General features: G+C 37.2%; 2 protein-coding genes across 5 annotated transcripts; one reads left to right on the top strand and one right to left on the bottom strand.

Moving 5' to 3' along the window:
- Window positions 1-17045: 17045 nt before the first annotated feature.
- Window positions 17046-91443, top strand: LOC129750959 (TBC1 domain family member 4). 4 transcript variants are annotated; one of them, XM_055746178.1, is made up of 10 exons: window positions 17046-17874; window positions 31048-31145; window positions 31265-31469; window positions 60058-60606; window positions 72333-72583; window positions 72763-72900; window positions 82736-83656; window positions 83713-84314; window positions 84376-84527; window positions 88578-91443. In XM_055746178.1, the coding sequence occupies exons 1-10, from the start codon at window positions 17755-17757 to the stop codon at window positions 89895-89897; spliced, it is 4356 nt and encodes a 1451-aa protein (XP_055602153.1). In that variant the 5' UTR covers window positions 17046-17754; the 3' UTR covers window positions 89898-91443. The 4 variants fall into 4 exon arrangements, with proteins under 4 accessions (XP_055602153.1, XP_055602154.1, XP_055602155.1 ...); XM_055746179.1 differs by lacking the exon at window positions 72763-72900; XM_055746180.1 differs by lacking the exons at window positions 17046-17874; window positions 31048-31145; window positions 31265-31469 and adding exons at window positions 40080-40197; window positions 40953-41546.
- Window positions 91444-108567: 17124 nt separating this feature from the next.
- On the bottom strand, window positions 108568-112002 carry LOC129756065 (histone-arginine methyltransferase CARMER). The gene is made up of 2 exons (XM_055752819.1): window positions 111202-112002; window positions 108568-110173 (listed from the first exon to the last, which is right to left on the bottom strand). The coding sequence occupies exons 1-2, from the start codon at window positions 111704-111706 to the stop codon at window positions 108912-108914; spliced, it is 1767 nt and encodes a 588-aa protein (XP_055608794.1). The 5' UTR covers window positions 111707-112002; the 3' UTR covers window positions 108568-108911.
- Window positions 112003-112609: the final 607 nt, after the last annotated feature.

The following is a 112609-nucleotide window of genomic DNA, read 5'->3' on the forward strand; positions in this document are numbered from 1 at the left end:
CGTCCAAAAGAAATTCACAGATGGAATACCTCTTTACATTTTGAAAAAGAAGATATAATTTTGCGAGTTTCAAACAACGTTGATAACAGTTTCAAGAGTGCTATTGACTGGCCCAGAAAATAAAAATCATTCTATTCAACGCGGCACCCTCATATTGGCTCCTATAGGGGAAAGTCAGGTGCGAGAAAAATCCAATTCCAGCCATCCCAACCTACATCATCTGATCTTTCACGAACATCCTCATCCTCCTTTTTCGGGACGCAACGGGCATCAGTCGTCCCGGCCCTGATTTCGATTGCGATGAGTTTCTCCAGCCTGCACTGACAGGCAAGTATTCAGCTTTCGTCGACCTTCCATTTCGTGGAGGATTTTCCGTTCCAGTGAACGACGATCCGGCTTGTCTGCTGGGTCACGAAATCAACTAAATCTCTATTACTAAAATATCCGCGGTATCAACGAGTATCTGCTAGCCACCTCATGATCCAGCTACGATATTGTGGCTTTCGCCGAAACCTGGCTGAACGACAGAACTCTTGCTAGTCAGGTTTTTACGTCCGACTACACGCTGTTCCGGTGTGACCAAGGTTCTCACAACAGTACTAAATCCACCGGCAACGAAGTTCTGATTGCCATCCGATCTGGTCTTTCAGCCACTCCAGTCGACGACGAATCATGGAACGATTAGTGTGGGTCCAAATCGATCGGGGTACTCGGAAGCTCTTCGTCGGGGTTTTATACCTACCCTCTGATCGTGCCAAAAACGCGACCTTCGCAGAGTCCTTTTCCCGCGGCCTTTCCCGATTGTGTTCCCTTACTGTTCCTGAGGACGACTTCAACCTGCCTGGACTTAAATGGTGTTCCTTTCAGAGCGGTTTTTCGTTTGCTGATCCAGCGAGATCTTCATTTACGACCCGCCCTTCAGTTTGATACTCGACTCACTCAGCACAACAACTCTTCGCCAAATTAACAGCGTCGAGAGCGGGATGGTCGCTTGTTCGATCACTGTTTCGTTAACGAAGGATCCTAATTGGCTACGATTGAACTAGCTATCCAGACACTGCTGCTTTCTCTTGAAATGCCTGAAGTTGTGACTCCTATCGAGAAGCCGGCATCCTTCTTCTCGATTCCAAGAACGCCGATTTTGTCGCTATCTCACAAACGCTTGACGCCATCTACTGGGATTCTGAACTCGAATTCTCCTATCCAAACACCGCTGCTATGAAGTTCTCTCATATCATCAACTACATCATCGATCGTCAGGTACCAAAACGCTCAGCAGCTACTAATCTTCGTGCTCCCTGGGTCACGAAAGAGTTGAGACAAATGAAGGCACTCAAAAACAAAGCCCTCCGCTACTACATGAAACACAAGCACAAGTCTCTTCACGCCAAAACCAATATCGCACCTAAATCAGCTTATAAAAAAAGTATGCACGCGTTGTAACCAGGCTACCTTCGGCTACAAGTCGGCAACTTCAGACCGGTATATTTGTAATCTTTTCGCTCACAAATTCCGTAGTACTTTTGATTCTGGCTCAATATCCTTGGAACAGTTGACTATTACGGCTAGTAACGTCCCACGTCAGAATACTTCCTTTCTTCACATCTTTGGCGATGACGATACCATCTTGAAGGCGACTGCTAAGTTGCAACACAGTTTTTCTTCAGGTCCGGATGGTATTCGGCGCCGAATGCCGCCCAAAAACCTTTCAGCAGAATATTCGGTTCAGTAGGGTTTTTTACGCCGTTTGTTTTGCGCGGTATTTTTACATGCGTTTTTAAGGCGGTTTTTGGGAATTAACGCGGTATTTGAGAGAAAGTCCTTTTCAAAGGAAAACACTTAGAATCTTTTTGAGACCTGAAACCTAATACCTGAGACCTGAGACCTGGGAGTTGAGACCTGAGACCTGATACATGAGACTTGAGACCTGAGGACTGAGACATGAGATATTGTAACGGACCATTATTTACTAGTAAACCAACAACAGAAATTACTTTAAAACAGTTAAATCAATTATAAGTAATTGGCTAAATTGAATAAAATAAAACGTTAATAATAAAATTAATTGATAAAATAACACAAATTGAAACAGTTAATTAAACGCAAATCAGAAGATTTAAATCATCTTGAAGAGAGAATTAATCACCCTTCCCCGTACCACCCTAAAAACAATCATTAACTTGATCATCATTAACCCTTCGTTTCATAAAGTTACAAATATGCAACAATTAATTAAAACTGTTCTAAACTTCACATTTAGCTAAAAAGTAAATTTTTTTTTCGATGGGAATAATATTTATAATTTCAAGATCACGTTCAATTAAAAAAAAATATTTTTAGTTTTTATAGGAACCAAAAAAACCCACTTGAATCTGAAAAATATGGAATGTGGAAAAAGCCTAATTTTTCAAATTTTTGGCCTAGTGTAATTCATATTGAGAATTTTTTTTCGACTCAAAAAAAATATTTTCGTATTCCCACTAAAGTAATTTACATAATAAACAAAATTTGAGATTTTTTTTTTGTTTTTTCTCAGTTATAATGGGTTTTCAATAACTGTTGCAAATATGCAACACCATGCAACGGTAGTACCCTAGGTAGTTATATGGGCTCCATAGTGTGTTTTCGAAACTTGCATCGTTAAACAGTGTATTTGTTTCCCGATGACAATGTTTTCGTTATAAATGATTTATTATCATGTTCAGGCCGTATTAAGAGGGAGGGGGGATGAGAAAAATTGCCCCCCCCCCCCTCACCCCCTGAATAAAGAGGGCCACCGAGGTGAAAAAAATAAAAGTTTTGCTCTAAACCGTTATCAAAACTAGAAAAATATTATAAAAAGTTCAAAATTTATCAAACTTTAAACTAGGACGGGTCCGAATAATTAACTTATTTGGGATTTGTAATTCAGCGTATGTAAAACACATTATTTTGATTTTTTTTTCGCGGCCCATTGGTATAACAAATACATATTTTGAATAAAAAAAATGTCGGATGCCTTCACAACTTGCAAAATAAGCATACACCAATTTTCAAAAGTTCTATATTATTCAACGTGATTCAAACTCAAGTACGGGGCTTTATCCAGAGAGTTTAAAAATCTAAAAACAAACAACGAATACGCATTTTTATTTTTCCACTTGAAAATTCAGTACTATCTGCCAACATTCGATAACCGAGGTTTGAAGTATTGTTTTGCTTTTTTTTTCTTAGAGATGAAGGAATGATTTGATTGAAAATTACAATGCTCATTATTTTTTACTAAAGTATGAGCCGTTTCTTATTATCAATCGACGAAAAATGCTCTTTATTTATACTATTTAACCTCCTGGAAGCTCTGGAAGTTGATTTTAAATTGAAACTTTTTGTTCTCGAATTTAGTTTTATTTTTATTTCTTTTTTATTCTTAAACTGATTTCAAGTTTGAATTCTAATTTTAGAATCATGTTCCAAATTCTAATGCTCATTCCGAAGAAATCTTTATTGTTCTTTTAATTTTGCCAACAAATGATATTTAATAGTTTAATGTAATTTGTAATTGGATCATTCCTTCAAAACTAAATTGAGACTTTGCTCTTCAATATCAAGTTTGTTTATTAAAACTGGCATATAGTTATGGTATGATTTAAGATTAAGAATCTTTATCAGAACCAATTTAAATACGTTTTCGGAATTGATATGTGTTGATTTGTTCAAGGTTATGTTCAGAAAAGTTGTATAGGTAAGAAGCTTTCCATTTTGCCGCCGGTCGTGGCCTAGAGGATAGCGTTCCAGCCATCTAAGCCAGAGTCCATGAGATCGAATCCCGATCACGACACATATAGTGCTCTTTCCGTGGTCTGGTGGTAAGATGCTAGCCATAAAATCCTTGAAAGATGTACGTCTTAGAGTTAAGTAAATTAGATCTCTTCAAAGAAACATGAAGTTTCACTGAGATCCTATATGTGTGTGTTCGTTTTTTTAGCACCTTCAAGCAAACGTAAGGAATAATTTCATCAGTAGGTGGTATATTATCGCATAACTACTCCTAGCTAATTTCTCGAGAGTCTTTGTAGTCTAGTGGATAAGCTGGTGCGAGTCTGGTTCCGATGTGCCAGGCTGGGTTCGATTCCCGGTATCGGCGAGACAACTTTTGGGTTCGAATCCCATAAGAAGCCGACAGGTAAGATGTGTTTCCTCTTATAACTGATTATATGAATGTTTAACCAGCTGCCAGCTGGCCAGGTATATGCACGGATGCCGGAATACCTCTAAGTAACCTGATTGACTCGTTCTTCCAAAATATACCTACATACGAAGCCATGGGGTCGGTTCCAGAATGCATGAGAGCACATACTTAGGCAGAAACTGCGGTGAATCCGTGCACCCATGGTGGAAAACCAACATACATAACTACTCCCAGATAAATTCTTAACTTTCCGGTGTCCAGAAATCTAGATTTGCGAAGTTCCTGTGCGAAAACTATGATTAGTGCAAAAGAAATTAGGAATAAGCATTTATTTCCAGTTGTCAAGTGTGAAGAAAAAAAGGTGTAACCGTTTCATGTTGTTGCAAATATGCAACAATTAATATTTTTGCTAAATAACCGAATTATGTGAAAATAATATTTTTTCCTTATTTTTCCCTTCATGTATTCATCATTGCGCACTATTGAGAATTTTTTCGAGAAAAAATAAAAAATCATGAAATGAAGGGTTAACATCAGAAGCGCGCCTGTAGATGTATTCGATCACCCGACACATTTTTGGAGTAGAAAGTATGGTTTTGAGAGTCATCTTCCAGATGATCACCGACTGCAAACTTGTTGTGCATCAGGTGAACGACCTCTTTCGGGATGCTTTTGTGGATCTAAGTTTGGAAGAGAAAAGGTTTTGTCTTTGAACTCGGGTTTGGAAGGGGAAGACAAGGCTGCATTGTAAATTCGCGGATAAGAGAGTTATTAGTTTAACTTCTCGATGAGGTCTTCGTACCGGGTAGTTCCGGTTCGAAGTTGAACTAGATTCAGGAAGGCTGATTGCCAATGCTACTTCCTGAATCACTTAATCTTGTAGTTCAGTTGGGTGAAGACCGTTCCATTCGCATGGTAATTTTAGAGTCCAATCTGTGATCCGTGGACCAGTGTTCCGGTTATTAATCAGCCTCTTTTTTTGTTTTACGCTTAGCTTACACTAAGGCTAAAAAGTGCAAGGAATTGTAGTGTTGATAAGCTTTTTAAAGCCGAGAAAAGGTGCATATTCTGATAGGTAAGGTGAGAAAACGCTTGTGCAAGGTCACACGATAAGAACCACCCACTATTATTGCGACAGATTTGAAGCACCCACTACAACCTCCTCAAAGAGCCTGTCGCAGACGTCAAGCTGAAAACCCTGCCAAGACGACAAGGAACCCCGCCGGGGTCGACACATCATTCCCAGAGTGCGCACGACGTCGCGTAGGCTCTTCTACACGTAACCGTAATCATCGGATTTTGTAAGTTCTTCGACCAGCAGTGGAAGCCGTGAGAACTTGGCAAAAAGCTTCGCTGAACGCATGGGATCACATCAGAACCAACCACGCGTTCAGCCATAGTTACCTGCTTGAGAATTTCATCAGCCGTTCGCCCTGCACCAGCACACCACTAGGAGGTTGCGACAGCATCTGACCGCCGAGGAGTCAAAAATGAGGGAATAGATTTCTTCAAAACCCCCATCTGAATAAGCAGTAAATATGAGAACTCACCCATGGCTAACTTTATCCATTATTAATTGTTATGTACATGACATTATTCTGAACGGCATGCAACTATAGCCGCTTGAGTTGCAATTTGCAAATTTCGTCCTATGACATTTTTTGGACGTGCAATCGAATTAGTTTGGACTGGCGAGCCGGAAAAGTAGCCCATTTCTACCCCCGCACGGAAAATTTAAATCTTTTACATGGGGAAAATCACGATCGATCACACCGTCTGAGGAACGAAATACCATGCGTCTCCACCAGCACTAACAGTTAAAAATCGAAACACACATAAGTTGTAACACGAACACACGACAGTAGAGGCCAGAATAAAGAGGATCCAATGTACAATGAGGATGATGACATAATTGGGGCATTGGGAAGAGGGTCACAGGTTATTCGTCGTTGCGTTTGTTTTTTTTACTGCGGTGATTGGCTGCGAATCCAATCGCGGTCTTTTCCCATTCCTGAGCAAGTAAAGAGGTTGGGAATTCGTCCGTTAGTTTTCAGACTTCTCTAGTTTAACTATTTACTGAACAACGAACAACTCCCCTTTCCGTGATTTTGCAGGTTGTTATCTTCTTGGGGGCGGATTCGAATTCGAAGCCGAAGTACGGATCCCTTTTCAGAGACCCTACTACTTCTTTCCCAAAATAGGGAACTCACGTTCGAGTCTCATTCAGCTGGGCAAACCAAGGCTGGGTGGGTGGTCTTCCGTAAGGAAGTGTGTCGAGGCTCTCGTTATAATATAAGACCTGATAGTGCATGATCCAAAACGTGAGCTTAAATATTTGGGTGTGATGATTGACGACCGACTCAGCTTTTAAAACCACGTTGAGTATGTATGCAAGAAGACGGCAACAGCAACGGCCGCACGAGGATCATGGCGAACAACTCGGGGATCCGAAGTAGTCAGCGAAGGATAATTTAGAGTGTAGTTTCGTCAATTCTTCGGTATGGAGGGGCAACCTGGAAATCTGGTCTTAACATCCAGTGTAAGCAGCAGAAGTTGAACAGTGTACAGAGGCGAATGAAGTTGCGGGTCATCAGTGCATACCGCGCCGTTTCTTCGGAGGCTGCATGTGTTGTAGCGGGAGTCATGCCCATCTCGGTTTTGTTGGTGGAGGACTCCTATTGCTACGAAAATAGAGGAACGCAAACCGTGAGAACACGAGCCAGAGATAGCTCCATGGCCAACTGGCAGCAGTTCAGAAAGAGGAAGGTGGACCCATCGTTTGATCCCAAACATTAAGGAGTGGATGGAGAGAAAACATGGCGAAGTGGATTTCTACATGACGCAATTCCTGACTGGTCATGGATGCTTCATAAAGTATCACCATAGGTTCGGACATGCGGCCTCGCCAGTTTGCCTAACATGCCGTGGAGTGGACGAGACACCCGAACACGTGGTATTCTATTGTCCAAGATTTGAAGAGGAACGTGCCAACATATTCGACGCCTGCGGACCAGAAACGACAGCGGACAACATGTTGCAGAAGATGTGTAATGACATCAACACATGGCAGGTAGACATCAGTGCCATGTGTTGATGTCATCAGCCTTAGGGCAGGTACCAGAAATTTCTTATGTGAATTATGAATTTTTTGATTTTCTTAATGAATTCTTTCTTTAATACCTGGGACCTGATACCTGAGACCTGAGACTTCAGACCTGAGACTTGAGACCTGAGACATGAGACCTGAAACCTGACACCTGAGACCTGAGACCTGATACCTGAGACTTGAGACCTGAGACTTGAGACCTTGTCATGGCAGAATCCTTAACCAGATTTTTTTTATTATAATTATCAATTTTGGATTCGTAAATCAACTCGTGCATCTCAATGAAAATTCCAAATGATTTAGTAGAACTGCTACCATAGAATATCGGATGAAAAATTATTATTTTTCACCAATTAAAACCAAGAGCAGCAAACACTGGACTCCAAAACCTTGGACAAAAACTAAATTGACAAGAACAACGGACCGATAATTCCCTTGAGGAAGACCACCAAAAATTGTCGAAACGTCGGGCATTTCAAAAGCTAAGATGTTTGATTAAATCCTGTAGTATCGTACTAAGAAAGTGACACTGCATATTATACTCCATTGCCCCAAGTCTAATTCGGGTTGAATTATAGCACGGCAGCACGGAAGGAAAGTCGTTACTGGGCAACCAGGAGCATATGTCGATCCATACGTTAGCTGCGTGGGTGATATTTCAAATCCCAATACCGAAAAATAGCCAAAATAACAACAAAACATCAATTTTACGGTCGAAAACATAAATTTAATTCCAAATGATATAACAATGCAATGATATTTCAATTATGGATCACCATTATGGACCTTTTTCTAGTTTCAATTCGGCATAAGAATTAAGAGCAAAAATTTTCAAATCTTAAAAACGGTTTGTAGTTATAAATATTTTCTTCCAATATTTCGATAAGATGATAATCGTAAATGGAAAATGAATTTATTTTTAGTTTCAAAAGCAAAACCAAGATATGAATCAGGATTTTGTGTCAATGATGTACCGAACTGAAAATCAAGAATAATAAACTGGGTCCAAATTCCAGAATCCGATCACAGGTAATAAGTTTTGATTTTCTTAAAAAAAATTTGCAATCAGAACATCGGAAACGATTCAAACCAAAGCAGATATGTCTTCGCACTTATCCGGGCAGGGTCAACCCGTCTATTTGATAACCTTGTAAAATCTGGGCATTTGATTTCAAAGTTTATAAACCAAAATCTAAGCAATATCCAGGTAAATTTGGGAATTCTTCAATTAAAATCAAGAGGAAAGAAACTCGAAACATTGTTTTTCTTCATCGAAACACATCAGCAAGTTTATTTGGATTCAATTTGCTTAAAAATTGTTTTGGAGGCAAAATCCATAATTTGTGATCAAGCAATTTAAAGTTTTCTTTGATTTGCAAATAAAGTGGAAACATTCGGGTGAAATCCGGGCATTCGGCGATCCTAATGAGTGTAATCTTATTATTAGAATTCTTGATATTCGAATAGAATTCGATATTCGGGAATAAGCAGTAAGGACTGTTGTACCCAAAATTCATGCACCAACTCCTTTTGTAAATGACTTTGGATAGCGTTTTTCTAGTCCAGTCCTTAAATATCTATCAACAAGTGAGAACATTTTTGAAAAACTGAAGTAGAATTGTGGAGCTGGGATGAGATTTCGAGGTTTTGGCCTTTGCTCTGTGTCGAGATTGTTACTCTTGATTCACTTTTCGTTCATCAAAATTTAATAAAGATTTAAATGTTGAGTTTAGAGAAGAAAATTTTGCTTCACATTGTTGGACCCTCATCGGGGAAGGCGGGGGGAGGGGGGGGGGGGTTTAACCCCTAAAACCTCCCCGTTCCTACGGTCAAGTCTGGCTATATCTGATTTTGAAACTTTTCAAGCGAGGGAGGTTGAGTATTGTGAGTCATACAACACAATAGATCATCAAATCATGTCCACACCTGCTTGTGCACCAAATTTAATGAAAATATTCTTCAAAAAGCTCAAATTGTGTCAAATTTTTTAAAACAAATCCATCAAGCCAAGTTACAGAAATCCGATTTTCAATTGTCGAGTCACAAGCAAGAAAAGAGATCATCCACTGTAACAGTTCACTTTTTTTGCGATACTGATGTTAATTCTAGAGTTTGTTTTTCGAGGTGATTGTTGGAGAAGAGTTACTTTTCAGTGTTCACCAATTTTTTGATATTGTAACGGAAGCGCATTGTATGATGTGAAAAACTGCACACGGGTATTTCATGAGCCTAATCAATTATTGATGATTTAGTACTGATTTATTTTTGCAATATCTGAATTATGCAAAGGTCGTGACGAATATATATATGAGCATCAGTTCAGCTAAAATTTCTTACCAAAATATTTATTAGACAAAATATAACGCACTTTTTCTCCACTTAAAAGGTTTACAAAAATAACTTAAATGTCTGGACAGTAAAAATGATTCGTTTTGAAATGAAAATTGAGACTAATTTTGATTTCAAAATATAGAAGCTCTTAAATACGAAATTACAAAGTTATCTAAAGGTTATATTATTTATTTCCACAGAACCGGCAGAAACCTTACTTATAACTAAAACGAACACGATAGCGGCTCTTAAGTTGATTATGATTTATCTTGTGATCATACTGCCTCAACACTTTCTTTACGGAAGTGGGAAACATGTGCGCTCCGTGTGATGCGAAATAACTTTACTCGGTCAATGTCAGCATCAAAATTCCAGGCATCATGAATGCAGAACATAAAACATAGTTTGTATATAGACTGTTGTTTTTTCCACGCTCCAAACAAGAGCAGCTTGCGAATCGAACGAGCCCGTCAGCAATTTTCAAATTTGAATCTGACACAGACAAACGAGCAAAACGTTTCACTCGAATAGGTGGCGCCATCTGAACATTCAACATAACACGCGAGCTTCCATGCGCGCTCTTCGTTCGGCGGGAGCATAACAGCCCTACACAGGTGTAACGAACGGAGTCTTTAACAGTTGGTGGATCATGAATTATTTGAATGGAACTGACATTTCGCACAAACATCAACTGCCCCGCAAAACGAGATACGAAAGAAGGGCGAGAGAAGCATCGTCAGCCAGCATACACACATACACTCAAGCAAAGTAAAAACAGTGAGCAGTCAGGTCAGGGGGAGTTTATGTTTTGGTGACGCGTGTCGATGAATATTGAATATTATTAAATTTAAAATTCTGATACCCTCATTTCATTTTCGTAATTTTTTTTTTTCATTTTTGCCATTTTCGTCATTTTTGTAATTTTTTGTCATATTTATCATTTTTGTAATTTTTGTCATTCTTGTCATTTTAGGCAAACTTTTAATTTTTGTCATTTGCGTCTTTTTCAATTTTTTTTTTCATTTTTGTCATTATTGTTATTTCTGTGATTTTTTAAGTTTTTGTGTATTCTGTAATTTTTGTAATTTTACTATGAATCACACGTTTTCCAAATCAAAGTTATTTTTTAATAACATTTTCCGTTTCCTGAAGCTTGACCTTCAAAATTTCACAAAATTCAGAATTTGGTAGAAGTTATGACAAATTTTGCCGTTTGTCCTCCTTCGACACAAAAACAACATATTTGACTCACCATGCCACATCTATCCAAAACATAGTATGGGACCATTCAAATATCACGTAACGCTATTAGTGGGAGGGGTATAGCAGTTTGTTACGCTTTGTGGATTTTGCTTAGAAATTTCGAGATGAATGTCTAGATAAAGTTTTGGTTTTATAAGGGGCCTAAGGAGTCTAATAAAACTATCGGTGTTACTTGGGTGTGGTCCGTAGGGGGGAGAGGGGTTGAAAATGCTCGAAAATTGCGTTACGTAATATTTGAACGGACCCTATAAAGTTTGTGGGACCTATTTCAGTGCTATGCAGGGAAAACGGTAGTATTTGGAGGCAGGTGGTATTCTTTGTATGTTTAGCCATTCATCGTGTTAATCGTTATGAAACACCGATTGAATTGCAGCTTTAACAGATAATCAGCCGCCTAAAATACTAAACACCAAATTTTTCATTTTTTTACTCCTTATTAATTTCCGGAAAATACAGACGAGACTTGTGAACGAAAAGTTTTTGGCTGGAAACCTGCCAGATGCCCGCTAACAGTTTGTTTTGCTGTCCAAAACGAAATTTTGAAAATTTCTCCCCGCTAGCGGTCAAAATGTTTAGCACACGATTTGCCCACCGTATTTTGTATATTTTACTAGTGGGCTGTTTTTTACCTTGTAGAAGTTAAGTCAGGCCTATTTGGTGGGGACTCGACCAGACCGAACTGACCCAAACCGAACCTATACAATGAAAATAAGAACATTTTTCCTATTTTCAATGATTTTATTAAAAAATTTCAATGTTGCAGGCAGTGGAAATGGCTAAAATGCGTTGTGCCAAAGTGAACTGAGAGCCACCTTAAAGGGAAAGATGAAAAGCACGTTTTGGTCATGAAAACTGTTTTTGTGCGAAAGAATCTTATGTGTGTTTGTTTTTTCGATTCTAAACAGATCTTAGGCTCGTCAAGTACTAATATCGAAAAATAAAATGGTAAAAACGGTTCCCGTGTCTAAAAACTTCATATTGCGAGTTTTTAGCATTTGCTAAAATCTCGTTCAGCCCCCTGAATCCCTTGAATTTTATTTTTCAATTTACTTAAGGGAATGTTAGTACATAGAAGTTTTTTTTAAATATTTGCCTTTTTGTCATTCTAACCATTTTTGTAATTTTTTTTTTGTCTTTTTGTGACATTTTTCGTAAATTTTGTCTAGACGAAAATTTTTTAATTTTTTTATTTATGTCAATTTTCGTAAATTTCGTTATTTTTATCATTTTTTAAATTTGCATTGTCAATTGTTTCTTACTTATATATGATAACAAGAAGCAACCAAAATTACATTTTTCCTAGGTGGAAAGAACTTAAGAGCTAATTTTAACTAGCTTCGGGCGCCGATTCCAAACATGCAATTTTCTTCTATCAGCTCTAGTTTTCGAATTAACTTTTAAAAATTAATATAAATTCATTTCAAGAATTTGTGCAATTTTTAGCAAAACTATAGAACATTAGAAGGACTTTGAAAATAATGGTTTTAGTTCTAAGATTAGCTTTCTCGAAGACCACGAGTAATTTTGAATTCTGAGAAAAACATATTCATATTTCTCTATTGGGCGAAGCACCGGCGCGTTGGGCAGGTTCATTTCCTGTTGGCTTCGTACCACTCCAACACGTCCTTTGAATAGTGGCACGAAGTGAGATCCGGCCAGAAGATGGTCGAGCCCTCGTGCTGCTTCAATAGTGATAGTAAGCGCTTCTGTAGGCAATCCTTAAGGTAAACCTGCCCGTTTACCATGCCGGTCGTCACGAAGGGTGCGCTCCGCTTTCCGCAAGAGCAGATCGCTTGCCACACCATGTAGTTCTTAGCAAACTTGGATAGTTTCTGTTTGCGAATCTCCTCCGGAACGCTAAATTTGTCCTTTGCGGTGAAGAACAACAGGCCCGGCAGCTGACGAAAGTCCGCTTTGACGTAGGTTTCGTCGTCCATTACCAGGCAATGCGGCTTCGTCAGCATTTCGGTGTACTGTTTCCGGGCTCGCGTCTTCCCCACCGTTTTTGCCTTTCGTCGCGGTTAAGAGCCTCCTGAACATTGACTAATTCAGCTTTCTGGCGACATCCCGGACCGAACTTCTCGGATCACGTCTAAACTGCTTAACTACGCGCTTGTGATCTTTTTCACTGACGAAGCATCGTTCTTCACCTTCCGGTCGATGGTTAGGTTCTCGAAGTACCGTTTTAGTACTCTGCTGACCGTGGATTGGACGATTCCAAGCATCTTACCGATTTCCGATGTGACAACTCCGGATTCTCGAAATAAGTGCGAAGGATTAATTCACGACGCTCTTTTTCGTTCGACGACATTTTTCCAAATTTACGAAAAATTGACAGTGAAGCATGGCCAACGTGATCTATACACTCTTATCTGATTATAAGCGAAAGCTGAAGATATAATTCCTAAAAATTAAATTTCTACAGTGTTTTTTCCGTGATTATTTAACTTAAACTTCATTTACCTCAAAGACTTATTAAAAATATTTGTGAGAAAAAACTCTCAAGATACTCTGTGGAAAATCAATTTTTTACCGACGCACAGTGCACTGCAGTGGTTTAAAACTTTTTGATGCCTTAGATGTCAAAATAGCTTAATGACATGTTCTACAATGTTTCATTATTTTTAATTGCGCATATTTTGTCATTATTTTTTTTCTGATCGATTCACCTAAAAGTGAGACATTTTTTTTTATTTTTTGAATTTGTCATCCAATCAAAATGATGTGTTCAAAAAACTTGTAGACAATACAATTTTAAAAAACTTTGTAAAAGACTTTGAAGCTCTATCTCTCAAAACAACAGATTTATAAACATTTTTCTAAAAACTAACCTCAAAAAACGAAATTTTCGTTTAACTTTTTTCAAAGCGATTTTCGAGTCTTACTTTATATGAGAGAGTTGTAACAATTGTAAAAGTGCACAACTTCATTCAACGTGTCAAATTTCTATCTTGACGTTAAATGGTACTTTTTGTGTGATTACGTTTTAAAATTGCATATTTTCATTGATCCATATCTCTAAAAGTTGCAAACTTATGAAAACAAAATTATATGCATTTGAAAGACACATTCTTGAGCTTTAATGAACATATAATTTCATTTGTATGTATCAGGTTTTACTACCAAAATCATTTATCTGAAAGATGATAGTTTTGAAGTTTTTGTTAAGCCAGCCTGGCAAACTCTTGCTTTTTAGCAAAAGGAAGGATGAAATCTTCTTTTTTTTCTATACTATTCCTACCGTTAACAAGTGAAGACGATAGTTCTTAATTTGTTAAGATTGAAGAGTTGGCCCTGTCTAGAAGCGTTAGTTCCATTAAAGTTAGTTAATCATTTATCATTTATTTATTAAGACCTGTTGGCAATACAGCAAGGCGTTTTTTTCAAGAATCTGAAAAATCTGCAGAAATCAATGGTACTTATACAGTACGATTTGTTTTTTCTGTACTAACTTTTAATATTTAAGGTAAAGATTTGGAAGTCATCCAACGATGCGGTGCTATAGAGTTGTTTTTGACAATTCTCACGCACATTAACTGGCATCCCACTGGCGTGTACGGACGTGAACAGGACAATTAACCTCCAAAAATTTCAGTGCAAATATCGAGCAGTCGGCCGACGAACACGTTCGTTTTATAGGTTAATGTTCCCAAAATAAAAAAGTGATGAAAATATGCAATTTTAAAACGTAATTACACAAAAAGTACCATTTAACGTCAAGATAGAAATTTGACACGTTCAATGAAGTTGTGCACTTTTACAATTGTTACAACTCTCTCATATTAAGTAAGACTCGAAAGTCGCTTTGAAAAAAGTTAAACGAAAATTTCATTTTTTGAGGTTAGTTTTTAGAAAAATGTTTATAAATCTGTTGTTTTGAGAGATAGAGCTTCAAAGTCTTTTACAAAGTTTTTTAAAATTGTATTGTCTACAAGGTTTTTGAACACATCATTTTGATTGGATGACAAATTCAAAAAATAAAAAAAAATATCTCACTTTTAGGTGAAGCGATCAGAAAAATAATAATGACAAAATATGCGCAATTAAAAATAATGAAACATTGTAGAACATGTCATTAAGCTATTTGACATCTAAGGCATCAAAAAGCCCATGATCACGTTTTTCGAGTTTTAAACCACTGTGCGACGGTTCGATAGTCTCAGGTTTCGAGATTTATAATTCAAACCATTCTGCTTACTTCAAGATGAGAAGTCCTAATTCCATTGATATCGCAGAGTTAACAGCAATTTGGTATGTTTGTGAACTTATAGAATCTCTACCTACAAATAAATACCTCATTATCACAGATAGTCTAGGATCTTTGAATGCTATTAACAAATTGATACTTTGTAGAAGGACTAACCAATTGATTTTAAAAATCAAAGAAATAACATCGCATGTCTATTCTATTCCATTTTTATTTATTTAAAGAGGATTTTAACCTTCGTGGTCATTCACCCTCTAAACATCGCATGTCTCTAAGAAGAGCTCTGAAGTTTCCTTTCTGTGGGTTCCTTTTCATTTCGGGATTGCAGTAAACGAGAATGCTGATACCCTAGCTAAACGAGGAACCACTGAGGGAGATAAATTTTATCGGCATTTAGATCCGATCGGCTATTATTCAATTGTGAACTCAATGGCAATAAATTCTTGGCAACAGCAATGGGAAGAAAGCCCATTAGGAAGATTTTGTTACAGTATTATTCCATTTGTAAAGCACAAATAGTGGTTTTCGCAGATCAATTGTAGCAGAATATTTGTTAAGAACATGTTACGTATTATTACTAATCACACTGCTTTGAGGTCACATCTATTCAGATTGAATATTGTAAACTACAACCTTTGCGAGTGTGGTGAGGACTATGAACACATTGATCACGTCGTTTGGAGATGCCCAAAATTTGAAGAAAACCGTGCTATGCTAACCTTGGAACTAAATCAGTGATTATTAATGCCAAAAGAGCCTTCAAATGTATATGTTAAAATAAAAAAATAAAAACTCTTAAACTTCGTTTATTTCCGTTTATTGTAGCTGATGTTAAGCTCTCAGCGTCGGAAAATCGTTTTAGGATCAAGTTCGTGAAGCCAAATGCTGATGGTCGCCGTATAAGATAATTCACGGTATAAAAGTGATTAAGCTGCTCGATATTTCTTCCAAAATTTCCATTTGTAATTGGTATAAGAAAAAGAGAACATATACACAGCAAATTTTTGCCTTTTTTACAAGTCCAGCAATCCAAATTTTTGCTGGAAACCAGCAAACACTCTCCTTCTTGCTGATTTTCCAACACTTTATCTTCATTGCTGAAAAATCAGCAATCGATCTGTCAAACTCGATTTTGTTTTTGATTTTGCTAGTTATTTTTCGTTGCGCGCGAAAAGTGTTTGTTTGTTTCTCGTGTATGCAACGGTGGAGACATCGAATTTCATATCCTTGTATATTCCAGCGATGAAGTTTTTAAACCAAAGGTAAATTTTTTGAAGAGATAAAGTATTCCGCAAAGAAACTAATAATTTTATTTTTATTTCAGATGGAACATGATGTCCAAAACTGGCAGATATCATTTTAATTTGGTTTTAAAAATTTAAATAAATGAAGTTCAAGAAAAATGAACAAAACAATTCCAAATTATAAATATGACTGTCATGAGGGTTTTAAATTGATATTTAAATTAAGAATCTAATTTAAAATCCAAAAGTTTCCGGCTGTTTTTTGAAAAAAAAGCTGATTTCCAGCAATTAAGGTTGCTGGATTTCCAGCAATTGAGTTTGCTGATCGTTTCAGAAATTCAAAATGCTGGAAATTTTGCTGGAAAGTCAGCGGGACAAAAACCAGCAAAATTTTGCTGGTTTCCAGCAAAAACCAAAATTCTGTGTAGGTTTAGCAAAATGATCACTTTTTACCACGCCCTACAGCTGGCAGGCAGCATAGAGAGCATGAGCGAACCCAATCAATGCTCGCTCATCTCTCCTCGCATAGCATAGCATAGATACAAAACAAACCTGATGGGAGTATGGTATGTTTTCCCTTTTTTCGAATTGATTGCTAGAGATGTATCGCATACAACATGTACAAAGAGGTACCGACTCTTCCATTCACACATTGACACAGAGACTTCTTTGAACAGCTTTCGTGAGCGCTGGATTGGATTCACACGGAGCAGTTGGACATTTTTGTTTTGTGCATCTACCTTCATTCTGCGCCCGATAGTTTACAACGCGAGAACGAAACACTCGACGTCCTCCAGTAGAAAACTCGGAAAAATAATAGTGAAGGGGAAAATATTTTCCTCAAATCGAAAAATCGTTCAATCCATTACTGCCCTAAATCGAATCGAGTGGGATTCGCGTTTTCCAGCTTTAGTTTTCGAACGTATCAAAAGCATTTCCGCGATTGTAAATTTGGTTTTTCAAGCGGTTTTCGCGATTGGATTCACGGAGTGTATAGCGCAATTTCGTCGTCGTTGTATGAACGGACATAATTGCGCTGGTGGTGTAATTTTACTGCAGGCAGATAAATTTTCAATGAAAAAATCGATTGAGTTCTAAAAGTGAAAAATCGCTTTTGCCCATCAAAGAAAGTCCTTTCCAGTGTCAAATCGAATGAAGATGTAACCAGAAAAGGTTTCCATCACTCTAGGAAAGTGATTGAGTGATTAAAAATTTGGGAATATTGATAAATCTCCAGTTTCCGATTTTCGGGTATCAGTGTTCATACGTGTGTTTAGTGAAAAAGATATGATCAGTTATCAGATTTAATTTAGTGATTTTGGGGAAAAATTGGGAAACTGCTAGGAGTTGAAGTCGGCGGCAGTACATTGAATCGTTTCATTGGGCATTCATTGGTCGGGAGTTAAAAAAATCAGTCAAAGTGGAACATCATACTATGAAAACTCGTCTGACAACGTTGACATGGCGAGGTTCAGCATCTGTCGATCCCCGATTTTCGGCCTCGATGCTGCCTTGGTCCATAGCGGATATCCGGAATCACGAAAATTATGTAACTGTAAGTTTCCTCTTCCGATCGCCAACAATACCTGTCCTAGGCTATTAGAAGGAGAATGGGGGAGGCCATAACAAACCTCATCGAAATCGAATTATTATGTCGGCAGTTGCGGTATTCCGCGGACTGAGTGAGGGTTTGACTTTGATATGCCTTCTCGAGTTCATTTTTTTCCTTCTTCCTTTTCTCGCTTAGTGTCCTCGGCATATGAAGCTCGCTCTCGCATATAATAAAAATATCGATTTGCCCGATCCACAACACAGAAAAAAAACAAAAACGAAACCCTTATGAGGCTCCAGGCTAAGTGTGGTGGCTCGGTTGTTTGGCTCCTTTTGATCCTTTAGTCGGGCATAAGGCACAACATAACATACATGAAAAAACTCTAGCTACCTACATTGAGAAGCAGAAAAATGCAAGTGAAAATTATAATTCGACCCTTGATGCAAGTCACACACGGAAACGTTCCGGTTTCATGCAATAAACCAGGTAGCGGAGATTTATGGTTTGCACCCGAAATGGGTTGATGGATGCATTCAAGCTATACATTGCCTTTGCATTTCTGCTGGACGTTTGAAGATCTGATTGTTTAGTTTAAAGAAACTCATAATTACACTTCTTTTAAAGTTTACGGAACTTTTGAATGATGAGAGACTTGTGGATGAAGGGAAGAGTTAGTTTTGTTTCTAACTTTATTTTGGAGAGCCTTTGTTTTGAAAACATTTCTGGAAAATTTTGGAGTCTCCAAAATTTTACTTTAAAAAGCATTTGTCGAAATTTCTTCTTCACCTTTGGATACCACAAGATTAATCAAAAATAAATCTATACAAAAAATAATCATTCTAGGAGCCTTATAACTGAATTTCGCTTTGATTTCCTCAATTAATTCAATTAATTCCTGAAATTTTAGGGGAAGTAAGAAAAAATGATCCATTCGACTCAATGAAAAATAATTTGCTCTACAAAAATCGTTTCAGCAGACAATTCTACATAAATCGATCAATTTTGTTTGATTTTTTCAGCGATGTGGATTGCTACAATGGGAATTATACGTAAAATTGGGTAAAATGAGGCTTTTAAAGAGGTTTAATCGAAAAGGTATGTGGTTCATTACTCGGATTTTTCGCATAAGAAAGGATTACCTACTTATTTGAACAAGGATGAATGGATTAAAAATTGGGTAACTTTTATGGCTCGGAAATCCCCACTGTTCGACGTTTTAAAAAATAAAGTTTTGCAATGATGAGGTTGAGAAAATGCATAAAAAAAAGTTATCACTTTTTCTGTTTAAGGCTCCTCACGCATCGTGTTTTCACCTTCAATTCCGCTATAATTTTTCAATTTATTGAGGAAAAAGCATATTCTGACTTGAAAATTTTGAACCAAATGCCAAACTTATGACATTTTTTGAGTAATCGAATGAAGGCTGTTTGAGCCTTCATTCGATTCCTCGGAAAAAGTCACACCAAATAGTACCCATTTGTTCAAAAATTGTCCTGTGCGAACAATCTTTATTTTGAATTAATTGAAAAATGTTGGAAAATTGATGGTAAAAACAGCTTTAACTCCAGTTTGTGATGCGTGCGGGGGCTCAAATAGCTTTCATTCGATACCTCAAAGAAAATTACACAAGATGAGTCTCATTTGAGTCAAAAAATTTCTGTCCGCACTAGCATTTTCTTAGCTTGATTAAAAATGTTGGGAAATTGAAGGTAAAACGGCCATAACTCCATCATTTTATGCGTGCGGTGGTTCAAACAACCTTCACTTGATTCCTCGGAGAAAATCACACAAAATAGGTCTTATTTGATTCCAAATTTTGAAGTTCAAACATCCTTTTTGCGCAATTAATTGAAAAATGTAGGAGAAATGAGGGTTAAAATAGCCATAACTCTATTTGACAATGTGTCGGTCATAACTATATTTTCTGATGCGTGCGGTGACTCAAACAACCTTCATTTGATTTCTTGTAAAATATCACACAAGATAGGTCTATTTTTGTTCAAAATTTTCTAGTCCAAATCTTTGGTTTTCTGGATGGTTTACAAACTATAGGGAAATTCAGGGTTAAAAAGGCACTATATCTCCGTTCGTAAGTTCGTGTGGCAACTGAAACTATGTCCAATCGACTTTCCGGGCATTTTCACTAAAGGAAAGTATATATTCATAGATTTGTTGTTGCGGTGAGTGTTGGTGGTTCAGCAGGTGGTGGCGGCGGGTGATGTCGGTGGGCGGTTGTGGTGGGCGGTGGTGGGCGGTGGGCGGTTGCGGTGGGTGGTGGTGGGCGGTGTGGCGGTGGGTGGCGGAAACGAATGAAATTAAACAAGATTGTAATTTTTTGTTAACAGCAATTTGTTGGAATGTTGCTAGCTCCACTCAGGCGAATGATGGGAAGTGTATGTTACACATTGCTTCCAGTGAGATACAGATCTCTTTTAAGGAAGCGTTTATCGTTTAGGGCTCATAGGTTTGAATATGGTATCATCGGGAACTTTCAAAATCTAGCAGCAGCTAGTTAAAGTACAATTCTAATTTATTTCTGACGTGTTTCTTCAGCATCGTTTTGAATTTGTTCGAGTTGGTTTCATTTCTAATGGTACGGGGAAGTTCATTGTAGATTACCCTACTGTAATAAGGAAATGCTTTCCGTGACATTTCTGTATTTGGTCGACTTACGGAGAGAACGGCTTGGTTGCGAAGGCTGTATTCATGGCTTGGATGTTCATACACAACATTGTGGTGGGCATGTTGATTATTGAGATGCGAGTGGACAATCGAAACAGCTTGAATTTCCCTGAGGGCTTTTATAGGAAACGTCGAGTTTAATGCTTCAGAGTACAAAAGACGGGTTGAAAACATTCTAGGCTTGTTGTAGACGGCTTTAAGGCAGCGATTTTGGGCAGCTTGAAGTTTTTTCAAATTCCTGTCTGCTGATGCACCCCAAATAAATACCTGATATTGTAGTTTCGATTGTACAACTGCTTGGTACATTAGAGACAACTTCAAGGAACAAACTTCTTCATTTTCCATAATAGACCACATGTGGCACTGACTTCCTTATGAAGTTTCTGTATGTGATTGGTCCATTTGAGCTCGTTGTCAATGTTCAATCCAAGGTACGTGTAGTTTTTTTACTTTCTCAATTGGTATCGAATCTATACTCAGTTCTCTATGCAACTGCTGTGTTCTCCGAGATGTAGATACTATCATGTATTTTGATTTAGTTACATTCAATGACAATAGATTCTCATTAAAATATTCGCGTAGTACTATCAAGTCTTGGCGCATGCTTGCAACGATCGAATCAGCATTTTTTCCCGTGTAAATCAAAGATGTGTCATCAGCGAACAATCGTGGCTTTCCAATAAGGTTGAGATTAGGCAAATCATTCACATAAACCAGGAATAGAAGCGGTCCAAGGTTACTGCCCTGTGGTATTCCTACTCTCAATGATTGGTTTATACTCTTAACTCCATTTATTGAAACATATTGGCTCCTATTTGTCAAAAAACTTTTCAGAATTTGAAGTGGTGTTCCTCTTATACCATAGAAAGCGAGTTTTTCCAGCAATATTTCGTGGTCTATGGTATCAAATGCTTTCTTCAGATCGAGAAAAAGTAGTCCCACAAGATTTTTTTGATCCAAAGCTTTGTAGACTTCAAGAAATAATTCACAGGTGGCTGTTGATGTGCTTGATCCTTCGCGAAATCCATACTGGCAGTTATATAAAATACTTTGATTTTGGAAGAATCTTGTAATTCGAGTAGCAAGTAATTGTTCTAGGACTTTACTCAAGGCAGGAAGTACGGAAATCGGCGTTGAATGTTCGGGCATATTCTCAAAATCGAACGGGGTCTGTATTAACAAATCCAACGAAACATTGGACTATGATAACATCCATGATAATGTTTTCATAAAGCTTGGCACATTTTTTATTATGTACAAATTTGTCTGTATCTAAACATTGCAATACCTTGCTACCGTTTCAAGAAGGGGCGTTTTTTTTTATTTGAAGGGATTATTTATAGTATCCCTCCTATTTTTTTCTAATGGGTTGCTCCTTCAACCGTCCAACCTTTAAGTTACGTCGAACTCAATGCAATCTAGAAGCTCAGATTATGAAAATTGCAACGAATTAAATGTTTTCCATGGAAGGGGTAGCAAAGCACACCGGGCCAGCTAGTTTATTAAATAAATTATGTTTAAAAAAAATTAATCTTTGATTCTTATAAACTGGCTCCCCCAAAATAGTCTAAATCAGCTTTAAATTTTTTACACCAAGGAGGAAAGTAAATTTTGTTACCATTTGTTATCAGGTTTAAATTTTTTGAATACTAAAAATCTATAATAGATACCCATAAACTGAATTGAATTGTTTCATGAAGTCAGAGAACATTGATTTAGTTCCACAGTTCTAATTGTTAAATTGATTGTTTATTGTTTATTGTTTATAAAAATTAATTCATCTGACATAGTTGTCTTAATGATTATCTTAATACTACTTTATAAATCACTATCAGTTATGGCGTAGTGGATAGAATTCAAGTCTTTTGTGTCGATTCTCTTGAGATCGATTCTCAGTCATTTTACACAAAGTTATATGCTTCTAGTGTGCAAGAATATGTTTTAACTTTTTTTTAATTTTCTAATAATTTATTTATATTTATTCCATGAATCATTGTATTTCTGTAGTTAAAATATACAAGATAAATTTTTCAATCATTTAAATTGTTCTTCAAATTTCAACAAGTGCTGAATAGTTTTTTTTATAAGGAGTGATACAGTGATTCATGGTTGGATTAGACCAACACATTGGTTAACTTCTTCATAATTTGGAGAGCCAGCGCTTCCAGTTGGCCTAACTCAGATCAGCAATGCAGTTCCAGATCCCTTTGACATCAGAAACCGACGTTTAAGAATGCTTTGGTAAGCCCGTTCATTTTTTTTTTTAATTTTCGAGGGTTTTGTTATTTATGTAAAACTAGCTGACCCGGTAAACTTCGTTTTACCTTTAAATAAATAAATCGTTATAAATGTTTCATTTCATCTTCACGTTCTTAACTGCATCGTATTCGCGAATCGATTTTTATGAAAATCATAACAATTGTACGGCTTGTGTCCCATTTAAAGTTGATTTGGTTAGGTCTAAATAAAAAGTGAGATTCTTGAAATTAATATACAAACCATCTCTGACCCGAAAAACCCTCGGATACAAAATTTCACTTCATTCCGACCGACTGTTTATACGTGATGGTGTTACAAAGGAAACGCCTCCATTTTTATATGTAAGATCATTTTTTGTCTATTATATCAAAAGTTATTTACGGATCAAAAAAATAGACCCATAAATTTAAGGTGGAGATCAAATGATGTTCTTTTTATGTGAAATAGCATGGTTTTTCTTGAATTTATATTTTAAAAAGCTTAGCAAGACGTTGAATTTTTGGTAGTATGACAGTATTTTTTTTTTTAACTAACCATACTTTATTCACCTAGATTACCATAGTTCACAAAATAAAAATCCATGTTACATGACTCTATACAGACTATTTCCAAACTCCTTTACTATTTGATTCCTATTTTTCCATCTCCACTCTATAAAATTTCTTTTGAACTCGAACATACTACTATTAGGGTACTTTGCAATTAGAAAACTTATTGTTCGGATGACCAAGCAAATACCTGCTTTCAGAGGATGTTCATTATTTCTTACAGTTATACTTAACAGATCTTCAGGCTTATGAACATTAAGCTTCAAATTGTTTCTTAGACAATTTATTAACCAATCCCATATTTCTTCCGAGGTGGTACAGTGCTTTATTCTATGTTCATTAGTGTCTTCTACACTACATTCTCCGCATAGGCTGTCTTGCAGACCTCCAATGTTGTATGCTTTTAATTTTGCTTTATTTGGGATGAGATCATTAAAAAGTATAAACATACTTGACCGCTCTGCACTGGAAATCAGTTTTGAATTAACATTGACCCATATTTCCTTCCATTTCATGTCAGGAAATCGTTCCATAGCTGATGGTTTTATGGATTTTTCATTAATGAAGTTCCAGTAAATTTTTTTAGAGGTATCGAGGTGTTGCATTTCTTTGATTCTTCTTGCTTCGACGATCCATTCTCTAGTGTTCCGACAAAATCTTTGGGATTGAGGGTGTTCTAACATAAAGGCTCCATCATCGTTTGTTAACAAGTTTTAATAAACAAAGCCTTTGTTTTCGCTTCTGGATCAATTAAATTTAAACCTCCATCGCAGTACGGTAGATAAAGTTGATCTCGGTTTGCTTTAAATATCATTCCACGCCAGAGATATTTTCCGATCAATGACTTTATTTCGGCGAGATGTCTGTTACTTGGGGGGATGATTTGTGCCAGATACCAAACTTTTGCAAGAATAAATGAGTTCAAAAACCATACTGATTCCAATAGATTTATTCTTCGGCTACCATGTTGATAAAGTCGATGTGTCAAATTTTGGACCAAACGGTTGTATTCAAATTAATCATTTCTGTCCATTTGTGGGTGATTTCCATTCCAAGAATCTTGATTTGGCTTGACTCTTTAATCAGATGAGGACCTCCAAAACACTGATTAAATCTTATATAACAAGACTTATCAGTATTTATTTCGATATTGGCAAAAGCGGTGAAAGAGTTAATGGTTTGAAGGATCAAATCAAATTCTTCGTTGCTTCTCACGAAGATGTTGAGATCATCCGCGTAAGCGATTATCTTCAGAGTTTGATCATAGGTCGTTACACCCTGTATACTGTCGTATATTTTACGGATCAATGGCTCAACATAAACAACAAACAGCAACATGCTTAAGGGGCATCCTTGCCTTACTGAGGATTTGAAAGGAATTTCTTCTGTTAGATGACCATTGAATATGATCCTTGAGGTTGCTTTGCTATACAAATTTTTTAAACACTGTATGATTTTCTCCGGGAATGCCAGTTTCCTTAGAATTGCCCATAAATACTCGTGGTTGACATTATCAAAGGCTTTCTTGTAATCGAGACTAATCAAAAACCCCTTGAATCGTCTAGAGTCTTTAGCTTTAACAAGTAATTTTCGGACGTCTTTCAAATTGCTTACACAGGATTTATCAGGCAAACACGCTGCCTGCCCTGGATCTATAATATCTGGTAAAACCGAAACCATTCTGTTGTACAAAATTTTTGTTAATATTTTGTAGTCTGTATTCAGTTGACTTATAGGTCTATAGTTATCCAGACTCGTGGGATCTTTTGTTTTGGGGATCAGAGATATAATTCCAGCTGTAAATTCTTTGGGAGGAATGATGGTACCCTGTACATAACCATTAAACAAAGCGCTCATCTCAAATTTAATTGAATCAAAATTCTTCAAATAAAATTCATAATTCAAGCCGTCAGGGCCTGGAGATTTTTTCTTCGAAGCTTTTTTTAGTACAACCATTATTTCATCTTCAGTTATTGGTGCCAAGAGGTTGACTTGTTGTTCTTGCGACAATCTATTGGGTAACCCATTCAAAAAATTGACTGATTCCTCTATTTGATCTTGTGGGATGTATGTGGGTTTGAAAGTATTAGAAAAATAATTATAAATGATTCGCTTGAGTGAAGAAACGTCAGATATCACCACTCCATTTTCAACAATGGAAAATTTGGAACTTTTTTGGTATTTGTTGATTATTGCTGACACCTGGAAGATATTGGCTCTTTCATCCGCTTGTAATGAATTATTCAAGTAATTCCGACCAAGGTAATTTAATCTGTTCTGTTCTAATTCCAAAAGTCGTGATTTAACTATGCTGACTTCATCCGATACATCCCTCCCTGATTGCTGAAGAGCGGCTAGAGAATCTAGCTCACCGTATAAAGCACTTTTTTGACATCTGCAAATTTGATTATAAATCCAAGACTCATTTTTGTAAAAACTTCTGCATTTCGTTTTGAGAGCATAATTCCACCAAGAATTGAGATAAACTCCATAAATATTGCGTTCTTTTAAGCTTCCAAGTTCCAAATTGAAACGATGAGCAGTGTCCTCTCTTTCTATAAGTTCGGAATTTATCCTCCAAAATCCTCTACCTCGATTGGCAAAAATATAGTTATCAACTCTAATTTTTACAGTCAGTGCATAATGATCTGAGAATGGCACGCAAATAGTTTTCAGGTCAATAATATTTTCCAGGAATAAATTTGGAGCATATATTCTATCGATACGTGAAGCACTATTTCCTCGAAAGAATGTAAATTGGTTTTTATTTAATGCCAAGAAAATGTCTTTAAGGTTGAAAAGATCAACAAATTGCCGCAGCCCAGTGGAAAAGTTTTTTTGATTACTATTACAATCATTAGGATTCAATATGCAATTGAAATCGCCTCCTACTATTGAATAAAAAGTACCCATCTTATCCATATGTGGTGCAATTTTATCTCTAAATAGTTCATCTCTAGATCTCTTATGGTTTGACCCTGATGGAGCATAAATATTTACAAAATTTATGTTATTTATAACAACGGAAGTGACTCTGCCATCTACATCAAAAAGTTGTCCGTGATAGTCCAGTGAATTCCTAATGAGAATACCTGTTCCCCTCTTACAAGCTCCAATATTAACAACAGACTTGAATCCCGATACAAATTGCAAATTTTCATACGTTAGTTCTTGTAAAAATACTATGTCAACATCATGGTTCACTATAAAATCTTTTAGGGACTGCTTATTTATATCACTACAAGAACTGTTCAAGTTGATGGTAGCGAATGATAATGTAAAATTCATCATCACTTAATAACTAAGGCAAATAATAAAACAACTCACGTCTCACTCGAGACAAGCTTATTTTTCATTGTTTTGGTACATAGCTTGAGAACGCGTTCTCTGCATCACCAGAAGATCGGCTGCCTCCGGGACCTTGTAGGTAGTTTCGTCGCTCTCGCTAACTCTCCGCTGCTTTGACTTCGACCGTTGTCGTCGTAGTTCTCCTCTCTCTTTTCTCTGATCGACATTTTCTGGAGCATTTGAAGCGTCGAAATCTGCGTCTCCTTCGGAAGAATTTGATGAGGCTGTTTTCCTCACTGCTGATCGTTTGATACCTCTCCCACGAACCACCTCCCATTCGGGCGCCTCCCGCTCACCCACAGCTACTTGGACTTTAGAAGATGAAGAACTTTCCTCGTGGTGAGTTTCCATTTCTGTCGGTGTATCGTCTACAACAACACTTTCAGCTGGACTAGGTTTCGGATTAAGCTTTACCAAATTAAGCTTCACTTCGTTTTTCGATGGAGCACTAAGAACCTGGCTGTACAATGCTGGTGTACCAGAATTCCGATTACCATCTACCGCAGCCTCTCTGCTACCTTCTGGTAATTGCTGTAAACGGCTATTAATAGAATTTCGATTTGGACAACTGCTTTTTACATGTCCCGTGGCGCCACACGAGAAGCACTTGTTTAATAAACCGTCATAATAGACACGAGCTTGGAAGTGCAACACGTGGATAGTGGATGACAGTTCCTTTGTCAGCTCCATGTGCACTCCGCGGACTCCATTCTAAATCGGGAATCCAGTATCAGCACCGTACCGTTCACGCACCATACGGTGGATCTTCCCATATTTCGAGATAACTTGAGCGATTTCAGCATCTTGGACATCCGGAGGGAGCCCAAACAAACGGATGTATTTAACAGTACTATTGGCAATAGATACTGTAACCGTAATGGTTTGCCCACTTTCATATTCGAATATAGCACTCTCGCCGACCTTGGAAAAAGCAGAGTCCATTGTTGCTTCCGAATCAAACATGGTGTACACGCTACATTCTCGTACTTCCTTGTACATGGCCTTTAATGAATCGGCCACAAAACCCACTTTCCTGAAGAATTTAAAAATTTCCAAATCCATAGGCATGGGTCGGTCCGAACCGAAATGGAAACGTAACGAATTTGTTCTGAAGTTGCGACACGGGGTTTCATTGCTAGCACTCATTTTCTTCTTTATCAGGTCCAAATTTTTAAGGTTAAAAAATCACCACAGTGAAATGCTTCGGAACTTAAACAAAAGGCAATTGTTTGACTCAAAGCTAACACCTCACTAGAAAAAAACACGTCTTCTCTCGATGGTGTATCGAAGTGAACTGATTCAGAATGCGAATAAATTTCTGAGAAAAATGTATCGGAAATCATTTGAAAACCGAACAAATATGGTAACAATGTAGGGTTTTTGCAGTTAAAAAATGTTCATCAAATAATAATGTCAATAACAGGATTGAAAACACTAGATCGCAATGGTCAAACGTGTTTTCTAATCTTATCCTCGCACCCACTCTCCAAACCAAAATTGTTTGCTAGGATGCAGAGGTGACCTCGGTCCTAAACTACGCATTTATTTTTTTCATCCCATTCTTTTTCTTCCAATCTATCCATTGACTACAAGGACGTGCCCGGCGCCGTTATTGACGTTCAAGGAAGTGCAGTGTGAATGAGTTGCTAGTTCCAAGCACCATTCATTTGACTTCTGAACAAAATTGATGGCATCGGTCAATCACGGAGTAGCAACCATTGGCGATCATGATTTTCGAAATGCATTTCTTAAAAAAAAAATGAGAGACAGACAATAACATCATTAATTGAATATTAAAAAAAACATAAATTTGTTCAGTAAAAAAATCATTTTGTTATAATTGATAATGTAGCATTTCGGCTTCAATGATTCAGGTGGATGTGAGTAGTCAATCAAGCTAAGCTAAGCTAAGCTAAAATATACAGCATAAATCTGAATAAGTCGCCGCCGATTGCGGTATAAACATAAGTCACTAATTTCTGAATGACTGGAGGTTAGTAAATTGTCAGTTTTTGTTTCATTTTTTTTTGGTTCAACACCTTTTAATGATTGATTTTACTTAAAACTGATTAGGTAATATTAGAACTTTCAAACATCATATCCCAAGAACTAGAGTTGATAGAGAAAAACTGACGGAAACTTGAATTTGTTACACCATTTTTTTTCGATAATGGTCATTTTAACATCTTTGTGTCATTCGCGAATTTTATCAACAATGCAGTTGGCGGACAGTTATTTAAAAACTAATCCGGTACAACTGTATTCGATGTTTACTCTTGGTTTACTGTGTTTACTTTACTTTACTGACTGACTAACTGAGGTACCTATATATCACAAGCCCGGCACCGATTAATATTCTTAATTCGATTTTTTTTTAATTTTTGGTTTTTTTTTATAATTTTGTTATTTCGATTCATGAATCTGTATTCCTCATCCCTATTCTGAATCTGAATTTTGAATTCTCAATCTTAATGGAACTGAGTTTTGAATTAGAATTCTGAACCAGACAAATCTGTAATTTTACAGAATATAAAGCAAATTTTCATCACAGAATCTGTGTCACACACAGAACACAGAATTTTGAAATATTCACAGATTTCACAGAATTTTTGAATTTTTCATATCAATGAATCATAAAAAACCCAATTTATCATGAATTTTCAATGAAATTAACAAAATCACAGAAAACTATCACAGATTTTTTAGGTAAAATCACAGAAAGTCAGATTTTTTTTTCCAAAAACACAGAATTTTATTCGGCAACCTTGTTCTGAACTAGATTTTTTTTCTCTATTTTGGCACATAAAGCCGGATCTAAATCAGTATTTAAGTCTTCAATCTGAATTATGAATTGGAAAAAAAATTCACAATTAGTTTTATTCAAAGATATTATTATATAGAAGTTTTATTTTGAAAGTAGTAATTGAATTGTAAATATGAATTCTGAACATTGAATCTAAATTGATTAAATTCTCCATCTTGATTCTATATCTTGAAAATTGATTAAAATTCTAAATCTGAATTCTTTATTTAAATGTGAAATCTATTGAAATTTAAGTTTGAAATTCTGAATTTGATTTCTGAATCTTGAATACGCATTCTGAACCTGTATATCCAATTATGTATATAAATTACGAATCTAAATTCTGAATCTGAGTTTAAATAAGGGGGCGTCCATAAATAACGAACATAACGCTCTTCGGGGACGGGATAGGGAGTAAGCTAAAGGAGTATGGTAAAGCAGTAAGCGTAACGATCAATTAAATAAAATTTCTGCAAGTTTTGTCGCCATGATAATTTTTACCAGATCCACGAAGATGAGCATTCCAAATTCAGCTTAACATCTGTAAGCTACAACAAGATTTAACCTGGTTTGTATCCGTAGTAGTTGAAAGATTCTAGAAAAGTCTTCCTTACAATCTGAACTGCATTTTCGTGAAACAATCGTTGAACCGAATTCAACGAAGGGAGGTAAAATGAAAAATTATTTGGAAAAATCTTGCTAGACCATCAGTAGACAAACATAGGTCACTTCGTAACGAGATGATCAATAAGTATACATAGGAAGTTATCATTGTTGACTATTAAAAATCAATCTGGACAGATGTGGACTACGATAGTGAAGATTCGGAATTTTCTTTTCATGTATAGATCGATATCAGACAACTGTTTAGTAGATATGTCAAATTTACAATGAAGAACGCTAGAAAATATTATGTTCAAACTTTTTCCGAACTATCGAAAATTAAAAATCAAAAAATGGATTTGAAGGGGTTGGGTATTTTCAGCGTCGTGTAATTTTTATAGAACGTGCCTCGCAGCTTTACGAATTGTGACGTATGGGGAGGAGGAGATAAAAAAAGTGCAATTTTTGCGTTACATAATATATGGATGCCACCTAAGAAATGTAAACCAGATTTTGTTTCACATAAATATTGATAAAGTATTCTTTTTCTGAAAAGCAGTAAACAATCAAATTAAGATTTATGATAAGATTCTATTGAATTAGTAGTTTGTGTTCAAATACATTCAAATGTATAAGAATAAAAAAATCTTACTGCTGCTTTTTGTTAAAATTTCGTGATTTATATAGGAATTTGAACATTGCATCTTAAAGTGAACTTCTAAAACTGACTGCACACAATCCGACGTAAGAGCAAGAGTAACTGATGCTGATTTTCTGTTACTAATTGAGCTGTTTCCTCTCTTACTAACAGGCGACGAAAACATAATAAAATCAAATTTTATCGTACTCAGTCGTGCATTTTATATCCTGCTAACATTGACATTTCCAAGCGATTTGAAATGAATGACTTCGCTTTTCCCGCTTCCATTTCAGCTTTCCGTTGGGATTGAAAATGGCTTCATTGAGGCTTACAACACGGATTTCGAGCTTCAGTTTGTGCACCAGCTGAAATACATCCTCGGTTATTGCAGGTATGGAACGAAAAAATATGAAAAGTTATGATTGCACACTTCTGCAAACTTTCGTTGCTGGTTATCAATATCAGGAAACTTATTTTCTCCCTATCTCCATCTTCCATCTTCATTTCCAGAGTAATCGTCAAACAGGAAAAAGGGAAGAAAAATTCCGACTTCCTGATTCCCAAATCGAGCAGCACTCGAGTGCTTCCGATTACCATCGGTAGTGATAACGTAGCGGAAATCTTCGGTCCCGAGTATGGTTTGATTTATTTGCTGAAAACACCGCAGGATCCACTGTTGCACATTCATCTGTACGAGTGTGAAAAATACGAACAGGTAAGCGATTGTCTTTGTCTTAACATTTATCTTTTACGTTGGAGCATTTGAAAAAATTATTCACTTTATCTATAAAATTCCCTTCAAATTAATGTATATCAATAATTATCGATATTGTTTGAATATTGACTTAAATTAAAAAAAATATCAGTTAATTTTATTGATCACACAAAAAATAAGGCAAACAGTTTTTGAATCCTTCAATCTCTTGTTATGTTTGTCGTGTTAACTGCATTCACTCTCTTGAGATAATAAATTTCATTGAAAACTTAAAGCCAACCTTACAAATACGGGCAGGGCCTACCGATCAATTTCATCCTTACTCAGAAACCAAATACTAATAGGTACATACATACATATTTACTGAATTTATCACTGGGAACCCGATTCACATGGAAATTAAATCACCACACCGGAAGACAGCTCAATGCAATAAACCAACATGATATCCTTTCACCATTAATGACACAATCTTCCGGTTGTCGGTAGGTGAGAAAAATATTAGGGATGTTCAAATGAGTTATTCTGCTGTTTTTTCGACTACTTTTCGTAATGGTAAAAATTAATTATTATTTAACAACTCCTGATAAATTTTTCTCTGAACATTTTATATTTCGTTAATTAGTTTATCGTACTTATCGGTTAAAACTTTTCACCGATGCACGCATTTCAGATTGCTCTTGTAAGCGGCTGTCGGGTATTCTTTTGCTCGCTTAGGTGTGTATAGAATACACCTAAGCTACTCTAGGCTGACTGTGAAGAGGATCTGCGATTGCTTCGCCTCCTCTACATAGTCAGTCAGTGAGGCTAGCAAAAGTCTATCCGATTAGTTTTGAGCTTTCTACACAAATTGCCCTCCGCTTACATTCTTCACCACCTTTTCACTTCTTCTTTGTATTTGAAACTCGGATTAGATGAAGGTTGAATTCGAGCAGGATTTCTTCAAAATAGTTGTTAAAAATAAAAATGATCTTTAACCTTAGCATAACTTACTTTCTACGACACGAATCCACACGGTCGGGCAATACAGGAAAAAAAGGAAAAAAAAATGTTGAAAAAAGAGCAAATCTGAAAAATCTAGGCATTGTTTTAAAACATACAAGGAAAAAATGCTTGAAATTTATAGTTTTATGATGATTGTGTAGCTTTTTCAATATTACATTTGGATATTTTGAAATTTATCCAAAATCATTTTAAAAAAATTGACAAATCTGTTATTGTATAAATTTTGGAAATCAATATACATTTTTATGGACGCACCCTGAAAGTCCAGGAATGAAAACCCCCTAATCAGACCTTGAGTGTCAATTTGAAACTCCTCGCTTAAAACCGCTATACCTCGTATTATTCCTCAAATATGTTTTCAGACATTGTTCACCTACAACACTTCAGTTCTCCGTTATTCAAAGTCTGAGGAAAAAAACGAGAAAACATGCTTGGGAAAGAAGACTGTAGATCAGCTACGAAATGCTAAAAAAATTCACTTAGTTACCAAGAAAGCTGAATTTTGAAGCTATACGTTGCACATAAAATTTTTTTTTGAATTTTCTTTTATCATGACCACAAAAATGTAAAAAAAAGTGGTGTAAAAGCTGTACTTTCCATCAATTATAATTGAAGAATAATAATTAGACTGGAACAAATATCAATTTCATCTTTTGTCACAACACCCACCCCTTCGAAATTTAAAAAAAAAAACCCGAAGGGGGAAATAAATAAAGTTTTAAAGTTTTAAGTAATTTATGTAAACTTCGATAAAAAAAATTCCAATATCTGAAAGATTAAAAGTCCTAGAAACAAATTTAAGAAGATGGAAGTTATTTCACCTTTGGTATTCTTGATTTGATTGAATTATTCGATAAAAAATTACTTGATTTATAAGTTTTGTTCAACGATATAGTTTGCTATTTTGTTCGCATTATTTTATATTGCCCCCCAACCAACCCCCCTCCCCCCCCCCCCCCCCCCTCGCGATGATCTAACTTCGAGTGACAAATGAAGGATTTGAAATTTTTTCCGGCCTTATTAATGAACCGTCAAAATTGTTCAAGTTATACCTGATAAATTTTGAAAAAAGAATTGAAAAGTTGACGTAATTTGGCACATTTTCACATCTTTTGATTTTTAAAATACGAAACACAGAAGTTTTGACGAATTTGCAAAGGTAGCTGATTTTAATTTTTTTTTGTCAATTGGCAATTTCTCAGATTTGCTTGCACTTAAATTCAACTTTGCATCGAATTTTAAGTATACTCACGACAGATTTCATCAGTAAATTTATATTCACCAGAATGGTAATGTCATACCGATACTAGTGGTCTGTAATTACATTAGCGCTGCGATACTTTACAAAAATGTTAGCCCGCAACATAATCGGACCAAGTGATAAAACCCGACTATCTTACATAATCGGACTATGTGACATAATCTGATCATGCAACATATTCTGAACATGCAACATAATCAGATCATACAACCTAATCCGACCATGCAACCTAATCAGATCATGTGACAAAATCGAACCATGTGACATAATCCAACCATGTGACATAATCCAACCATGTGACATAATCCGATTAGGCAACATAATTCGACCATGTAACATAATCTGACCATGCAACATAATTAGACCATGTGACATAATTCGACCATGCAAAATTATTCAACCATGTGACATAATCCTATCATGCAACATAATCTGACTATTTTAATATTCTGGCCATGCAACATAATCCGACCATGTGGTATAATCCGACCATGCAACCTAAACTGACTGTTATTCAATAGACCACGGAAAAAAATCTGACCATGCAACATTATCTGATCATGTGACATAATGGTACCATGTTACACAAGCTGACCATGCAACAGAATCAGACCATGAGACATAATCCGACCATGCAACATAAACTGATTATGTTATACAATCGACCGCGTAAAATAATCTGACGATGCTACATAATCTAATCATGTGACATAATCATACAACGTTACATATGCTGGCCATGCAACATAATTCGACCATGTAAAAAATCTGACTATGTGACATTATCAGACCATGCAACATAATCGGACTATGTGACAAAACCCGAATATGTTACATATTTAATCAGATCATCCAACATAATCCAACCAAGTAATATAATTGGACCATGTGACAGAATCCGATCATGCAATATAATCGACCACATTTTCAGCATAATTCAGTACTGTGAAAGAATTCAAATAAGGCCGGAACAAATTTCAAATCCTTTTTTTGTCACTCGGAGTTGGATCATCGCAAGGGGTAGGGGGGATAATAGAAAATAATGCAAAAAAACTAATAAATAGTATTAAAGTTTGCATGCAATAAAATTGCATACTATATATCATTGCACAAAACCCATAAATCAAATAATTTTTTATCCAAAAATTAAAAAAAAATCAAGCTAAAAAAAATTAAAAACTCTCATCTTCCACATTTTTTTCTTAACGGATTCATAGTCCATGCAGTAGAGGTTTAATATTGGAGTATCAGACGGTTTCCTAGCCGGTAATCGAAATCTCGGTTGGTTTAAAAAAAATAAAATTTGAAAAATTCTTAAAGTATCTTAGTCAGTCGCAAATGTTATTATTGTTATTACGTCATTAACATGTAGAAAGTAATTTGAAAAATTTTCGGACGCAATACATTGAGAGTTATTTTCAATGAACCATCCTAACAAAGCATACCGTAATAATGGCAATACAAACATATCAAATGGCCGGACTACAAAGTTTCGCGTGTTTAGTATTCGGAGCGTTCGGTGTTGTTTGCCATCTAAATTTTGGCCGAGAATGATTTACCCACCCCAAGCTAGGTCATGTTCTGTAGGCTCGGCAAAACATATCTGTCAAATTGCATGTTTATGACCTTCGTCAAAATAAAAATGTTTAGCAAGCGTGGTTTGCTATGATTAGTTTATACTTTATAGCTGTCATAAGTTTATTATTAAATAGTTTGCAATGTTTAGAACAATTTCAAAAATTTAAGATAAAGTTTTGTTCCCAAAAACTCTTCTTAATGTATATAATTTTATATTCCTTTCATCTCTTGCCGCCGTATGACGACTTGCTGTTGTCAATGAAGTGATTTTCACTAACACATGAGTACATTCATAAAGTCTCCCCCATATCCATCCACATACATTTGACTATTGCCGATTCTCGGCTACTACGGCGTTTCCACTGATTTTCATTTGACCGGGAAAGAAAAAGGCAACTCAAAATCCCCCGATTTACTTTCCACAATGTGTTTTCGATTCTCGTGTCACCGCCGAAGTTTGTTGTTTTAGTATTCGTCCGTGGTTATCCTCTGGGCGGAATATATGGCAATTAGGGTAACTAAACAGGGCAATGAATTTATGTGAACCTGCCAGAAATAAATATTTTATTATTCACCACACAAGTTATGAAATCTTGAAATTATCGGTTATCGACATATTCCTTCATACCTCTAATTGCCAAAAAAGGAGAAACTAATAACATTTTTGAGGTTTTAAAAAATGTACTTTTTCTTGAATAGTAAAATAGACAGCTCAATTAGTGGGAGGGGAGAGAGGGGGTGCATTGTGAGAAATCAGAATGAATACATTTTTATGGTACACTTTGATTTAAAATAATTTTTTTAAATAATTTATTATTATAAACATTTATAAAACTGGTCTGATAAACTATTTAATCTATAAAAACATGAAAACCAATGAAAACTGCCTAAATTTTAATTTTTTGTGATATTCTTATCGCATTAAGAACCGCGAGAAACATACAACGGGAGATTTCAGAAATTCGCTGTGTCGCATTTCAACTTAAAATGGATCAAATGTGCCGATTTCAAGTTTTTGAGTTCATTGAAGTGTCGGTTTTGATTTTTTATATTAAAAATGAAATTTAAAAATTTCAGAGTAGTTGTGCTAAGTGTACAGAAAAGTTACGCTTTAATCGATTTACATACTCACATTTGGTCCTCAATATGATAAAGTAGGAACAAGACGAGCAGGGGCGCAACGAGCGACCTGGTTAGATCAAGTGGAGCGTGATCTGGCGAATTTGGGATGCCCGAGAAGTTGGAGAACGGCTGCCATGGACCATGGAATATTGGACATCAGGTTATGTCGTGAGACGGAAAACCATGAAAATAACTAAATAGACTGATGAAGTTCTCTGATTTAATACTTAAATTGATCACCCTATTTACAAGTCTCTTCAGTATCAATTTATCACTATCGGTTTTAAACGAATGTATTGAATAGGATTGAATAGAAAAGCATTTTTTTCAATCAACATCCATGATCCTCAAGAAAATATATCTAGTTATTAAACTTGGAATTGGAATTGGAATTGGAATTTATAATCAATTTTTCAAATTGTCAGCTGTGGTCTGTAAAACCAAGCATTTTAATTATTTCAATATGAGATTCTACTCTGCCTGAATTCATATCAATCAAAAGTTTTTCAATACGACTTCAACAAAATGAGTTATCTTTGATGAAACACTCATTTTAAAGGACTTTTTGGCTTTAAGGTTGTTTTCTGAAGACCATAAAAATCAAAACCCTATTTTTAAGAAGTGTGTAATAGCAGACATTTGGACGATTTACAATGGTAGGATTCATGAAAATCGGTTCAGTTATTTTATGTTATAATCAAAACAATAATCCAGGTTAATGTGGTTTATCTATAGGTGGGGACAACCAAAAAGTTTAGTATTAGTTCTATGTATCCATGTAGTTGTTAATGAACGATTGTGACGAAACGCGGCGGGTCAGCGTCGCTTTGACATTTAATTTTGGGGATATTACTTTTCTTTTGAGCTATCAGCGTAGGCATTGTACTGAAACGCAAAACTCTTTCTAAACAGCAACGTTTTCCGACGTCGACGTTCTGTTTTTGAAAAATTTCAAAATTGTAGTGCGTCGATGACAATTTATAGGAAGTGTTTGTTTGAATTTCAACCACAAATCTTCAATATTATAAAAAGTTTATTGTTAAATCAAAAGTTGATTTTAATAAAAGCAATGCGTTTAAAATAAATTATATCGTGATTTACGGGGAGCAAAAAAAGAGAACACTTATTGTTTTTTTTTTTCATTTCTACATTCCTTCTTTTTAGTTCAAAAACGTTTTGAAATTTTCGTGACAAAATTTGAACGCAAATTTCAGAATAACTGATCACACTTTCTTAAACATAATCTTCTCAAACATTGAAATTCAATGTTGGCCTGTTTCATATGACTGATGTTCAATACTTTTCGGAAACAAATCTTTTACGATTTACATTAAGTTTTTCCCTGCTGGCCATACCATTCTTAGGACCGTGCGTGATAAAAAAAAATACGAATATGCAAAGATATTTTCTCTATTTTTTTTTTTAAATTAAAAACTCGAAATTATTGGGTTTCAGAACAACTATTTTAATTGCTGTTTGCGTTGCGATAACATAATTAACAATTCAAAATCACACTATTAAGTTGACACTATTGGCACTGTGAGAATTGTCGATGCACTACCGGCGGGAGATTTAAGTTTATGGCTGACCATCGAGATGCATTTCCGGCAAGGGATTGCAGTGGAGAAAAAATTCTTTGCATTTGGAATGGTAATGATCAAAATTCCACAACTGCTTAACAAATTGTAACAATTTGCAACATTTGCAACAATTAGCACATTTTCACTCTCTCTGAGCACCGGTTTCGCTCATTTTAACTGAAACCTTCTAATTCTCTCTAACAAATTGCAACAAATTATAACAAATTCAATCATTGGCTGCAAAATTAATTTGATCATTGACGATGATTCTCCGTTTATCTCAGTCCCCTGATTTCCGGCTCCATTGAAGTCTCCTGCGCTGGAAGGAACTGGTTGCAATGAATTTGATTCTTCTTCCCTGGGAGGGAATTTCTTCTCAGTCATATGAATTTCGAAATTATTCTGGAGCGGCTTTCGGCATTGTACAGCCTGGCTATCCACTTACGGTTGGAGGATTGAGTTGCTGGCTGGCTCCTTGTGCTGGGAGGTGTCTATTCTGCAGGCGTGATACCATTGCAACAAAAATGCCGCCAACGGAACTATCTAAAATGGATTGGCTTCTAATCGGCTGGGAGACTATTCAACGAATTCCGTCTTTGCGAAAAAAAAACTCCACACTGCTGATGGAAAGCAACAAATCAAAACAAACTTTTGGTTGCTATGATTCTTGACGCTGTATTGTTCCTAAAATCGGCGGGTGCATCGCATCCAATGAGGTACACTTTTACTAAGGCGCAAAGGAACGCACACTATTGCACGTCGGAGAGAAAAAAGAAAAATAAACATAAACAAGCCGGCGTCGCGACGCTTCGTTGTCAGGGAGCTTCATTTATCCTAGGCAAAATGCGTCGCGAATATGGTCGGTAGTGACGTCACTTCTGTCATGGTAACTATGTTTACGAAGAAAAAAACTTTACTTCTACTTTTGCAACGTTTCTTTCTCATCACCTCTCTTTCCACCACATTGCATCGCATCAGCATTTTAGCACACAACGACGGCGTTGAGAGATGACGCGACGCGACGTCTGACGTGCTATTCTGTGGGAGCCTTTTGGCTCCCAAATGTAGCCATAGAAACTTATTAGGGAGAATGTTTGGGACGCAAATAAAGTTGTTTATTATTTAGAACTCATAGCGTCTCTGTACTGCGCATCATGAAGAAAAAGCGTAAATAAAAGGTTGCTTTGATTGTGGTTTTTAAAATATCATGATACGTTGCATGTCGTCGATGAATGGCGATTTCAACGTTTAAAACATTCTTTCAAGCATTCAAAACATCGAAAAAACTGATTCTCACACTCGTGTAAGGGAAGTCTAGGCCCCAGTTATAGATAAACTACATAAGGTCTATATAACCCTAACTGGCAAATTGTCCTTTTTTGGTTGGGTGATTCTGTTAACCCTATTCAAAAATCTAAAAATGAGAAATTGTAGAGCTCCTCTTTTAGGAAATTCAGAAAATTTCATAAATCTAGGTTTTACCGTTTCTGACATCTCGAATGAAGAAGGTACAGTTCGGGTCATATAAACCCTAAACCGCATAGAAAAGTTAAGTTAACTTTTAAGCCAATTGTAGTAGGTACTATCTGAAATTCCGTATTGGATATAAACTATGGATATTCTGTTATTTCTTTCTTTTTTTTTAAACATCCAGGGACGGACTTATTTAACAGAATTTAACTGAAGCCCGGGCCCTTAATATATTGAACTAAATTGATTCCTGATCAGTTGCTTGGAGCGCTAGATAAAGTAGTCCAAAATAAGTCCTCTGGTCCAAAATAAATCCGTTACTTTACTACATAGTACGTAGCCGGCATCGTTATTGAGTTGTAAATGTTCGAAGTTGTAAACGTGGATGGATGTAAGAAATTAGAGAAGCTAAATTGTAAAATTAATTCAAAATCATTAAGCAATCCCCAGATTCTGGTAGCCCTGTGTAAGTAGATCAGTCAGGCTTACACCACACACTTGTTTGCTTAATTTGATGTGGGTCCACATTTCAGTCAACGAACGACGAAGACAGCTGCCGAAACAGTGACAGCGGTCAGTTTAATTTTACTTTTCAAACATTTCGGATGCTTCCCAATTCGAACGGCAATCGACGGGCAATCATCGGGAAAATCGCTATCCCATGACGAGTGTGTGTGTGTGGTGTGGTGAAAAGCTACTGAGCTAGGGAAAGGTTGTTTTTTTTATTTAAATTTAAAGTGCGTGCGTTTGTAGAATGCATTAATACAAGAGCGCTTTCCGCTTGCACCGGTTGAAAATATAACGACTAATTGAATTAATTCAAGACATGGCGGAAAATGTGCTCAGTGTTTCCTCGTTTTCATTAGATCCATGATTATGAAATAGTTGCGCTGAGCAGCTGGATTGATAAACCGAATGCTATCGCTATCGGTGGGGGTTGTGGAAAATCGCAAGCCAGCCAAATCGTTTCTAACGACTAACGTGCAAAGTGAACGGAACAACACGTGCGAATCCACTATGAAAACTCATAGCCGTAAAGTGTGATAATATGTTAACTCAAAGATAGGAAGGAGCATGGAACCTTAATGTAGCGTTTAACCATTTATGTTTTGATTGTGCGAAAGAAATTTCTGGTTTAAATTCTTTTCGAACCAAACTATTGTCACGGGATCTCAATTATCGAATAAGTTCTTATTGACTACTGACTGATAACCACCAAAAGCTTCCGCTTGACGTCATTCAATCGGTTATGCTGAATTTCTCAAGACCTCGCGTTTGATTTTAATTTACTCAATTGATTCAGAGTTTATTATTTCAGCAGTATGAATATCTCCTGAAGTTCTCGCAGCCTCCGAATGGAAAGTTGGCTCGATTTTTGTGAAGATAAAAATGAAATTTTAAATTTCACTTTGACTGTTTTTTTGCATCAATAATTTATTAAACAGTTTATTTTTCAATTTTGAACAGTATCCACTATCAAATTCTTGAGATCGATCTAAATGAAAGACTTCCGGTTCCATCCTAGCACAAAGTTGTAACAATAAAGTGTATATTCACACATGAAATGAATCCATCTCAAGTTTGCAACTCTTAGAAAACACAATAGAAATCGCGATAGCAAACGATACACAAACAAGCCAATATGTTTGATTAATTGAAGTGAATTGAAACGAATCGATTGCAGCAGCTCCAATCGATATGAATGAGTATCGCTGAGTTCGCAGTTTGTTGTGTTATGCAAGGAATGAAATCAATCTGAGGAAAACAAGATAAAAAAAAACAAATAGTAGCAACAAAAAAAAAAACAAAACGTTCAAGAAAACGCTTCAAGTGTTCTATTAGGATGAGTGGGCAGCTGATTGCCAATTAGAGACAAGTGATATCAACGCCAAAGTGCCTTTCCCATACTCCCAGTTTTCCACCGGTTGAACCGGATATCCATCGACTGACACTCGCCGGAAGAAGATTTATTGGCGCAGAATGTTTACATTGCCCCTGTACAAGGACAACATTATGGTTACGTCCTGGAGCGAAGCCTCCACCCTGCGGATGAAGAAAAACGTAAGTGATCATATAAAACTTTAATCTAGTGCGGAAATGTTTTTCCCCACGTAGATTGTGAGAGTCGAAACAAACGATGATTAAGTCCTGAAACGGTTATTCTTAGAACCCCCATAAAACCAGAGACCCGTCATCATCTTCAGGCAACTTTATATTGTGGTTAAGCACTTTATTGATGAATGTGGGGACGGACACTGACCTTTGTTGACACATTTCGGTTGATAAATTTGTATTGTAGATTGGATGAACACAGGCCGTTTGATGAAGAACAAAACAATTCACCGTGAGAGTGCTGGTTGGCAATTTGTGAACCATCAAGTGAAAACTCGGCGAACGAAAATAGCTACGTACCGGCTCATGTGTAAAAGGGTTAGGGTTTTGGCACCATTTGTTGGCCGGCCTTTTGCTGCCGCAGGGTATCAGGCAATCATTCAAGCTTCGATACGTGTTAGGGTTGGAGTCTGTTAACGTATGCATTAAAAAATTGCCTTTTTTTGGATGACGATTAAAAATAAACCAAGACAGATAATTGAGTTCTCTAAATTTTCAATGGAAGGCCATAATAATCAATTCCTTTCCAAGCGGCTTTCCGGTTTTTTATATGAAAATTCAAAATTCGACGTGTTCGTCGTTTATTGAACGCGCACGTTCCAAAACGGAGTAGCTTCACTGTTTTCGCCATAACAGAAAGATTTTGACCGGTAGAGATGTCATATTTCTTCTGAACACTCATGGGTATTCATAATAGCTGTTGGATTAAAAATTTTGAAAGTGCTTGAAAAGGTTAACCCATGAAAAATCGGAAAATTTTCTCCACTTTTTCATACATATGTTAGAATAAGTTTGCCAGAATTTTATCAACACGTATCCGGGACGGACAAATCCGGGCTAATTTATCTAAAAACCTGGCAAAATCAGAGCTTATGAATTCAAAACTGTCGACCGAAAATCCGGTTAATATCCGGCCAAATTTGATCAAAACCCAGGAATCAAACAATAAAAATAAAGGAAAAAAAAACTTGGAAAAAAAATTCGTCAAAATTATCGGCACATTTGAAATTGTATTTAAGGCCTCCAAAAAACCTTTCATGATTATTTTTTATAAAACTTGCTAAAAAATGTCGTGTTGGACGCATAAATAAAATTTTCACAATACAATTTGTTTTTTTTTTCTTTGATTTGGCGAATAAAGTGAATAAATCCGGGCTAAATTCGAACTTTTATACAATGAAATCTGGGCATCCGGGCCGGACCGGACTTCTCCCAAATTCAGTATTAAATATCCGGCAAACCCGTATAATACTGGACAATCTTATGTTAGAAGCCAGTCATACGAACATAATTTTGTTTAAATCTTATAATTTTTATATAAAAACAACTTGGAATCTGATACAACCCGATTATTTATAAGGTTATTTTAAAAAAAATCGTCCACCAGCACCTTTCGACATAGCAAGATTATATATCATACAGACTGAACCCTCCTGTTTCCTAAAAAATATCCCATACAATTTTGATAGAAAAAAAACGACATAACTCATACATTTTAATTCATATTACGAATAGCATGAAAGTTTTTTTTTATTACAAAAACATAGTTATAATAAGTTAAAAAACGAAGAGCTCCCATACAAAATTAATATGAAATTCGATGCATCTCGAACAAATTTCCAGTAATGTTCATAGAAACTTTTTTTATAAACACGTTTAGGCAAAAAAGATGATTTAATATACCAAATTGAGATAAAAAAAAGCTTCGGTACAACTGATTGCAGTATAACAAATTCCACTTATAAAAATAATGGTTACCCACCCAACCTGAAAATAGGAGTCTCAAATAAATTCAATGTGAAATTTGATTTGACCCAGCGACTTTCAAGTGATTTTCATCTAGTTTGGAGCGTAAACAAGTTTTTGCATAACAAAAGAATCAATACTTTCAACGATCTCTTATAATTTTAAAAGAAAGTGGTCATCAAAAAAATACAATGTGCCTCCCTCCATACATTAGTGTTGTGCTATGAAATTAACGTAATAAAAGTAAATGAACAGCTCAATTGATAATATCAGTTTGTGTTAGAACAAAGTCTACCGGGTCAGCTCGTATCTGCTATACTCGCTTGGATTGTACAGCAATGCCACAAAAGACTGTTCTCTTAACTAACTTTTTCGCAATTTGAAGCTGTCCTCTAAATCTACTTGCAATTGCAGTTGTCTACATGTTTCAGTTATCCTCATGCATTGCTATACTTGTTTACTATTTTTAATTGTTATTCTTTAAAATATCTTGGAATCTTGGTTCTGTGGACGTCCTCAGTGTTTTTTTTATTTTTAGACCGGAACAAATCCTGAAGAAGGAAATGAATATAGTTCAAGGTATTTTATTGAATGATTTGATAAATTCTTCAAAATTTCGAACATTTGAAAGAGCGAAAGTCAAACTTCAGAAAATAAGATTTGTATAAACTTTTGTATTCGAGATTTTTAAAATTGTTGATCTAAAATAACTCGATTATTTAGATTTTTTAAAAGGTAGATTGTATGCAAGTTTGTTGCAAGAAATTTTCTATCCAATTTGTTCCAATTTATTCAAAATTTGGATTATTTTTAATTATCCCCCTCCCCCTCGTGATGTCTTCTCAACTAGCTAGTTTTAGGCTGTTTGCTCCACTAATGTGCGGCCACATATGACTCACTTTACATGTATCGTTCACTTTCTTTTCAAGTTATCAGAACACAGTCACAGAGAACCAACGTGGATTTTTTCCTAAACGTTCGGTAACTTCAAACCTAACAGTTTTTACATCCTTCTGTATATCGAAAATGGGTGGCGGCAAACAAATCGATGCTATTCACACAGATATTTCAGCTGCCTTCGATTTAGTAAATCATGGAATCCTCCTGAAAAAAATTGAAATGCTTGGGATTTTCCGAAAAACTGTGTGCATGGATTAAAAGTTACCTAACGAATCGCCGATTAATTTAATTTGGTTCTGCTGAATCCTTTGATTTTATTCCAAACTCTGGCGTACCGCAAGGCAGCAATCTGGGTCCATTATTGTTTACGCTGTTCAGTAATGACATAAATTTGCTTGCTTTCCCGATGTAACATATAGGCACCAGAACTAACTCTTCGCAACCGCAATTTCTGCAAAAACATGCTTTTTACGTGCAATTTTAAGACGTCGGATTGAATCTGATTTATGCAAACAATTACGAAACTAAGAATGCCTATCATTTTATGTACAAATAATGTAAAGTGGATCATTAAGACACCTATGTCAGATGCTATTATTTTCAATAAACAACAACAACAATAAACAACTACTAAATCTATTTGCGTGAAACTTGGCAGGTAGGAGCTCTTTAGACTGGTGAAGGTTCTTATACCGAATAGTTTGTGACCCCTACCTTTCCCTGGAAGGTGGAAAGGGGTATGTCAATCAAAGTAAACATGTTTGCATAACTTTAGAACTGATCAAACAAATGGAACCCAATTTATAGGGATACGGGGTATATACATATCTATGACTATTTGGTACTTCCGCCTCTACTGAGGGGATGAGAAGGGGGGGGGGGGTTGAATACGAGAAGTGGGGGAGGGGGTCTTCCATAAAAAAGTTTTCGTAACTGGAACACTTATCAAGTAAATAGAACAAAATTTGGCATGGGGAAATGTTTGGTACCCATCCTTTTTCCAGTGGGAGATAGGAAGGGGAGAGGAGGGCTGCCATACAATTTGATGCACATCTCAAGAAATAATCAAGTAAATGAAACCGAATTTGGCAGGTAAAGAAGGATATTTGGGTACCAAAAAAGTTTCTATGATTATTTGGTACCGATACTTCATTCCGTTTGGGAGATAAAAAGTAGGGAGAGTGCTTATCTACGATTTTTAAATAAATCGAGAATCAATCAAGCAAATGGAAATAAATTGAAACATAAAATTCTTGGAACATCTGTTTTTGAAACTGATTCTGTAAATTCTTTAGAGTACATCATTTATGAGTTATTGCTAGGCACCAACCGAATCTTGTTAGGAGTTTATTATAATACCCCCAGAAATGATTGTTCTGAAATTTTGATAAACCAGCTTCATGAATTTGAACTAACTTACGAGCATACCTTTTTAATAGGCGATTTTAATATGGAATTACTAAAGCGATCTTCCTACTCTCAACGACTACAAGACTCTTTACAGCTACATAATATCAATCAATTGTGTAGGCACGGAACCAACTTTCTTTCATAATCTGGGTGTTCTCTGCTTGATCTGCTTTCAACGAACTCACCAAAAGTAGTTTGCAAGTTCAATCAAATTTCCCAGGAATATCACACCACTACCTAATTTTTTGTACGCTCAATTTCGAACGAATTGAGTCGTTTGTCGGATATTGATGTCGCGATTATTCCTGTTGCGATCTTTATGGCTTATATTCCTGGCTTATATTATATGGTATTCAATAATAATTGAATACTATTATTAAAAACGCTAAAACGGATTCAAATAATATGAAAATTAATTTCATACTTCTTTCATATTAATTTGTTTGGAGAAACATAAGGAATCTCGGACTTACAAAAAGATCATCTAACACTCACCAAAATAATAACTTCTCTGCGGATGAAATAAATTCCTATTTTTCCACTAATTTTACTGAATCTTCGTGTACGTACACAATTCGTGCCAGTTCAAACGGATTTACCTTTAGATTGATTGAAGATTGGTTGAAATAATTAATGCTGTGCAATCCATCAAATCGAATGCAACTGGTTTTGATAATATCCCGATTTCACTTATACTCATTTTGCTTCCCAAAATACTCCCTATTTAAAAACATTTATTCAATTCGATAGTATTTTCTTCCAAATACCCTATAGAGTGCAAAAATCAAAAATAATTCCATAACCTTAAGAAAACCAAATTCCGACCAATTTCGACCCATAAGTAATAAGTATACTATGCTCATTATCTTAATGTTTTGAGAAGATTCTGAAAGAACAAATAGCACTGCGCATTAATCAAAATACACTTTTACATTATTTTCAATCTGGTTTTCGCAAAAAACATAGTATAGAAACTGCTCTGATAAAGGTTCATGATAGCATTGCCAAATGCATTTATAAAAATGGGATCGCTGAGATACTATATAACAACTTAGTTCGTATTTTTCTTTCAGTTTATCTGCCGCAGATTTAATTAAAGCATATTTGGTAAATCGACAACAAGCAGTTTATTATCAGAATAATCTTTCGGAATTTGAAAGTATTAAATCAGGTGTCCCACAAGGCTCCGTACTCGCTCCTATTTTGTTTTCCCTGTTCATAAACGATCTTCCATACGCCCTCACTCATTGCTGTATTCATATGTTTCCCGATGATGTGCTACTATACTATTGCCACTACAGCAAATATAATCGATCTGACTTGTCCTTTAAAATTAACCAAGATCTTCTAAGTTTACATCAGTGGTCTTTGTTTTTTTTTTTATTTATTTGATCATTGGGATTTTAACATCTATGGGGTCATTCATCCCTCAGTGGTCTTTGAATAACTTACTTCCTATAAATTCGTCTAAAACTCAAGTCTCCTGATTAACAAATCGAAACGTTCTCTTATTCCTTGATTTAATTCTTAACAACGAATCCCTGGATATTGTTGAAAAAGTAAATAACCTTGGTATTATTTTTTATAACAGTCTGAATTGGAGAATGCAAATTAAGAACCAGTGTTCTAAAATATATTGTAAGCTTAAGCAATTAAACATAAATTCTAGATTTTTGAACGTTCAATCTAAGCTAAAACTTTATAAAACTTTCGTTTTACCACACTTTACATGACATGTAAATATTATTATAATAATATTAACCATATTATGGTTATTTTGTTCTAAGCAATGCGCCTGCAGTTTTACTTGACAGACTGAAAGTGACTTTGAATACCTGCGTTTTTGGGCTGTCTAGATTTTAAAAACATCTTCTTGGCTGCTATTTTGAAAAATTCTATCAATTTTGTTCTTGTATGGTCATGCACAATTTAATAACTACTGGTAAACCAATGTATTTGAAATCCCTTTTAATACCACTACGAAGTTCGCGTTCTTCCAATATGCAAATTCCAATCCACATTTTTTTTACTATAAAAGTTCATTTGTTGTTTGACGTATCGTTAACTGGAATCAGGACAGGAATTGGCAAACCTAAACGATACAAATCAGGACACATGTAGATTGATAGTAGGCACATTTTCAGAAACAGTAATGGAATAATCATCAAACAGATTATCATATTAGACACGAATGCCGTAATGATGGTAAAGTGTCAAAAATAAAACCTAAAAAAAAATTATCATACAAACTTAAACAAATCAAAAGATTATTAATCTTAATTTGCATAAATATCAAATAATTTAAAAAATAAATAAATAAATAAATTTTGCATGAGAATGTAAGATGGATTTTTTATGATTATTAAAGACCCCTCTTCTGTTTTCCAGTGGGAAGAAGAGAATAAAGAAAGAGGGCTCCCATAATTTTTAGATTTGGGTACCAAATTTTTTCTTTGAGGCCCCTCCTATCTTATAGTGGGGAGAAAGGAAGCTCCAGAAAAATGTTTTTATGTATCTCAAGAACTATTTATATAAATTTTATCGTATAGCTCAATAACTTATCACGCAAGAGAAACCAAATTTTGCATAGGAGTGTTTTTCGTACGAGAAGGGCTCCCATTCAAGTTTTATGAAGCAACACGGGAACTTTTCCAAAAAAAATGACAGATATTTGACATGACAGGTTATTTGCATGCGAAAATATTTCTATGATGATTTAAAACTGCATTCTTCTTTCAGAGGGGAGACGTGAGGGAGTTTGTATGCCAAGCTCGAGAAATTCAAAACGATGATTAAAAAACCAAATTTTGAATCAGATTTAAAAATGAAAAAAATTATATCAGGAAATTACAAATAATCATCTTCGTATTACTTTTTTGAAATTCAAATTGCAGCACTTATTTTGAGTACGTTTATCTGAATGATGTTGGAATTTACTTCCAAATTATGTGCAAATAAACGCAATTTCGATAATTTTCCCAAATTTCAATAACTTTTTGAAGTTGCAGCAAAGCACACCGTATCAACAAGTAATACATAAAAAACGAACTGTATGATATACATATATTGTATAGTAACTAATAAAGTTCAAACAATCGCTTTTTCGAAGAAATGCTGCTGCCCTATTTCACTTCTGGGTTAATTGCTGAGCTTGCAAGACTTCTATTTCTCGTAAAAGGTTAACAGACTTTTTATAGAAAAGATGTTATATTATAACGTTCTTAGATATGGCAAGGAATGCTTATCTCTTTCCCACAAATGGCCTTGGATGGATGGATGGAACACATATGGTTGAGAAAATGATAGTAAAAGTGAATGTGTCTGATGCTATTTTTTTGCATCCCTCATACCACTTGTATACTGGGGGAACTTTAATCAACATGATTTTTTTGCAGATAATCATCATAAACTAAGTTTGAAGTTAAAATATCTGAAAACTGTTCTATACGTTTGAAAGCCTATGAATTGAGTTTCAAATAGGCTAAATTTGGTTTGTAGTTGGACTTTTTTTTTAAATCACTTTAAATATAGTTTTAAAGTTTAAAAATATCTGTTTTTTTCGAAGACTCACAAACGAACACCTCTCCTGATAAAATGATACCATTTAGAAGCAAATGGGTTATTTTATACGAAAGTTAAACTTTTTTCCTTTGCATGTGTATAGTTTAAGAGTTATTTTTGTAGTCATTAGATGATAATTTTTGGTTATTAAAAGAAACGGACATTTTCTACGAGAAAGCCTGTATAGAACAAATGGCTAAAAACCCTATCAAATGGCTAAGTTTCAATAAAAAAAGAACATAGGAACAGTGGGAGGACGTATGGAGTTGCATGATGGTAAAATTTTCATTTATTTTTAAGGTTAAAAAATATTGAGAAACGTTAATAATTTTTGCCCCTCAATGTATGCATCAACATTGTCCATCTTTTAAGTATACATATTTGTTTTTGAAATAAAACATTGAAAAAATCAATTGAGGCTACTTTACTGTTATTGATGTCTTAAGCCATCTGTGCTAATTGGCATCAAAACAATAATTTTGAAGATGTTGAGATACGTTAAAACCATAGTGATCAAAGTTACCCCAACACATGAAATCTGGTTTTTAACAAAAATTTAGTTATAGCGGCTAATGTCATTTGATTATTCTTCATCAATGATCATGCTTTATACTCCTTACCTCAGTAAGTGTTTAAAAAAAATAGTGTTACAAAAAAGCAACCCCTTTAAAAATATTCGAAAATGAATTGAAAAAGTGATAAAAAAAACCCAGTTTACGGTACTTCATGGTAACATCCCTAAGGCGTTTATTGTAATCGAGATTAACCGAAAGTATTTACAGTTAATTTTTTTTAAATTTTGATACTAAGGACACAATCACCATCGAGGTAATTGATAGAGGATAGCTCTGGGACTTTCGCAACATTATTGGTAAAAGATATTTTTTAGTATTTATTACTAGACATTCGTTAATACCTTTACTATATAATATGTATATATGATATGATAACCCTCGATACATTTAAACCCAAAAAAACATTTGTTTTGATACATCACATCAAAGTCCACGGTCGTGAGCCACTCACGTTCCCACCGAGTGATTACGACTACCCATTCCTTTGTCTGTTGTTTTTGCCCGACTGTTGATTTTCACGGTTGAGACTTTGCTTGCACGGATTGAAAATTAAAAAAAAAAAAAAAACGGAAAACAGGAACACAATAAAACGTGCGAAAAGCTCAAATAAAAGTGACAAGATGCCACTACTCACGACTGTCTTGGTGCGGTTATTTCAATTTCCTTTATTACAGAGCACGGTGTCGGATCTACTTCAAAAAGTAATCAAATCAGGCACGAATGGGAAATCGGTCTCGAATTTTCTTCAGAAATGTACATTACAAGGAACACAAAACTTTGAACAGTTCCCTACCTGTTTCTAAATGTACATAAATAGGTCAAATGATCGACAACGGGGCGGTGTACGACCTTTGTTTTGATTATTGTCATAATGATGAAGCTAAGCACAGAATAATTTGCGTGACTCGAACTGAAATCAAAACCTTGTTATTCAATGCTCATGAGGACGGTCAAAAAATGTTTCGCTCTTTTCTAGTGGCGTTTTTATACGTCATGGTTGAGACACCCCGACGCCGAATCATCGAGAACATTTACATTAGGTAGGTACAGGACACCGTTGCGACGACACAGTTTCATATTTTTAGTTTCATATTTTTAGTTTAGTGATAGGTACATTTTTGTTGTTTTGATAATGTTTTATAAATTAAAATTTTTAAACTACCATATTCCAGGGCGCTCACTGCGTAGTTCATATTGGGACTGATCAAAATAGACACAGAATCTGCTTGAAAAACGTTGATAGAATGCTTCAGAAGAAAGAAATAATTCAATTTCCAGCTGTAAAATCAACAGCAACAGTAATGAAATTACGCTTCGTATCAACCCTCTTTCAACGTTCCTCTACAAAAATAGCAGCTTGTTCTAGGCTTTTTGAAAAACAGTTCAAGGCTCTCTCAACCTTCTATCTCGGAGAAGACATTCTTCCCTTTCGATCAATCCCTAATATAAACGTTGATACGTATGCTTTACTTCTCTCATCATGAATTAAAATATTCTTGTTTTAACAACTGAAAACTATAATCCAAATGAACCTAGATAAAGATTTTTTTAACTGACTACAAATACGCGACAGTTAGACCAACAGTCGCCGGAATCGGTGCGAAAGTAAGCTGAGTCGGTCCGTTTCTAATAATGGCCGGTGGAATTAAAAATAGCATTCATTTTTGGCAATGTGCCATTGAACGAGACCAAACAAAACAAGACACTCGCATGAGGAAGCGCTTCAAATAACAACGAAACCGTATCCTCTTGTTTTGATGTGCACCGTTTTGGACTGCATGAAACTATACGCGGCAACAAACTTGATAATTTATTTATCTCGTCTCGGAGATTTGAATGTATATTAGCTTGAAAGGCCCATAGCTCTCGTGAAACGCAAATTTTCATCAAAAGTGGCTCCAGAGAGTTATGGATGAATGGAATGGAAAAATATTACATATTAAAATAGCATGGTTGAACACAAATTTTAATGCGGTGTCATTTCAACAGAGCTTGTAATAAATATTTATATAATAGATTAAACAAATTTTGATGAGAAGACAGAGGCTTGAAACAAAGATACAGGCTTTCCGTGTAAAAAGGCTTCTTAAGAATGCTTCATAAGATATACTGTTAGATCTTAAATATTGTTAATTTTAACGATCAAGATTGAAGAAAAAAAAGTATTTTTTTCAAGTAAGTTTAGTTCATAAAATGTTGAAGGATGAATCAGTGGATGAAAATTCAGGAAAAATAATCATAAAATGTTCTTTGTTAATTACCGTCAACTGGGGCAACATGCAACAATTTTCAACTTCAATGGCTTCTAAGATCTTAATGCTTACAGATAATCATATCTGTTATACATCAAAAGTTTTAAGGTTGATGGGACACCAAACTGACGCAGTCAGAAAAATTATTGGTTTTACCAGTTATTTTACAATTTACAAAAACATGCGATTTTCACCCTACTAAGAAAAAGGGGTAAGTTGCAACAAACTTTGTAATTTATGAAAAATCAAATGAAAACGTTTGAAAATTTGTAGTTTTTGATACATTTGTGATGTAATAACGCTTAAAGCACCTTTTGCGGTATTTTTTTGTTTTGTTTGAATTAAAATTTACATTTTTTCTGTCAAAAATTATTTTATGAAAATAGTGTTAATCTGCTGCATACATTTAGGGGTAAAAAATACTACAAAATATTTTTATGTTTAAATCATGAAAATAAATCTTAGGGTGGATGAAATTTTAATGTTAACACACGCATAATGCATAACAATCATATTCCAGCATATGGAAACACGATTTATGATATTTAGTTCTGATTTGCATTTTGTTGCATTTTGCCCCATACAGCTAACTGAGTTATAAAAATATTTATTTAAAAAAATTTGGTGATGGTCCGAAAAATATTTATACACCAACAGTGTTGGTATAGGATAATGAAAGCAATATAAAATTTGTAGGTGATATCATTAAGCCAATCTGTCATACTGGGTAAAGTTTTTTAAGGCATCGAAAAATGTAAAAATTTGTACATTTATTGCTCGATTTTTTCAATTTTTTATGAAAATCAAAAACTTTAAAAAACTCTTCCACGATGTTAGGAACTATGTCATCATCAATTCGTTATCATTCAATGATAATTTTATTACAGTATATTGAAATAAAAATTGAATGAGTGTTGTGGTATACAAATGTTGCATCTAACCCTGCTGTTGCATGATGCCCCGTTTGACGGTACCAATAATAAAATATGAACTAAACACATTAAGTACCGGGAAACAAATTAAGCTGAAAACGTGTGAATATTTAAAGTTTTTGATATATTTTTGCAATGGGAGTAATTTTTGGTTTTGTTCGAAATAAATTTTACATTTTTTCTGTAGATATGTTTTCAAAGGAAAAGCATAAGGGTATTGCATACATTTAGGGGTAACAAATACTACCAAAAACTCTACTAGCTGAAATCACAAAAATTAATGTTTAAATCAGCGGTTTTCAAAGTAGTCCCTATATCCCCTTTGGGGTGTGAGAGCTTGTAGGGGGTGGTGTGCTCAATTTTGAAATTTGGGGGACGTTGGAAGGGCTCAGGGGGGCGGTGGGATCATTTTTAAATCACATTTTCACAAATTACGGAACAACTCAAAATTAAAATGACAACAAGTGCGTTCAATGCCCAACAATGAAACGACTTTGAAGAACTCTGAAAACCAAATTATAGCCAGGTTAAGGACAAATATCTGTAGACTCACAGAGTTGTTAATCATGTTCATGTCTCTGTAAGTCACAATCATAAGTAGACAGATTTTTTTTACTGCTACAGATTTTGTATACGATCTGCATATTAATCTGGTTTAGTAAGTTTATCTTGGGTTGTACTAAAAAGCATAAATTTAGGATGGCAGTTCCTGATTTGGTCATAGATTTGTGGAATCAAAAAGAAGAATGCAAACAAGTCAAAGGATCTTTTATTTATAGTTCTGATTTGCTGATCTTTAATTCAATCGATTAAAAATGAAATTTGGCAATTTTTCATAACTAAACATCAAAAGATATTCAATTTTCTCTAAGTTTTCGGAATTAAGTAGTTGGCACCCATGATTTTTTTTTAGATTCACGAAAGAAACTGTTTTTTAATTTAGTCTTAAATGGTCAAGAATAAAAGTTTGAAATTTATTTTATCAAGAAATAATACTCTGTATTATACTTTTCATGCTATTTCACCGATTTAACAGTAAATATTTTGTGAATAATAAAAGGCAAATTGAATTAATAAGACGTTTGTTTACCAAATCTTATATAAGCGGTTTGTATTTGATAATATTTTTGTTTCCTAGTTGAGGTAATTGTCCTGAAAAATTTGGTATTGAATGAATTATGAGTTTTTACTTACCACAATTGATGGTTATGCGTTGGCTTTTCGGTCTTCTCAAGTCAATTATAACAATTTTTAAATGTGCTTCATTGAATGTTTCCAATTATGCTATAATAAAATTTCAAAAGCTTATGGTTCTGCAACGATGCCAATTAGGAATTTTTCTAAGGATTTTTGCAAAAATCGCTCAGGGGGCCGTTGAGCACGAAAATTTAGCAAAAGGGGGCGGTGAAGGAAAAATGTTTGAAAACCACTGGTTTAGATGGATAAAATTTTGAAATTATCAAACTCGTGAAGTATAACAATCAAATTCCAGCATATGGAAACGAGATTTAAAAGGTGAATCTTTGATTTGCATTTTGATGCATTTTAGTCCAAACTGGTAACTGAATTAATTGAATTTTAAAAAATTGGTGATTGTCCGGAAAATAATTTTACACCAACAGTGTTGGTATAGAATAATAAAAGCAATACAAAGTTTGTATGTGATATCATTGAGCCAATCAGATCGTAAAGTTTTTTACGGCATCGAAAAATGTAAAAATTTGTACAATATATTGCTCGATTTGATGCGCTGTCATTTATTCTATGAGAATCAACACGAATCACGATGTGAGAAACTGCAACTGTATAACTTAATATTAAAATAAATATTGGATAAGTGTTGTGGTATACTAATTTTGCATCGAACCCTGCTGTTGCATGATGCCCCGTTTGGCGGTGTCTCGTATTTGGTCCGAAATGTGTTAAGAAATCGATTTGCATTCTTTGTTTGTTTACTGAATTTTTGTTTATTGTGCTTTAAGTAAAAGTTTATAGAACACACATTAATCTAAAAATGGTTACGTAAAATTTATACAAACGTACAGTACAAGGTTTTCCACTATACTTGAAACACAAAATAATTTTCATAATACGCCAAAATCAAAGTGATTCAAAAAGTGGTTCAGGGTTTTTACTTCACCAATTTCATTTTAGTCCCAAAATAAGGCAACAGTGTATTGCCACGCTACCTATAGCATAAAGTAAAACAGGTCTTCTATGTATCTGACCGTCCGAGTATCTTTACTAAGCTTGTCAATTTTTTTTCAACACGTATTCGGGCCAGGCGAAATTATTTATTCAAAAACCTGGCAAAACCGGGCATCCGGGCAATCTCCAGACAAACTCAGGCAACACCCCAGAGTCATTAAAACTAAATCATGAACAAGAACACTACAAACATTATTTTTAAGTTGAAACACACCAGAAGTTTTAAATCGTTTATTTTTACAAAACTTTTCTATGATATTTAGCAAGATTCAAATATTCAAAAGGCACCATTTTAGTTTTTCTTGTTTTAGCAACAGATGATGTTTTGCCAAATAAAATGAATAAATCTGGGCCAAATCCAGGCTTTTTTCCACGAAGTTTGGGTTTCCGGGTCAAACCGGACCTTTTGCAATTTTTTTATGTATCCGGGCAAGTCCGGCTAAAATCGGGAAATATGGCTGACGATTCTTATCAGGTACTAGCTGATCTCGTGCGAACTCTGTTTCGCATTTAACTTTTAATATGTGATGAGAAATTTGTGTTTAAATGATGGTTGAGATGCATTTTCACGATGATATTGCATAAAATATGAAAGAGTAATTGTGAACGACCCTTATGGTTTTTCATCAACCTGAAACCGAAATAAGAAAAATGAGCGCCGATGTGGTCTAGTGGATAGGCTGGCACGAGTCTGGTATTGGTACGCCAGGCGTACTGGGTTCGATTCCCGGTATCGGCAAGAAAAACTTTTGGGTTCGAATCTCATAAGCGGGCCGACAGGTAAGATGTGTTTCATTATATAACTGACTATATAATTGGAATGTTCAATCAGTTGCCAGCTGGCTTACGGGGATGAATAAACCAATTGGTTTAAAATCCCAAAAAAAAAAAAAATAAAAAAAAAAGTTGCCAGCTGGCCAGCTCTATACACGGATGCCGGAATACCTGTAAGTAAACTAGCCCACCTGATTGATTCGTTCTTCCAAAATATACCTACATCAACACACGCAATACATTCACCACATAACAGTTCATACGAAGCCATGGGGTCCGGGTATGGTGGCGCGCTGCATTGGAGATTTGTCGAACCTAATAATCTAAGGAATGTATGTGAACCCATACTTTGGCAGAAACTGCGGTGAATCCGTGCACCCATGGTGGATTACCAACATACATACATATAACATACCTTAAACCGAAATAAGAAAAATTTTCGTTTGCTCGGATGCATAATAACGAAATTATTACAAAATAATCTACAGTTCATATAAACGACTTATTTTTCTGTCGTCTGATACAAAATCAGAAATGATAACGTTATCATTGCAACAACATACGGATGACTTATTTTGTCGACCCTTTTGCCCAAAATTTGACACCTGAAATCAGTTGCCCGTACTGCAAAATTTCATTATAATTCGATGGATTATCACGACACTACCGCGAAAAAGGTGAACAATAAATATGAACGAAACCTTTTTCTGACCTCCGATCCAATATTGGACACCTGAAATCGAATACCTGTCCCAAAAATCCCGTATAGGTTCATAATTTTATCTCAATTTGATGCATAAAACTAAGTTCATTTAGAAATGGGACAGTTTCGAATGCGTGTATCTTAAAAACCATTCGTTTGATCGAAATACTTTCTATAGAGGAAATAAAGGCAATCTTACAACAATTCATGAAACTTAAAAAAAATTTTGTTAGAAATATTTCTTCTTTATTCTTGGTATCTCCCATCGGCAGGCGCATACTTTTTTCAAACTCAGTCCCAAAATCCCTTAAGTTCACCTGAGACCCTAACCTTGATTCTTTACCAGGAGACATCCCTAGACGTCATCCTATTTACAACACGGCTTAAATGACTTGCTCAACGTCGAATTGTAGGAAACGACGCTACTTGAACATTCTTCGGAGGTTTACTTATCCTATCCACATACGCATCGTATCCCTGTCATCCACTACGCCGTAGATCTTGTCTTGACTCAGTACTTTAACTTTGGGAATGGACGCACTCCATCATGGTTGTCCATTTCTCCCCGAGCGGTTCGAAAAATGCAACTCAGTGAACTTTTCGTTCTAAAACACTTGCCCAGCAGTGTTGAAATTCCTCATAAATGAATATTTTTTTTTTTAAATATTAGTTTTCCAGAAAAACTACTGATTTAAAAATTCTGCAAAAAATATAAAAATCTTCACCAAAGTATTTACAGCGCATTCAGCTGTTGTGCATATGGAGTAAGTATTTTAAGCGTAGATTTTTTATTGAGTTAAAAAAATTGCTTTTTGCTAAATTCCTCAGAGCAGAGAAGGCTTCACCAGGGTGAGAGCAAGAGAAAAAAATCAGCACATTAAGTGTAGAGGAGCAGCGCTAAAGCAACTCAGTTGGTTTGGTTCCTTCCCAACAAGAAAAGAAGAAGCAATATCGTTTCGTGCTGTCTGTTTGCCTACTGCGGTGGAAAGAGAAGGAAAAAACTACACTTCAGTTATGTTTCGGGATTTCTCCTTCTCACACAGTAGTGCTGCTATTGGGGCACCGGTTTCGCTTGGCACTTGGCTTCGGCTGTACTCGGAAACGAGTGTAGAGCATTTCGGGAGGAAGTGTGGTGCTCTGCATCGTAGCAGATAACAGTGCAATTTCTACAGCGCGATGTCGGATTTGAAAGGTGCTGACCAACCATGCACTCCACTTGACAGCCTCCGACATATGGTATCAGTCTACTTCCTTCCTTTTTCTTGTGTTACACACCCTAGGATTTATGGCTTTAGACTTCATTCGCTACCTACAACTGATTTATGATTTATGATCCTACCTCGACTAGTAGGTCGCCAAGTGGCGAGTCTGTACTCCGAAGGAATTCCCTGATTGTTAATTACCTCTTTCTCATGAGATCCAATACAGAGAAGTTATAATCATTGAAAAAGGGTATTGCTCGTATTCCTCAACAGTGGAGATTTTTATCTTTGTAGTTTTACTCGTAGTATCGGACACACTCTACTCAGATAATTCCTGTCGATGAAATCACCTTACCCCCCTTTTGAGGCAATGCCAAGTGTTGATGTGATCATACTGCCATTCTGTCAGGCTGGCTGCTTCCGAAGAGACGATCCGAGATCCGTTGATAACCCGCCATTTTGACAACACACCGCTATATCTCCGCAGGATACACTGCTTGTCTATGTCACAATTGACAATACCCTTCATTGGAGGCTTTTTAAAGCGTAATTTGACCAAACTTTCGAACTGAATCCGGTCGGTCATCACTCCGAGGTACTAGATTGAGCCATACGTTCATAGGCCATCGAGTTCAAACGGAATTAGTATAGATTTGGACAGGTCTAGTTGGTGATCAGTAGCATCTCAATTATTTTGCAAGCAAGATACAGGCTTTTTAAAACGATTTGGGTAAAATTTTTAAACTTTGCTTTGGAATGGTTTGTTTTTGCGATTCCATATAAGCGCATCAAACATCTTTTCAAACAATGTTTTTAATTATTTTCTACGCTTTTTTGTTTGTTTTTTTTAGGATTTGAACACTCTTGTGTTATTCATCCTGTTTTATATCTTCTACGCATTGTAAGCCGCAGTACACTCAACTGATTATTGAAATTAAGGTAAATCCATTCGGACAGATCGCCATTCAAATAAACATGCGTCGCTAGAACCATAAAACATTAAAATAGACTCACACGGCCACAGTATTGGCGCGTGGTTACAGAACACTAACAACGCTGTACAAAAACAAAACGAACTACAAAGTAGGTCACTCATACCAGCGTGATCTTTCTGCGGAACATTCGTAATAAAATCAAAACAAAATCCTGAAGCTTGGTATAAGTGATTCAACCGATATGCACTCGGAACAGATTGAACCAACAGATTCCATTATTTTGGAATATAAAAGTTAGGATCTACTCTGCAAACAGATTGCCCAACCATATAACGTCTAATTAAAACTTGAAGACTGACCTTGTGTTTCAGATTAGAAAAAAATGTATTTACTTTTGTGCCATTTTTGCTTTGGTTCAGAACACACAAATACTCTTCGTCATATGAAAAAATTGAAATTTGTAACCTTTATTTTATGTATAGACAAGTTGAAACTATTATGTATTTATCAAAACAGTTATCAAGATTATTCATTTAAAAAACGATAACATTTATTAACTGAAGATGAAATCGAATAATCATTTCAACTCCAAGCTAATTTGAAACGCATTCATAAACAAGGAACCAACCCTGATCGCTACAATGCGCAACCTCAATAGCCGCATTAAGTCACGTGCTCCTATATTTAATACTTCGAATCGACCGACACTGTCGATCTCCACTCGCACGCCGGCTACCTGGAGGATTAACTTGACAATTATTTTCTCTTACAAAGTTTAGTGGTGTTTTGTAGGATAGAAGCTCGGGAAAAATATAAACACATCTCTGTGTCTCAACTGGTCAAAGGCTTCCTCTATATACCTGCGTTGAAGATGCGACACAATAATTAGCAGTTGATAATCAGTGTCTGCAAACAGTTTTTTAACCCATTAAACACCATGGAAAAATTAATAAAATTAAACGTCATTGAAACAATAATTTGGAGTTTTGACTAAAGTCTATTGGATTCATATTTAACAAGTTTCTAGTATAAAACATTAGAAATATTGGGCGCTAATGGGTTAATAGCACTTCACTAATGTTCACTTAGACAGTAAGCTTATATTCGCCAGGTTCAAATGGTGTAGATAACCGCTGCTGTCTCCAATTAAGTCGTGTTCTCACGTAAATGAAAAACTATCCTGACTGACGAACGAAGTTTGGCTCAACTGACTGACTGACGCCTGGCTCTCTTCTCATGTGTGTTTTTTTTTCCTATTTCAGATGGCGGAGCTGTTACAACAAATGCGAGATCCAGCAGCGATCGGTGGCGGTTCAGCCGGCAGTATTCCCCAGAGTATCGTATCGTCCAGTGCGAATTCCAACGATATCCACCGAGCGTTACGCGGCCAGGGCATACACTCAACCCCAGCGTCTAATTTGAAACTTTCGGAACAGATGCGACATGCCCAGCATGACAGCAGCCCAACATTGAATCCCCAGAACGGGTCCACGGCCAATGGCATCCAGCATCAACATCAGCAACAATCTTCGCAAGGCCGCCTCAGCACTTCTAAGAGCTATTCCGGTGGTTTGAATCAGTCCTCCGGAATGGCCTCGGGCAACATGCAAAACAGTGTCAGCGTTTCGTCCAGCCTGACCTCACTGCCGGACATATCGGCCAATAATTCACAATTTTTCGAAGTGCTCTACGTGGGCAAGATCAAAGTGTCACACAAACGGGTGCCGTTCACCTTCATAGACGATGCTCTGCCCAAGTTCAAGGCGTACGATGCACAAAAGCTCAAGCAGCAACTGGAAACGGCGCGGAAGGTAAGTGGCGCATAATAGATAGCGTGTAATTAAATCAACGTCATCGTTTGTTTCCGTTCTGGGTGGAGGCGTCGAGCGACAAAATCAGACGACAACAGTTTCAGAGAGTAAAAAAAAGTATCCTAACTGAAGGTTCTGGGGTGTGGAATAAACGACTTTGCACTGTCTGTGTATTTCGTATAGGTCCTCAATTGATAACTTCTAATTTCTCGATGAAATGATTTCTTGAGTCCTCCTACATACCCTCTTTAAATTGATTTTTCATTCCATGATGATTATCGATCTATTGTACTTAGCATTTTTACCAATGCCTAAGATCTTATGGGATTTATTTGAATTTCCCCAAAAAAAAAATCCAAAAAATAAATGACTTATTGCTCCCATATGTTTTTTCGATGCCTTTTGGGCCACCAAACATCAGTGTAAAATTTGAGATGATTTGGTTGATTCTTGAGTTAGCGCAACGCGTTTCAATTTTATATGAAAATTTGTATGGAAGAAGAAATTTTGGCACATTAAATCATCCAGAAAATTCAAATGAGCTTGAAATGAAGTTGGTCTTTAATTTTTGGTTTTGCCTATTCTTAAGCTTCAGTTTTTTTCTAACATGACAAGCACCTAAGCGTTTCATGGAAAAGTTATAACCATTTCAAAATAAAAAATCTGAATCCATTGAAAAGTATTCAAAAATGGCAGACTTTGCTTGCTAGAATTTTTTAATAAATTCATGAAATGGTTGAAAGGTTAAATAAATCGATAAATTTTCTGGTATTTCAAAGCAGTTTTTTGAGATTTTTTATTCTCATCCTACGGTTACACAGCATTCAAACAAGCAGTCAAAAACGCAAAAAATTTGATTTTTTTTAAGAACATCGAATATCCTTTCTGGGGTACAAGTTAAGTTTGCTTTGTTCACATGAATTGTACTACAAGAATCAAGGAATATTTTTCATCCAGAGTTATATTTTTTGGAACTTTTAGTACATCTCTGGCGATTTTTGAATGAATAATGTTGTTTTCCCATACAAATTTCGTTGCGCTAATTCATGATTGGATAGATCGCTTCCAAATTTTTTATTGCTATTTCTGGCAACAAAAACAACATAAAAAAAGTTATGGGAGGTGTAAAAATTTGAAATTTCCATACAAAGCTTGCAGCGGTCTAATATCCATGTATATGAAAAAAAATCATTACTTGGATTACTTTTTATTTTTATTTTTCTTCTTCTTCTGATTCTATTCGCCGGTGCTATTTTCTTTGTGTTTGTGTTCATTTTAACGTCTGTGCACTTGCAAAATTTCCTTAACCTAGTTGGAGGCGGCGAGACTCGATCCCCAATCGTCTGATTGCAAACCAGACACGCTAGCTATTCGGCTAAACGACCACCCCTTTTTATTTTTCACCGATTTAAAATTTATTTTATTTATCAATTGTCGCAAAGTGCGACATGAGAAGGTGGCGCGAGTCTACGCACGCTATTGCACGTCCGAGAGAAAAAAAAAGAAAAATATGATAATAACTATATATAATAATAGGATAATAAGTTATCCTGCTTCGCGACGTGTCGTTGTCATGGAGCTCCTTTTATTGTCTTTAGTGACTTCACTGTAGTGACGTAACTCTAAAATGATTCTCAGATAATATTCAGCTTCAACTACTCATGAATAAAAAAAAACTAAATTCGAAAAATCTTAAAAAATAATCAAAAATATATCCTTGTGCGCAACATATAGCTTTTAACTTCAGCTTTCTTTTACAATAAAGTTTTTTTTATCTATAGTCTTTTGTTCGAAACATATTTTTTCCATTTTTTTTTTTCTAAGATTTTGATAACTTAAAAACGAATAGTTGTAGCTGACTATTGTTTGAAAATCATATCTGAGTGACATTACCAGGTTTTCCAAAACTATACATTCTGTGCAAATCGATTGAGAAACAAGCGAGATATGGCGATTTTAAGCGAGGAGTGTCAAATGTATACTGAATGTATACTCAAGGTTTTTTTATCTGGGTTTTCAGGGAGCGTCCATAAAAAGTAATGTTGTGTCCATGAAAAGCCATAGGTGTACTGTGGGTGCGGCGCTTGGCAAAACTACCACTGCTTGCCCTTTCCCCTCTGGGATTGGGCTTTGACAACCCCTGGTGGTTGCCAAACAGTGGAGGCAGGTCCGCAGACTGGCTGCCTGGATGCCAAGGCCGGGTCGTTGTGAGCGCTCAGTGGTAGTTTACTGATGGTCCGCTCCCCTCGTGGGATTGGACCTCAAGAGACAACCACGCATGGTTGTCCCATCAGTGGAGGCAGGTCCTCATGACGCCAAGGCTCGGGGGGATCTCGATCGCCTGGTTGACCGAGATCCAAAACTCTTTCGGATGGGGGGCTCTGAAAAGAGCCGATTGTGGCGGCTGGACCCGGGAGCAAGGCGACGAAACGAAGCAGCAAAGAAGAACAAGACACTCTTTCTATTTACTTTCTTTTTATTCTCTATTCACTTATTTCTACTATTTACACTTTATATATACACTTTTCCTCCGTCTCATCTTGACGGTCTGACGATTTGATTATGACTGACTCCAGGCGCATTAACACGTTCGTCGCCACGTCACCCATATATGGGTGACGGCTCTCTTAAGCAAGGTTGCCGCTCAGTTCTGCCACGCGTTGTAAATCTGAAGCTCTCTCGCTTTACTTTCATGCTCTGAGATTTTTTTTGGGCGACGAACGTGTTAAAGCAGCCGTCTTGCTCTCTCAGTGTGGTACTCTCACGTCACGTATATTCCTCATTGCTCTCTCCAACTTCAGTCGACTGGTCGGACTGAACAAGTAATGATGCCAAATTTAAGATTTTATGAATTCATTAGGGGTTCCAGAAAATTTTGGATGCATCCGAATAAAGTTACAAGCCGCCAAAACGAGGATGTAAACTGGTGAGCTTATTTTACAAGATAGAGGACTAAGCAGTGTTACGAGAATCACTCATTTACGCTTTGAACCTATCCGATCATCGATCGTTCTTAATCTATATAGGGTGACTGCTCCTACTTTAGACCTAGAGCCTACTTTAGTCCTAAAATGCCGAAAATCGAACTCATTTCGTTTGCATATTTTCAAGACACTTCCATGCAAATAATGATGAGTTTTTCGAGTTTAGCTTTTTTTTTGTTTTCGATTCCAGTTACGCCTGTAAGTTTCGCCCAATTGATCGGCCGTTTTTATTTTAGTTTTGGAATTCCGCCCTTTGGTCCTACACGCAAAAACTATTTAGGCCGTTTTGTCATACACGGTCAACTCAGTTACGCCTATTAGCCCTACACGAATAAAAAAATAACCCAATTTTGAATAGGCGTAATTTCACGTACCAAAGAAAATGCATCAACAGAGAGTTTCGCCCAATTGAATTTTATAATTTTTTTAGAAAGTTTCAACTGATTTTTAGATGAAACCGCGTTTATTAGGTAAAGTGCAACAGCGTCCATCCAGAATGACCGTTAACTCTATTTGTTTACATTTGGCAGTTTCGCCCTTTTGAAATGTTACGCTAGATATCATTTTTTTCAATAAAAACCAATAATTAAGGTGCAAATTTTCATAAGGACATAATGAGGAACCTATATGTCGTGACTATGAAACAATTGAGTGCGTGCGAATCGATTTAAAAAAAATTCTGTAAACTATATTTCAAGCGAAAGGTTCTTTAAGAAGTTTGCGGTGATTTGGAAAAAAAAAGTTTGCGGTTATTTTGCGAATCGATATTTTTAAAAGTTTGTGGTTATTTTGTGACACCAAAATGTCGGCAGTAAACGAAAGTTACGACAATGGTCCATTGTCGCGTTTCCAATTTGAGCATTTCCAACAATGTTTGTCGGCTTTAGGTAGGGGAGAAGCGGGCTATATGCGCCTATTATCAGAATACTGATTTAATCAAATATTACATCGGATATGTGTACAAAAACTATATACACATCAGAAGGCATCATTAATTAGATATGCTGTCTAGTCAGCCATATTGTCAAACAGCCGTAGGCGCATTTAACCCGACAGGCCCATTAGGGAACATTTTCCCCTAAATAAACCACAAGTTAACACAAAAAATCTTCTTACTATTATGCTGCTGAGAAATATGCTTATGAGGGAAAAGCTTGCGATATTCTTAACAGAAATTAAGGGGTTTATTTGAATCGTTAAAAATCCCTAGTATTAGTTCATGGTATTTTTCAAAATAAAATTAAAAAAAATATTTGATTAGAATTTTGATGTTTTTTTTAAATCCATCTTTTTACTAGATCTTAAATCTAGATGAAGAGTACAAGTCTAGTACCAGAACAGGAACGGTTCAAAGTAGGCCAATTTTGATTTTCCATATCTTTGTAAATCTATCAAAAACGGCAAAACCAAGGATGAAAATTTTCATTGAAACTTGCAGATAAGACCATTAACAACGATTGGTTTTCCTAAAAACCACAAAACACCCTTTCGTGTAAACATGGGTTAATATAAACCACCGCTTAAAGGGTCCAAAGCAGGGCAACTGACCCTATGTAGGTAAAAAAACAATTTCTGTATGTTTGTTTTTTTTTTGTCCTCTAGAGACAAAGCCGTCTTAAGACCTAGAGAGCTAAAATTTGGCATGGATGCTCATTAGGACCAGGAATGATGAAAAATGTTTTCAGATTTTCGAATGACCCCTTTTGAAGGGGGTCGTCATTGCAAGACAAATATTGTTTTAGCGATATTAGCGTTTTTTATACATTGGATTGTGATGAAAATTAACACCTGGAAGTTTTCAGGAACGAAAAATCAATTTCAGGGGTCATCAAAAAGGGGCGTCCATACTATCAGTTCACTATTTTTGCGATATCGACGTTATTATACATAAGATTGAGATGAAAATTTGTACATTGGGGTTTTAACACTAGAAAGACCGCACCAGTCAAAATGACTGGTGGGACACTTTGTTCGTTGAATAGCTTTTAAATACTTCGCTTTAAAAAATTCGCAAAAAATACGACTTTTCATGAATTTTGAATCTCTACAAAACTGTGTATTTTTTATTTCACTTGCTACTTTAATAAGCGAGAAAAATTTCGCCATGGACACTCGGACCGTGACCAGTCAATATGACTGGTAAAATTCACAACCCTATAACTCAAACAAGATATATATTTTTCGCTTGCTTTTAGTTTCATTTGCAATCTATATTCAAGACAATGAGCCCTAGTTGATTTATGGTGGTCAGAAGTGTGTCATTCGTTATTAAATTATTGATTTTCGATGCGAAGTCATGAAGATTTGTAGAAAAAGTTCTCGGATTGGCCGCTGTGTGGCGCTTCAAGCTCTTGACTCCCAATTTTTTGGTCTGTTTTGTTGCCCAACTATAATAGAACTTTTTGTCAAAATTTGGGGAAATTTCATCAAGATTTGTAAAAGTTAAGTTAGATTCAATACATTTCCATTCGAATAATCGAGTAGTTTTAGGTGATCAATATGTTTTAGACTAAACTAGAATGAGTAAAATTATTATAAATTGTGTACTTATTTATTCAAATTTGAAGACATCAGCTATCAAACTGAATAACTTCAATGATATTTCAACGTGGGTGCACGGAATATTTTTTATATGTTGGTTATCCGCCATGGGTGCACGGATTCACCGCAGTTTCTGCGTAAGTATGTATTCACATGCATTCTTAGATTATTAGGTTCGACAAATTTCCGATGCAAGTTCACTTACTGGTATTCCGGCACCCGTGTATATACCTGGCCAGCTGGCAACTGATTGAACATTCGTATTGAATATTCTTATTATAAGAGGAAACACATCTTACCTGTCGGCAACTTATGGTGTTTGAACCTAAGAGTTTTCTTGCCGATACCGGGAATCGAACCAAATATACGATTGCAAAAACCTGTTTTTTAATAATAAATAAAAAAAATATTATTGCAAGATATAATTGAAATATTTTTTCCAGGAATGAAAAAACGAAACTTAAAATAAAAATCGTTATTTTAATCATTATGTTTCAACATAAAAGATATGGTTTCGACTTTGGTTTAGTTAAGATTTGTAAAAATGCTTTTTAAAAATTTGCAAAAAATCCAAAATTTGATTAAAACGCGGTGAATCCGTGCACCCATAGTGAAAAACCATGTATATAACACAAATTTTCATTTGAATCTATAAAAGCCTTTATTCTTTACCTGCGTGCATAAAAATTGATTTTGGATGAATGGCTGTGAATCCGTGCACCCATGATAAATTGCTCTACTTATAGAAAAAATATGCTTCAAAACCTACAATATCAGGTATAATTTATAGGCAACGCGTTGAAAAATTTCAGAGCGATGGATGCTAGAAAATATCTACTAAAACAAAATTGAAGTGAAACCGGGCATCCATGGCCAATACCCATAGCCATCTAACATGATTTTATAATGAGATTGATAATGTGTTTTAATTTTTTGATTATTATTTGAAATATTCATTTTCTGGCATACACACATTCGTCAACTATGCCAAAATGAGGTGATTCCGTGCACCCATGGTGAAAAAATATTTCCATTTTATAACAAAAATGTTATCGAATGAATAACAAAATAATTTCAAAAGAAAAACTTAAAAATATTGTGATATAAAAAATTTCCCCTTTACCAGTCATTTTGGTCACGGTCCGAATAGGTATATTCAATTTGCCGGTCCTTCTAGTGTTAAGGGATGGGAAATTGATGTCAGGGGTCAAATTTTGGATCATTTGTCGGCCAAAAGGGCCGTCCAAATGAACTTTTCGCTGTTTTAGTGATATTGTCGTAATTGTGCATCAGATTTGTATGTGGGAGTTCTAAGGGGTGGGCAATTGGTTTCAAGCGTTCAATTTCGTTGGGTAACGTAGGTTGTTACTAGAATGGACAAAAATTGAGAGGGTTGTAATTTAGCTACAGCCGGAAAGTAAACGTAGGACTACGACACTTTTCTCTTGCCAATGCGCGATGTATGTTTTTTTTTTTTTTTTTTTTTGCAAGGATTTTCATCCGTTTGGATGATTCATCCCGATGCGCGATGTATGTATTTCTTGTATGGCTTTTATACTCTATTGAAATTGATCAACTAATGGTCTATATTCGTCAATTTCTACATGTGTCATAAAGTGTCCATGTGGCATAAAATGACATAATCTGACCATGCATCCATCTATCTTACATAATTCAACCATACTAAATAATCCAAACATACAACATAATCCAACCAATCAACACAATCCGACCATGCAACATAATCTGATCATGCGACATAACCTAACCATGCAACACAATCAGACAATGTGACATAAGGGGATTTTTTTTTATTATCTGACGGGTTTGCGCCGGGGGTCTTCAGATTTTCCCCAAAATTGAAAATTTGGTTCATTTTTGCGACTTAAAAACATATGTATTTTTTCAGATTTCTAACATTTTTATTTTTTGAGTTAGCTTCGGTTAGATTTTTTTGTAAATAAAAAATAACCATTTTTCAAAGCTACATAACTCTGGTGTTTCTCAACGGAAATTATAAAATAGCACATCAAAATGCATTGAAATTTTATCAGCTTTCCAAATAGAATAGTTGAAAAAAATTAAATAATGACCTTCAACATGAAAAGTTGTAAATAAACTTTAAATGGCGACTAAAAGTACCGTCTGCACCACCGAATATTTTGCAAAAAATACCATTGTATAGCTCGATTCATGATGCAACTTTCATCTGAAGACACCAAAGTGGGCCATTAACACCTTGAAGAGTTATGAAATAAATAATGACAATAAATCTCTTTTTTTGCATCGAAAACAAACAATGGTCGAACAACTGCACTCACATATGGAGATAGCAAGCACTTCTTACAACATGGAAACAAAAGAACTTACCAAAGCTGGTAAAAAACACTATTTTTTCGTCCTTTTCAGGCTGCCCCTACTCGCATAACAGTCTCATATGAATTTTTGTCAGTTTTGGTCAACATAAGGCTTCAACATAAAAGACAAAAAAAAGAGGTTTTGTTCTAGAAATTTCGAAAAAAAATATCCATTCGTGGCTGTCCTATATGAAATATACCTGAATAACAGTTCCATATGTGAAATACCACGGATTTGGTAACTTTTCAATGTTTCTTTCGGCGAAATAGTCTTTGGTTTATTGCTTTGAATCATTTAAACATTTTTTTATCTCACTTGATGTCGAATGATGCACACTAGTTTTCGAAGGCAGGTCTGACTTTCTTAGGAATGACTTCCTAAGCGAAAAACTATCGGATGCAATCAAAAATCGTAAAAAGATTCAACTTACAATGTGGAATTCATGATATTTTTTCGCAAAAGTATGTTTCTTTTTCTGACAATTGCATTTAGAAGTTCAAAAATGATCAAATTTAAGTCTTAGAAAGTAGCTTGGCGAGAAAAATATATTTTGTATGGGACTGTTATGCTAGTAGATTCGAAAAAGGTTTCAAATAATGAATAAAAATGGTGCTCTCGACCTTACCAATAAGCCAATTTCGAAAATTTCAGGCCTAACGATTTATTATGACAACCTAGAAACGATTTTCGTTTATGCTGAAAGTGGTGGTCACAGTTTGAAAATATATTCCAAAACAGCACTATATATATATGGGACTGTCATGAAAGAAGGGGCGGTAGATTGTTGCAGCTTAACTGACTTCATGTTATATCCAAAAATCTATTAACGTATTCGTTTATACCCAGTTTTGCACCAGGTCACAACAAGTTATGCACATTTTACTGTCATTTTTAGAAGTTTATGCGCTAGGTTTTGCATCCGTAATTCCCCAGATTTGATTTAAAATGGACGGTGGAACACTGAAGATTCGTGTGTGAGCGATCGAGGTAACAAAACACTGACGACGAATTATGTTCGTTCTAGTATGGTAAACCTCAAAACTGGGCGAATGTAGAAAACGAATACGGTAAAAGTATCATATTTTCATCATTTTACAGCCTGGGCTGGCCATACTGAGCTTTTTGATTATTTCTACAACATTTGCCACTTTCTCATACTTTTTTGATCAATGGGAAAGGATTTTGGTGTCCAGTGCTTAGCTCCCGATATAAAAACTATGTAAAGCACGTCTATATTTCATTTTTTTAATCACATTTTTGTGATCCCAATCACAGGGACTGAACCTTCTACTATTGGCATTGATTATGCTTCACAATGATCTTTGATCGAAAAATTAATAAGTTACATAGTATATGAACAGGTTGTAAAAGCAACATTCCCATATTAGTTATATCACTTAAACAATACGATACTCAGAATTTCGGTTAAAATTTAAAGTTAGTTTTGCTGCAAACACTCTACAAAGCACGAAAAAGTAGTGTTTTTTACCTGCTTTGGTAAGTTCTTTTGTTTCCATGTTGTTAGAAGTGCACACTATCTCCATATGTGAGCGCAGTTGTTCCACCATTGTTTGTTTTCGATGCAAAAAAAGAGATTTATTGTCATTATTTCTTTCATAACTCTTCAAGGTGTTAATGGCCCACTTTGGTGTCTTCAGATGAAAGTTGCATCATGAATCGAGCTATACAATGGTATTTTTTGCAAAATATTCGGTGGTGCAGACGGTACTTTTAGACGCCATTTAAAGTTTATTTACAACTTTTCATGTTGAAGGTAATTATTTAATTTTTTTCAACTATTCTATTTGGAAAGCTGATAAAATTTCAATGCATTTTGATGTGCTATTTTATAATTTCCGTTGAGAAACAACAGAGTTATGTAGCTTTGAAAAATGGTTATTTTTTATTTACAAAAAAATCTAACCGAAGCTAACTCAAAAAATAAAAATGTTAGAAATCTGAAAAAATACATGTGTTTTTAAGTCACAAAAATGAACCAAATTTTCAATTTTGGAGAAAATCTGAAGACCCCCGGCGCAAATTGTCAGATAATAAAAAAAAATCCCCATAACTCGACCATGCAACGTCCAAGCTACATGCGATCATATGTTACATTAGACTGAGTCGATTTGGGGTCATTTTTGAATTTCTCAAACCCTGGGGTCTCAAAAGCTTCGTCTTGGTCCAAAACTCATCCATGATTTTTTGTAGAATTTTTAAGTAACGTTTACATGAGTAAATTTGAACTTTTAGGTTTGTATGGGAAAATTGAATATTTTGTACTGAAAAATCAACATCGTTAATGTCTCTTCTGTGGAACCGAGCCAGTTGACTGTTTTTATGCCAATTTATAAAATTCCTAAGGGAAATTTCCCGCTGAACAACTTTGTCCAAGGCTGTTACTTCGTATCTTATTAGGCAAAAAAGTTATTAGCTGTTTAACAGAGGAATGTCTTTTCGCATTGATAAACAATAAATTCAATTGACATCCCTGCAGGGTGCCTAGCGAGGTATTGCATGACTACTTTTCTTGCAATACTTCACGAGGCTCCAGCAGTGATGTCAATTGAATTTGTCGTTTATCAATGCGAAAAGACATACCTCTGTTAAACAGCTAATTTTTTTTTTGACTAATAAGATACGAAGTAACAGCCTTGGACAAAGTTGTTCAGCGGTAAATTTTCCTTAGGAATTTTATAAATTGGCATAAAAACTGTCAGCTGGCTCGGTTCCACAGAAGAGACATTAACGATGTTGATTTTTCAGTACAAAATATTCAATATTCCCATACAAACCTAAAAGTTCAAATTTACTCATGTAAACGTTACTTAAAAATTCTACCAAAAATCATGGATGAGTTTTGGACCAAGACGAAGCTTTAGACCCCAGGGTTTGAGAAATTCAAAAATGACCCCAAATCGACTCAGTCTAATGTTACATGTAAGATGCAATAATACCGCAATAATGAAATAATATCGTGTCATAGACTCTCCGCCACTGATCTTTTCTGCTGTCTGCGGCCTCAAGCTGGTCGAACTGCCGTTCAGCTCGACGTGCAAACTAAGACTAAAATCGTTTTTTTTTTTCGGAAAACTAAGCCCAATGGGCTTAATTATCCCTTTCGAAACCGATTCGACGGACGATCCCTTTCTTCTATACCTTTCGTAGGCAGGAGAAATAAAAATCTATCACGTCATAATCCTTCAGATATGATGTCCGGTAATGAAGCTATTTTCGTGACGCGAGATATGTCGCAAATTTCAATTCGCTCCCTTATAATGTTGCTGAAAGACATAGTTCTACGTTGATAATATTTTACTTTTAATATTTTAAGAAAAATCCATTTTTTTATAATAATATTTTGATTCGAATAACAAAATTCAACTGGTTTGAAGTCGTTATTTTGAGTATTATAAAAGTTATGGCCCATCAAAGTTGAAAAATAATTTTTGAAATGCTTAGTTCATTTCAATACGGTTTTGCTTATTTCTTGAAAACCTTGTTAATTTTGTGCAGGAAGGTGTTTGTGATTGATTGAGATTAAAAAAATTGTTAGAATTTGCCAATCTGAAGAATTAACAGCGATTTTCCAAAAATTACTTTTTCCAAAAAAATAAATAAATTTGATTTCGCAATTTTTTCGCATACTTTGTTTGATATCTCTCACATACATTGAAATGTCGTAATAAAAATACCATGAGCTAATTTCTTCTAATTTCTAGAATATTTTTTGTGAATTTTTGAATTTTGATTAGTGTTGTTTTAAAACAACACTATGCGTTAAAGGGTTAAATTTTTTTTTTTTTTAAATAAAAAAGTATCTGAACATTTTTTTCATTTCAGAACGCCGAAACAAAGGAAACGGACGGCTCTGGCGCAATCCTCAGCCAAGGAGCATCCCTCTTAGTGCCCCCGACGGTTCCCCTAAACAGAATCAGCGAGTCCAGCGAAACAATCGAGAGAAGCGCCGAGGACAGTGTCAATGAAAATAAGGAAAACTCTCAACCGACGCTGCTTACGGCGGCATCAGATGAAGCTGCCGAAGTTTTTCGGGGCCGTCGAGTTAGTCAGTTTGAAATTCCATCCAAAAAAGTGTAAGTATCGACTGGTGATAAAAGTTTACATTTCATTTTGGTACACCTACGTTTAAGATTGACAAAAAAAATCCGATCTTGTGAGGTTTATAAAGTTTTAACGTCACAACTTTTCTCCACTGATTCCATTTACCTTTATTGGCAATTTTCCCCTATTGTTATCACCCACGCACCTTTAGAACTAATCCCACAAAAGAGGAAAAACAAGATGGTGAAAACAATAACGATGGCGGAAACGCGGGGGAATGTTTGCAAAGATCGATATCATTGCAACCGTACCGCCAAAAAGATTTATCAAAAGTGCCATCTGACGAGGAGTAAGTTAGGCTGAGTTCTTTTTTCCGAAGCCTGCTTAGAACAACTTAGAATGCTTTGCACATAGCCTTGCATGACAAATAAATTACAAAAACGGTATTGCCTTAACAGCTTTGCTCGTTTGTTGTCAATGTTGAAACAATAAAATTTCACACTTCACAATGTTATTTTATCATATAAACAACATATTGCACTAATTTTCTTTTCATTTTCCCATGTTATTACCATTTCAATCTCGTTCCATTTTTATATAAATACATTTTTTTCTATTTTTCTGTTTTTTTTACTAAAAAAAATCATCTAAACTTTGTATATGAAGCTTCACAACGCCTTGGCTATTTTATCACAATAATTTACAACTTGAACATAACTGCTGACATACAAAAAAACTGCTTTACGTTTCTTCCAGTTTATATTTAGGTGATTTCACTCATTTATTCATTTTACACCAAATAAGGAAGGAATGAAACATAAAAAATAGATACAATTTTTGGGTTTTTTCGAATGTGTTTTATGTGAAATAATCTGATGGAATTCGAATCAAAAACTAGTGTTCCGAACTACCAAAACCAAAATACAACAAACATAATGTATTGACCAATTGCCGCGAACTTTATAATTGGGTTTCAAACAGCATATAAAGTATCCAAATAGTTACAAATGTTGTTTACATGGCTCTGAGGCTTAATGCGAGAATTCTTAGACAAGGATTTTCAAGATTCACACATCAAACGCCGATTTGTCTCGATTTTTTCACGAAACTGATCTGGTGTAGAATAAATATGAGACACCATTCTTAAAAAACATTATCTTGTATCGCTGTATCATCTTTCCGAACAATGTATCCGATCCCGATTTCGACAAACCATCAACACATTCGACGAGCAGGAGTTCAAGAGGAAATTGACCAACTAAAACTAACATGAGCCGAGGAAAATTGTTGGAAGTCTGTGATTTGCTGCCAGTCAACCAACGAAGTTTCTGATTTTTTTATAATGCACAATACGTCTTTTAAAAATACTGATTGGGTAGTCTACCTGTTAAAATTATGTAACGAACAAAAAAACTAACGAACAAACATGACCATTGGGTCTCGTACGATATCTTTTTAGTTTTGAATTTTATTTTTTAAGGTGTCTTCGGAAAAGTATCACAGTAAAATGAGCTCTATAAGAAGATGTAATGATATTTTCAGGGTGGCCACTCAAAATCAATTTTTGATTTCCCGCATTTTTCCCGTTTTTTCCCGCATGGTCTCACGAAATTCCCGGTTTTATACAACAGAAAACCAAACAAAATTCCGAATATTTATTTTTGAAACCATATAAACGAAAATCGATTAATCTTTCTTTAAGTGGTAAATGTAATGGTTTATGTTTCAGTTATGTTTACCAATTAACCTACAAATCATTAGATTGATAATCAGGGTTTTTTTTAATTTTTAAACTATGTCACTCGATTCGAAAATATTAAACAACAGAAAAAGGGTTTATTAATAAAATTTGTTTGATTATTATTTTTCAATTTTATTTGTATCTCATATATTTTTAAGTATTTTAATTATTTCGCCCATCAAGCTTGCCTTTCTCTGAGCGTCGGAAAGCACCTTCAATTTTTTCGCTTCCAGTTCCTTAGCCTCCTTTTCTGCCTCTCGCTTCCTTTTCGCTAGTTTTTTTCAGATTTTCCTATTTTTTTTTGTTTTTAAGGCCTCAACATATCTCGAGTGAGAATTGCGGGCATACTGGATTAACGACTTCGTTACCGTTATAGCTGTAACTCCCCCTGATATGTTGATTCCGTCTTATAAATACGATACGTTGGGCTGTCAGACTCTCCTCGGTTTGGTTTTTAACTAGGCATTTCGCGTTTACGGAAAAGCCTCTTTCCATCGTCGCATTGCCATGAGACAAAATTAGAATTTTCTTCAATAAGGTCGTCAAATTGAAGAACTCCTTTTTCGATTCGCCAATAAGTTAAATCCAAAAAATGTCCAATCGTTGTGTTTTTCTTCGATATCCCGAAATGATGTTTTTATTGATGGTATTGCACAGTGTCTTAAGTGTTGCTTGTCAACATGTACTTCTAGACACAGGTCTAAACGTTTTTTGGCAATATTTGATAGATAGATCACATCGGGATTAACGCACGATAAATACCGAGTGATGGAACAAGTCAAGGGAGATCGTATAGCCATTTTATTCAAAAAATCCACAGTAAAACGAACGACAGGTATTTCTGAATACAAGGATATCCTTATCGGAAACATGACCAGACTCTTTTGCTTTCTCAATTGCCGATTTATTATAGAATAAGCTTGCCAGATTGCCCGGATTTATCCGGGTTTGTCCGGATATTTGATGCAAAATTTCGAGAAAGTCCGGTCCGGCCCGGTTGCCCGGATATCGTGAAAAAAGTCCGGATATTGGACGGATTTTTTCACAATTTTCACAAAGAAACTAAAAAAAAAATCAAAGTTTTTGATTAAGTTTCAGCAAAATCGATTAGCGGTGGGGAAATTTTCAACGGTTGTTTCAAATAATTTCACTGATTTACTTTTATGAATCTTTAAATATTTAAGTGTTCCAAAAACTTTTTGGAAGTCTGCAATTACATTAATAAAATATTATTTTCATTTTTTTTGCATTTTTTCTTTGCTTTTATATATAATAACACCTAAATGTTGCCCGGTTTTTTCCCGGTTTTTGGATTTGAAAAATTGAAATCCATGTCCGGATTTTGCCAGGTTTTCTTGAAAAAATGCCCGGAATTGCTAGGCCCGGATGGGAGTGGAAAAAATTCTGGCAACCTTATTATAGAATCAAATTTCTACGCTTCCAGGAGGTAGAAGATTTATTTCTGAGAGTTCAATTCCAATAATTGTTTTTGATTTTACGTTTAGTCGTTCAGGCTTTACAACTTCCTCCATCAATGCTCTTACAAGCCCGGTTAAATCATCGAAGAGAAACGGAACCATCGGTGCTTCTGTCTGTTACTCGGGTAAAAAGGACTCAACAGTCGAAGCGGCCGTAACAAAAAAAACTCAATTTTGGTCCCAGCAAGTTATCATCTACTGCTTTGGCAACAATGTCGAATACCTTCGACCAGGAAATCGATGGAAAACTCCGCATAAAATTTGGATGGTTTTCCTTAACCTTTTTCTCCTCTTGTTTTTTTTAGCTCGTCGACCAACCGTTTGAGGTACGGTAGCTTTTTGGCAGCACGTTCTGCAACGCGTTCATTTTCCACCCAGCGAACGTCACCAAATTTTAACGGAAATATAGTTGAACCTGTTACTGCAGTATAATCTGCCATTCTAAGTGGAATGTTTTTGAACAGGCTATACAACGCCCTCAAAAATTCATCCAAATTTTATTCAATTTTCCTCAGTCCATCCTTGAACGAGTTATGTACAATGTGAAGTCCACAGCTCCCAATGGTGAGAATCTCGTACGCCGGATTCGAAACAAGTTCTTGAACCTCGCTAGTTAGTTCCTTGAGCATTTTCCAATTTACTGCTGGACCATCCATAGACAACGGGATCACTCGTTTCAGTAGATCAGGATTTTTCGAAAAACATAGTTTCACGCCATTCAGAAGGTCATTCGAGCGCGTCTACGATAAGATTGTAGAACCAATATACCTTGCTTCAACTAGGTTTGTGATTTGATTCCAGAAGCGCACACCAATATCCATTTGTTGCATCTGCACAATCTTATTTAACGTTTCGTCAAATCCTAATACGGACTCGCTGCAATTCTGTAGTAAACTGAAAACTTCATTCGAAACATAGGGAGCAATACCGTGTGAAATCAAATAGCTTATTTGTGTTCTTCCCGTTTTCTATCCGATTAGCAATCTGGCTGTCCGGGAACATCCTTTTGTTGTTCAATGAAGCAAGTTCAAACTCGAAACCGATCCAGCTCGGCAAAAGGATTCGTTTCGACCTGGTAGAAATCGGTCGTTGTCAATTGAAAAAAAAACTGGTGATCAACTGTCAATCCATTACCACTTGTTTCGACCTATTTCGACTAAACTACATTGGACAGACTTTCACTGAGCCAAAAATTCCCGACTTTTCGAAAAAAATCCCAGTTTTTTTCCGCTTTTTTTCCCGTTGGATTTCAAATCCCGTCTTTTTCCCGCTTTTCCCGAATGGGTGGCCACCCTGTATTTTTATTAATCCCCCTTAGACTGCCCCAAATTTGTATGGGAAATTTAAAACCTGTAAAATGTTATACGCTGCAGGCTAAAATTGATCCTGGGCCTAGTAGAAGATCTAGGTCCAAATGACGACTTAAAGTTAAAGTTACATAAAATTTACATCTAATTAATGATTTCTTGATAATCTTAAAATCGTCGAAGTCGAAGAGTTCGGAAAAGCGGTTGAACGTTTTCATCACACCGATGAATGCACTATTGGCTCCATAGTTGTTCAATCGAATGGGAACATACAGTTGAAGGTCCTGGTTTCTCAGTCCATGAGGTCTCACACTAAGAGGAATAGCTTCTAGTAGCCTAGAACAATCGATACGCGATGTCAGTAGATCGGCGACAAAAGAAGCTCGTGTTGCATTTCTTCGGGCTTGAAGAGTATCCATGTCTATAAGACGACATCGATGTTCGTAGCTTGGCATGTGGAATGGGTCTTGCCAGTTAAGGTGTCTGAGGGTATAACGCAAAAAGCGCCTCTGGATGGCCTCGAGCCGCTCATTACCGTTCTGGTAGTAAGGACACCAGACAGCTGAGGCGTATTCGAGGATGGATCGAACTATGCTGCAATACAGGCTCTTCAGGCAATACACGTCCTTGAATTCCTTGGCCACTCGGAATAAAAATCCGAGGCTTCTAGAAGCTTTATCGACGACGTAGTTCGTATGTGTTTTGAATTCCAGCTTACGGTCGAGTATTACGCCCAAATCATTGATGTGGTCCACCCGCGCAATGGACTCATCTCCTAAGAAGTACTCCGCGCAAAAAGGCTGCCGTCTTCGTGAGAAACTGATGACTGCACATCTACTGCGATTCAAAGGCAGGCAGTTGATGACGCACCACTTTGCGAAAAGATTAAACTGGTTTTGCAGAAAATCAATGTCGTCCTGACCGTTTATGGCGTAAAACAGTTTAAGATCGTCAGCATAACAAAATTTCGGGCCGTTAAGGAGTGTGAGCACATCGTTAAAATAGATTAAGAAGATAATCGGTCCTAAGTGACTACCTTGGGGCACACCAGAGGAAGCAGAGAACTGGCTGGAGAGAGTGTCTCCAGTGTGAACTGTCAATTTACGTCCAGTTAAGTAACTGCGGAACCAGCCAAGTAAAGGTCCGCAAAATCATTTTGTTCGAGAGGAACATGAAAAACCAGTTTTTCGTCAATCACTTTTGTCCCCTTCGACCGATTTCTTTCAAAAACGGGTTTTCTTCAAGCCTAAACTATGACAAATATTTCATCCGAAGGTTGCATTTCAGTTAAAGTTAAGATAAAAAAGTTATTAAGCTTCAAAAATTGGTTAACATTTTTAAGGGTGATATTCATCACTGTTTTAATGAGGCGACAAAAGTCCGACCAGAACACTCAATGTGAAATGCATGCCGTTTCGTCAAATAATGACCAATTTTAACCGTTGTTGTTGCACTCGATTGCAATTTTTAATATTTTTTATAATATTTGAGTTTGGATGATATTCACTTGATAGTTCGAAAAGGAGTAAGGGCGGAAAAATGCTTGACAATTGAAAAAAATATTGCATAACCACAGGGGAACATGACTGAACGATTTGTGATGCCAATAAAAAAAACCAGTTTTTCATCAATAATTTTGGTTCCCGTCGGCCGATTTCTTTCAAAAACGGTTTTTCTTAAGTTCTAAATTATGACAAATATTTCATCCGAAGTCTTTTCGATAAGAGTTCAGATATAAAAAGTTATTAGGCTTCAAAAATGGGCTAACTTTTTTACGGTGGTATTCATTACTATTAATGAGGCGTCAATATGTTCGACTACCCCGACTCATCAACAGTGATAAATATCATCCTTTAAGAAAAACGGCCAACGGGAACCAAAGTTATTGATGAAAAACAGGTTTATCATGTTTCTTCTGAGCAAAATGTCTCCCATACAAACTTCAGGCTCGTTGAGCGACCCCTTCCCGTGATCCGATCTGTCCCAAATTTGGCATGAGATCTTGTACTAGGACTACAATCAATTTTAACCTGCAGCGCATAATATTTCATAGGTTTTAAATTCCCATACAAATTCGTGGCAGTCTATTGTACATATTTCCGCCTTTGGGCGGAGTTTATGTTTCATCTTTTCTACCTAACTCAGGATCTTTTTTTCTCAAAAAATCTATTAAGAATGGTTGTTACTCTCAGAACCAACCGCCAACGATCGTCTTCTACGATATAGCGCTATTGATTGCGGTAAAATTTATGTTTACGAAGCTGCTGCAAACAAAATGGCACAAATGGCGAAACACTTGTGGTATCTTGGTGCGGAATTAGTTGCTCTGGTTTTTTTGACGAAAATGTTTCCTTGGAAGAAAAACAAAATATGGTTGAAGCACTTAAACAAAATGTAACACATGAGAATCGAAGCCTCAAAGCCAAAATCGAGAATTTTGATCTGCTCAAAGATTTCAAACTTACAAGTTTAGTTTCTAGGAAAACGAACAGTTTTTTTAAATCACTGGTTTATCAAAAGACTTTTCAAAAGAAAATGCCAACAAATGAATCAAAACCGAGACTATGTAAAAACCAGAGTGATTTTAAAGATGGTAACCGTAGAAAACGACTGTGCCGAAAGAGGTGTTGCATTGATTTCGGAATTTAATGGTAAAACAACCAAAAATGAAGAACAACTGCAATTTTTATAGATGGTAGTTGAGGCACATCGAAAAAAATTGAAATCACCAACAAAAAATAATTTGATCTGAAATGTTGTGCATAAAATTTTAACTTTGTTAATTACTCTATGAATAAAAAAACGATTTTGAATAACTTCATGTGTCAACCTAATTATTTTTTGTAATATGAAAACACTTTAAACCATATCAAGTACTTGGTTTTAACAACAGCTAAAATTATAGAAAAACGTGAAAAGACTGTAAATGGACCTGTTTTTTGAAAATTTATCTTTTTATTGGCATCACAAATCGTCCAGTCATGTTCCTAAGCCCCTGTGGTTATGCAATATTTTTTTAATTGTCAAGCATCCTTACTTCTTTCCGAACTATCAAGTGAATATCATCCAAACTCAAATATTATAAAAAACATTAAAAATTGCAATTGAACGCAACAACAATGGTTGAAATCGGCCATTATTTGACGAAACGGCATGCATTTCACATTGAGTGTTCTAGTCGGACATTTAGTCGCCTCATTAAACAGTGATGAATGTCACCCTTAAAAAAGTTAGCTAATTTTTGAAGCTTAATAACTTTTTTATCTTAACTTTAACTGAAATGCAACCTTCGGATGAAATATTTGTCATACACACTACGAAAAAAATCTGTAAAATCACATCACATGTGATGTAAATAAAAAGAAGCATCATATATGACGGAATTTTCAATGCTTGTTGGAAAATACACGCCAGTAAAATTCTGCAACGTGTAAAATGAAAAATGATGTAAAATTTTGCAACGTGTAAAATAAAAAAGATGTAAATTATAAAACCACTGAATATTAATAGAAAAAACATTCCAATTGGAATTTTTTTTTATTTTATTTATTGTTATTATGATTAAATAATGGAATTTTCTCAGCTGTTAATGAAAATAAAATCTTTTTTATTATTAATATAATTTATTTTATTAAGCAGCCAAATTTTTCATCTCACCATTTTATTTAATTAGGAGCCACATTCACACATTTCTTTTCTTCTCCTAAGTACCGGATACAAATTTGGGTATCGTGGAGCAGCTTCCAGAACCGCATCCCTGCTGCTCGAAGATCTCCGGGAACCATCAAAACCGATAAGCTTACTCACGCGAGGGGAAAATGCTTAGACAAAATACTTTGGTGCATGACTTGACCTAACAGTTTGTTTACATTTTTCTGTATGGTCCTGTTCCCATTCCTGCCTCTCGAAGATCTCCAGGAACCAGCAAGATTGATGACCTTAATCGCGGAAAACCTTCTTCAATAAAATACTGTTGGGCACGACTTGACGCAACACTTTGTTGACATTTGTGTGTGCCTGTTTTCGACAGTCTGTATTTTTACATGGCATCATCGCGTTCAGTGTGTTGTAATATTAATGAAATTCAAATTCAATGTCCTATAACATTCCATGTCGTGTAATTTTAAGAAATTTCTAATTCAGTGCTGCTAAGAATTTTGTGTGACCCGAAAATGTTGTAAAATTACATCACATATGATGTAACGAAAAAAAAGCATCACATATAATGGAATAATCAGTGCAAGTTGAATATTACACGTCTATAAACTTCAACAGACGTGTAAAATATGAAAGACATGTAAAATATTTGAGACGTGTAATTTTGAATTCGCACTGAAAATTCCGTCATATGTGATGCTTCTTTTTATTTACATCATATGTGATGTAAATTTACATCAAATAATCGCGTTCCGTGTCAAGTTATGTCTGTGTCATTAGAATTCAGTGCTGTTGAGGATTCAACTTTTTTTATTTTGTAAATTTACATCAATAAATCGCGTTCCACGTCATGTAATAATAGAGGTTTTCTATTTCAGTGTTGTTAAGGATTCAGATTTTTTTTCTGTGTAGTTTAGGCTTGAAGAAAACCCGTTTTTGAAAGAAGGAGACAAAAGTTATTGATGAAAAACTGGTTTTTCATGTTCCTCTCGAACAAAATGTCTCAACATCCCATACAAACTTCAGGCTCGTTGAGCGACCCCTTCCCGTGGTCCGATCTGACCCAAATTTGGCATGAGATCTTGTACTAGGCCCAGGATCGCCTGCAGCGTTTAACTTTTTTTAAAGTCGGGTCATTTGGGGCAGTCTAATCCCCCTACAAGAGAGATAAAAAATCTAACTTTTAAACCGTTGCAACGCAACCAACGCGTTGGTCCAATTTGTAAGCTGGCATCGACAAACTAGTTCAAAGTACCTACCAATACTTTGTGTTGAACGTCGAGTTTCTAAAAAAAATCGTCTTTCAAGTTATGTAATCTATGAAAATAACCTTTCAAAATCAGTTTTTGAATCACAACTATTTTCTAGAAGATAAAATGTAAAACAAAAAAGTTGAAAGCGATGATAACAGAGAGATGAGAAATTGGAGAACGGTTGCCATGGACCGAGTGAATTTTAGGAATTATGTTCATCAAGTTATGTCGTGAGACAGAATACTATGTAAAAAATAACATTTTTTTTACATTTTTGACTACTAAGATTAATACACAATTTGATACTGAGGTTCGTCCGAACACAACCTCCTGCTTAACCTTTCTTCTGGATTAGGGTCTTTTTGACCGATCTGTAGCTTTCTGAGACAACAGAAATGGTTTAATTTATTGACTCAAAATATGAGACACCACAATTTCTCAATTAAGTTTAAAAAAGATCACTAATTTTTTAGAGTAACATAGAAAATACAATAGATGGTTTGTATAGAAGTCCTCTTCAAAAGATGCGTCTCGCTAACATATCAAATATCTATCTAGTTCTTTAGATGGCATTGAATACAAAAAATGCAATCGCGTTCCATCCAATAAATTAGGTCAAATCCAAACTAACATTCATTTTGAATATTTTTTTACGCTTTCTGTCAAGAATCGCATTTAAGTTTTTATTCGCCTAATTAGTTAGTTGGTAGTAAATATCAATCGTTACAATTCTATTACTTCCAAACAGTGTCCCTACGCGTCGAGACCGATCGGCTTCAATCGGGTCCATACCGGTGGTTGAGCAAAATCGTACCATGGTATTTTTGATCGGTCAAACCGACCTGCGGCTGATCAGTCCGGATCGCAAACAAGTCCTACTGCACAAAGAGTTCCGAGACGTTGCCAGCTGCGCCCAAGGGCAGAAGAATGCGGACCATTTCGGAATCATCTGCCGGGATGTGAACAACGACGGCTACATCGGTTACGTTTTCAAATGCCAGTCGGAGAACGTTGCCGATGAAATTATCATCGCCATATCGCAGGCCTTCCTGGTCTGTTCGGAGCAAAAACAGAAAGACAAGGCCTCGGCCCAGATTTATTCCTGTGACCACTGTCCGATGCTGTGGTATCACAAACTGTGCTCCGATATCGAAGGTTTAAGCGATAAGAAAACACAGTACATGATATTCAAGAGGATAGATACAACACTAACCGAAGAAGAGCAACGTTCGATCACCGAGAAATACCAAGGCGCTGAAGAAGCCGCAGGACACAGTATCGGGGAGCAGAACCAGTTTCTCATGATGCTTTTACGTGCACATTGCGAATCCAAACAGCAAAGACACGTGCATGATACGGTTGAAAATAGAACCGAATTCTTGAACCAATATCTAGGAGGAAGCGGTATATTCATGAAGGCTAAGCGATCCCTTACGAGCTCCTTCGATCATCTGCTTAAACGTCGCACGAGTAAAGACGATTTCACCGGCAGCAATCTAAGCATCAAAGATTCTAGCTCCTCGAATGATTTGAAGGTTGGTAACGATTTCGAGCCGCAGTCTCGACCGCGTTCCTCAACCATTGGATCGAGTCCTTCGATGAGTAGGAAAAATTCCGACTTTGGAATAACACCAAATGCACCGCAACTGAAATCACCTATGATGGATATGTAAGTTAAAAGCTAACACAATTTTAATAAGACTTTAAATAAATAAATTCTTTCAGATTCATAAAAGTTGGCAACAATCCACGGGAAAACTCTAGTCATGCCGGGTCCTGGAGACAAGCAATGTTGCACAGAGTGGTTACTCCATCGAAAAGTATGAGGACCACCGGTGACGAATACATGTCTCCACTTCGGACGGCTCAGGTGGGTTCCCCGTCCAGAAAGCGAACCCGTGAAGAATTGCGCGAACTTTGGCGTGTCGCCATCAAGCAGACCATCATTCTCAACCGAATGGAGAAGGAGAACGCACATCTACAGGCGCGTCAAAATGAAATCAAATCCAACGAAATGAAACGCATGAAGTTGGAATACGACGAGATAGCTCCCTGTGATAGACAAGCCTTCGAGATATGGGAAACGTTTTTGGGCGCTTCGGGTCTCGATGCTGTACCCGCCAAGAAAGATCCAAAAGTTCTGTACCAAGCGATTAAGAACGGTGTTCCGAGATCAAAGCGCGGAGAAATTTGGAAATTCCTGGCCAATCAACACTCGTACAGCACGATTCCGGTTGATACGACCAATTTTCCGAATTATAATACACCGTATCATGTTCTGTTGAAAAATCTAACGGAGCACCAGCATGCAATATTCATTGACTTAGGTATGTTTTGATAATAAAATAATTTAAAAAAACAAAAAATTCTAATTTTCACGCCTTGCAGGACGTACTTTCCCGGATCACAAATACTACAAGGACGCGTTGGGCGTGGGTCAGCTATCGTTGTTCAATTTGTTGAAAGCATATTCTATTCTGGATCCTGAACTTGGCTACTGTCAGGGTTTGGGTTTCATCTGTGCTGTTTTGCTGCTTCATGTAAGTATCGGAAAGATTTTTTAGTGGCATGGTAAAAAATATACTATTTACTTACTTACTTACTTAATGATCCCGCGCCGATCCTCCGGTGCATAGGGCCGTGATGAAAGACCTCCACTGTTGACGATCCGGAGCAAGCGTCTTCACCTGGTCCCAGTCAAGATTCTAGTCAACAGTTCCGATTTCAGCGGCTAGGATTCGCCGTCAAGAGTTTCTGGGTCTGCCTCTTCTTCGATGTCCTTCTGGATTCGAATCTACCGCCTCTCGTTTTCATGTTTTCTAAGCGTGTGCCCAATCCATCTCCACTTACGTTCCCGAATCTCGATTTCTAGCGCCCTTTGATGACACCGGCGATGCAGTTCCTCATTCGAGATCCAGTTGCCATACCACCAAGCGCGGATGATACTCCGCAAGCAGCGGTTTACAAATACTTGCAGTTTCCGCGTCTTTACTGCATATGCGCACCAAGGTTCGCACCCGTACAGCAATACGGATTTGACGTTTGAGTTGAAGATTCGGCTTTTTGTTCGTAGAGAGATCTGGCGTGACCGCCAGAAGTTTCGGAGACTTGCAAACGCAAATCGGGCCTTTCTGATCCGGGTTTGGATGTCTTTCCTGGTACCACTATCAGGTGTTATCTGGCTACCAAGATACTGGAAGCACTCCACTTTTTCAACTTGTTTTCCAGCTACCATGAAACTGGTGGGATTTCCTGTGTTGATCTCCATCGACTTGTTCTTTCCGACATTGACTTTGAGACCTGCTGCCTTGGAACTTTCGGTGAGGTCGTCGAGTTTGCTCTGCATATCCGGTTGTGTTTGGCCGAGCAAAACAATATCGTCAGCCAGATGAAGGGTTCCACGGCAATCCTCGGTTCGGTGCACAGTCGATCGATCCAGTCAGAATCTCATCCATTACGATGTAGAAAAAGTAGCGATGATAAGATACATCCCTGTCTCACTCCAGCAGTTACCGGGATTGGTTCGGACAAGACTCCGTCGTGCAAGACCTTGCACGAAAATGCCTCGTATTGTGCTTCGATGAGATGGACTAATTTCTCTGGTACTCCTCTTCGCCTTAGAGCGCCCAGATTTTTTCATGGTTAAGTCGGTCGAATGCTTTTTCAAAATCAACGAACACCAGCAGAAGAGAGTACTGGAGTTCGTTGATTTGTTCCAGTATGATTCGTAGCGTTGTGATGTGGTCCACACATGATCGTCCGGATCGGAATCCAGCTTGTTGCGTCGGAGTGTAGCGTCGATTTTCTCCTGGATCCTGTTCAGGATCGCGATGAGTACTTTGAGGGTTATACAGATCAACGATATGCCTTGCCAGTTACCGCACTCTGTCAGGTCTCCTTTCTTCGGGACCTTTACGAGGATACCCTGCATCCAGTCGGCCGGGAATGTTGCAGTATCCCAGATGTCAGCGAAAAGACTGTGCAACATTTGTGCTGACAGGGCAGGGTCGGTTTTCAGCATTTCAGCAGGGATGTAATCGATCCCAGGTGTTTTGTTGGATTTCCTGTCTTTGATTGCCGTTTCAATTTCAGTCAGTGAGGGCGCTTCCGAGTTGACACCACTAATGCGACTTACTGTTGGCGCTTCGAGCAACGGCTAATGTTGGCCATCGCTATTCGTGACTCGGAAGAGTTATTCCATCGTTTGAGCTGATCAGTCTGATCGGTAAATAACTGACCTACTCGGTCTTTCAGCGGCATTCTTGCATTAGTCCTGGCGACACTGAGGCGGCGAGAAATGTCATAAAGTAATCGGATATCTCCATTGGCGACGGCTCTTTCTCCCTCCTCGGCCAGGGAGTTTGTCCAGGCTCTCTTGTCTCGTCTACAAGCTCGTTTAACTGCCTTTTCCAGCTCCGCATATCGTAAGCCGGCGGCTGCTTTGGCTGACCCGGTACAATTCCAACTTTCGCCTTTCTCCGATCATCGACCATCCTCCAAGTTTCATCCTACATCCATTCACTTCTTCTTCCACAAACTTTACCAAGAGTACCATGGCTCGTCGTGATAAAGGCATTCTTGATTCCACACCATTGTTCTTCGACTGTTCCGTCTGTCGGTAATTCCGAGGCTCGGCATTCTAGCTGTTCAACGTATGCCCTTTTCACCTCTGGATTCTCCAAAAGACGGACGTCGTATCGACACCCGACTTTCTCCTCTCGCCGTTGGACACGCGCAACTCTCAGTCGTATCTCGCCAAGGACAAGGTGATGGTCAGATGGAATGCCTGCGCTTCGTTTGTTGCGGGCATCAAGAAGACTCCTTCTCCATTTTCGGCTGATGCAGATGTGGTCAATTTGATTTTCTGTTCGGCCATCTTGGGATACCCAAGTGACCTTATGTGCTGATCGATGGGGGAAGAGCGATCCATCGATCACCATGTTGTTGTTGCCACAAAATTCTATAAATAGCTCCCCGTTTTCACTCAACTGTCCTAGGCCATGGCGCCCCATGATGCGCTCAAGGTCCTGATTGTCGGAGCCAATCTTTGCGTTGAAGTCGCCCAAATGGATTTTTAAATGTCACCCTTCGGAATTTTCTCTACTACGCTGTTCAGTTGACTGTAAAACTGCTTTTTCTCCTGCAAATCGGCAACGTCAGTTGGCGCATAACACTGGACCATTGTAAGGTTTCTAACCCGTGTTCTAAATCTGGCTACGATTATTCTTTCGTTTATCGGTTCAAATCTAATGAGGGCCGCATCGGGAGCAGTAGGTTTTTAGCCCGGCGAGAGCCGCATTACATAAATTCAGCCGCTCGCTGCAAGACAGACGCTGTTTGAGCCGCCCCTGGCCTGGAGAGCAGACACTCGGTTGTGGTTGCACGCCACCCCTGACCTGGGGAACAGACGCATGCGGCCACATTCTCAGTCTGCATGCGACTAAAGCATCCACCAGGGTTGGGTACCCGATCTCCGCTCAGGTTACTCGCATCCCAGACGGTACCACTGGGAGGTAGAGATAGGAGTTTTGAATAAGAGGTGATATGACCACTATGGGGTCTCGTGTTGCACATTATCCATCATTTACCAGCCAATTATAGCGGGATTGTAGCAGAGAGAAAATATACCATTTATGTTTCAGCGGAGAATTTTCTCGCTTGACGATAAGGAGAAATGAACCAATTTTGAAACATGTTCTACAATTTAGCTAGAAACTTTAACGAATTGGCCAGTTTTTCAGGGTAATTGGATCATTTACATGACACTTAAACACTCACTTAAACAACGTTGGGCTTCGAAGCAAATCATCTTTCTTCATTTCTTCAAGAGGGTGCTACATAAATTCACTCACTCCAACAGCAAAATTACTGGCCAGGTTACGTCAAACGCGTCGTGTTTCATACTCTTACCTAAAAACAAACCAATCCTGCCCACTTACTATGAAAACGAAGGAGTATAATTCTGCATACGAACCTAGCGTTACCTTCCAGAGGCTTTGATACGTTTTGATAACTTTTGCCAGAATCACAAGAACCTTCTCAATGCAGTCGCAGCCATCACTGCACTGTTATATGCATATTCTATGTAGCTCATAAACTTCCTCGAACGTAGCCCGTACTCAATAATGCGAGACTTGTGACACTTGTAATTTGCTCTGTTTGTGCATATTCTATTGGGATCATAACAAGATTGTCAAGCCTAATCGAGGCTTCGTAGCTAAAAGCACTGTTTCTTGATAGCTCAGATTTCTTCGCAAGCGCACTGTAGATCGATTTTTGTATCTGCTGCTTGCTCGTTGTCTACAATAAACCTTTTGAGTGTCATTTTCGGTAAAAACTCGAATCTTCTCATGGCCTTCAAAAATTCTGACTGTTGGCTCCTCAACCATGGTGTATTCGGAGAACATAGGGGAATTTCTTCTGTCATTTGTTTAACAACAAGATAGGATTATATCTTATTTATTTTAATAAACCAAAAAGTACAATAAAATGAATCTTCAAAACTCCATCCCATTTATCCATCCAATTCCACTCTATTATTCATATAACTCTAATAATAAAATGAACTAATTGTATTCGCTCTTCCCCAGCTCGAGGAATCCGACGCATTTGAGTTACTAAAACATCTAATGTTCCAAAGACAAATGCGCGCCAAGTATCTGCCCGACATGAAACAATTCCAGCTTCAATTGTACCAACTGTCGCGTCTTCTTAAGGATCACATACCGGAACTCTACGATTGGTTCGATCAGCATGACATTTCTCCGACGCTCTACGCAGCCCCTTGGATCCTTACTGTATTCAGCTCTCATTTTCCACTTGGGTTCGTGGCACGTGTTTTCGATTTACTATTTCTGGAGTCGTTCGATGTGATATTTCGCTGTGCAATTTCTCTCCTGGAGGTTCATAAAGAGCAACTTTTGCAGCGCGATAACTTTGAAGACATTATGAACTATCTCAAAACAGTGGTTCCAAAAATCAGCGAAGATGTCATGGATAAGGTTTTTCGGAATGTGTTCAAGTCCGATTTCTCTCGGCAGCTGATCGAATACCAAGTAGAATATAACGTCCTCAAGGAGGAGATGACTTCTCAAAATCATCATTTAGAAAATTTCAACCGGATTAAAGATGAAAATCAGCAGTTGGAATCGCAGCTTCAATTCGCTCAATCCAGTTTAACACAGCTGGAAAAGACAAGACAAGCACAGCAAAATCAAATACAGTCCCTGCAAACACAAGTACAAGCACTTGAGAATACCGTCCAAACGCTGGTAAAATTCATCGAGCAATCTTACGAAACCAAGCCAGACTACGTACTACCGAATGACGTGTGTCGTATATTGCAACAAGTTCAAGATCTACAATCACAACAGTTGGCTCAGCAGAAGAAGCGTTCACCCGTTTTTGTAGATCGCAAAATAGGAAAGTCAATTTCGTTCAACAGCAATCTCGGCCTTGCGTTGAACGTTCTGGAGGAAGGAAACGAGCAGGACAGTGCTTCCGGCACACCTACCAAGAAGAAACCATTTTTCCAAAGTTCTTTCGAGCAAATCCGTCAGCAGAAGGCAGGCCTTCGTCTGAACAAACTGGACAGCTGTGGCAGCCCCGAGCACAATGGCGACCGTTATGGATTGAAGCTGAACAACGTGAGCGACGATAGCGGAATCGCAACTCCGATAAGTCCGCAGATGCATGCTCCCTCAACGACACCGATGGTACCGGAAAGTAAACCACTGGGCAGCCAATTGGAGATTCATCCGCTGAGCGGTGATGTCAACGTGCAATTTAATGGAACAACACAACTGAAATCGATAAAGCCCCGGGTTCAATCACGTCAGAATTCGGTGTCATCGATCATCAGCGATATCGGGGAAAACAGCGTCCTGCCCGGAGTCACTAATCGAAGTTAACAATTCGCCACAGCGGTGGATCGTTGAACATCAGCTGAGGATATTAAATAAGGCGTTCCGATAAGTGCGTGTGCGTTTGAAGAGCAAATATAGTTGGATGCAAACTTGTTTTCTTGTAAACATTTTATAAACTACGGACAAATAATTATGGGGACAAATTTGTATGAGTTCCATTGAAGTTTGAAAAGATTGCGAGCTTTAGGGTGTTTTAAGTTACATAAATTGTTATGTAAAATGTAAAACCTTGAATATTTATTTTACTCAAGATTTTTCTTCAAAATGCACTCACTTATCGGACAAACTTGTCAAGAAGCCATGTGTGAATTAAAAATAACGGAAACAAAATACCAACATTATATACATACTAGTGAAAAGCATAGCCTTTGTCCCTCATAAAAGAAAATTCAAAGCGATACAGCAGCTTCAGCGTTTTGGCAAGTTCTAACCCTCGTGATGCTTGGCGAATAGTGATTCAATGTGGTACTACTAGCGATAAGTGTTTAGCCGATTAAACCTTTACAGTATATAAATACATACATATTATGAATGCTCCGTAATACAGAGTGATTCCAATCAATGCAGCTTCTCGATACCGAAATTTTAAGGTACAAATTAGAAAACGGTCCCCTTTTTAGCTTCCGCGATGTTGTTTGTCTTGTGTATTTATACAAAAAAGAAAACGTATGCTTAGAATAGCCACCATATAACGGACTGCAACTACAAAATAGTTTTGGAATGCTTATACGATTCATTATAAATTTATTTAAGCAAAAGAATCAACAAACGCTGAATAACCAAAAGCTGGCAATCTAAACAATCCGAAAATCATCAATTTCAGAGAATAAATAGGTGTGCATGAGCAAAACTCGATAAATTTGATTGTACATAAACAATACATGCAACAAAGATGTTTTCACAAGCAGCTTTACCAATCACCAATGAGCAACAGGGCACATCTGATACAACATATAATACCAAAATAATGCGCCAACCCAAAGCTTTCACAATATTTAACATAAAAAACATTGAAACAAAAAAAACAGAATTGTCTCAGCTGAGAACAAAATACATACAATTATTTTCCAATAAAATATTAGATACCAACAAATGAAGTAGAGCTCAAAAGCTGCCCTTTCTGTAACGATAAAAAAGTTGGAACCGGATTAGAAAGGAGAAAAGAAAGTTGATGGCATATGTGACTTATTTACGAGCTTATTTTAAATCGGCATCTTTCCATACAGTTTTTATGTTATCTGTTGAATTGATTTTTATCTATTTTGATATATTTATCCGTTATTTTAGTAGTTCGGTTATGTGTAGTGTTAATTTAGTCATAATATTTCTGATGAAAATAGATGCCGAAAATTGATATTCAATTAAATTTTGTACTATTTTCTTTTGCAATCGGTCGTTTTCAAGAATTTTTCATGAGTTCACACTGGCAAAGATTACAAATGTGTCCGAGCTCCACCATATTTAAACATAAACTGGAATGTAATATTGATATTATAGTATAATATATAAAAATGTAAACATTATAATCTAATCGAACGTTGTTTTTTTCTGTGCAATATAAAATCACAGCCATTCATAAATGAGACAACCTTGAAAAAATGCGGTATCCTTCAGATAAATTTTAACTTGATCGTAATTCGTTCCAGAGCGTTTACTGAAGAATTGTCCAAGTAGGTCTCGGAATGCTGACAATCTGGCCATCTTTGAATCACCCGTTTCTTGAGCAGCAAATGATCAGTGTCAGACAGCAGATATCAGCCGACTTTGATATCGCTTTGCATGTCTATGCAGGCTTCATTTTACTCATCTTGACCAAAAGGAGACAGTGAACTTTTTCGCTCCTTATATTGTGAGTCGATTTTAAATGAGCATTTCATCATCTGCTGCTGAGAGAGCGATGAGAAATTTTTTCTCTAACGAATGATCACTCTTATACTTTCAGAGCACTGTTGGTGTTACTTACTTACTTACTTAATGATCCCGCCCGATCCTCCGGTGCATAGGGCCGTGGTAAAAGACCTTCACTATTGACGATCCGTAGCCAGCGTCTTCACCTGATCCCAGTCAAGATTCTCGTCGACAGTTCGGATTTCAGCGGCTAGGCTTCGCCGCCACGAGTTTCTGGGCCTGCCTCTTCTTCGATGACCTTCTGGATTCCAATCTAGCGCCTCTCTGCAAATCTCGTTTTCATTTTTTCGCAGCGTGTGCCCAATCCATCTCCACTTACGTTCCCGAATCTCGATTTCTAGCGCCCTTTGATGACACCGGCGATGTAATTCCTCATTCGAGATCCAGTTGCCAGGCCACCAAGCGCGGATGATATTCCGCAGACAGCGGTTTACAAATACTTGCAGTTTTCGCGTCGTCACCGCATATGTGCACCAAGTTTCGCACCCGTACAGCAATACGGATTTGACGTTTGAGTTGAAGATTCGGATCTTTGTTCGTAGAGAGATCTGGCGTGATCGCCAGATGTTTCGGAGACTCGCAAACGCAAATCGGGCCTTTCTGATCCGGGTTTCGATGTCTTTCCTGGTACCACCATCAGGCCTTATCTGGCTACCAAGATACTGGAAGCACTCCACTTTCTCAACTTGTTGCCCAGCTACCATGAAACTGGAGGGATTTCCTGTGTTGATCTCCATCGACTTGGTCTTTCCGACATTGACTTTGAGACCTGCTGCCTTGGAACTTTTGGTGAAGTCGTCGAGTTTGCTCTGCATATCCGGTTGCGTTTGGGCGAGCAAAACAATATCGTCAGCCAAGTCAAGGTCGTTCAGATGCTCCATTGTTGAAGGATTCCACGGCAATCCTCGGTTCGGTGCACAGTCGATCGATCCAGTCAGAATCTCATCCATTACGATTAGAAAAAGTAGCGGTGATAAAATACATCCCTGTCTCACTCCAGCAGTTACCGGGATTGGTTCGGACAAGAAACCGTCGTGCAAGACCTTGCAGGAAAATGCCTCGTATTGTGCTTCGATGAGATGGACTAGTTTCTCTGGGACCCCTCCTCGCCTTAGAGCCGCCCAGATGTTTTCATGGTTAAGTCGGTCGAATGCTTTTTCGAAATCAACAAATACCAGCAGAAGAGAGTCCTGGAATTCGTTGATTTGTTCCAGTATGATTCGTAGCGTTGTGATGTTATCCACACATGATCGTCCGGATCGGAATCCAGCTTGTTGCCGTCAGAGTGTAGCGTCGATTTTCTCCTGGATCCTGTTCAGGATCACTTTGCAGAGTACTTTGAGGGTTGTACAGATCAACGTTATGCCTCGCCAGTTACCGCACTCTGTCAGGTCTCCTTTCTTCGGGACCTTTACGAGGATACCCTGCATCCAGTCGGCCGGGAATGTTGCAGTATCCCAGATGTCAGCGAAAAGACGGTGCAACATTTGTGCTGACAGGGCAGGGTCGGCTTTCAGCATTTCAGCAGGGATGCAATCGATCCCAGGTGCTTTGTTGGATTTCATGTTTTTGATTGCCGCTTCTATTTCAGCCAGCGAGGGCGCTTCCGAGTTGACGCCATAAATGCGACTTACTGTTGGCGCTTCAAGCTGCGGGTTCTGTTGGCCATCGCTATTCGTGACTCGGAAGAGTTGTTCAAAGTGCTCTCAGTCCATCGTTTGAGCTGATCTGTTCGATCGGTCTATAACTGACTTGCTCGGTCTTTCAGCGGCATTCTTGCATTAGTCCTTGCACCACTGAGGCGGCGAGAAATGTCATAAAGTAACCGGATATCTCCATTGGCGGCGTCTCTTTCCTCCTCTTCGGCTAGGGAGTTTGTCCAGGCTCTCTTGTCTCGTCTACAAGCTCGTTTAACTGCCTTTTCCAGCACATGTTGGTGTGTGACTCTGAAAACGCGTCATCAGCGCTACGTGTGATCAGTGAAATGAATTGCTCAGTGAAGGCAAGGGCATAGTTTTGCTATTCTCATCGCTTCTAGGAGAAAAAGACATGCAAATCGCATATTGATTTTCGTTACTCGCGGATCGCTGGTAACAGAGAAAGATTTGGTTCCGAATTCGTAAACGCTCCTTTAATCCGTTCGAAGTTTGTGGTACGTTTTAAAATCCTACGATAACAATTCTAATGAAAGTAATTTGAACATATTAGGATATCTCTTTCAGCTTACGTTTAGTGACCTTTCTCTTTCTTTCCTCCTGTCTAGATTCCAGCCTTTGCACTCGCTATGACGCTTCACCTTTAATTAATTGTACAATTTCACAATAAATTCTAAAGGTTCTCAACTACTTTCTCACCTGCTCGATGATGCTTACTCCAAATTGTACAGTTGCGAACTTCCGGATAACTTAGTACTTAGCTTGGATAAGCAACTCCACCGGCACTAGCGTACTAATTAGGTTAAGTTATTTACCTAGATTAAGTAACTTTAAGTTAAATTTCAAACTAAATTGCTTCTCACACTCAAGTCTCACCTAAGCACGTAAATTTGAAGTAGATCTTTTCTAATATAGCCTCAATTAGAATCAAGCTATGATTCGAACACCACTAGAACTCAACTTTTAAGAATGATTCTTGTTTGTTTACTTTTGTCTACGTTATTGCTTCTAGCCTTCCCGCTTAATTTGCAGCTTTCTTTTCTCCCTCTCTCATCGTCCCAATTTGAGAACCGTCATCTCTATGAGTGCGTTCAATGCTGTCGGCACGTTAGGCCCGTTCAGTGACACTCCCCCCCAGTTTGCTGACTCCGTCTCTGAGTCTGCAAACTCTTTCTTAGTTCGCATGTCTAGCGCTGGAACCTTAACAGCTGATCTCTTGTACACGCCTTTCGCCGTCTTAATTCTCACGATACGCGCCCACCCGTCTTGGTTTGCCATTCGAATGATAGCGATAGCGCATACGTCGGCTCATAGCTTGATCACGTGGAAACTGCCGACCAACCAGTGGTTTCGTGTAAGCGCAGGAATGATTCTTGTTTGTTTACTTTTGTCTACGTTATTGCTTCTAGCCTTCCCGCTTAATTTGCAGCTTTCTTTTCTCCCTCTCTCATCGTCCCAATTTGAGAACCGTCATCTCTATGAGTGCGTTCAATGCTGTCGGCACGTTAGGCCCGTTCAGTCACTGAACGGGCCTAACGTGCCGACAGCATTGAACGCACTCATAGAGATGACGGTTCTCAAATTGGGACGATGAGATAGAAATAAGAAATAAAAGCTATGTCACGAGATGATTACCTCAACGATAAAATGGAAAAAGTTCGAAACGATCTATTATTGGTTACTAATGCACTTGGAGTTGATATTCACTTTGGAGAACAATCGCTAAAGCTGATATTTTCGGATTCAGATCGAACAGTGGTTGAGATAGAAATGAATGGCGTTTCTTTTGAACTTCATTCTATTACACCAAAACATCATAACCAAGACAAGATGTAAGCGCAGGAACGGCTTCATCCTCGATCGGTACATAGGTGAGCGGCCTGCCGTTGAAGATGCTTTCGACCCCGACTGAGACACTCCTAAGTTCCTCCTCCTTAGAGCGATATGGTGATTGTAACTCCGCTAAGGTCTGCTTGACGGACTGTACAAATTGTCCCCAGCTCCCCCCCATATGGGGAGCTGCCGGTAGATTGAAACAGTAGGTGGTGGACACCAAACATAACTCCTGGATCATCTTGTGCTGGTATACAGCTTGCAACGCCTCCTTCAACGCCCGATCGATGCCAACGAAATTGGTTTCCCAATTGCTGTCGCTGCACAAGTTTGAGGTTAAAGAGCTAGCTAATAGTAAGTACACCCCGAGGATAGAAAGACAAAACAGAGGACCCCCCAATCTCTTCTCTACTCTACTCCCTTTAGCCACTTCCCTTTTTTCCAAAAGGTCGATATTAACGTGTGCGAACGGTCGAGTCGATGATGTGACTGATGAATCCACAGGTGGGCCATCGACCGCAGGAGAACGCGTACAGGCAGTTGCCTTCGATTCGCCATTCGGGTAATGCACGTCGCGTTCATGCTCCTCTGCAGCGTTCGATTCTGTCTTGTGGTCACAAGAGGTAATGTGATAAGTGTAGTGTACCATGCTAAGCGCTTCTCCATTCGACGCTCCACTGTAGATCGTCCATCCTAAATCGGTCTTAACAGCAATCGGCTGACCAGGCTTGCCTTCTCGACTCTCCCTGACAAGTGTCATGTTTGCATGTTGCACACCGATGAGTAGACGAGGCTGGATACTATGATACGACTCCAGGGGAATCCCTCGCAGATAAGTGTTTTCAGCCTGAAGTTGTTTCGCGTCGAGTGTCTGAGGCGGTAGTTGCAGTCCGCTCACTGTTCGTACGTCTCCCATGTGAAAGCGCTCTCCCGTTAGGCCGGACACTTCTAAGCTGACAATCTGGCTATTATCTTCAATACGGCGTGTGTCTCCGGTCCATTTGAGACTCAATGGACAAGATTTTCCAGCCAGGTTTAGTTCGTCCGCAAGATCTTGGTCCATAAGTGTCAGCGAGGATCCGTCATCCAAGAAAGCGTAGCAATGGATCACAATCCCGTTCCCATACACCACGACTGGAACATAGCGAAACAGGACAGCGCTGGACCCGGACAGGTGAGTGTGGCAGGACCGCTCTTCCCGTTGCACGTTGTCTCCGGTCTGGATGGGCGTGAACTCTGCGTTTGGTTGCATGGGCGCGGATTCTGGATTGAGTTGCTTGTGCAGCAATGGGTGATGTTTGCATGTGCATCCGTTGACTCCGCAGTTCCTGGACACACATCCCCCTCTGTGGCGCTTCAGGCATTTCCGGCACATCTTGGCTTCACGTGTGATTGCCCACCGTCCATCGTACGACAGTTCCCGAAATCCTTGGCAGTTCACGAGAGATGAACAAGATCCCCTGCAGACAATGCACGCTGTGGGGCAGATTCTTCTTGCGCCGGCTGATGATGTGCTACCTCCTGGGAAATGAGCACGGTACTCTCCCTGGTGCTCAACGTGAGCATTCACGTATGCCTGAGCTCTCCTGCGTGGCTCCTGGTTGTGTGACGGTACTTTGGGCTGACGCGGCTTCGAAACCAGACAGGCGTCTTCGCCTATCTCGTAGATCCACTTTCCGAAAGTCTTCAGGTTGACCTTCCGAATACTTCTAGAGTGTTTCGCCCACTGTAATTGCATTGGTCCCGGGAGTTTGGAAACCAGTGAGTTCAGCAATGAAGAATCCTGCTTGAGCTCCTTCCGACCACAGGCGTCGATCATCACCGTCAGGTTTTGGACGTCCAGCGCAAAATCGACCATCGCGTTCATAGACTCAGAGTCGACCGGTGGAATGGCAAGAACCTTGTCTTTCAGGGATTCGATAATGAACCTCGGCTGCCCAAATTTTAACTTGAGCGCATCCATCGCCCTGTTCACTGTCTTCGGATGGAGCAGAAAACTTCGAACGGCAGCAAATGCATCTCCCTTCAAGCAGTTCCTCAGTCGTATCATGTTTTCGTCGTCAGTGTAGCCGCACATCCGGGTCGTGCTTTCAAAAGTGGAAAAAAACATCGACCATTCCTCGGGATTCCCTGAAAACAAAGGCAAGTCCTTTGCGACAACATGGCGAGCGGCGAGCTGATTGCGCGTCAGGTTCCAGGTTAACCGGTTACTGCTTGCGTCTTTTCGCTTGCTTTCGCCTTTCTTCGCTGGCGTAGAACGACCCTTCGGATTGAAGCTGAAATCGTTAGATCCTCCCTTTTCGTCCTCACTAGAGTCATCGCTGCTGTCTGTCTCCGTTTCCTCCTCGGAATCATCGCTGGAATCCTTTTCTCCACCTTCTTCCTCTTCTTCGTCGTCGGAACACCCTTCTTCTTCACTTGTAGAATTTGGTTCCTCTTCTTGGCGCTTGGCTCCAGCGGCGCCCAACCAGTTCTCTACCTTCGCATTAGCGTCGTTTTCTTCTTCCGCTGCTTCTTCGTCTTCGAGATCGACCAACTCTTCGAGAATGCTGAAGTGTTTCTCCATCAACTTCTTCTTTTCCTCTAACAGCGTCTGTTCCGCCACAAGTCTCTGTAACTGTAGCTCTAGATGTGCTTTCGCAGACTTCCTCGATCCTGCTGACGTCACTGAGGCAGCTTTCGACGGTTCTCGTATGGGTTTCTTCAGCTGAGAATTTTCCTTCTTCGTTGCGATGTTATTCTTCTCTGGCTTCGGTTTATCGACCTTCTTCCGTAACGCAGCGTTCTTGGGATCCTTGATATCACCTGCCTTCTTCTTTTTTGCTTTGCACTTCTCACAGTTCCACTTTTTACTCTCCACACTTTGGTTCACACCCACACAACTAAAGTGATTCCATCCATCACAATCGTCGCACTGCACCATTCGGCTATTGTCCACCGCTTTACACGTCCGACAGCTGTGACCGACATTTACGACCGTTTTCGCGGAGGAAGTATGGCTAATATCTTTGGGAGGAGTTTTGCTGGTTATGGGGTTAACTTTTTCAGAAGAGGGCCTTTTCTTAGTCGTGCCTGGTTTCGTATTGCTGTTCTGAGAAATTGGGCCAAGAGCAACGGACTTGAGTTGAAGGGGGGTATCACTCTTGGCCTTAGGGGACCTACTAGCTACGCTCTTACCTTGTTGGGCAGCAGTGGCTGCGGTGCTGGCTGAATCAGACATCCTTCCGTAAACGATTTTAAAATATTGATTTTCGTTACTCGCGGATCGCTGGTAACAGAGAAAGATTTGGTTCCGAATTCGTAAACGCTCCTTTAATCCGTTCGAAGTTTGTGGTACGTTTTAAAATCCTACGATAACAATTCTAATGAAAGTAATTTGAACATATTAGGATATCTCTTTCAGCTTACGTTTAGTGACCTTTCTCTTTCTTTCCTCCTGTCTAGATTCCAGCCTTTGCACTCGCTATGACGCTTCACCTTTAATTAATTGTACAATTTCACAATAAATTCTAAAGGTTCTCAACTACTTTCTCACCTGCTCGATGATGCTTACTCCAAATTGTACAGTTGCGAACTTCCGGATAACTTAGTACTTAGCTTGGATAAGCAACTCCACCGGCACTAGCGTACTAATTAGGTTAAGTTATTTACCTAGATTAAGTAACTTTAAGTTAAATTTCAAACTAAATTGCTTCTCACACTCAAGTCTCACCTAAGCACGTAAATTTGAAGTAGATCTTTTCTAATATAGCCTCAATTAGAATCAAGCTATGATTCGAACACCACTAGAACTCAACTTTTAAGAATGATTCTTGTTTGTTTACTTTTGTCTACGTTATTGCTTCTAGCCTTCCCGCTTAATTTGCAGCTTTCTTTTCTCCCTCTCTCATCGTCCCAATTTGAGAACCGTCATCTCTATGAGTGCGTTCAATGCTGTCGGCACGTTAGGCCCGTTCAGTGACATCGCATATGAAATTAGGCCGTTTCACAAAATTACGTGGATAGCTTTAATGTGTGATTGAACCGTCCTCTTTCAACATGGAAATATGGAACATTGGCCTCAGCATTTGCCAACCTGCTTTATTGCTGGGGACTTCCAATAATTCTGGCATGCTTTTTCAAATAAAGAGTTTAAAATGACTGAAACTTCTGGAAATGTCAGAAATTACGGGAGCCTTGAAGTTTGAAAAAAAATATTTTTGATTCCGACGTTGAGAATTCTGACAATCATAAATTGAAGAATTTGACAAGCCGGAAGTAAAATTAAAATAACAAAAGTTATTCATTTCAAAATTTTAAGAATCAGAGATCTCTGGGTCAGCTAGTGCTGAAATAAACCACAACCAAAGCATCACCACTCTGTTCGGTCGTTGATTTCTCAGCCAGTAACTGAGAAGAATGCTCTGCAACAAAACGTGGGCTGCTTGATCGCTTAATGTGTGAGAAAGCATATTTCTCTCAGGCGTTTGACAAGCAGATAAAAAAAGTTGAGCAAAAATCAAGAGAATCGAAGAAGCCTGTGTCTATGTCATGCGACATCATAGTACTTTGAAATATAACAGGTAGGCCATTGCGCTTAACCTTATTTGGCAGCTCCGTGTATGTACACGGCATTCCTACTACAAACAAAAATAGTTATGAAATATTACTGGTTTTCTATGGAACAGAAATCAAAATCGTTAATTTTGTCTTTATTAGCCGTTTGTTTCTTCTGAAAAGTGCTTGTAATCAAAGATTGATTCTCATAGGTCATATGAAACGGTAAGTTTGCATTAAATTTTCTAGTATTGTACATTAGACCGCTGCAAAAAATGACTTGTTGCTCCCATATGTTTTTTCGATGCCTTTTGGGTCACCAAGCATCAGTGTAAAATTTGAGACGATTTGGTTGATTCCTGAGTTAGCGCAACGCGTTTCAATTTTGTATGGAAATTTGTATGGAAGAAGAAATTTTTTCACATTAAATCATACAGAAAATTCAAATTAGCTTGAAATGAAATCGGCCTTTAATTTTTGATTTTGACTATTCTTAAGCTTCATGTTTTGCTAACATGACAAGCAGCTAAGAATTTCATGAAAAAAGTTATAACCATTTCAAAATAAAAAAATCTGAATCCATTGAAAAGTATTTAAAAATAGCAGACTTTGCTTGCTAGAGCTTTAAATAATTTCATGAAATGTTTTTGCAAATGTTATACAAATCAATATATTTTATGGCTATGCAAAGCAGTTTTTTTGAGATTTTTTATTCTCATCCTACGGTTTCACAGCTTTCAAATAAGCAGTCAAAAACGCTAAAATAAAAAAAATAATTTTGAATACAAAAATTTTGCATAATATCGTATATTTTTTCTGGGGTAAAAGTTAGGTTTGTGGTTTGTTCACATGAATTGTACTGTAAGAATCGAGGAATATTTTTCATTCAAAGTTATATTTTTTGGAACTTTCAGTACAGCTCTGGCGATTTTTGAATGAAAAATTTTGATTTCCCATACAAATTTCCATACAAAATTAAAACTCGCTGCGCTAATTCACGACTGGATGGATCGCTTAAAAAAATTTCATTGCTATTTCTGGAAGCAAAAACAACCAAAAAAAGTTATGTGAGGTGTAAATATTTAAGAATTTGAAATTTTCATACAAAGCTTGCAGCGGTCTATTGTACATAAATTGTGAACATTAAAAAAAGAAATTCGTCGTCGTCCCCGAGTGTATGTTAAAATCAGCGAAAAAAATTCCTGCATTCTTAGCAAAGATTTTATGAAATAAGCAGTGTACATAATATTTCGATGACTATAAGTCGTTTTGTGAGATGACTTTGGAAATTTTCACAAAAACTGACTATCACATTACGAAAATCAACAAAATTTTTGTTTTCCAGTCTCCAAAAAACCTACCAAATAAAACTTTTTACTTATTCAAAGAGCCAAACATAGTTGATGGTGATAAAAATCATAAGCTCATATTTTTTTCATAATTTTTTGCTAACTAGACTCGAAACAATCGAGTTTCGTTCGATTCGACCGACTTTGGCATTACCGATCTCTATTCGAATGGAACGTTTCGAGATGATCTACTACCCGATCTACTCGAAATCTAATACGTTAAAATTTAGAACTCGAACGAGATTCGTAATACTGATTCTAATTCGATTCGAGTTCAACTCGAAACGGGTAACTCGAATCGAAAAGGATTCATAATTTCACCCCAGTTCTTCAAAAAATAAGATTTTTAGATGAATTCCATACATTTGCTAACAATGCTCATAACTATTTTCACCCACACAGTTGAAGAGAGCGGAATAGCCTACCTTGTCGATTTGGGGTCATTTTTGAATTTCTCAAACCCTGGCGTCTTAAAAGCTTCGTTTTGGTCCAAAACTCATTCATGATTTTTTGCAGAATTTTTATGTAACGTTTACATGAGTAAATTTGAACTTTTAGGTTTGTTTGAGAATATTGAATATTTTGTACTGAAAAATCAATATCATTTTTGTTTCTTCTGTGGATCCAAGCCTACTAATGGTTTTTGTGCCAATTTATAAATTTCTTGCAGGAAATTTTCCGTTGAACAACTTTGTCGAATATCATAACTTCGTATCTTTTTAGACAAAAAAGTTATTAGCTCTTCAACAGGTGTATGTCTTTTGGCATTGATTATGGTTTTAGTCAGTTTCCGACCATTTGTAGTAATTTTTTGATTTTTTCATAATGTTTTTAATGCATTCTACACTTTTCTTGTTTTGTTTCTTTTGTGATATTTTTGCTGTTTTTGTCAATCTTTATCATTTTTTAGTTGTTTTTTGTCATATTCGGTCTTTTGTTTGAATTTGTTTTTTAACTTTTTGAATTTTTCATCTTTTTGTCATTTTTGAGTACTTTATTAAATTTAAAAAATCTTTGGTTTTTATTGTTGCATTTTATCACCATTTCAGAACATAAAAACGTATTATTGATGTTTGTCTAAATTAAATTGGTTCTGTTATAAGGAAAACTAAAAGGTAATGTTGTTTCTAAAAACCATTCGATTTTGGCACATGTGCTAAAATCGGATGTTGCCATAAACGAACGGGGTCTGTAACAGAATTTAACCATGTGACATTGACTTGACTGGAATCCAGAAGGGCATAGAAGAAGAGGCAGGCCCAAAAGCTCGTGGCGGCGAAGTCTAGCCGCTGAAATCCGCACAGTTGACGAGAACCTTGGCTGGCAACAAGTGAAGACGCTGGCTCCGGATCGCCAGCAGTGGAAATCTTTTATCTCAGCCCAATGCATCGGTCAATCGGCGCCGGACCCTTAGGTTGGTAGGTAGACATAATTTTATCACGAGACATAATCTAAGCAAGCATCATGATCAGTCCAAGTGACATATTCGGACCATGCAACTTAATCAGATAATGTAACGTAATCCAACCATGTGATATTTCAACCATGCAAAATAATCGACCATGTGACATAATCCGACCATGTAACATAATCGACCATGTGACATAATCTGACCAGACACATAATCGACAATGTGACATTATCTGACTATGCAACATAATCAATCATGTGACATAATCATGTGAAAAAATCCGATCATGCAATATAATCGATGATGTGACATAATCCGCCCATGCAACATTATCGGATCATGTGACATAATCAAATCCAGCAATATAATCGACCATGTGACCGACTATGCAACATATTCGGACAATGTGACATAATCCGACCATGCCCCATAATCGACCATGTGACATAATCTGATCATGCAACATAATTAGACCATGTGTCATACTCCGACAATGCAACATAATCGGCCCATGCAACATAATCCGACCATGCAATATAATCGACCATGTGACATAATCCAACCATGCAACATAATCGGACAATGTGACATAATCCGAACATGCAACATAATCGACAATTTAAAATCGAATCGTGCAACATAATCAACCATGTGATATAATTCGACCATGCAACATAATCGGGCCATGTGACATAATCGAATTATGTGACATAATTCGACCATGTGTCTTAATCGGACCATGTGTCTTAATCGGATCATGGAACATAATCGGACCATGCAACATAATCCGACCATGTGACATAATCTTACCATGCAACCAAATTGACTTTGCAACATAATACAGTATTGTTCCGATTTTGTCAGCCCCATCTTGAATTTAGGGCTGACAAAACAGGGTACCTGACAAAATCGGGAAAAAAAATTCTTGAATATAATTTCAATTTTGATTTGATAATTGTCCGTTTACTTGTTATTTCGATATTTTATGTCAATACCGCGATAAGGGGTGACATAGACCCCTTTTCTTTATTTTTTACTCTTCTTACAAAGAAGGGTATACATGTCGCTTGAAAAACCAACTTTCAATCCGAGGCCCAGGGGCCAAGTGTCATATACCATTCGACTCAGTTTGTCGAGATCGGAACATGTCTGTATGTGTGTCTGTATGTGTGTATGTATGTGTGTATGTGTGTTCCCTAAAAGGCTATCCATAAACCATGTGATCAAAATGTGGTCAAGTTTAAACCTCCTTCCATTCCACATCAATGCACATTGGTACAGAACATCAATCTAGCGGAACTAAATTAATAGCACCCAGGGATGAAAAGATAGACTTTTAATATCTTGGACAACATTGCATAGTTTTACAAGGCGCATACTTTGGAATAAAATATAGAACTGAGGGGTCCACCAATAGCAAGATAAAAAAGCTAACTTTTTTGTTAAGCGTTTTAGAGCTTTAGTTTCTTCTACAAAGTTGTTTATCTTAACAAAATACATAACTTTGCTAAACAAGCCAAAGTTCTACAGTTTCATTCTAAGGAGTTACAATGAAATTAAAAAAATATCTTGAAAAAACAGTTTTTAAAATCTGGAACATTGTAGGTAAGAGAAAACAATTTTCAGTCTTCGAAACAAAGTTGAAAAATGTTAAGATCTACAATTGTTTTGTACATTATGATGTGTTTTGAAATTGATGAAGTGCTGTAAAAAGCATTTAGTGTAATATATTAACGATTTTCAAAGAAAAGTTTATCGAATTGCGCAAATTTCCGCACCATTAGCCAATGTGGATTTTACTTCTGGTGTTAAGAGGAATCATTACCATATAAAACTAGCGTGGAACTCGGTGGAACTCGAAGCAATTTTAAGATTGAAAATCTAGTATTTTGTTCACAAATATCACTTTTTTTAGACACGTTATTAGTTTCTTAGTTTCTTTGATGCAATAAACTTGAAGAATTTGAGAATTAGAAATAATTCGATGATTTACCCGGTTTTCCAATTCAAATTGATCAATATAATCTGTTCATTATTATATAAATGATATCTGTACCAACACGTGAAAGTGATTTTACTCCAAAAGTAAAGTAGCTTTCAGCTTTCAGTGGCAGGCCAATTTTGGCTCTATTTATCGAAAAAAAAAACACTTTTGAGATAATAAGTTTTCGTTGGATTACAAACTCAATTTGATTACAGGATATATGACCATTTTGATGAATTTGAAACGGAAAACCTGTTAAATCATCTAATTATTTCTAATTCTCAAATTGGGCAAGTTTATTGCATCAAAGAAACTAAGAAACTAATAAAGTGTCTAAAAAAAGTGATATTTGTGAACAAATACTAGATTTTCAAACTCAAAATTGCTTCGAGTTCCACCGAGTTCTACGCTAGTTTTATAGGGTTATGATTCCTCTTAACACCAAGAATAAAATCCACATTGAATGTTGGTGCGGAAATTTGCGCAATTCGATAAACTTTTCTTTGAAAATCGTTAATATATTACACTAAATGCTTTCTACAGCACTTCAGCATTTTCAAAACACATCATAATGTACTAAACAATTGTAGATCTTAACATTTTTCAACTTTGTTTCGAAGACTGAAAATTGTTTTCTCTTACCTACAACGTTCCAGATTTTAAAAACTGTTTTTTCAAGATATTTTTTTTAATTTCATTGTAACTCCTTAGAATGAAACTGTAGAACTTTGGCTTGTTTAGCAAAGTTATGTATTTTGTTAAGATAAACAACTTTGTAGAAGAAACTAAAGCTGTAAAACGCTTAACAAATAAGTTAGCTTTTTTATCTTGCTATTGGTGGACCCCTCGACTCTATATTTTATTTCAAAGAATGCGCCTTGTAAAACTTTGCAATGTTGTCCAAGATATTAAAAGTCTATCTTTTCATCCCTGGGCGCTATTAATTTAGTTCCGCTAGATTGATGGTCTGTACCAGTGTGCAATGAAAAATCTTATGAACCTTCAATCACCCCCAACCCTTAGAATACCAACCCTTAAAATACCAAGTGGTTAATGGCTAGTCCTCTGCGTGGGTCAGGACAACCCCCAAAAAACATACAGTGTTAAATGACAGGGAATTTTAGTTCAAAAGCAGAAAATTTCAACTAAATTTAAAGGCTGACAAAATCGGGATAAAATGCTGACAAAATCGGGGATAGACAAAATCGGGGGTAGACAAAATCGGGAGCTGACAAAATCGGAACAATACTGTATGACCATGTGACAAAATCCGACCATACATCATACCACATAATCGACCATGTGACAGAATGCGACCATGCAACAAAATCGACCATGTAACATAATCGCATCATGCAACAGAATCCAACCATGCAACATAATCGACCATGTGACATAATCTGACCATGCAACATAAGTGACCATGTGACATAATCCGATCATGCAACATAATCGACCATGTGACATAATGCAACATAATCGGACCATGCAACATAATCTGACCATGTGATATAATCGGATCATGCAACATAATCGACCATGTGACATAATCGAACAATGTGACATAATTGGATCATGCAACATAATCGACCATGCAACAAAATCGGACCATGAGACATAATCCGACCATGCAACATAATCGGACTCTGTGCCATGATCGGATCATGTTACATAATCTGACCATGTGAGAACATAATCGGACCATGTGACATAACCCGATCATACAACATAATTCGACAATGCAACATATCTTGTCTGACAACGCGATATGCGATGACATGTAGGATGCGGATCCCTGCCGCTGCTGGCTGTGTACGCTGCTAGTGACCGTCATCGCTGCTCGCTGTCTCTGCAACTGGTCCGTGTTGCTCCACGCCAAGGTTGCCACTGAACTACTGCAAATCGATTTCTGAGCAGCGTGTTTTAGACGCATGATACATACATAATTCTAAGGACGCAAATTAAATTTTTGTTTCATTTGGCAAGTAAAGTGAAAAAATCTACGCAAAATATGACCAACTGGCAAGTTTAGTTCAACTTTTTGGAGTGTAACTTTAAAAATTCAATATGTACTCAGGATTAAATTACTACCAACAAGTGAGAAATTTTTTGAAAAACTGATGTAAAATCGAAGTTTTATACTAAGTTCTGAATCGAAATTGTTACTCTTGACTAATTTTAGTTGTTCATCAAAATTTGATTAATTATTCAAAATTTCAAGCTCAGCGAAAAATATTTCGCTTGGCATTTTTGGACCCTCATGAGGGGATATTAACTACCAGCTAGACCTTTTAAAGCTGAATTTTTCTTAATTTTTGCACGTTTTAGCACGTTCAAATGATTCTTAAAAATTTCTTAAAGCTCATTTTAAATACCTGTTATTTCCTTATTATATTCTTCTCTCCATGCATGATTCTTTAAATCTTTGAATTTTCTTACTCATCGAACATAATATTGAGTTCGCTTCTAGCCTTCGTCGGAGTCGGATGTATTTTTCTCGATCCTCGATCAAAAGGCAGTGATTTTCTTCTTTAAATAAAGTGTTGTAGAGCGCGTGGTGATGAGCCCATCACCGGGTGACCATCCAAACCGGACCATTCCGGAATGGATGGATGCCCAAAGTTTACACGGTCGGTTATACTATTTAACGCTTCAAGGTGCTAAAGGGAAACAATTGCCTAAAAACCCGTTCTTGATTGGACGTTCCGTCGAGAATTTTGCGGGTAAAATTGAAGGAGCCTTTTACGAAAAGTCCCGGAATTGGTATGTGCTCAAAATCAGGAACAAGAACCAAGGAAGACTGCTGACAACGTTAACAACTATATTAGATGGTACACCGATTATGATAGGTCGTCATCCAAGCCTAAATCAACGGAAATTAGTGGTCACCTGCCGAGAAGTGGATGGAATGGAAGATAAAGTACTGCTGGAAGAATTATCCTCTCAAAAAATCATCGACGTCCGCCGCATAACGAAAAAAACCAACGCAGGGATCATAGGAACATCAACGTTGATTTTAACAATCAACAGTACCATTATTCCGGAATTTATCAATTTCGGACTCCTTCGTGTTCGCACGCGCATATATTATTCGCAGCCCCTATTATGCCGACAATGTTTGCAATACGGTCACCCTAAAAGCCGTTGCAAAAATCTGTTGGCTTGCAAAAATTGCTCCCGAAATCATGATAGTGCCGATTGCCAAGCCGAACCCTTTTGTGGAAACTGCAGAACAACAGGTCATTCCCCTTTGGATAGAAAGTGCCCCATTTGGACCGCAGAATCAGCAGCACAAAAACTCAGCACCGATAAAAATATCCCGATCAACGAAGCCCGACGAATGATAACCACGAGCAGCAGCACAACCAGCTACGCGAATGCAGTTAAAGCCAACCAGAAACAACAGATTGCAACACATCAGCAACAAGATCATAAAAAAGAAGAATCAAACCAACAGACGAGCCTGAACCAAAAAAGAACGCTAGAAAAACCACACACTCCAACAGCACCGCAACAATCCTCCCAAACTGATATCATCAGTTCGGGTTCAGATTCACCGCCTCGAAAAAGGACCCCTCTTCCATCCTCTCTTCCAGCAACTTCGGCAAAAGAAGTTGTTCGTGAAGAAATGGTAGCACACTCTACCCGATCAGTCGTGACGCGCAGTATGCAGCAAGTGCGGCCACCTGAGATACCCTAATCACCTCTCTTCCTCACATCCTTCCCCTTCCTGTTTCCTCCCACATCCCCTTCCTATAATTCAAAGTGACCCTCGGCAAATTATTACTTGTACATATAAGATAAATGCCTAATAAACATTAATTTTATTAATAAAAAAAAAAAAAAAAAAAAAACATAATATTCACTGATAAAGACGGGAAAATGTAATTAACCAAACGAAATCACGGTGATTAATTCAGCTTTGTTCCTTTTAGAGAATTATGTAGAGGGACGTGATAAATAGAAAAGTAAAACCAAGTTTTAGTTGGACGATGCTTCGGATACACTATTTAATTGGAAACTCTATTACAAACTAAGTAGACATTAAAAGAGAACTTAACTTTTGAAAATAAAAGCTTGCTACCTTGCAATTATAATCTTATCGTGCAACAGGACGCGGTTCACTTCCTGTTCGGTCAATCTCAATAAAACGATTATACAATTAAATAATTAATTAATTAGTGTAGCGCTGTGAACTTAAACGGCAATGATAAAGCGTTCGTGAATGTGTGTGTATGCATGTGTGATTGATTGATTGTATGTTTGTATGTGGGAGGGTTTCGGTTGTTGTTTTCTGGTGCCTGGAAAGCATGCTGGCGATATCTAATAGAACTGACCACCGTGAATGGGTTGCGTGTGGTGGCTGTTGATTATTTGCTGAGTCGGTGTTGTAAAGAGAGAAGGAGAAATTGCACCACCAATCAGCTGCTGCTGGGCTACATTCTGCGTAGATGTCGCGGCACAGGCAACGTTAGGATTCAAAGCAAGCTGCTGAACGGGTTGTTGCTGCGTCTGCTGTCTGCCGGTGCTCGAGATCAACCCCGGGTGAATATTGGGTTGATTTCCGATGGGCATCAAATTCGTATTTATCATTGACATGTCCACCTCTCCAAGGCCGTTCACGGTGATTCCATTTACGAGATTAACAGCATTTCGAGCTCCTTGAGCATCTAATTGTCCCCAGTAGGCCTCACTTGGTGAAGTTGTATTCGAACCTGGTGGGGCTGGAACAGGGGCTCCAGTATATCGGAAGTACGGATTCTTAAGATCAAGGGTGTTGGAGGAAGTTATCATTGTTCCTTCCAACTTCAGATCGATTTCAACGTCATAGCTTTGTCTCTGATTAGCTGCCAAAACCACTTTTCCAGACAACACTTGTCCTTGCTTGACAAAAATTGGCGTTTGCAATAGACAACGCACTTGATACCAATGAGTAAGCGATTCCGTCGGAGCTGTAGACAGCCAAATTTGCGAACACGAACCAGCAAATTCTACATCGAACCAGAATGCCAAGCCGTGACAAGTTCCTGTATCAAGGATATGGAATTCGACATCGATTTGAATGCGATGCAAATCCTTTTCGTCGGCAGTTAAAAAGTTACTAGTGTGCCTGATAGACTTGGCCATGCAAATGCGAATGTCGAAAGTATCGACGATAGGCTGACGGAAATATTCCTTCATAGCAGCATCTCTCAATGCCACCAAATTGACGCCGTGGAATTCCGTTTGCATCCAGAAATTCGCTTTATTATACTGCTCCATGTAGAGAGCTTCGTCGGTAAACGGCGCCACATGTAGATCACCGCGCGAAGGGAACATTTTACCATCCGGCTTGAGCCACTTCTTACCATGCAGATAGGTTTCCAACATTCGCTCGTTGTAAAGCATGTAGCCCATTGGTTCCGAAATTATGACATCGACCATTTCCGGCAGTTCGATCTCCTCAATCTTTCCCGCAATGACCGTGATCTTGTTGTCCAGATTATTCGAATGGACCAATTGCTGGGCGTATTGAGCCATGTTGCTTGCTTCCACAGCATAAACCTTAGCTGCTCCGGTATGGACAGCAAAGAACGAGAGGATACCTGCAAGGAAGCACGTTATTCGTTTAATGAACAAATCTCGCAATGATGCCTAATTTGCACTTTTTTAAACTATCGTTGTGATTTGGGATGGAATAAGGGAACCATTGATCACTTTGCCATTCGAAATCATTACCAATTGAGAAGAATTATCACACTTTATTCTGAAGTGGAAAGTATCATCCTTGACCCGCTTGGCGCCCAAGACGAAGTCCAACGATGAACCCAGAGAAACCTTGAGGCGCTCATTAGGCATTTTAATATACCTAATTATATGTAACACATTTCTTATACTCAAACGTGACTAAAAGTTCAACTAGATCAATCTGGTTCAGACGAGTCTTGTCTAAACAAATGATTCAGATAATACGTGTTTGAACATAAAATCATGTTATTTTGATGTAGGTTCTGAATACAGAGTTAAAAATCTCGAAAAATTGTGCAAGTCTTTAAATAACAATAGTTTTTAGTTTGGCAATAAAAAAAGTTAGATAAATTTTCAATTTTCAAAATAGGCATATTGAAGGGCTGTTTCCGAAAACATTTTATAAAATATACACAACAATGAACTTGAAAAGAGCCAAACAAGCAAGTTGAAAAATATATCAATACTTGGTAAAAAAAAAAACTAAAAAAATATATCAATACTTGGTAAAAAACTAGGCACAATTTTCCCTTATGCTTGGATATCGCGCCGCTATGAGACCTACCCCTTTTCTGATACCTGAAATGACTTTTTCGTCTACCAATCATGATTTAAAAAAAATCTTTACAATGCCACCGCTGAAACCTTGTATAGCAGGTACATAACAAGCGCATCAGCAAACTAAATATCAAATCAATTTAGGTAGTCATATGTAATATATACATTTGCTCAAGGAATATAGAGAAAACAATCCCGATATGACAAATCGGTAGCAATAACTAATTCAATTTTTTTATCTGGAAAATATTCTACATCGAAGAGTTGAATCGATAAATTGTAAACAGCAGTAAAACGATATTAACAAACAAGGTCAAACAAAAATTACCAGATCCGGCTCCAACATCCAGTACAATTTTGTTATGGAAGTCCTGTGAGTTGCTGTAAATAGCTCTCTGATAGGTGCTGGTCCGGACGAAATCCTGCATCATATTTTGCTGCTGGGACAAATAGCCGTAAAATTGGAAATACTGTGATGCGGATGAGTCCTCCGTCCGGAGACTGAATACTGAATTGACCCGTCCGGACAGTTTATTCAGCAGCTGCCGGAACAGCTGACATTCCGACTTCGAGGGGAACCGGATGTAGATCAGCTCACCATTGACGACGAGGATGTGTGATGTCTTGCCCTTGATGATGTTGGTCGTCTTGGAAGTGACAGGTATTTCCTCCAACTGCTGCTGAGTACCGTCCTTAATAATCCGGAGGCTCATTCCTTGCGGATCGTAACCGCAAGAAATGGTAACGCTGTGGCCATATTTGTTGACCAGGCTGTCGTTTTCGCCGATGAGCAGAATATTGCATCCTTGTATTCTTGCCAATTGCTCGCACATTTTGTATGCTCTACCGGGACAATTTTTCTCACAATCACAACAAAATTTATCTCACCGAATCGGATAAATTGGCGGACAATCGAAGGGAGTTTCTACACAACACGGTTCTGGGGATTCCAAGAGTAATCTAACGGACAAACAGACGGTACAAAAACACTGCGAGCACTTTTTCCTTCACCTGAAATTGATGGTTCGTGTCGGCTGTCGCCCTCCTTTATTATGGCGAGTTAGCAAGATTTCACTGCTTCTGTTCCGCTGGGCTGCTGCTGCTGACCTCGACACCACTCCACTACACCGCACTTCTGCAACGCATCGGCACTCACACTAATTTAAATTTGCCGAATTTTTGCGACAGTGTTCGTGAAATTTCATTTTTAACACTGTGAGCGTTGAAAACCTTAATTTGGGTTTGCGACTATTTAAACTTCGAATTGAGCACCACTTTCTCATTTTGATCTTTTGAGGGATGAAATTGTTTCCAGAGCAAGAATAAAAATCGAAAAGCGTGTTCGGCTTCTTTAAAATCAACTGGAAGTAACGGAAAGAATATTGTTAAGATATCACCGCTTTTTTAAGAAAAATACTCCCGGCACATAAAAACTTTATAAGTAAAATGCCTGAATAAAACCTTTTGTAAATAAAAAAAAAATATCACCGCTTTATTCAAAAAGCCATTTTTTTAAAAAAAGTTTAGATAAAATGGCGTTTTCTGTGAATGCAATCGATTTGAGAATAACGCAATCGCCCGAAAGCAAGTGTCTGTGCAGTGGACTAGAGGAGAAGTGCAAGAGAAAACTATTTTTATTATATTCTAGCGTCTAAATATTACACAACTGACGCTCATTTCAAACATATGCGCAAACCGGTTGCGTTTCATCGATCCGGATTCATTTTTTTATGTTT

This window comes from Uranotaenia lowii, chromosome 3, assembly GCF_029784155.1.
Source record: "Uranotaenia lowii strain MFRU-FL chromosome 3, ASM2978415v1, whole genome shotgun sequence".
In the NCBI taxonomy this organism is placed as follows: domain Eukaryota; kingdom Metazoa; phylum Arthropoda; class Insecta; order Diptera; family Culicidae; genus Uranotaenia; species Uranotaenia lowii.

Excerpts from the sequence above, each read along its gene's own strand:
- LOC129750959 (XM_055746178.1), top strand. The coding sequence starts at position 17,755 with ATGAAAACTCGTCTGACAACGTTGACATGGCGAGGTTCAGCATCTGTC. Across the intron at positions 31,470-60,057 it reads AGTGTGAAAAATACGAACAG|ATGGCGGAGCTGTTACAACA; the intron begins GTAAGCGATTGT and ends TTCCTATTTCAG. Across the intron at positions 84,315-84,375 it reads TGCAATATTCATTGACTTAG|GACGTACTTTCCCGGATCAC; the intron begins GTATGTTTTGAT and ends CACGCCTTGCAG.
- LOC129756065 (XM_055752819.1), bottom strand. The coding sequence starts at position 111,706 with ATGTGCGAGCAATTGGCAAGAATACAAGGATGCAATATTCTGCTCATC. Across the intron at positions 110,174-111,201 it reads GGATGTTGGAGCCGGATCTG|GTATCCTCTCGTTCTTTGCT; the intron begins GTAATTTTTGTT and ends GCTTCCTTGCAG.